Below are 140,546 nucleotides of genomic sequence, written 5' to 3'. Positions count from 1 at the left end.
CCCCGTGGCGGAAGAAGAAGCGGCCGTGCCGACTCCCCCGGCGCCGCAACCCACTCCCGCGCCTGCCCCGGCTGCACCGATCCCACCAGAGCACTTTTACGCGCTGGTGCAGTCGGTGCAACAGATGCAGGCACTACTGGCCGCCCTCGTCCCCGCGGCCCCCCTCAGAGGCGTACCCACCCCTAACCTCTAATTATGGATGGTACGTCTCTGAGGATAGTGTATTGGAACGCGGGATCGCTCCAGGGGAAAAAATTGCTGCTGACCAACTTCCTCCGGGAGCAGCGCATAGACGTCCTCCTCGTCAGCGAGACCCACCTGCGGGATGACCAAAAATTTGGCATCCCGAACTTCATCACTTACCGAAAGGATGAGAAGAGCCCGGTCAATGGACAAGCCTACCGGGGACTTGCAGTGTTGGTGAAGCGCAACGTTATCCACCAGCCCATCCCACACGTGGAGTTCCAGACGATGTACGCCCTTGGTGTGCTCGTCAGCGTCGCCGGCCGCGAGCTGCGGCTGTTTGCGACCTATATTCCGCCAGGGATCACACTCAAAACCAACGAGCTGTGGTCCCTCTTGAACACCACCACGCCAACGCTTGTGGCTGGCGACTTCAACGCCAAGCACACAGCCTGGAACTCCACGAAGATCAACCGATGCGGAAGACGCCTTCACCAGGCCGCTGTGGACCACGACTTCGAGCTGTTGGGGCCGGACGAACCCACTCACACCGACACCAGGGGAGGCTCCGACATCATCGACATCGTGGCCCACAGAGGGCTGACAGCGCTGCCAACACTGCACGTCTACCCGGACTTGCCATCAGATCACCGGCCGGTTCTTCTCATCCTCCGGGACCTTCCGGCGAGGGTCTCGCTGCCGAGGAGAACGTCCAAAATCAACTGGGACTACTACGGAGAGGAAATTGAAGGCGACAAGGCCAGTGTCGCCTTCAAGAGGGTCTCCACCAGTGAAGAGGTCGAGCTTGCGGCGAGTGCTATCACCCACAGCATCCAGCACGCTCTCGATGCCGCACGGATGCCCGTTCCGGCCACCGCCAAACCCGAGCCGCTCCCGGCGCACATCACCGCGCTACTGGAGCGGAAGCGAAGAATGCGGAGGCTGTGGATGAGTACTCGCTGCCCAACACTCAAAGCCGAACTCAACAAGCTGGTGGAGACCGTAAAGGACAAACTACAGGAGCACGCAGCCAGATCGTGGGAGAACCACCTCATATCGGTGGGCGGTGATATCCCCTCCGTTCACCGCCTCTGCCGGCAGTTGTCGGGTGTGCCACAACCCGTCCGGCCGCTGCTGGCAGCCGATGGCCTCCCACGATTTAAGGCCGAAGACAGGGCTGAGATCTTCGCCGAACATCTGGAGCGTCAGTTCACGCCGAACCCGGTCGTGGACCAGGCCCACCACGACAGCGTCGTCGAGCACCTTCGGGAGTACCTTGCGGAGCCAGTGCCGGAGCATGAAGACGCGGTGTTCTTCACCCCCGGCCAGGTCAAGAGGATCATCCTGAAGCTGAAGCCCAGGAAAGCCCCGGGCGCAGACAACGTCACGAACGAGGCGCTTCGCCACCTACCGCCGGGATTCATCACGGCGGTGACGCGCCTCTTCAACGGCATTCTGCGCTCGGGCCACTACCCGAACATATGGAAAACCGGAAGGGTGATCCTCTTGCCCAAGCCGGGGAAGGACCTCCGCATGCCTGAAAGCTACCGGCCCATCACGCTCCTCAGCGCCCTCTCGAAGGTGTTTGAGAAACTGCTGCTCGGCCTCATGCTGCCGCACATTCCACCGCGCGCCGAGCAGTTCGGGTTCCGGCCTGAACATTCTACGACGCTCCAGATCGCCAGACTCCTCGGCGAAATCTCAGTCGCCGCCAACCGTAAGGAGACCGTGGCTGTTGTGCTCCTAGACAACGAAAAGGCCTTCGACAGAGTATGGCACGAGGGGTTGCTGTACAAACTGTCGAAGAGCCCCATTCCAAGAAGAATCATCAGGATTGTGGCCTCCTTCCTGAACGAGCGGAAGATCAGGGTGGCGGTCGAAGACGCCCTCTCAACGGAGAAACCCGTCCGGGCTGGCGTTCCTCAGGGTAGCTGCCTGAGCCCGGCCTGCTACGCCGCGTACACCGACGACATTCCGGTCGCAGATGGAGCCAAGCTGGCCCTCTACGCCGACGACGCGGCGTACTTCGCGGTATCCATGAGCGCGAAGCACGCCGCCAAGAAAGTCCAAAAAGCGCTAGACGCCCTGCCAGATTGGCTCCACAAGTGGAGACTGTCGGTGAACGTGGCGAAAACGCAGGCTCTGATCTCCGGGAACGCCGCCCCACCGCCGCCCCTGACGCTCTTCGGGAAGGACGTGGCGTGGCAGCCACACGTCACGTACCTCGGGGTCAAGATCGACCGTGGTCTTCGCCTGAAGACCCACGTCGACTCAGTGGTGCAAGCAGTGAAGACGGCCAAAGGAAGACTCCGTCCAGTGCTCTCCTCCAGCCTCCCGCTGAAGACGAAGCTCGGGATCTACAAAACGTACATCAGATCCCGCCTCACGTACGCAGCCCCGGCGTGGTACGCCTATGTCGCGGAGACCTACAGGCGTCGCCTCCGTGCTCAAGAAAACCAAAGTCTCCGCGACATCGTCGGGGCCCCACGGTACGTGAGGAACGCGACGATCCAGCGGGACCTTAAATGGGAGGGCCTGGACGCATTCATCTCGCGTCTGGCCAGTGACATGTTCGGCAGGGCGGACAGGTCGGCGCACCCGCATCTCGTGGGCATCGCGCCACTGCACGCTCGCCCGCCGGACCGAAGACACTGGCCATCACCCAGAGAAGCCGTCATCACAGCGAGCACCACTGCAGGCGCCGCACCCGCAGCGCCTGTTGACCCCGCGGGAAGACCAAATTAGTGGCCGCCACGGCCACGCTCAGTGACCTGCCTGCCGCTGCAGGCAGCGATGAAAGTCGCTGAAGAGGGCCACAAGCCCTGAACAGCACCCCACATTTCCGCCTGACGGCGGAAATGCAGGATGACAGGATGGAAAAATCACTACCAATTGAACTGTTGAAGAAGATACATCTCCATAAAATCAGTGACGCTCTATTATCATCTACATACCATGACTCGATTTGAAACCAACTTGGACTTCTACATATTTCTACGAGAAGGCGACCTCAAGGATTATAAAAGGCTCCATCAAGCGATTTTGGCTGGTATTCCACTCAGTGTTTGTGACCAAGATTCTGAAGAAATATTAAAGTTTTCAAGATCCATCACTGTCAACTTGAATCGCAGATGGACCGCGGCAAACAGAACTCAGAAAACATTTATGAATAAACATATGGGCTGGTTAGAGGAAAGAATCAAGTGGCCTGTGTGCAATAACCTGAATCTCGCGAAGATTTTTGAAGATACCATAGAGGAAGAAAATCAGCTACCAGAGCCTACAGATTACGTCACTCCATCCACATCTTCTGTTACAAAGGATATGAGCACTTCTACAGAAAGTCCGGTCAGAAAACCATTTTCTGACCTGGGAAACAAGCAAAAAAAAAGACGGTCAGGTACATTAACTGACTATACAGCAGATGAGTTGTCTTTTGCTCTCGTCTCTAACCTGAAATCGGAAGGAAAAATCGACCTTGCCCAAGTGATTGGGCACCTTATGAAAAACCCAGAACGAGCACACGAAGTTCAAACATATTTGTTTCACAAGGAGAAGAAGGAAACTCTCGAGGAAGATCAAGCTTTGGCCCTTGCTACTTCACTGGATTTGTCAAAATGGAGATATTTGACGCTAAGGGCTTTCTTGACAAACTACGAAGGTTCTGCACAGCTTCCTTCGTACTACAAACTGTTGAAAGCTAAGAAGAAATGCTATCCGGATACGTCTGATATTGAAGTAACTGAAGATGGAGCAAAGGTGAAATTGCAGTCATTACTGAATTTGACTGTACAGAGGATCCTGCAAGTTGTTGGCGAACCTCTAAATCTCCCAGATGGACATCTAAAAATGACCAGCAAATGGGGATTCGACGGATCTTCAGCACAAAGTAATTACAGACAGAAAAGCGGGCAACCTGACTTCGATGATTCATCAGTATTCATGACGAGTCTTGTGCCATTAAAGCTTGAGTCTGACAATGTGCTGATCTGGGAAAATCCAAAACCTTCTTCCACGTTTTACTGTAGACCAGTGAAGTTTCAGTTCGCAAAGGAAACCAGCGAATTCATCAAACAAGAAGAAGCTGCGATGAAAGAAGAAATCCGAAACCTGACTGTGTCAAGATGCGGGGAAGTCGAGATCAGTCATGATCTGCACATGACGATGATTGATGGCAAGATAGCTACAATCATCACCGATACTCCATCTGCAGCGACTTGCAATATATGTCTGGCAAAACCCAGTGAAATGAATAACTTACCAGAAGTATTCTCAAGACCAGTTCGGGATGAGGTGTACCAGTACGGACTCTCTACACTTCACATGTGGATCAGAAGCATGGAGTGTCTATTGCACATATCGTACAATATGGACTTCGAGATGTGGTGTGCACGAGGTGAAAATAAAAACCTCAAGAAAGCAAGGAAGGATTTCACGCAACAACAATTCAAAGAGCAGATGGGACTCTTGATAGATATTGTTAAACAGGGCTTCGGAACTACGAACGATGGCAACACTGCAAGAAAATTTTTCAGAGAATACCAGAAGAGTGCACAGATTACGAAGATTGATGAGAATCTCATTAGGCATTTCGCTGTGATCTTGCAGGTCATATCCTCTGGGAATGCCATCAACATCGAGAAATTCCGGGAATATTGCAGAGAGACAGCTGAACTTTTTGTACACCTCTATCCATGGTACAATATGCCAGCAAGTGTGCACAAGCTGCTCATACATGGGGCTGATATTTGCCGACATTTCTCTTGTCTGCCTATTGGAATAATGTCGGAAGAAGCATCCGAAGCAAGAAATAAGGAATTTAGAAATACAAGGGAGCAACACACTCGGAAAATGGGAAGGATTCAGAATAATGAAGACATTCTTCATAACTTTTTAATAACTTCGGATCCATATATATCACACATCAGGCCAAAGTATGCAAAATTCAATAATTTAAAATTATTTTCAGAAGCTATTGACTTATTAGAATCAGCGGTAGAGGAAGAAGCAGAAATGGAGATCGACGAAGTTTCAGTGGATAAGACAAATCCTTTGGAATAATCATCTCTTTAGTGTGCACAATATCACAGCTCTTTTCAGAGCTTTACAACAGCTCTTTTCAGAGCTCTACAAAAGCTCTTTTCAGGGCTACCATCTATATCTTCATATTTCTTGGGCAACATAGTCAATATCTAATGTATAAAATTCTCGCACGGTATAAATTTTGTGTGCTTGTCGCAAAGGTCTTGCTTTAAAAAGATAATCGTTTCATCATTAATAGTATGAAATTTCATCTCAATCAAAAATTTCATCGTAATCCTGACCTCCCCCCCAGCCTTCGTATGATCAAGTACGGGTATTTTAAAAGACTCCCCATCCGCCTCTGAACGGGTCACGTAGTATGGGTACGGTAATTTAGTTTATGATGCCTATATATTTAATAAGGAAAATTTCCAAGCGCTGTGGACGCCAAAGCGGCAGACATATGAATATGACTTCAAGGTATAAAATGTTGAGAATTGTGCGGACTATAACGCCTACTAGGCCCTGCCTAACAGTATTACCATTTCAAAGATTTTTATGATTATTACTTTTTCTCCATACAAAAAAATAAACAGTATTTTTTTTAAATATGAAAATGCACTTTTTAGCAAAAACCTTATTAACAAAAGTCAAAGCTATTGTTAAAAGGAGTATGTAAAAAAAAAATCAGCGTGATAGCTGCACTTTGATCCCTAAGTCCACCATATACGATTTTCGAACCAGTGTGGCGGCGACTCGACTCTATGCTAGACATTGAAATTAAAGCCCTGTATCATATGTTCAAGGTTCAATTTCAAAAAATGATTATAAAGTAGTGTACAACGAGTGGCCTACGCATCGTACACTAGAGGTCAACCCCGACACGTTTGTCACGCAATGACCATACGTCGTCCACGCAACGACCACACGTTGTCCACGTAACGACTATGCGTTTGCGACTGACGCGTGACGGGCAACCATTTGCCAGCCCACCCGTCCGCCCCGTGCCTTCCCCCCGCCCGCCATCATTCACTATAGAATCGAAGGACGGAGTGCACTTTGGCGGTACACGGTGATTTTTCGAAAATCATGCAGAAAGAAAAGTTGATAGAAGAAGTGCGAAAACATCCGCTACTATACGACCTTAGTGATCCGAAATATAGTGACGTACATAAGAAGGAAAAGGCATGGAATGAAATCGCTATTGTATTGTCGCAACCAGGTAAGAATTTTTTTCTACTCCGGTACATTTATCTGTTAATTATATAGTCCCGAACACCTATATAAAAGCTAGTCTTATTCAATTGCAAAAAAGTCGATCTAGTCTTTTTTGCAATTGAATTTTGCAAAAACTAACTGTCATATGTGACTATACAACTTCCCGCTCTTAATTATGCGGTATTGCTGTGTTTGTTATATTTAATCCCTAGTCGTAGAAAAAGTTTTGTATGCGACGTTGCATTAACACTCACCACGCCACTCACCATTTTTGAACCCTCTTATACAACTATTGCATAAAATACTATTAACATAATTAATTTCTATTTGTGACGTTTTCAGTGTTGATATTGAGTTATTGATTTTGCCATAATCTACAGAAATTCAACTATCGAACAAATAAATATGTGTGATTCTAATAGATATTAAAAATAATGTTAAAACTTTTAAGTCATTTCATTAAAGTACATTGTTGAGAAAATTTAATTCAACCTGTTACATCCAAAAAGTATGTAGGTTATTGTACAGTTAACAGTACCTACGATTTTCTACTTGGACACTCCAAAAATCTTGGTTTATCGTAAAAATTAGTTTTTTTCACATACAGTAATATAAAATCCCAGAATTTACTGATATAAAATATTAAATCTACGTCATATATATATTTTATTTTTAGTTTGGGTTTCTGTATGTTATAATAAAGTGCCTTACGTATATTTAATATAGGTAATCAGTAATAAAATCCCACCTTAGTATAGAAACTTGTTTAATATTCTTAATAAGCCAATAATATTATAACCAACTTCTTACGATTATTACATATTAATTATCCATGATCTATATTAAATGCTGCCACGGAACTCGTCCTTCGGGAGATTGAAAATAAGTTGCAAACATATCACGAGTTTCAAAAGCAGATGCCGAAGATTCACTTATATCTTCTGGAATTGTACTTAGATTACTTAGTAATCTCTGTTCATCATCATTATTGGCCGAACTCTGCCTTGTGTTGAGTTCATCATCGGATGTTATATTATAACACCGCATGACATTGTGTAAAATACACGTCGCAAAGACCACAATATCAACATATTTTGGGTGTAAATGCAAATTCTTATTATAAATTCCAAATTTTTGATATAAGATGCCGAACGCGTTTTCAACTACTCTGCGAGCTCGCGATAAGCGATTATTGTATATTCTTTCCTTTTCTGAAATGCCACTTGAACGTGGATATGGTCGCAATAAATTCCATTTTAAAGGAAACGCTTCGTCGGCTACAAAAACATGTGGCATTATTATTTCAGTACCAGGTAATGGTGTGGCAGTTGGAATATTAAATGTATTCATTTCAATCGCTCTTCCTAATCTTGACGATGCCAAAATTCCGCCATCACTATTCTTGCCATAGGCCCCTATATCGACAGCTATAAATCTGTATTTATCATCGACGATAGCCATGAGGACGATAGAGAAGTGTTTTTTATAATTAAAAAATAGCGAGCCGCTGCTAGGAGGGGCAATTATGTTTACATGTTTGCCGTCGATGGCACCTATACAGTTTGGAAAATTCCATTTTTTATTGAAACCATCTGCGATTCTTTTCCAGTCTTCGGTAGTAGGTGTGGGCATGAACTTCCCCTTCATTGTATTTATAATCGCATTGCACACATCTTTTAATATCGACCGGATGGTACTTTCGCCTAACCGAAAGGTTGAACTCATAGTCCTAAATGAACAGCCACTAATCAAGTACCTGAAACAACCAATTTTTCTTTATATTTATATTATTTTGTTACAGCGTCAGAATGTAAGAAGATATGGCAAAACTTAAGGGAATATCATAGAAGAGCCATTAAAAAGAAAGCAACTAAAAGTGGTCAGAGTGCTAATACTAATAAAAAATGGCAATTTGAAACTGAAATGTCTTTTTTATTACCACATTATAAAGAACGGTCTACAGTGACGTCAGTGGACAACACAGATGATGGTGATGATGAAAATAGCTTATCTGCTGCGGAAATTCTTGCCAATGTGACTAATAATGAAGAATCTCAAGACTCGTCAATTATCTCGGAGCGTCCTGAATCTTCGGTGTCTATGTACAATTCATCTAGATCAGTGTTTCCTGACATTCCAAAAACGACAAAACGAAAGAAATTGCAAGAAACAAGTGCATCGGCGGTTTTAATGGAATATTTATTAAAAAACAAACACGATGAAGATGGAAAGCAGAATGACGAAATGGATAAATTTTTTTTAAGTATTTCTAGCACAGTAAAAAAATTATCTACCTATAATCAAGCACTTTTAAAGTCAAGAATTTTTAATTTAGTTTCGGAAGCTGAAATACAAGAACTGCAAAATAATCGAAACTGTTACTATGATGATTTTTTTGCACCAGGAACTTCTGGCTACACAACTCAAAACCTAAATGCAGGTACTACCGGTAGTAGCTACACAACTCAAAACCTAAATGCAGGTACTACCGGTAGTAGCACCGCTAGCACCCAACAGCAAAATACAACGCCTATGGAAGAATCGAGGGTTGATGGTTCTTCTTAACACAATTAAAGTAAAATTGCTTTGCTTTGATTTATCCTTTAACTTGATATATAAATAAATACATATAAATTATAAAAAAGTTTCTTATTGCTTACCTTAATGTCACTGCCAGCTTTTCTTCCGGTGATACAGCTTCTCTAAATCGCGTGTTTCTTTTGTAGATGTCGTCCTCAATAATATTAAGTATATAATAAAACAAGTATCTCGGCATACGGAAATAGATATAGAATTTTTCTTCGTCATCTAGCAGACGTTTCCGGATATTCCAATATTCCCCTTCTGATTTCCTTTGTCGCAACATATCATGTACCCAATATCTTCTTTTCCTGCTGTTTCGTTCATTTTCATTATCAAATATAATAGCTATAATCGCCAGTTCAGTGAATGTAAAGTTCGACATTTCATAAGCAACACGACTTCTTTGGACAAAATTTAACCGAAAACTGAGGTTAGACGAGTTGTCTGTTGAATACGCATTACCCACTCGTTGGCACCGCGTTGGCCACTCCTTGACACCGCGTTGTCCACTAGTGACCATTGGGTGGATCAACTAGTTGACTACTCATCTAGAGTGTGAGTAGAGTTGCTGCCGCGTTGGCGTGGAGTTGTTATAATGTGCGAAGACCTTAAAGGTCATAGCTCATTAGAGCCACCCGGCACCCGACCCTCACCGCCTCAACTAGTGCGGTTGATATTGTTTGTATGGATTTCTATGGATATACGCTCATTACATCAACTCCGGATCGCCTCGCTCGCAAGTTGCCCACGCGCGGGCGGCGAGTGGACCACTCGGTGACAACTCGCAACTCGCATGCTTGCCGCACGTTGATCGCGCGTTGCCGACGAGTGGACCGCGCGCTGCCTGCCAGTGATTCACTCGAGGGCGATGCGTTGGCAATGCGCCGCTCCCCACCCTCCCATCATTCCCAGCCTTTCTTTCGAACAAGGCGGACGTATCGTTTTTACTTTTAAAATGAATAAAGAAAAACTTATCGAAGAAGTTCGTAAATATACTTTATTATATGATCTAAGTGACTCGAAGTACAGTGACAATGTAAAAAAGGAAGAAGCATGGACAGAAATAAGCAACACCTTAGCGGTAACAGGTAACGGATATTATTTATGTATTAAAAATATTAAATAAAAGATAGTACAACAGATTGGTGCTTAATTCGGTTGTCCCTTGTTTTGCATAATGTTCATTTAGTCTAATTTTAATTTGGTAACATTGCAAGCTAGTAATGGACAAAAATGATATGTAACCTACAATGTAAATCAAACAAGAGACCATATTGTTTCAAACGTTGTTATGTGAAACAAGGTACTTTCACATAATTCGTTATTAACTAGACATCCACATATATGACATTTGATGATTAGTGATTCATAAAAAAATTGATAATACGAGTAAGCAAATTAAGTATTCCATGGAAGCTGTCCAACCGATGATTTGAAATAAGCAGCAAACAAATCACGTATGTTAAAAGCAGTAGTGTTTCCACCAATGTGACGTAGATCATTGAACGCCTCCTGATGCAGGTTATGATGCGCTGGCCTGGGTCTGGAACAGTACTCTTCGTTACTTTCGATATTATAAGTTCGCATTACATTATGCAATATACATGTTGTCAAAACAACATTATCAACCATGTCTGGATTTAAACGAATATTTTTATTGTATATTTCAAACTTTTGGTATAATATTCCGAATGCATCTTCGACTACTTTGCGTGCGCGTGACAGGCGATTGTTAAATTCTTTTTGGTCCTGAGATAGTTGTTGAGAACGAGAATATGGCCTCATTATGTTCTTTTGTAACGGAAATGCCTCATCGCCCACGAAAACATGTGGAAGTGCTACGTTTGTCCCGGGCAATGCTTTGTCACTTGGAATATTGAACCTATTATTTTGAATTCGTTTTCCAATTTTTGAAGATGCAAAAATACCACCGTCGCTGTTTTTGCCATAAGCACCGATGTCAACAACTGTAAATCTGTATCTATTATCGACTATGGCCAAGAGAACTATCGAAAAATGTTTTTTATAGTTGTAGTAGAGCGATCCGCTGTTGGGTGGAGCTATTATATTTATATGCTTGCCATCTATGGCACCAATGCAGTTTGGGAAATTCCACCTGTCATTAAACCCTTCCGTAATTTTTTCCCAATCTTCAGCTGTAGGCGTTGGCATATAAACACTCATCATTTTGTCAATAACAGCTTTGCACACTTCCTTAATTATTGACCTAATAGTTGTTTCGCCTAATCTAAAGCTTGTAGATAAATTTCTGACTGAAGTGCCACTCGTCAAATATCTGAAACAAAGAAGTTCTTAATTTTGTATTACACAAAATAGGCTGTAAAAAAGTGAATTGTATTTAATTGACTATTTATTTTTTTCAGTACCAATGTGCAAGAAAACGTGGTCCAATTTAAGGGAAGCTCATCGTAGGGCTATTAAGAAAAAAAATACCAAAAGCGGTCAAGCAGCAGTCTCAGTTAAAAAATGGCAATTCGAGGATGAAATGAATTTTTTGACACCCTTTTATAAAGAAAGAGCAACTGTATCTTCACTACTCAGAGATAGTGATGATACAGAAAGTACCGTCAATGAAGATTCGCAGTTGTCTGCTCCCGATTGCCAATCGGATATTTCAATAATAGAAGATCGTCCAACATTATCTGAGTCCTCTACAAAGAAATCCAAGTTTTCAAACATAAAAAAGCCCAGAGTACTTGACGAAGACAGATCTTCTGCATCGTCATTGTTAATGAAATATATATTAAAAGAAAAAGATGAAAAAAATGAAGATGATATTGACAAATTTTTTTATGGTATAGCTGCAACGGTGAAGAAATTTAATGAATACAACAAAGCAATTATGAAATCTCAAATTTTTAATATTGTTTCGCAAATGGAACTCCGAGAAATCAATGAAAAAGGAAATAATTACTACGTCAGTAATAATTATTCAACTGCAGGACCTTCTGGAAATTATTCAACGCCAGGACCTTCTGGATACAGTACTACAACGAATTATGATACAGAAAGGAATGCCACAGAGGTGAACACACCGGTCTTGACTGATACTGAAAAAGATTTACCTGATTTTTAAATACCGAAAAAGATTTACCTAATTTTTAAAAATGTGATTAGTAAGTACTTAATTAGTGACAAAATGATGTCAATATTACGAAAATAAAGGTTGATTTAAGATACTCTTACATTGTTTTACTTATACACACATACATACTTACATATATACCGGTCAAAAACTAAATTGTTATTAAAATGACACATGGAGCATACCAAGAGGTAAAAAAAACTAAAGTAATAACTTTATTTACTTACTTTAAAGTCACAGCCAATTTCTCTTCGGGTGTGATCGCTTCTCTGAATCTTGTGTTTTGCTTAGATATGGAGTCTTCAATATGAGACAGTATGTTATAAAACACACTTTGCGGCATATGATAGTAGGAAAAAAATTTTTTCTCGTCGGCTAGCAAATGCCTACGAGCTGTCCAATATTCGCCCTCTTTTTTTCTTTGTTTAAACATTTCGTGCACCCAATAAGCTTTCCTTTTTCTCTTGGGTCTTTCATTTTCTTCTGCATCAAGCGCTACAGCTATGAGTGCCAATTCACGGTTTGTAAAATTTAACATTATGAAGCGCACGTGTAGACGTAGTGCCAATTGTTAACAGACTACACGAAAATTCCTGGACTAACCGGTCTCCAGTCGTAGACCACGCGGCGTCCACCAGCGGCCAGCGCGGGGTCCACTGGGTGACGATGCGAGGTCCACTGGTTGACCGCGCGACGTTTATTGGTGATAACACGGTGTCCACCCGTGGACCACCTGTCGACAACGAGTTGACGCCGTGCGACGAGGCGGTGCGGAGTGAGTGCCGGGTGGCTCTAATGAGCTATGACCTTAATCGACTTCAGCGACCGACGCATCGACCGCAGCCCACGCCTGGATCTCTTCGACGGCCGCTCTTCTCTCCAGCGTGGCAGCTCTGCACGATATCTTCCGGCGCCAACAAGTCGACTTCGCTCTCTACTGTCTCGACTCACCGCAGACTACGAGCAACGCAACGGCTCACTCCTGACTCACTAGGACTTCGAGCAACTTCCGACTCACTGGAAGACAACTGGCACTCATGACGGACGCCAGCGCTACCTGTGTTGGCGCAGTTCTACAACAAAAAAAGGGACGCATTTGGGAACCATTAGGATTTTTTTCAAGAAAACTTAAGTGATGCACAACAGAAATATTCAACATTCGATAGAGAATTACTCGGAATATATATGGCAGTCAAACATTTTCAAAGATTGATCGAAGGAAGAGAATTCACGATTTTTACGGATCATCGACCTTTGACTAAGAGCGCATACAGACGAACGGCATGGTGTCGACGGCAGGGTACCACCGCAGCCGTCGACGTGTCGGCGGCAGCAGTCAATACGTCGACGGCTGCCGCCGATAGGCGGCAACAGCTGCCGTTGACAGGCGACGTTTGCAGTATTAGAATGCCGCGTACTAGTAGTCGTGGTATAGGAGCCAGTTGCAAAATGGATTCCGAGGAAGAAACACTGTTATTGCTTTTACTCCGCCGCCGTCGCCGACAACAACGAAAAAGAAAGATACGTTCAGTGTGGGTTGAAGAAATATTAATGTATAGAGAACAAGAGGGAGATTTTTATACACTCTATCCACGTTTACGAGAGAACGAAAAAAAATTTTTCAATTACTTTCGTATGGGCGTGGACCCATGTCTACGGTGCGGCGCCGTTTGCCGTGCAACGGTAGGACCAGGCCACAACTGTGCGTTGCGGCGTCGCATCGCAAAAATCAACGACGCCGCACAACGCATCGTGGAAAATCCGATGCGCTGCGCAACGTACAAATCTGCGATGCGACAACGCGTTGCCGTTTAGTCGGTGTCCATACTTTGAACGACCTGCACGTGTTTTTTAAGCGATATGGCGGAGTACGATGTCGACCACCTGATATCTTTAATTTACGAACGTCCCGTCCTTTGGGACAAAACTATATCACAATTCAAAGACAAAAATTTAAAAACAGAAGCATGGAGGGAAGTGTGTACAAGTTTATATTCAAATTTTGAGGAGTTAAATACTGTTGAAAAATCAAAAATCGGTAAGTACTTATAAACATTTATATTTTCGTTAACTGCCAACTTAGAGCTCCAATGTTACTATTAAAATAATTACAAAATTCGTTTCTGATTATGTTAGCTTCCGTTCTACTTTCATGTGTTGTTTCGTGTAAAATTTGCAAAGAATCGTCAATAATCATTTCTTCAAACGTTTGTGCGCCATCTCGATTCAATACAAAGTTGTGTAATACACAGCATGCTTTTATAATGTCTATTGTGAAATCGTAAGAAACATTAATGGGTCGGTGAAATATGCGCCATTTATTTGCGAGAATGCCAAAAGCGCTCTCAACATATCGTCTGGCTCGGCTCAAACGATAATTAAAAACTCGTTTTTCTATCGATAAAAACTTCCCAGAATATGGGCGCATTATATTATTTGTCAGTGGTAATCCTTCATCCGCCACGAAGACAAAAGGAATTTCTTTTTGAAAGCCAGGTAACGGTTTTGGCGGAGGTATAGATAATTGACCTTTTTTTAATAAGTCGTATAGTTTTGAATTTTGAAAAACAGTGGAGTCACATTCCTTACCATATGCACCTATATCGACATATATAAATTTGTAATTCGTATCAACAAGTGCTAATAGAACAATGGAATTATAATTTTTATAATTGAAAAATAGGGATCCACTGTGATCCGGGCTCAATATACGAATGTGTTTTCCATCTAGCGCTCCTATACAATTAGGAAAGTTGGTCTTTTTTTCATACTCTTGAGCAATTTGTTCCATCAGCTCTGTTGTAATTTTTGGTAATTCCAACCTTTTAAGAATGTTCCATAAAATACGACAAACAAATTTTACTATTTCTGTTATTGTAGATTTTCCACGATAATATGTGAAATGCATATCTTTAAAAGTATTTCCCGTCGCCAGGTACCTGAAAAAAAAAAACAAAATAAATCATTATTCTTCATATTTTTTTAGGTAACGATGTCATAAAAAAATGGAGAGGAATCAAGGATAATTTTACAAAATACGAAAAAAAATTAAACGAGCAATGTAAATCCGGAGCTGGGGCCAAAAAAATTAAACAATATCATCTATACGACCAGCTCCTATTTCTGAAAAAGAATTTTCAAAATAAAACAACATCAAGTCTTGACGATGAAGAAATAAGACCAAGCACCTCAACCCAACAAAGCCAGCAACCTGTCATGCCACGTTACCAGCCTGCATCGCGTAAAAGAAAAATTGACGAAGACGAATTTGAGAAGAATATTATAGCTGCTTTAAAAACACCTGAAAGTAGACATTTATCTTTTTTTAAAGGAATTTTGCCATCATTGGAAAAATTGAATGATAATCAAACAATAATTTTCCAAAGTCGTGTCCTACAGATATTAACTGATTTACACCAACCATCATACTATCCCAGCCACTATCAAACTTCACAAACATCCGTCCAAGCAAACTATCAAACATCTCAAACAACTGTTCAGACTGGCTATCAAACAGCTCAAATGTCTATGCAGAGTGGCTACCAAACATCCATTCAACGCAGTGCCTTCCAAAGCGGATGCGAAACATCACCGGCGCCTATGCAATCGTCTCCACAAACGCCAAGGAATGATGATGTAAATGAGCCAGAACAAATTAATTTCGATGAGGAACTAACAAATTTGACGAATGACACACAATCGGATTACGAGTTTTGAATAACACTAAATTGTGAAAATGATTAAACAGTATGATTATAGTATAAATAGTTTATTTTTTTCTTACCTTATAGTTAATCCCAGCATCTCCAGAGGTTCGATGGGTTTTCTAAATATGTATTTCTTTTGTAAATGAGGCTTTATCAAACTAAGAAGCTCTTCAAAACTTCCTACACTCATCCTAAAGTAATCGAAAAATTTAACCTCGTCCACTTTTAGCGCCTCATATTTCCTTTTGAAGTGGTTTCCATCTTTATTCATAATTGTCAGTAATGGGTGCACCCAGTACTTTCTTTTCTGTTTCTTTTTCTTAATACGCCTTAACGCAAGCAGAAGTAGAACACGCGCAGTGCGATCCATGTCTCACTAGAAACTGAAACGTTGGTTAGCGTCTTTACGTACGATGTCGTATCCGATGAAATTTTTGCGTTGCGACATCGCATCGCATAGCTGTGCGATGTTGTTTTTACGATGCGACGCCGCAACGCACTGTTGTGGCCTGGCCCGTACGGCACCGCCGCCGGCAGATGGCGCGGCGCCGTGCCGCGCCACGGCGTCGTGTACCGACGTGCTCATTATTGTGTTGTCAGTTGCATAGTGCGCACGTGGTAATTTTTTTTGCATAAAATGGCGGACGATTTAGATTTAGACTTTTTGATTTCACTAGTGGAAGCACGTCCCGTTCTCTGGGACAAGTCAAAGGAGGATTATAAGAATAAAAATTTAAAAACAGAAGGGTGGAAAGATGTCTGCCTAAATATTTTTCCATCATTAGACAGCATGGACAATAAAGAAAAAACGAAACTCGGTGAGTATATACCTACCTATTTATTTATCTTTTTAACTTAATAAAGTGAATACAATAAACATCAAAGTGAAATCAATGCATTAATGCTTAGTATTATTATGAACTTGCCATTTACACACACTCAATACATTTGGTGGGTTCGATCCGTGACCCAACTTTAATTATATTTTGCTTAGTTGCCAACTAAGCGCACCGGCATCACTATTAAAGTATTTACAAAATTCGTCTCTTATATTGACAGGATTTGTTAAGGAAACGTCATCTGCTGTTTGTGGAAGGTTCAAAAAACAGTCGTCAATATATAACTCCTCTGATTTTCTAACTCCATCTCGACTTACAACAAAATTGTGTAAAACACAACATGCTTTGATAATGTCGGTCGCAAAATTATATTGAACATTTAAGGGCCGATGAAATACTCGCCATTTATTTGCGAAAATACCAAAAGCACACTCGACATATCTTCTTGCTCGACTCAAACGATAGTTGAAAACCCTTTGTTCTTCTCTGAGATGCTTCCCTGGGTATGGACGAATTCAGGGGCGTAGCTACCGCCGTATCTGCCGTATCAATTATACGGGGCCCCCGAGCCACGGGGGCCCCAAAGTGTGTAAGGAAAAAGAAATAAAAACTTCCTAATTTATTTTATTTTACAAATGACAAAATTCTATAAAGCAATAACTTTTCATCCCGCCTTAAGCGTGCGTTCAAAAGTTGGCAACACTCTACATCGTTATGGCGGGCTGCGGGACTTCCCCGTTTTACTTACTTCATCTGCAACTCAGCGGGGAATCCCTCAATAATAAAATCGATATCACGATGTACGTGTACGTCCATACTCTACATTTGATGTTAAACCACGGAGTGCAGTGCAGTGTTTATTTACGCGTTTTATGTAATTGTGCATTACCTACATTGTAATTCAGTACAAACAATATTGTTCTTCTGGTTTAACAATATTAGAAGCGATTTGTAAAAGAAATGAGTGAAAGGAAAAGAGATTATCCCAGCGGTGGTGAGAAAAGAAAAAGTAAACGGAAAAGGGAAGAGGTTATAAAAAAAGTGCCCAAAATTTCTTCATTTTTTCAGAGACAAGATACTGTGAGTGATTTAGATTGGAAAGGTAAGTACTACCCAACCCATTTATTCGGGGTTCGTAGTGATTAACAAGGAAATCTTTTAATTTCGGTCTGTCAATCTGTCCGTCACAAAAAGTTTATTTTTAGATTCTTCTGAAGCACGTTCTGCGTCGAATATCCATTCGGAAATAGAAGAAAGTCAAGCACATACTTCATCGGATGTCCATCCAGAAATTGAAGAACACCAAGTCAACGATTCTGATATATTTGAGGATTGTAATATAATTTCATCAGATAGAGGAAATTTCGGTGACAATTTATCTGAATGCGAACGAAAAATAATTTTTAAATTGGGTCCATTTAAACCACAAGGACCAATTCCAAAAGATCCAGAAAGTAACCGACCTTTTTCGGCCTATTATTATTCATATTTCAATCAGGCAGGCATAAAACTTGTAAGACCAATGACCATGGTTATGTTATTCTAACGTTTTAAACAAACCGTACTGTCACTTCTGTTGGTTATTAGCAGATCGTCAAAACAAATCGAACTCCTCTGCTTGGGTTAACGGTGTTTCGGTTAGAAGCAATTTTACGCAAACTATACTTGACCATGAAAAGTCACAGCAGCATATGAATGCCTCACTCTCTTATAATAATTGGTTGCAAGGAAATACCATCGATACTCTATTGCAAAGTGAAATCAATAGTAAAATTACATTCTGGAGAGATGTACTGAATCGTATTATTAATGTTATAATTACTTTAGCATCTTGTAATCTATCTTTGAGAGGGCATGATTCTGATTCTGGAAATTTTATGGCAATTTTACGTTTGCTATCTAACTATGATGCAACTTTAAAAGAACTTCTTCTAAAACCGAAAGGCGAAATAAATTATTTAAGCCCTACGATTCAAAACGAAATTATTAGTTTGCTTGGTACCACCGTTAGGAACAATATTATCTCAGAAATTAAAAAAGCTCCATTTCTGACAATAATTCTGGATACAACACAAGACTTGTCAAAAATTGACCAACTTTCTGTAGTTTTTCGATATATCTCGGTTACAGAAAATGATGATAATTTGCCTAAAGAAATAAAAATCTGTGAGTCCTTTTTAGGATTTATAGCAGTAACCGATTGCAGTGCTGCAGGTCTGAAAACTGACATTTTAAATTTGACTAAAGAATATGGAATTGATTTGACTAAATGTAGAGGACAGGGTTACGATGGAGCAAATGTTATGTCGGGTGTTTATGGAGGATTACAAACCCTAATAAAAGAGCATGCTCCAAATGCCGATTATGTTCATTGTGCTGCGCACGCTTTAAACTTAGTTGCGAGACACGTTCGTGAAGTATCGACTTTTTTCGATAATTTAGAAAAAATATATACTTTTTTTGGCAATAGTATAAAACGCTGGGCTATGCTAAGTGACGATCCATCTGAAAAATATTTGATTACCCTTAAAAAGGTATGTCCAACCAGATGGTCTTCTAGGAACGATGCTTTATTATCGGTAAAGAAAAATTTTTTACTTATCATGAAAACTTTGTACCAACTAAATTTAATTTCAAATAAAAAAGATGAACGTGAAGAATGTAAAAATATAATTAATATTTTAGAGAGTTATAATTTCTTAGTGCTCGTTACATTTTTTTCTTCACTATTTGAAATTATTAATCCTATTTCTAAAGCTCTACAGCATGAAAATAATGACTTACAGAAATCTAGTATTTTATTAAGTAATCTTTTAAATAGACTGTGCCAATTAAGAAATCAGATTTCATTTAATAGTTTGCTAAATGAGTCCAAAGATTTAGCAAAAGAGTGGGGGGTAACAACTGTTTTTAAAAACAGTAGGCGAAAGATAACGAAGCGTTTTTTTGATGAGTTATCACAAGATGAGAGAATTTCCGACCCGGAATCCTATTTCAAAGTCAATGTATACTATTGCTGTTTAGATATATTAATTTCTCAAACTAAAGAAAGATTTCAGAGCCTTTGCGACCTGAGTAGTATGTTCGAAATATTACAACCGGAGAACGAACGAAGAGATATTAATCGCTTCCGAAAAACTGTCGGTTAAATACAGTAAAGACATCTCAGTTAATCTTTGTGACCAATTAAAGGCTCTAAAAACATGCTTAAAATCTGAAATTCAAAAAATTTATTCCATTAAAGAACTCATTGAATTATTGCTACTAAAATTCAATAGTCTTGCATCTAGTTTTCCCGAGGTAATCACAGCATGCTTTTTATTCTTGACCCTTCCAGTTACAACCGCAACTGCAGAAAGAAGTTTTTCAAAATTAAAACTGATAAAAAATTACTTAAGAACTTCGATGGGACAAGAACGGCTGTCAGACCTCTCACTATTGTCCATAGAGGTAGAAACTTTAGAAAAACTAAAATCATCATCAGCCATAAATGATTTAATAAATCAGTTTGCCGAAAAAAAGGCAAGGCGAATGAATATTTAAAATTTGATTTTTATTTGTAAAATTAAATTTTTAAATTAAGGTTAAATTATGTTATGATAAATAAATATTTCTTTTCACAATATTTTTTTTCTTTTGTGAAAAATCTTTACCCCCAAACAATACAAGGGCCCCCAAACAATTTTTTATACGGGGTCCCGCCAATGCACGCTACGCCACTGGACGAATTAGATTGTTAAGTAACGGTAGGCCTTCATCAGCGATAAAAACATAGGGAACTGAATTTTGGAGCCCCGGTAAAGGCTTTGGCGCTGGTATGGGAAGTCGATTTTGCAATAATAATTCGTATAGTTTTGAATTGTGGAAAATGGTGGAATCACATTCCTTTCCATACGATCCTATATCAACATATACAAATCTATACTTGAGTCGTATAGAATCAAAGGCGGCTATCTGTAAATTTTGGTAAAAATAAGTTTTGACTATGGTAACATTTAAAATTTTGAATGCTTCTAACGTATACATTGATTTACTATCAAAAATGGATATCTTTCATACAAAATACACGTCAAATCCGAGTTCATTTTCAAATACGGCTATCTGTAAAGATTCAAAATCAAACATGGCCTTCTTCATCCGTCAACCAATCACAGCCGTCGATTTGCCGCGCGACATTATGGCGGATCACAGTATTTTGCACAAATAGTGTTGAGTGATTTTTATTTATTTATTACAGTTTAAGTTTGTGTTACTAAAGATATTGACTGAAATTGAAATAATGGAGTCTAATCCTAGGTTGGTTACTAATCAGTTTTCTCGAAAACGACGCAGAAATCCCGAAAAATGGCAAAGAAATGTTGCTAAAAGAATGAGGTTAGTATTGTTACTAGGGCTGTGCCACAATCTCATTGTAATTTAATATTTTATTTATTAAGAATTTGGATTTCTATTTATAATTTTAGCTAAATAATTTATAATTTTTACTATAACAATAAAATGGATATCATAAACATCATCTACCAAGTATTGTTTATCGAGATAAAGAACTTACTTATCTATTTTAGGTATTCTTCTAAATCTGCGCCTGAACGAGTCTGTAACCATTTATCAAAAGCGCTACAGTGTGCAAAGTTGACAATGGACCAAATCATGAAACTGCACCGCAACTTTTATGCACATAGTGAAAAAAAAGAGCAAGACGCACTTATTTTAAAATATTGTTCGGTGCAAAGCACAGCTTATAAAAGACAAGGATTTAAAGGACAAAGACAAACTGCCACAAAATATCACGTCATTTTGGATAAAGGAAAAAAAATACCGATTTGCAAAAAATTCTTTTTGTCCATATTTGGTGTAACGAAACACCGAGTGGCATATGTAATGAATAGATTTTATTACACATCCGAGTTTCCTACCGAAAAGCGTGGTGGGAACCACAAAGAACATAAATACTATGCTCAGAAACAATCTATTCACGCATTCATTCAAAAATTAAAGTGTGTTGAGTCACACTACTGCAGAAAAAGCAAATTCGCAGAGAGACAGTATTTACCATCAGAGCTCAATATTAACAAACTGTTTATAATATATAAGAGCAGTGAATTTGCAAATTCTAAGGTAAAAAAGTCGTATTTTCGTTGTATTTTTAACAAATTTTACAATATCGGTTTTGGATCGCCAAAAACAGACGTCTGTTCAATGTGTTTACAACTAACAGAGAAGTTAAAAAATGAAAGTGACCCGCAAAAAAAGAACGAACTGATAACTCAAAAACGAGTACATACGTTGCGAGCAAAAGCATTTTTTGAGAAATTACGTGAAATATCTGATGGATTGAAAGTAATATCCTTTGATTGCCAAAAAAATCTGCCCCTACCTAAATTGCCCGATCAGAGCACGTATTACAGCCGGCAATTATACTTATACAACTTCACCATGGTGGAAGGATCTTCTACTCTTCCATTTTCAAAAGAACGTATTTTTGCATATGTATGTACTGAAAACGAACATAATAAGGATTCTAATCTAGTTTCATCGGCAGTCTACCATCGTTTAACCGAAACAGATAAAACTAATATCGACACTATTCGATTGGTTGCTGACGGCTGCGGAGGCCAAAATAAAAATAGTATTTTAGTTGGTACGTGTTGTAGTTGGCTGCTAAAAAACAATACTATTAAAAAAATAGAAATAGTGTTTCCAGTGACGGGGCACTCATACATGCCAGCAGATAGAGTATTCGGAGTGATTGAGAAAAAACTGAAAAATCTTGAAGTAATATTGCACCCCAACGAGATCAAAGACATAATCACTGAAACGGCCACTTTGGTGGAATTCGGTAAAGATTGTCCTGTTAAGGACTGGAGAAAGTCCGTTAAAAATGTCGTCAAACAGACAACATCGTGGCCTATGAAGTTCAAGGAGTGCAAAAGGTTCATTTTAAAACGGTCGAAAAAGCCAGGCAGTGTCCTGGTTCGAGGAGAACTTTTCTATAAAAGTGATGTTGCAGTAGCGGCCAATGTATGCCAAAAGGGCAAGAAAATAAGTATGATTGAGCCGCAAACTTTACTCAGTGGTGTACCTGTAAACAAAAATAAACTGGAAGATGTAAATAAGTTGCTAGTTAAACACTTTGGCCCTACGTGGAAGGAGTTACAAACTTTGGCCTTTTATGACAATTTATTTATGTCACAAGAGTCTCTTATTGCTTCACCAGAAGAGCAAATTCAAGATTATTGCGAAGAACCATTAGATGATGCCTGTGATCTTCGTATATAAAAATCATAGAGCATTGAATCACCGTGTCGCTCGCGCGCTACTAGAGGCGCCTTTGTCGACAAATTCTTTAAAAAGCAACGTCTCAGTGGGCGTCACCGTTTACCCACACTAATTATTACAGAAGTAATGCATCTGAATAGTCTAAGCTGACAGCCAAACGTCGCATTTTGGAATTTAATGATAATGACCCTTGACTAACTTTCGTCTCTAGTCCGGCCGCGCGCGAAGTTCATTGCTCTGTGATAAAAATGCACGAAGGTCACCGGTACCATCTAATTTTATTACTTAAAAAACATTGCATTAAATTTTGTATTAAGTTTAAGAAAGTCATTATTTCATTTTCATGTTTAAAAAAAACTAAGTACCTACCTATTTCATTTTAATTCACTGTAACTTAAGTATAAAGTATAAAATTAAAATATCATTTCTTTCTAATTTTGTTGTTACGTTAATTTTATCCAGTTGAAAATTCTAATTTCATTTTTATGTTATTAAATTCTAATTTCATTTTTATGTATACAAAAAAAAAACTTAATTTTGTTGGGAATTAAAATTTCACTTGTTTTAATTTTGTTGATAATTAAATATTATATAATTTACTGCTTGTTTGTTAACATTTATTGATAGTGATATTGTTATCCGAACCACTATTTGAGTAACAATATCACTAACAATACCCCAGTGGTGTCAAATAAAAATAATACTTACTCATGATATTGTTTAGTGACAACCCTTATTTTACTTTTTTTTTATTAGTATCAAACATGGCTATTTGTCATTGGCTTGGAATCAAAGGTGGCTATTTGTCTATATCTCAGGTTCAAATACGGTTATTTTCAAAGTTCAGTATCAAATGTGGCTATCTGCACAAAATAAACACCTGCCGTATCTAAACATTCAACTTTAATACAGACTTTGAGTTAAATTGTAAATTCTTTAATGATAATTTTGTCTTGCAAACAAAAATTTTGATGTAAAAATGAAAAACAGTCCTAAAGGGTTTATTTTTTATATTGTCACTTTTCAGCCATAACTCAGATAGCCGATTTTGATCCTACACGACTCACTTAGAATCCACCAGTGCCAGCAAGACTATAGAGTTAAAACTTTTATAGTTAAAAAAAAGGGACCCACTGTGGGCAGGACTACATATTCGGATGTGTTTCCCGTCCAATGCCCCCATGCAATTCGGGAAATTTGTTTTTACGTCAAAATCCTTAGCTATTTTTTCAATTCGCTCTTCGGATATTTTCGGTATACTTTCACTTAAAAGAATGTCCCATATAGCACGACAAACATCTCGTACAATTTTTCCAATTGTAGATTTTCCACGATAATCTGTGAATTCCATATCTCTGAATGAATTCCCTGTTGCCAAAAATCTGCAAAAGAAACATTTCTTAAAATTTTACAGACCATTATAAAAGCAATTTTATTATCAGTTCTATTTTTATAACGATTGTTACAGGTAATGACGTCATAAAAAAATGGACTAACATTAAGGATAATTTTTTCAAATATACAAAGAAGGTAGAACTTTCAAAGAAATCTGGAGCTGGTGCTAAACGTATAAAAGAATATCATTTGTATAGACAACTCATGTTTTTACAAAAAAATGCACCAAATTTAACTGAAGATAGTATAGAAGAAGAATCTCAAACTCCGAACACAAGGTCAAGATATCAACCCTACAGAAAAACTACGCTAAAACGAAAACCAAGTTGCGATGAATTTGAGAAGCAAATCGTCGAAACTTTAGCTGCTTCTGAAAATCGACACCTGTCATTTTTTAAAGCCATTTTACCGTCTCTCAACAAGTTAAATGACCACCAGACCTTGCTATTTCAAAGCGGGGTTTTAAAGATTTTAACAGATTTCCATCAATCACCATTCCAGTCATATAGCGGGTACCAGACAGCAACATCTTACGACGCTAACTATAACCAAACTGCCCAACAACCACAAGCTACAATGTCTTATGAAACTAACTATCAAACAGCTTGTAATTCATCAAACCCAATTAGTATAAATCGTCGCGAAACATCACCAGTCTCAACTTTGGAAGACATCATGTCTAATACCACAGATACACTGGAATCCGAATACGATTTTTCTTAAATCATAATAAATACGAAAAAGATTACATTATTACTGATTTATATTATAATTTTGTAAGAAAACGGTTTTTTTATTGATTTTCTTCTTTGTTGATTTTTTTTTGTTTGATTGTTATTGATACAAAGATTACAATATTATGGTTGCGAAAAGAAGTAAAAAATATACATTTGTTTAAATGCGTGAACTTGATTGTTTTATTTAAATTCTGCAAAAAGGACCACTTGACGAGTTAGCAATTTTAAAAGGCTTGGCGGATTGACACAAAACACAGACCTAGCTAATACATACGTATGAATACATCAAAGAAAATATTTCTATGATTAGAATATGTAAATAAGTTGAAATAAATTTCTTTTTTTTACCTTATAGTTAAGCCTAGCATTTCCATGGGCCCAACAGGTTTCCTGAACACGTATTTCTTCTGTATACGAGGCGCTATTTTGGTTAGCAGTTCTTCAAAACTTGATATAGACATTCTAAAATATTCGTAAAATTTGTCATCACCACATATTTTCAACGCTTCATATTTCCTCTTAAAATGATCTCCATCATGGTTCATTATAGAAAGGTATGGATTTACCCAATATTTTCTTTGATTTCGTTTTTTCTTCATTCGTCGACGTCTTAACAGCAACAGGAGCAGGATACGTCTTTTGCGGTCCATAACAAGCCAAAACTAATTTTGGTATAAGTGCTGAGCGTGTACGTGCCGGTACACGACGCCGTGGCGCGGCACGGCGCCGCGCCATCTGCCGGCGGCGGTGCCGTACCGTTGCACGGCAAACGGCGCCGCACCGTAGACATGGGTCCACGCCCTATGTCAATCGCTTCTTTTGATGAGTTAACAACTATCTTGAAAGCCTCAATATCTCGCCAAGACACCGTGATGCGGAAAAGTATACCAGCTGAGCAAAGACTCGCCATGACATTAAGGTAGCTCATTTTGTGGATGCGTGACGCTTGCGCACTCTCCGTCTATTTGCAGTCGACTGACAAAATGGCGGACGAAACACGCAAGAACCGCAAACATCGCCACCTGTCGGCGGCAGCCGTCGATGTATTGACTGCTGCCGCCGACGCGTCGTCGGCTGCCGTCGACAGATGGCGACGGCTGAAGTAGACTCTGACGTTTACAACTTGCAGTTCGTCTGTATGAACCCTTACGTATTCTCTCGAAAATCTTCACCTAACGATACACCACGAAGAATACGTCAATTAGATTTTATTTCACAGTATTCTACCAATATTCAACACATAAGTGGACGTGACAATATTGTCGCGGACACATTATCACGTATAGAACAGATAGATATGCCATCACCAATCAATTACGCTGAATTAGCAAAATGTCAACTCAGCGACCAAGAATTAATAAGACTTCGTGACAATAAGAAATCATTATTCAGAAACATCAAACTTCCGGGTTCTACGGAAAACATCAGTTGCGACGTATCTACTGGAAAAAATCGCCCTTATTTACCGGAAAAATTTCGAAGACAGGTTTTTGATGTCATCCACGGTCTAAGCCATCCTGGGAAGAAAACTACAAGAAAGTTGATAACGCAAAGATATTTATGGCCATCATAGATATGAACAAAGACATTAACAACTGGTGTAGATCATGCATAGCTTGTCAAAAGTCAAAAGTACAACGCCACACAATATCACCGGTCGGTAAATTCATGCCATCGCAGCGTTTCGAACACCTACACATCGATATCGTCGGACCGTTACCTATTTCTCAAGGAAAACGATATCTAATCACAATTATAGATCGCTGTACCTCATGGCCGGAAGTATTTCCCGTGGAAGACATTACAGCCGAAACGGTGGCTCGCGCACTATATGAGGGATGGATTTCAAGATTCGGATGTCCAGTACGTATCACTACAGACCAAGGACGACAGTTCGAATCAAGAATATTCGAATCACTTTCACAATTTTTGGGAGTACATAGAATTAGGACAACGCCTTATCATCCACAATCTAATGGAATGATAGAAAGGTTCCATAGAACTTTAAAAGCAGCCCTCACAACCAGGGAAGCCAACGCTAACTGGGTGAAGGAAATTCCCTCCGTCTTACTCGGTTTGCGTAGCTGTGTACGGGATGACACAGGATACAGTGCGGCGGAAATGATTGACGGAACACCCATCACTCTCCCTGGAGAATTTTTTGAACCATCACACCAAAATTCAACGTACGAAGAATTCATCAAAAGTATCCAACGGGACATTACACACATGACGTCAATTCCAAAACGCAAAAAACATAGTGCAACCATTTTTATTCACCCTGAATTGAACAAATGTTCGCACGTATTTGTGCGATGCGATAGGTTAAGGAAAAGTCTGACTCCGCCCTATGAAGGGCCATTCCAGTAATCAGCAGAACGGACAAAGCATTTATAGTTAAAATAGGAAATAAGGAAAATACAATATCCATAGACCGATTAAAACCCGCATTTACGATGAATAGCGAAACTATGTACGTGCCAATCTCAGAGAACGCACAAAACAATTCAAGCACGTACATCACGAGAACAGGACGAGCCGTCAAGCCAGTCGTACGATAAAAATAGCTGATTCAAGCAAATCATCCATATAAATATGAGATCACTCACGGCAATTAGAAGGAAAACATCATTCACCGTCAACAAATCAAGAATGGGCACACAAAGTTCCAAGGACCAGATCACTTACAACACGGACAACTGCCTCAACCAAAACGAGGCAGACCAGCTCAGGAGCCTCGTCTTAGAAGAACTACGATGGACGAGGAACATCGCCATCGGACAGATCATAATCTCTCTAGGAATCGCCCTCTTATACGGAATAATGAAGACGGTAGACAAAAGAATACGATCAGCAACAAAAAATAATCAGCATAAGTGCATCGGGTGACAACAAACATTTTTTATCAAGGGGGGAGTATATGTAGCGACATCGTCGTACATACAATCAGCACATAACCAGATAAGGCACACTATAAGATAAAGTTTAGAGATTAAGTTAGATAGCAAAACGCACGTCCTTTATTAGTATATAAGCAACCGATATATGTAAAATAGACACTTTAAACCATTACGTGTTTCACTACATCTCCTTGCCGGACCATCGGCATGCCGTACATGAAAGACTTATCTCCTATGCAAAAACTACGTGTTAGAAACAATATAACACAAGTTATTATGGATGAAATGAATAGTGGCATGACTCAGTCCTACCATGGATACAATACATACGATTATAACACAACTAATTATGGAAATTAAACTTTGTATTATTGATAACGATAATGTAAATTACTTAAATAAAATAATAAAGAGGAACTTTGTTTGAATTTGAATAACTGCAATATGTACCCCGATAAAAATGATAAATTTACTTACTATGAAAATTCTTTTTTTAAACTCACCTTATAGTTACAAATAGTCTTTCTTCGGGCTTTATACTTTTATGAAAATTTGTGTCTACTTTTGAAATATCACTCCTTATTGAATCCAGTATGTAATCAAAACATTTGACACTCATCCTGGTATATCTTTTGGATGAGAGGATGGAGAGATGGAGATCTTTTGGAATTAAGGTGAATCCGTCTAAAACGCAGGCAATCATAATCGGTAGCCCTTATTTTGTTTCTCGTATTGATTGGAGATTAGTGCCTCCTCTTAATTTTGATAATGTGGTAATTCCTTTTAGTGACAAGGTAAAAAATTTGGGTTTAATATTCGACAAAACTTTGTCATGGTCGCATCATATTAATGACGTGAGCAGGAAAATGTTCTTAGCATTCAGTTCGCTTAGAAGGTTACGTAATTTCCTACCTGTTGATACTAAAATTGCGCTGACACAATCTCTTCTCCCTCTCCTTGATTACGCTGATACTGCTTATCTCGACGTCACTGAGGAACAGTTAAACAAACTCGAGCGTCTTCAAAATCTTTCTATTCGTTTCATATTTGGGCTTCGCAAATATGATCACGTTTCTTCTTTCCGTTCGCAGCTGAAGTGGCTTCCTATCCGACTCCGTCGCAATTTGCATATTGTGACAATGCTCTATTCGGTCTTATTTAATCCGTTTTCTCCATCTTATTTAAAGGAGCGCTTCAATTTTTATAGCGATGCCCAAGGCGTCAACCGCAGTCTGCGTAGCACGGTTACCCTACGACTAAGACTACCGACATCCAACACCAATTTTTACTCCCACTCTTTTACTGTACAAGCTGTCCGTCTATGGAATGCTCTCCCTGTCGATATCAGGAAAGCCCAGACTATTAATAGTTTCAAAAATCTCGTTAGGTCTCATTATCTTTCTACTCTATCCTAAGTATATGTTATTATTATGTATTTATCTGTATTTATGCGTATTTGTATGTATTTATATGTATTATATATAGATATATATTCTGTATGTATTTTATTATATTCAAACATTTATTTATTTTGCTCTGCGCCAACGCCGATCTCCTGTTTGGTTTCCTTCCACCCAAAGGTTGACTGGAAGAGATTGCATTAGCGATAAGTCCGCCTTTGTACCATCTATATCTGCTTTGTGTTGTTTTGTATGTTTTACTCTTATGGTGCAATAAAGAGTTTTATCTATCTATCTATATCCAAAAAATCTTGAAGGATGTTCTCTCAAATTACCATATAAAGTATGAAATTCACCATACCGTTCTCTTTCTTTATTGATTTCGTGGACACCAATTCTAATTTTTAGCATCTCCCATTTTAGGTATGAATTTTCGGTTAAAAATAAAAGATCGTCGTCCATATTTACGACCTCTGACAATACGTCACACTCGCGCGAACGCCTGGCGGTTAATGTGAACACGAACTCGCAACGTTTCCCGCGCCCGCGCGTAGCTACGTGAACAAGCACTAAAGCTACAGTTACACATGCTCATTACTAGCACGAAAGCATGCCACTATTGAGCAATTGCTACTTAGTGGTATGTGTGTCGAAACATTGCTAATAATTAGCATGCTAATTACGAGTATGCTCAAAAATCGACGGCCGTGCGATTTTTGGGCATGCTACCTGCGGCGCGGGTGGAAGGGGGCGTGCTTTTAGCGCGTGTAAACAGGTTTGCTTATTGAGCATGCTAGTAGCGATCAGTCGTTCACAGTAGATGCGCGTGCACAATTTCTCGCCAAAAATGTCTCGCTGGGGCGATGAAAAAACGTTGAAATTTGTAATTTTATATCGGAACAACGAGTGCCTATGGAATCCGCATATACCACAGTACAAAAACAATATTGCAAGAAATAATGCATATCAAGATTTATTAACCAACATGGACGATCCTACTTTGACTGTGAAAATTATAAAATCAAAAATCAAGAACTTGAGGTCCGTTTACCACAGCGAATTAAAAAAAATTGAGAATTCCAAGCGATCCGGTTCTGGTGCCGCTACTGTGGACAACCCATCTATGTCCTGGTTTCACGAAATGCATTCTTTCCTTGGAGACACTGGCGATTACAGGGACCCTATTTCTATGGAATTGGTGAGTTTTGGTTTACAATACTTAAATAAAAATGCACGTAACTGTTAGTAACACACAATTATTTAATATCATAGAATAAGTAGTACAGCATTTTCTATCTAGTTATTAATTTAAATCATATGACCTTGCCACGGTACCGCCTCTGTAGTTTCAAAGAGCTGCGCATAGGTGTCTCTTATCGCTCCTGCCTGTCGAGAAGCGTGGTTAGCGTAGCGTGTAGGTGGTAAGCCTTCCAAAGCAGTCCGTAGTTGTGCCCTCCATGATCCTGGTACCACAACACGTTGTTGTGTATCTTCAAAGTCGACGCATCTTTGCGTGATGTACATATCAGATGTTTTCCGAAGCCAATTGTGTAAAGAGCAGGCAGCTAATGTAATTCTATCGACATTTTTGGGGGCCATATCTATGGCATCCATAAAAACTCGAAATCGTGTCACTAAAATACCAAACGCATTTTCAACGATTCGTCTGGCTCTCGATAAACGGTAGTTAAATATTTTTTCTTTACGCGTTGGAGTTGTTCGATAGGGCTTCATAAGGTATGACTTTAGAGGAAAAGCAGCGTCTGCCACAATAACTGATTGGTCCGGAAAATTGAGAGAATTATTTTCCAAAGCTTGTGCTAAATTAGATTTTTGATAAACACCTCCATCAGAAGCTCTACCATTAGTCCCAACATTTACGTATGAAAAACAATAGTCATCATCAACTAGTGCCAGAAGTATGATGCTATGAGCGCCCTTGTAGTTATAGTAGTCAGAAGTATCATCAGGGGCGAATATATTTATATGTTTGCCATCCAACGCTCCGACACAACCTGGAAAGTTCCATTTAGTTCTAAATCCATGTTCAATGCGTTTCCAATCTTCAGAACCGGGAATCTGTAAAAAAAACAAATAAGTATTTTATAAACTTAATATATTTTTTTTACAGATACAAGACAGAGACGAGCCATCGCAAGATTCACAACCAAGTGACGCTGTTTCATATTCAAACTCGTTGACGCCGCAATCGATGAATGTGTTATCACCCTCTCCTAGTCCAACTACAGAAGATCGATCACAATCGCGTTCATCTAATAACTCATCAACACGACGTAGAAAAAGAAGCTTACAAGAAGAACCCATTACATATGCTCTCGATCGTTTACAAAATATTAGTTCTGCTATAAATGCACCGCCTAATTACGACGAATTCCATTATTTTGCTCAAAATGTTGCAGCTCAATTGCGAACTCTACCATTGTACGACGCATTAGATGTACAACATGAGATCCAAACAATTCTGACTGCAGCAAGACGTCGACGCCAGTACCCAAATTTGTCTCCCTTTACACAAACAATGACTTTCATACCTCCCAGTACAAACACAAATACAGTCACTTACACACCTCCTACTACAAACACACAGACAATGACTTTCATACCTCCCAGTACAAACACAAATACAGTCACTTACACTCCTCCTACTACAAACACACAGACAATGACTTTCATACCTCCCAGTACAAACACAAATACAGTCACTTACACTCCTCCTACTACAAACACACAGACAATGACTTTCATACCTCCCAGTACAAACACAAATACAGTCACTTACACACTTCCTTACGCGTTATCCCAATCAGATTCTACTGTCTCTGAAGAAGATTTGTTGAACAAAGCATGGAAAATGTGTTAAAGTTAAATTTAGTTTAGTAAGTTTTTAATCTAGATTTTAAACAATAAATACTTGATTTAAACTAATAATCACTGGTTTACTTTACTTACCCGCATATAATCCTTCAGAACATTGTATATTGCATCACACACTTCAGGTATAAATAGAGATATAGTAGACCTTGCAACTCTGTGAAGTGCTTCTAATGTGTATAACGAATCTCCAGTTGCTAGATACCTCAATGTCACTTCCAGTTTCACTTTTGGTGGAATAGCATTTCGCATGTGTGTATCTTGTTTCTTTATAGCGCTTTCAACTTTAGATAGTAACTCGTCAAACTGATGCGGTAACATGCGCAAATGATTTTTGTAACCATCAATATCTTCTTCTCGCATTTCTACTAGCAATCGAGTACTTGCTCCAAGTTGTTCCCTTCTACTTAGCCAATCACGGACCCAAATCTTCCTATTCCTTTTACATTGGTTTTTTCTCTTTCTACCTGAGAGAAGTCTTCGGATGCATTGCAACGATAGCAAAAGAATAACTTTATTAAGCTCCGTACGGATGGTTGTTTCATCGTCCATGGTTTTGTTTGAACTAACAAAGAGCATGCTAAAATCGCATTTGTGTTGGAGTGTTTGCTTTGAGCATGCTTATTTAGTAGCATACTTAAAACTAGCATGCTTATTGCTAGCAAATGTAAACAGTTCATAAGCATACTCATATTAAGCATACTAATAGCACGTTTTTTAGCATGCTAGTAATGAGCATGTGTAACTGTACCTTAATTGATATTGTGAAGTTGACGTTGTAGTAGAAAATGCTGCAGTGCAGTTTGTTACCGCTTCTTCTGCACTGACGCCTTGGAAGCGGCAGTAAACTTAGTTTTAAGTAATTTATTTGACGTCAACCAATGTTGTTAAACCATATGTTTTGACAATTATTAAGCGATATGAGGTATCCTATAACTCCTGGGAAAAAATACCGCGTGCAAAACCAATAACTGAAATCGATAACTTTGGCCAAGGAGTTATTAAAAGGTGCATTCATAACTTTCACATCTATATTAATAATTTCGTCAAGGGGTACGGTAGACTCGATCGAAACCTTATATGAATAACAAAACATAAAAAAATATTGATTTCGAGTCGACAACACATATCCGCAAAATTCGGATTATGGAGTATTTCGTTAAATTCTAATGGCACTGATAAACAAACCATAAACCACAGTCGCCATCTTGGGTAGTTAATAAACGTTCCGTTTCATACGCCTCGCCTTCAACACATCACGTGCGTCGTCGCGCCAAAGAAGTAACCTACACAAAGAACTGTTACTCATGGGACAGTGTAAAACGAAACGTCATGCGTTCCGTTTCATACGCCTCGCCTTCAACACATCGCGTGCATCGTCGCGCCAAAGAAGTATACAAAGAACTGTTACTACTCATGGGACAGTGTAAAACGAAACGTCATGCCGGAAACATTGAGTGAATGAAGCTAGGAATGGAGTGAATCTTATCAAAATATAGTTTTCTTCAGTCGTTGACGTTTCGCGAAAATATTGTTTTTGACACATTTTTATGATAGGTAGGTACTCTTTGTAATGTATATATTTTTGCTGTTGCATTGCCAAAGAAATTAAAGTAATTTGAACTGCATTTCATAGTGATTTACTTTGTTTGAATTATACATCATGCCGAAAATCGTAAGTATTTCATAAAATCTGTCATTGGTCGTGTCTTTTGACTTCGTTTAGTCTTTTGTTTTTGTTGATACCTATATCATTTTGTTAACAGCCGAATCTCCTTGCATTTGGTAAACATTGTCACAATTGTGGAAAGTGGATACAGCGAAGGGCTCTTCGTAAAGATGGTGAGTAGTATTTTAGTAGGTATGTAGGCAGGTTGTGTTTTTAAGTGAATTTTGTTATGTTTTCTTTCTGAGGTGTGAATTGTCAACTTATGTGGGAAGTCCCCGGCATATGATGCAAAATTATCAGGATTCCATGGCGATTGTGTGCAAGTATGGTAAACCAGACCTATTTATAACATTTACGTGCAATCCGAATTGGCAGGAAATCTTAGATAATTTACAAGGCACTAAAAAAGAACATAGACCCGATTTAATTGCCAGAATTTTTAAACTTAAATTGGAGGAACTTTTAGATGACATTACAACTCTGTTAGATGGTGGTAGAACAGCTCACTCGCGATTTAAAATTCCAATTAATTCAGATGCAGATTCTACGTCTCATATGTCGTTAGGGTCACCAGCAGCTAAGTTATTGAAGGAAACTCATTTAATCATTTGGGATGAAGCACCCATGACTAAATGTCAGGATATTGTTGTAGTTGATCGTCTCCTTCAAGATATAATGAAAAATAAATTACCTTTTGGAGGCAAAACATTGTTATTTGCAGGAGATTTTCGACAGATTTTACCAGTTGTAGTTAATGGATCACGAAATGATATTATAAAAGCTTCAATTAAGCACTTTTCAATGTGGCCAAACTTTACTCAACTCCAATTGACTCATAATATGAGAGCATACGATGATTTAGAGTTTGCTCAATGGGTATTAAAGGTAGGCGATGGATCAGCTAATGTAGATGGTGACGACCATATTGAACTGCCTCAGCGATGCATTGTAGATAATTCAATTTTAGACCATATTTTTGGTGTTTCCCTTAACATGAATGATTATAAAAGTTATTCAATGAAAGCTATCCTTACTCCCAAAAACGATGATTGTTTTCAATTGAACGACCAAGTTGTCGAAAAAATCCCCGGCCTGCTTAAAATTTATGAGAGTTCTGACGCTGTGGTTGAGGACGATCATAATGATGTTTTAAACTATCCTGTAGAATACCTAAATTCTATAACGCCTGCAGGACTACCACCACACATTCTAAAATTAAAAGTTGGTTGTATAGTAATGCTTTTGAGAAATTTAAACCCGACTATTGGGTTGTGCAACGGAACCCGCCTTATTGTTAGAGCGTTAGCTTCACGTGTCATTGATGCCGAAATTATTTGTGGTAGCCATGTGGGAACCAGAGTTTTTATTCCTCGAATTCGTCTCCAGCCATCTAACAGTCAACTGCCTTTTAAATTTAGTCGGCTTCAGTTTCCCATTCGCATAGCATTCGCTATGACAATAAACAAAAGCCAAGGACAAACTTTCGACAAAATCGGTATATTTTTACCTAATCCTGTGTTCACCCATGGCCAGCTCTATGTTGCCTTCTCTCGAGTTCGAAGATTCGATGATGTAAAAATTCAAATTATCAATACCACTGAACAAGGCTTGAATGGTGATAAATATTTAACGAAAAATATTATATATAGAGAAATTTTATGATAATCAACCTGTGATGTATAAAGAGAATAGTCCTTTATAAGTACCTTTGCCAAATTCTTGGATAAGTACTCATTGTAAAATTACAATTTACATACTTCCTAATCTTATTTTTGATTTAGCCGATTTGAATAAAGAACAACAATTTCATTTTTTAGTTTTAAAATTAGTATGTAGGTACTTATCTACCTGCCAAAGTAGAGAAAAAGACTGAGTGCTTAAAACAAAAAGGCTTACAAATAATAAACCTTAAAAATTATATGTTTTGTTATGTTAGTTTATTGCCTTTGCCAAATTCTTGGATAAGTACTCATTGTAAAATTACAATTTACATACTTCCTAATCATATTTTTGATTTAGTCGGTTTGAATAAAGAACAACAATTTCATTTTTTAGTTTTAAAATTACTAAGTAGGTACTTATCTACCTGCCAAAGTAGAGAAAAAGACTGAGTGCTTAAAACAAAAGGCTTACAGATAATAAACCTTAAAAATTATATGTTTTGTTATGTTAGTTTATTATACTAAACCTTAAACATTATATGTTTTGTTATGTTAGTTTATTATACCTTTGCCAAATTCTTGGATAAGTACAAATTGTAAAATTACAATTTACATACTTCCTAATCTTATTTTTGATTTAGCCGATTTGAATAAAGGACAACAATTTCATTTTTTAGTTTTAAAATTAGTAAGTAGGTACTTATCTACCTGCCAAAGTAAAGAAAAAGAAAGGCTTACAGATAACAATTTACATACTTCCTAATCTTATTTTTGATTTAGCCGATTTGAATAAAGGACAACAATTTCATTTTTTAGTTTTAAAATTAGTAAGTAGGTACTTATCTACCTGCCAAAGTAAAGAAAAAGAAAGGCTTACAGATAATAAACCTTAAAAATTATATGTTTTGTTAAGTTATGTTAGTTTATTTTGTATGTTGATTTAAAATAATAATTATTTGTTTAAAAACTTTTGCAGTTTTTATTTACTATAGGTATTCATTGTGTTTACACAATGAACGAAGCTATACGAATCTATGCCCTGCTTATACCTTTGATATTACTTGAGAACCTATGACTACAGAAATATCTACCTACATTTTGCACCTAATTAGTATTATTATGAGTCACATTTCACCCGAGCGAAGCCGGGTTTTCATCTAGTAACTAATAAAGAGCTTCCAACAATTGAAAAACTTAAACAAAAATTACAGGAAGATTTTAATTTTCAAGGCTCTAAAACAAGTCTTCGACAGATAATAAAAGAATTGGGTTTTAAATGGAAGAAAACAGAAAATAACAGAAAGGTTTTGATAGAAACTACAAACATTCGATTCAAGCGAATCGAGTACCTATGCATGGCATGCGATAATTTACAAAGATGAATTATACGTGGATTCATCACACTCAAACCTCAAAGCTTGGACGGATGGTTCAACAAAGGGCCTTAAAACGCCAATTTCTAAAGGACAACGCGTGGTCATCGCACATGCTGGGTCCGTGGCGGGCTTTGTTCCAAATGCGTTGCTCACTTTCAAAACTGGAGGCAAATCAAGAGACTATCACAACAACATGAACTACGACAACTACGAAAAATGGTTAAGAACCAAACTTATCCCTAAGATTCCACCTAATTCTGCTGTCTTGGTTGATAACGCTTCCTATCATAATAAACAGTACTACCTTGCACCCACATCAAACGCTGATATGCAAGTCTGGCTGTCTGAAAAAGGTATTGAATACGATGAAAAAATGTTAAAACCGCAGTTATATCAGCTAATAAAAACACAAAGAACAATTTAAAAAGTTTTCTATTGACAAGATTTTGTCTGAAAATATCACAAAATTCTGAGACTGCCTCCGTATCACCCTGATCTCAATCCGATTGTGATGGCTTGGTCTATAATCGAACAGTATGTGGGTAGTAAAAACGTTAAATGGAATCTTAATAATGCTATTGAGCTTGTTAAAGAAAAAGTTAATCTAATGGGACCAAGAGAGTGAGAGATTTTGCGTAATTAAACCAAATCTGTAGAAGAATACGTAAAAAGTGACCACATTATAGATCAGTCTTTCCCAAAGTGGGCGATAACGCCCCCTTGTGGGCGCTGCAGGTCTCAAGGGTCTCAAGGTAAGAGACCCAGAAAGAAAATGGGGGCGTTGTGTAGAGGCGGGGGGGAGTGATTTGTTATTTTATTTAGCTAGGAGGCCTCTTAAACAACGAATTCAAGAGCTCTCGACTCACAACAACAACTTGTGAACATCAACTAATATGAATTAAAAGATTGCTCAAACTCGGTTCTATATTTCTCTCCGCGTAGCGTAGTATAATTATAAACTACGTACGCCGTAGTTCATATATCTGTGCTATTTTATTGAATGTAGAAAAAATTAAAATCATGTCAATCGGTCGCTCCGTTTCGTAATGAAAGTAGACACAAACAAACAAATGAAAAGGCAACAGACACACTTTCGCATTTTAATAGGTGGTAATAACTATTAAAATGCGCACAATTCGGGTTATTTAACAAAAACGTGCATTCCTGTATCAGTCGGCTGGTTCATTGAATACTTGTTCGGACTTGTTGAGTACCATTGAGCGTCGAATGAGATAAACGAGTTTATGCATGTTTGTTTTATTCCTGTCGGTGCGTATTGCTTAAGCATTCCTATATAAACAATGTAATATTTATTTTATTTTCATTTGTGGTTTCGCGCGCATTAGATGAGTAGTACTTACGCCTCCTTTACACTACTCGCGAAGTGGAATGTATTTCTCAAAGCAAAACAATGTCGGAAGTAAAAAAGAAGAGACGGCAATACAGTGCGGAATATATCAAATTCGGATTTATTGAAAATCCCATAAACCCATCGTCGCCTTTGTGTCTTCTATGTCTAAAAACATTTTCGAATGAAGCAATGAAGCGCCAGCCCTGAAGGCTGCAAGATCATTTGAATAAAATGCATCCAGATAAGAAAGACAAGAATGTAGCATATTTTCAAGACTTAGAGAAAAAGCATAATACTCAGCCAAGTGTAGCAAAACTATTTTCGGCGGCTGCTAAGCAAGATGACGAAGGACTTCGAGCTTCGTACAATATCTCTTTGTTAATTTCTCTTTGCTTTCAATCTCTTTGCTGATCAAAAGCAAATGCGCTAACGACTTTCCCAGCATTGTTGGGACAGATATAACTATGGATGAAACATGGGTCCACCACTTCACGCCAGAAACAAAAGAGCAGTCGAAGCAGTGGGTTTAAGCCGGTGGTTCAGCGCCAAAGAAAGCGAAGTCGATTGTGTCTGCTGAAAAGGTCATGTCAGTGTCTTCTGGGATGCGAACGGAATTCTGTTGACTGATTACCTTGAAAAAGGCAAAACAATTACTGGGCAATATTACTCCAACCTTCCTGACCAGCTGTATGCTAAAATTTGCGAAAAATGGCCTGCGTTGGCGAAGAAAAAAATCATCTTCCATCAGAACAATGCACCCGTCCACAAATGTGCTTTGGCGATGGTAAAACTCCGTGATTTGGGGTATGACTTGCTCGATAATCCCCCCTTTTCTCCGGATTTGACTCCCTCAGACTTCCATTTATTCCCAAACTTGAAAAAATTCGTCTCTGGGAAGCGTTTTTCTTCCAATGAAGAATTCAAGAGGCAGTAGATGGGTATTTTTTCGGGCTCCCAGATTCTCACTTCCAAGAAGGAATTACGATGTAAGAGAAACGCTGGACCAGGTGTGTTGAAGTCTACGGAGAATATGTAGAGAAATAAAATAACTTTTTAATTGAAATCGTAGTTTTTCATTGTCAGGCCGAGAATTTTTCACCCCGCCCTCGTAGTAGATCACTGCGGAACAATTATAAGTTGTCGATCCCAACACATCGGCTGGCTAAAGTAGGGAAATCATTTCTGATTAATTGTAAAAGTTTTTATAATAAATTACCAAAAAGTGTTCTTGAAATGAATGATAGAAAATTCAAAAAGTATATTAAAGATGAGCTTTGTAGGAAAGCCTATACAGCACGGAGGATTATTTTAATGATAAACATGTGTGGCCCGAGCTTGACATAATGGCCTCTTAAATGCTTGTGTATTTTTGACATGATCTTGACATAATTTGTACAGTATGTACATATTTTATTTTATCTTTATTTTTATTTTTTTGACGAAATTTTCGTATTGACATAATTGGTTCTACATTCATTCATGTTTTTTAATGTAGACAATGTGAATTCGTCCACGATTTAGATTTAAAAGATCTATATTTGTAAATTGACGTCCGATGAAAATGCTGCAGTTTAGTTTGTTCCGCCGCTTCTTCTACACATGCGCTTTGGAAGCGGTAGTAGTTAATTAGATTTAAGTTATCGTCAATAAGTGATACCTTGTATCCAATTTTGAAAATAAATCTATTTCCTCTAGAGTACATCTGTTCTTTACATAGAACGTTAAAAATTTAAAAATGTTACGCTTTGATTTTCACTGGCAGCTCTGTACTTTTCTGTCCCCTTATGTTGTGTGAAAAGTTGTTCCTACCTTAAATAAATTACTTGTAGAATTAAAGAATGACATCAATTTTGTAGGGGGCCGAACGACTTTGTGGAAAATTTTAAAACAGCTTGGATTTCAGTACAAAAAATTTGGTTCGAAGCGGAAAATAATGGAAAGACACGACATATTTGCATGGAGACGCAAATATATCGATACCATGAGGAAATATCGTATAGACGGACGGCCAATAGTTTTCTTAGACGAAACATACATTCATGCATCATATGCAGTGAAAAAATGTTGGCAAAAAGATGACGAGGACGGAGTACTAACAAATGATTCTGCTGGAACGCGATGGATTATTGTTAATGCAGGTAGAGAAATGGGATTTATTCCTAATGCTCAATAGATTTTGAAATCACAGAGTAAATCCGGAGATTACCATGACGATATGAACAGAACTAATTTCATGAAGTGCCTTCAGAGAAACTTATACCTAATTTGCCTCCAAACTCCTTAGTCGTCATGGATAATGCTCCCTATCTCACCGTACAAGTGAATAGAGCACCTACTAGGAGTTCGTCAAAACTGCAAATGCAAAATTGGATTACAAATAAGGGATTGTCATATTTACCAACAATGTTGAAAGCAGAACTCTATCAAATTATAAAAAGCACAAAGAAGCACCAATTTATGATGCTGACCAATTATTGATAAGTCACGGCCATCAAGTGATAGTGAGTTTATGTGGAGCCTCTTAAAGAGACGAGTAGCTTCTAATAATGTCGGACAAGAATCTGGGAATATTGTAAAACTAACTAAAGAAGCTTTTTTATCTATAACCCCCCATGATTGGCAAAAACAGTGTCAACACGTCAAAAATATAGAAGATAAATTTTGTGAACGTGATAGTTGTATGGACAATGTTACTGATAGTTTCATAATTGAAGTAGGAAACGATAGCAGCACAGATTCGGATGCGACAGATAGTGATTTGTCTGGAATCGTCCCTGTGGACCATAATTACTCTGTTAGAATAAATTAAAATAATAAATAATTTCAATTTAGAACTGTGTCTTCATTTACGATTTCCTTAGTTTTATAAATGTGTGTTATTTAAAGAGTGACTGAGATTTCTCACCTCTACCTACCTCTTTGCGGATAAATAGACGTGATGGTAAGTCTTATTTAAAATTACGCAAGTAAAACGATATTAATCTGTTAGTGGGTAAATACATGTTTAGATAATGGGTATCTAAATACATGTGTAAAAATGCCAATTCAGAAGTCAGGGGACAACTTACAGTCCGTTCACAGTTATTTTACCTCTGACAGATGTCATTTTATCATTTCTGCATATTGGTACTCCTGATTGAGTCGTGCGTAAGCAGTTCAAAGTGATGTTCCATATTCAGAGTGATATTTCAGCTGGAATCATGCCGAAAAGGAGTCAGAGTAGTGGGAGAAATATTTTATTAGCAGTTCGTGCATTTTATGAGCGTGAAAAAGAGAATAATGGCCCTGTAATTCCTTTTGCAAATGTTCGCCAAAGGGTGGCCGCCATGACAGGTATGTAAAATAGGGGAGCCCACATATAAACATTTTACCAATTTCCCATTTATATATCTATCCATATTATGCATTTTAATATTATAAACGCGAAAGTCTGTCTGTCTGTTCCCTCTTCACAGCTAAACCGCTGGACCCATTTTGATGAAATTTGGTATGGAAATAGTTAAATACCCGGGTTCACACATAAGCTGCTTTTTTTTTGGAAAATCACGCGGGCAAAGCTGCGGGGCAACAGCTAGTTTTTTAAATAATTGAGCTTCATTGACACAACAGTAGGGAAGGGACTTCTTAGTTTAATAGTGAATACACGTATAAAATAAAATACATTGCTTTTCTGAAATAGCAGTCAGACTAATGTACCTTTGCTTAGATTATTTAGTAATGGATAAGTTACAGACAAATCTTCTAACAAAATTTTCTGTTATGTTGGTGAGGGGCATTCCGGACCCAGGGTATTACTACATATAAATAATTTTTGTTGTTACAAACGCACACTTAGAAGAAACCGCAACACTAGCACACTGATACGGTTCACAAAAAACAAATGTCGTGTCACTACGTTGTGGGATATAAACAATGGTCATACTTCCTCGGCGGAGTAGAACGCGTAGGAAGACTCATCCTTTACTAAATGATCGAAGTACCTTTATTATAATGTTACAGTGTAACAGTTAAGCCGCGGTTCCACTGCAGCGCACGGAGAGGCTACGCACGTGCATCAAGCTTCGCTTTGCAAGAAAATATATGTGATTGTATCCACTGCAACCCACGGACACGCTACGCACGAATTGACACGCGTAGCTAGCTAGGATATGCGCGCTCGTGGCTCAACGTTGGCAACGCCATGCACGCTGTACACGCGGTACACGAAAGCGGGGCGGGATAGTCGGGTGGGGGACGAGACGGGCGGGGAAGCGACGTCCGCGCCATTTTGTCGATTCCTGTTCTCTGTTGCGTACGCACGTATTGACAGTACTGTGTTCCTTTTTATTAATCAGCCTTAGATTCGTAGCTTTTGGATTGATTATGGAGTACTTTATAGAAAAAGTTAAACTACATCCCTGTTCATGGAATCAATCATTTCAGTTCATCAAATGAACGATATATCCTACAGAGATATCGGTAAAAAGGATTTGATTTGGGCACGTATAGCCAAGGAATGTGAAATGGCAAATGGTGAGTAAAATTTTTGTTTGTGTATAATAAAATAAAATATTTACATGCATACCGGATTATGCAGATGGTTGGTAACATATTTATTATACATACATTATATAATACTTTATTTAATAATATATAATAATTTACAGTTAATTTTACAAATTACTTTTTAAATTGTGACACGGGCTTGTTGCCAGCTCAAAACATTAATATGATTAAAATAATAACAAAATTCTTCTCTTATAAAGAAACTGTCATTGAAACTTCTAAACCCCGAGTGTCTTATGTCTAAAAGTTGGTTTTCAATTGAAGCTGCCGTTATATCTGCATTTGTTACTGAATCATAGGTGAGACCATGTTCCATTAGATAATTATGTAGCACACAAGTTGCCTTAACTACTCTTATGACGGTATCTACTTTGCACTCAAAGGGTCTTTTGTAAACTCTCCAACGCACACTCAGAATTCCAAATGCATTTTCTACCACTCGTCTTGCTCGACAAAGACGGTAATTAAAAATTCTTTTGTTTTGTGTTATATTGTTTTCTCGGGGAAATGGTCTCATCAAATTACACATTAAAGGAAATGCTTCATCTCCGATAAAGACATATGGAACTTCGATGCCGCCTTCTACAAGTGGTTCATCAGGTGGAAGATTAAGATTATTACCATATAACTTCTGTCCAAAGTTGCTTTCTCGTAATATTCCCCCATCACTAAATTTTCCTTTAGATCCAATATCTATCATTATGAATTTTTTTTTGCTGTCAGCAACCGCCAAAAGCACAATCGAGTGATCTTTAAGATAGTTAAAGTAATCTGAACCACAGTTTGGAGGTGCTTTTATTGTCACATGTTTGCCGTCAATAGCTCCAACACAATGAGGAAAGTCACAAGAAATTTGAAAATTTTCAGAAATTTTTCTCCACTTATGTTCATCTTTAATTTCTTCTAGAACTAATGGTTTTAAACAATCCCATATAGCATCGGTAACTTCATTGATTATCCTTCCTACAGTGGTTTTGCCGATTCTGTAACTATAAGCTATGGTTTGGTATGAATCTCCTGTTGCCATGTATCTGTAACATACATATTTTTATATTAAAGGTAAAGAAGCGAAATCCCATTGGAAAAAACTAAGAGACAGCCATAGAGAAGCTCTGCGTCGACGTAAAACTTCCACGGGCCAGGCAGCACAAAAATTGAAGCCATGGAAGTACGAGGCTTTAATGGAATTTTTACTGACACAAAAAGAAAATAACGAAACTTCTTCAAATTACTCAAGTCAGTTACAAGAGACAAGTCAAGATACTCAAAACAGTTCGGATACAAATACGAATAACGATTCTATTGAATCGCCTGCCCCGCCTCCTGATCCTCCACTCGCAACATCGTCTACAATTCAATCTGAAAAGAAGAACAGCATGCAAACGGAAATAACAGAGATTCTTCGGATCCGCGAGAAAAATCGAGAGCAAAGACGAATAGAAAGAAATGAAGAAAGAATGAGACAAATTGATTCAAATCGACCACGAGATGCATTAACTGATTTATTCGCTAGTCTTTGTCAAAAGACACGCGATCTTCCAAAGTATTTACAATTGAGAGTACAACGAGAAATTTTTGAAACAATTACTCGTGCTGAAGAAGAAGCATTGTCCTATGACTCAGTAAATAATTACTACTGCTCCACGCCATCTACCTCGTCTTCTTATGGATACACAAGTGCCACAAATTATCAAACCACCAATTTACCTGATGCTAGCCCCTTGCCCGATGTCAGCACCTTACGTGATGTCAGCACACTGGCTGATACCAGAACACTGCCTGATGCCAGCACTCTGCCTGATGCCAGCACCGTACCTGATGCCAGCACCGTGCCTGATGCCAGCATCTTGCATGATGTCAGCCACTTGACCGATAATAACAGCCAGCACCTTGCCTGATGCCAGCCACTTAACAACTGTTTGAAATCACTTTTTAAAATATGATACGACTTACCTCAGGGTGATGGCAAGCCTTTCAGCAGAACTTATACATTCTCGATAAGTAGTATCCATTTTTTCAATTTTTTCTTTAATCATTTCATGTATAATTTGAAAATGGTGTCGTGATAGTCGATAATAATCTTCAAATTTTTCATTACTTAGTGTCATAAATAACGTCTTGTATTCTCCGTGATTATTTCTGAATGTAATATGATTTTCTATCCAAAAACGGTGTTTTCTTTTTCTTTTCCTTCGCAATTCACTTATTAATAGATCATCGATCTCACTTTCGAATTCATCGTCTGACGAACTGTCTAACAAACTCAGTTCCAATGTCATTTTACAAGATTCACGAAATGCGTGGTATCCACAAGGCGTATGAGTCAAGACTGTGCTGTGCTATAGTCGGACATAGTCGTGAGGTTATATTATTCGTGTATAGCGTGTGCTGCAGTGGAAACGTTGACCCACGTTGTTAAACAAATGAATACGTGCGCAGCGTGCCCGTGCACAGCGTGCGCTGCAGTGGAACCGCGGCTTTACACACATATCTCCGCGGCCGGGACGAAGCCGTCCCCGCGCGCCCGTTACCCGCCGTTGATCGTGGAGCAACTCCCGGACTGGGCCCATCATTTCAGGGAACTGAAAAAGAAGCTCGGTCACGCGCCGAACGCGCACCCCTTTGGTAAGGGTGTGTGCTTCATGCCGCGCACGGAGGAGTTCTGCGCGATCCAGCGGTACCTGGCGAATCTAGAGAAGGAGCAGGGCCTACAATGGTTTTGCTATTCTCTTCCAGCCGAGCGGAGCCTCAAGTTCGCCATCCGCGGGTTGCCGGTAGACACGCCGCCCGATGCAATTATGGAGGAGCTGTGTAACCTAGGTTTCGACCCCGAGTACGCGCGCCCTATTCGCGCGCGCCAGGGACGACCGGGTTGCATCTTCTTCGTGCAACTTCGCAAGACTCCAGAGACCACACCGGCTATATTCGAGCTGACGGAGTTCCTCTGTATGCCCGGAATCAAAGTGGAGGTCTGGCGAGATAAGCCCAGCCCAATGCCACCGTTGTCAGCAGTTTAGGCACAGCTCACACAACTGCCACCGGCGCGCCGCCTGCGTCCGCTGCGGAGAGGAGCATTTCGCTAGCGAATGCCCCCGCCCGCGCGTCGCCCCCGCTACGTGTGCGAACTGTAACACCCCTTTCACACGGCAGTCCAGTTTTTTACAGGATCCCGTTTTCTACAGGATCCCGTTTGATGGCGAATGTGTTTATATGCTAGCGTTCACACGAGCATCCCGCATGCGGGATCCTGCAAAAAACCGATCCGGTCGAATTGTGCCATTCGGTTTTGTCACTAGAAACTGGATCCGTAGTCCAGTAAAAAGCGGGATCCCGTTTAATCACACATATATTTCAATAGCAATCTTCACACGGCTTCCTGCATGCGGTTTTTTGCTGGACACTGTTTTTAGCGGGATAGTGGAGTGGTGGCAGCCCCCGCCCCGCGCCCGCCGCGTCACCCGCACATGTGTAGCGCTCGCGCATTGCTCTTTTGCGCGGCGCCGAGATTGCTGTGTTTCGTCGAAAAATGTCGCAAACAAATATTGATCCCGAACTTCTTATTACACTTATTGAAATTAGGCCTATATTATGGGATAAAACGCTGGAAAATTATAAAGATAACAACTTGCGAACTGCAGCATGGCGCGAAGTTTGCATTGTTTTGAGAGAAGACTTTCAAGAACTTGAGGAAAAAGAAAGACAAAGCTATGGTAAGTTTTTATATTTATTTCGTTTATCCTTGTATTGCTTCGTCTTGCCAAGGTACAGCTCCCACTTCAGAAACAAAATAATTTGTGAACTCTGTTCGTATTGTGTTAGCACAGCGTCCACCTCGTGTATTTGGCTCATTACGTACGTTTTCCAAAGATATCGTTGAATCGTTGCTGTCAATGTTCGCATATGAACTTTCATTATGCATGATATAGTTATGAAGCACGGCGCAAGTTTTAACTATCGAGATAGCTGTACTGGTGCTTACGTCCAATGGACGATGAAATATTCGCCATTTATTTGCCAATATTCCAAACGCGCACTCCACATAACGTCTGGCTCTTGTTAATCGATAGTTAAATATCCTTTTATTTTTATCTAAATGAGTTCCTCCATAAGGTCTCAACAGATTATAATGCAAACCAAATGCTTCATCACCCACTATCACAAATGGAACACGTGATTCCAAACCTGTAAAGAGAGGACGAGCTTCTGGTAAATCTAAACTGCCATCATTTAATCTTTTCCAGAAAGTAGATTCTTTGAATATAGAGGAGTCGCATTCTTTGCCATAAGAGCCTACGCTGATATAGGTGAATCTATAATTCGAATCCACTACCGCTAGCAATACAATGGAAAAAAAATTCTTGTAATTCATGTACATAGAACCGCTGTGACTTGGTTTCTTCATTCTTATGTGCTTCCCATCAACTGCACCAATGCAGTGAGGAAAGTTAGCTTTATTATAAAATGCGTCAGCAATTTGTTCCCACTCATATTTTGTGTCGGGCAATTTCATAAACTCCTGATGCAAATTATTCCATATGACGTTTGTTACTTCTACTATTATTGAGTTGATTGTTGAGACTCCATGAGACTGAGAGAAACATTGTGTTAAAAACGTCAGTTAAACTTTTTTGTAATAACCCTGTAATATTTTTTAACATTACGTACAACTAAATTTCCAGCAGAGGTATTCTGTTATTTTTTGGGATCGAACTCGCTTCGAATAGATAATGCTATTGGTCGAGCGAGAGAACTTTATTTATTTTTAAATACAAAATACAAATTTTCAACCAATATCGTTAGTTATTTGCATATATTTATAATTTATTATTATATATTAAAATGTTAATAATTATGAGATATTTTAATATATCACAATAAAATATAAATGTATTATTGAAATTTGAAAAAATAGCAGAATACCTAATACTGGAGCTGTTGAAGGTTCTTTCTCCGCCCTTATTTATAATTTATGTTTTCTTTTTCAGCTAAAATGGTCGTTAAAAAATGGAATCAGATAAGAGACAGCTGGAAGAGGAGTTTAAATGCGAAAAAGAAAATAAATAAATCTGGATCTGCTGCAGTTAATACCAAAAAATACTGTTATCACGACTAGTTGTTGTTTTTAAAAAAAAATATGGATCCGGCTGAAACACAAGACAGTGGCGGTAACAAAGCTGCAGATATTGAAGAGGGTGATACGGAAAATCCTATCCAAAATGAAGAAAGTGAAAATGAACCTATTATCGGAAGTCCAGGACAAGAAAATCCTGCAGGTGGTGCTAAACGACTTAAGAGAAGTGTACTACCAAGGCAGAGACTTTCTGTAATGGATCAAAAAATGGCGAGTTTCATTGATCACCAGATGAAAAGTCAGCCGAATACGCAGAATGAAGATCGTAACTTGTCATTTTTTAAAAGTTTACTTCCTACACTAGCTTCACTCAACGATGATCAAATATTACAATTTCAAGCAGGTGTTATAAGTTTGTTGCAAAATATAAAAAGCCGCAATTTTAACCAATGGTCCTCTCAACAACCATCTACTTTTAACAACTCTTATCAATCAGCAGGTTATTTCACACCGCATTACAGCGTTCAGTCATCGCCATCTGCACAATCAGTTGAATCGCAGAGCTCTGATTTTCCGGATTTCACTAATATTTAATTAATATTAACGATCATCTTGTGAAAATATCATACATACATAACTTATTGTGTTTGGTAATAAATATTAAACTTTAAATATGTATTTCATTCTTACCTTAAACATATTGCTAACTTTTCTTCAGGTGTGATGCTTTTTCTCATATTTGTATCATGTTTTTTTAAATCTTCATTCACCCTTTTTAAAAGATCGTCAAATGTGGTCATACTCATTCTAAAATAATTGAAAAATTTTGACTCATCTCTTCTCAAATCGCTCATAAGATTCCGAAAAATACCCAAATTCGAGCGTTGTGTCAGAATAGGATGAACCCAGAATCTTCTATTTCGCTGCCGACGCCGATAATACCAATAGAAAATTAGGAAAGTATTTACGTCCATTTCACCTGATAACCGGCGTAGGAATGGTAAAAAAACAGGATGCAACCGTGTTCATACGGCAGTCTAGTTTTGCGGAACCAGCTTTTTACTGAATCCTGCAAAACTGAACTGCCATGTGAACACAGCGTCCAGTTTAGCAGGATACCGTAAAAAGCCGATCCTGCAAAACTGGACTGCCGTGTGAAAGGGGTGTAAGGGCCCGCATACAGCGAACTACGTGTCCTGCCCCGTGTACCGCAAGGAATTGCGGAACAAAAAGGCAGGGACCGTGTTGCTGACCGCCCCGAACAGTCGCGCGCCCGTAGTAGCGCAGCCGACCATGACATTGATGGCCGAACCGTACGCCCCCACGGAGCGATCCGGTAAGCCCAAGCGACGATCCCGATCGTGCTCAGAGGAATGGCGACACTACTGCCTCTCAATGGATAGGTCCGCCTTACGGGTCATCAGTGGTAAGGGAGCATAACGTGGACATCATACTGATCTCAGAAACGCACGCACGAACGTGCCGCAGACCAACTGAAGCTCGAGACTGAAGAAACGGGGCAAGCCTACCGCGGGCTAGCCGTACTTGTTAAAAGAAACATAGCTCATCAACCGATACCACATGTGCAGCTTCAGTCGCTCTACGCACTGGGCGTAGAGATCTGTATTGATGGCTCTCCGATTCGGGTGTTGGCACTCTACAAGCCGCCGCACTCTTCGTTGAAAGTGGCTGACGTCCATCTCCTACTGGACTCGCCGCTACCGACGATTATCGCTGGCGACTTCAACTGCAAGCACATCGCCTGGAATTCCACGCACATATGCACCAGTGGACGCCGCCTCTTTGATGACGCTGATAGGAAAGGTTACGAGGTGAGAGGTGCTGAGGTTCCGACGTATTACCCCAGCCATGCCGCATACTCGCCAGACGTAATCGACCTGACGCTCCTGAGAGGCTTCCCAGCTGCCACCGTAATCACTACAGATGTGCTGGAGGACAACATGGAGTCTGACCACCATCCTGTCCTCGTCACAGTGGATGCAGCCCATACAGTAAGGCCTACCCCTCCCCCCAGATTTCGTATCTGTTGGGACTCGTTCAGCGCGCATGTAGAGCAACATCTTGAATCCAGACCGGTCGGCGACACCGCAGATGTAGAGCAACTCGCCTCCCACGCGTGTGAGGTGATGCAGGAAGCCTTGCGTCTCGCTACGACAGATAGAGTGAGTACCCGAGTGAGCCGTCCCCTCCCGTCCTACATCAGAGAGATGATAGCCAAAAAGAGAGTCCTGCGCAAACGATGGCAGCAAACCCGATGCCCGTCCCTCAAGACACAGGTCAATTCTCTATCGGAGCGAATCGCTAGGGCCCTGGAAACAGAGTCCAGCGACAGTTGGTTTCGCACGATAGAGCAGGCCAGTGATGATTGGACGTCCATCCATAGACTTTGCAGGCAAGTCGCTAACAAGCCTCTACCCACCCGCCCCCTCTTGGCCCCCGATGGCACTCCCCGCTATCGCGCCGATGATAGAGCCGAAATTTTCGCAGACAATCTCGAACAGCGTTTTCGACCGAATCCCTCAGCTCAGACACTGAACACGCTGAAACGGTTCAGAAGCTTCTGGACGACTACTTCGAGCGTCCCATTACCCCGGACGAAGACCCCATAGTCTTTTCCCCCGGCCAAGTCTCGAGAATGATTCTCAAATTGAAGCTACGCAAAGCCCCCAACGTAACGACGGCATCCCCAACGAAGCGCTACGTCACTTACCACCGCGAGCGATCGCGGTACTGACGCGGCTATTCAATGGAATCCTACGTACCGGCCATTTTCCTTCCAACTGGAAGATCGGTAAGGTCATCATGCTTCCCAAATCAAATAAGAACATTCTGCTTCCAGGAAGCTACTGTCCCATAACGCTGTTGGCTACCATCTCTAAGTTGTTCGAGAGGTTGCTATTGCAACATCTCACAGCTCATTTGACTCCTAGAGACGAGCAGTTCGGCTTTCGAGCCGGCCACTCTACCACGCTCCAGCTCACAAGGGTGCTCCATCACATGACGGCTGCTTTCAACAAAGGGGAGAAAACCGTAGGAGTGTTCCTTGACATGGAAGGAGCGTTTGACCGCGTTTGGCATCCAGGTCTAGTCTACAAGCTCTCCACCTCTACGACTCCTCGTTGAGTCGTTAAGACCGTGGCCAGCTTCCTTTCAGATAGACGAGTCGCTGTCGAGGGCGCTACATCAAGCGAACGTAAGATAGAGGCAGGCGTCCCGCAATGGAGTTGTCTCTCTCTTAATTGCTACTCTTGGTTCACAGATGACATCCCTGTCGAACGAGGCTCTCATTTGGCTCTACCCGGATGACGCGGCGTATTATGCGTCGAACTGTAAGACTTTTTCTTTATTTTTAAGGTTTATCTGAGCAAGAAATCGATTGCATTTTAAATGAATCCGAGTTTGACTTTTCCGGAGACGATTCAGATGGAGATCCTGAGTTTCTGCCACCAAACTTAGAAGAGACAAAGCAAGATCGTCGCAATAGTGATTCCAGGAGCTCAGCTGATGACACCAGTATATTTACTGCTCAAACAGCTTCACCAGCATTTTCGGATGATTTAAGTGGCTTGGCAGAAGTATTGTCCACACAAGCAAGACCAAGAGGAAGAGCCAGAGGAACATCTCGTCGCAATCCGTGTCTACGCGACAAATCGCTTTAAGAAATAGGCAAAATAATACTGACGTTCAAGATACTTGGATACATGACAAGTTGGATACAGTAATAAACGATTTGATGCAGCCATCATATATAAATAAATATACCGAAAATTGGGAATGGCACCAATTTTATGATCAATAGATGACGATATTCTGAACACAATCGTAGATTGTACCAACAGGACACATGTTTTAGAAACTTGAAAATCGATGGGGTTGACTCTAAAAGAACTAAAAGTGTATATTGGAATTACAATGATCATGTCAGCCATACAGTATCTGTTGTAAATAAACGAGATTTAAATAAATAACCATGAGTTTAATTTTTAACAAAAATGACAGTTAATTAATAACATGTACCGCCTTCACGTTAATAGCCTATCAGCTTATCGTCCCACTGTGGAATATGATAGAACAAACGCATATCAAAAATGACTTTTACCACTGACAATTAATATAAAGATACCTAGGTACATAATTTAATAGTTCAAATGTTGAACTTCATTATTATATACCTTATTTTCTATTGCATACATTATAAGTAAATGTTTTTTTGTATCAAAATTCAACTTTTATGCATCTTCGAATTTCGTCGAAGATTTTAATTTCGTCGAATGTTTTAACACTTACCCACGTTTGCCCACGCTTTGCAAATGTTATTAAATTAAAGTACTAATACTTGTTTAAAACATATAAAAAAATTAGCTGCTACTTCCTGCTACTTACGAAGAAAATTAAAAATATCTACAAAGTACTCTTCGTGGGAACAAAATCAACAGTTGCGGTTTAATTGGTTGACGAGTCTCAATGCTTTGTATGTATATTTATATATTATGTGTATACTTATCAATTGAATTTATTAAATTTGATAATTTGTGGTTCCATTTCCTTTGAGAAAATAGATATTTGAAATAATTCACACGGTACTAAATAGTATAAAAATAGAAGTAAAAAAAATATGTCTTCATTACAAATTCAGTTTACGTTTCGCAAAGTCCGCCAATTTTTTTATTATAAAATGTCTACTTTTAAATGTTCTAGACGAGAGCTAATTATATCTTACATAGAAGGCGGAAAAACAATTGCCGCACTATCAACATATTTAAAAGAAAAACAAGTTTCTGAAGACAACCTATGCTATATTATTGGAGATTTTCAAAAGCATATTATCCCTTCGTTCAACAAGCGTTGGCAAGAAGCAAACGAATTAAGGATAAGTTTTTAAAGAATAACATCAAATGGTTGGATTCCGAATATTCCGTGATGATACCGGATTTAGAAAATATGACCGACTCTACACCGTCTACTTCTTCTGGAAAACGAGGAAGACCATGTGTATCATACGGTGACTCTTCTGAATCGAGCAAAAAAAGAAAAAATGCTATTTTGCTTAATGAATATGGTATAGACCACATTCTTGATGCATATCTGCAGGGACTGCGTTCTATAGGAGAAGGAACTGAAGCCACAATAGTTGAGGAACTGAGGTTGGCTGATACTGAAAAAAAAAGTTTAATCGTGAATCAGATTAATAATAAAAGCATAATTAAAGAGCTAAAAGACCAAGAAGCGCTAAGTGTTTTCATCGACTTGGAATTGACGAAAGCTCAATATCTCTATCTCAGGAATGTTACAAATAAAAGAAACTGTCTTATATTTCCTCCATATTATAAAATACAGGAAATGAAGCAGAGATGCTACCCACCACCTTCAACAATCGAAATCACGAATACCTATGCAAAAATATTGAAAATTCAAGATCTATTAGATCACACTGTAGCTAGAATTTTATGTATTGATTCGGTTTACAAGAATGGGCTAAAACATTTATTATTATATAGTAAATGGGCTTGTGATGGGTCATCCGGACAAAGCGAGTACAAGCAACCTCTTCCAGAAGAGTCTGAACTAATTTCGGATGAAAATTTGTTCATAACTTCTTTGGTGCCCATCAGGTTAATTGATGCAGATTCTGGCGACATTCTTTGGCAAAATCCAGTGCCTTCATCTGTTCGTTTTTGTCGGCCAATATCAATAGAATTTTCCAAAGAAACACCTGAAAAGACAAAATCTGTTGTTGATGAAATAAAAAACCAGATACAAAATTTGACTCCATCAATAATAAATAAAGAAGGCTTGGGAGTTCAAGTTAAACATGAGCTTTTTTTGACAATGATAGATGGAAAAGTGGCACAGGTTTTAACTGATACGCCTTCTAGTTCTACATGTACTATATGCGGCGCTACTCCGATTTAGAGAAAGTAAAAGTCAAGCCTGAAAATAAAAATGCCTATCAATACGGACTATCCACTTTACATGCCTGGATTCGTTGCATGGAAATAATATTACATGTATCATATAATCTATCTTTCCAAACGTGGTCCGCCACAAGTGAAGAAATAAAAAGACTCAATAGTCCGGTCAAGTTAGCATCAAAAATAGGGGTAAGGTTACATTAATTCGCACCTTCCTAAAAATTGGCATGATTGTTGGGAACCCTATTATACACAATTTGTTAATTATCCACATCAATCCGGAGTGTGGAAAAAATTTATTCAAGGTCAAATGTTGCAAAAATCGGTTTTTTGAGTTTTTCAACTAAACGGTAAGTTTTATAATAAAAATAGTAGAGACAATTTTGCAGTATTACCTATCGGACAATTTTCTGAAGATGCCCAAGAGTCCCGAAATAAGGACTATAAAAAATTTCGTCTTCATTCACGAAAATGTTCCCGAAGAGCAACAAATGAGATGTGTTTCATTCACTGTTATATACATCTGATCCGTATATAACGAGCATAAGAAAGCCATATGTAAAAAATGTAAAGGAGTTAGATGAAGATACTCTACATCTATTCAAAGTTCACTAGCTTATAACTTAGACAAAGTAACATTTTGAAAACGATGACGAAGTTCGGCAATAAAAAAATGTATGGGATGACATAAGCCTTCGCTAAATCACGTGATCGATCGAGATCGATAACAAAATTGGTAGACAATGTTTACATTCATGTCGAAAACGAAGCGAAATCGTCAATTAGCGAATTGTTTATTCGCCTATTTCAATACAAATGCGTAGCGGCACTTTTGACGTTCGCTTTCTCTTCGGGAGCGATCGTACGATTCGACATGTGTTCGCCATAATAACGAAAGCTTGGGGGCTGTCGATATCGCTACAAAATGGCCGAAAATTACAGTCAGCTGTGATTTGTGTACAAGGGCTACGTTGCGTTAATACAGTTTTATTTATATAAAAATGCATTCTTTACGTTTATTGTGGGCTGCACATAATGAGAATACCTGGGTAAATAAGTATACTTATCTCTAAACTTAGAATACTTATAGAAATTTCTATAGTCTAATCCTATAAAGAAAACCACACGAGTATGCAGAGACATTACTGTGTTTTTCAGGTGCTGTGTACTCTAAGCTTTTTAGCCACAGGGTCATACCAGACAATTGTAGGTGTGGGACAATATTTAACACAGCGGACTACAAGTCGCTGTGTCAGGGAGGTTGTGAATTCTTTAAATCACAATTGGATGGTCAGCAGGTGGATAGTGTTTCCACAAACACCACATGAGAGATATTTAATCAAAGAGAAGTAAGTGTAATTATAAAGATATAAAACCTTTCTTAATATTTCTCACCTAGGCCTACAGCCAGTATTTTTGTTATAAAATTGTTAACATTTCCAGATTCCATAGAAGACATAATTTGCCTGGAATTATTGGGTGCAGGGTGGGTGAAATTTAGCTGTCAGTGTCAAATTGGAACAAACAAAGCGGGATTATTCTAAAGTTTAAGTGAGTGTTTACTGTGAGTGTGGTGAGTCGTTTTTAATTGATATTATTAATTCTTGACGCTTTTTAATAATCTTATAGCAAAACTTTGATAGTGTTAAATTATTAGAGTGTTTTTACACAGTTTTTACGTAGATTTCTTCAAAATTAAATAGAATCATTGTGATTGTAACTGTTCAAAATAAATATAGTTATTTTTTTTTATTTTTAGTGTTAAAGAATGGATTCCTAGAATCAAGTAAGGGCAAGTTCCGAACAACTCTCAACTCTACTGGAGTATATGGAAAGGTAGGTAAATCAAAGTTATTTTCCATTTCTTTTAGATTCAATCGTACAAAACTTTGGTACCACTTCAATCGCTAATGTAAACAATGACGCGATAATAACAATGAAGCATTTGTGTATTGAACCGTTGCTTATGTTACAGTCATGGGGACCTGGCTAGTCCTGTTGCAGGGGCACAAGGTCGAGTACGGTCAGACCAATTATGGTCTGATCTTACTAATATATTAAATTCCGTTGGTGGTGGTGTCAACAAAACAACAGACAAGTGGAAAAAAGTAAGTAATGACTAGCAATTCTATTCCAATAGTATTTGAAGAGTCTTTGTGATTATAAATTCTTTCTATGGAAATTAGATATTTAGTTACATTTAATAATCTTTTCTACATATTACATGCCAAGCAATTTGGATGTGGATCTGGTATAGATAAAGTCACAAGTTACAATCTGCTTTGATGTGCAAATCAAGCACCTAGAATATCATATATTATTATCAGATATGTGCAAGAAGATGTAACAGGGATGTTAGGAATTTTTCGGTCCAGTGGAGTTACCAATTTTCAACTTATGTGGTTGTACGAGGGGTGATCCAAAAGTAATGATAATCAGTTATTTCTAGTGCACAAAGAAATAAAAAAAATATGTCAGCCACTTGCTCAGTTATCCACTAGTTCAGGTAAAAAAAATCATATAAATAGGTCACGATTCCCGGGAGCTACATTCATTTGAATACGAACAGTCAAGGAGTGAACATCAAAATGGACAAAAACGAAATCAGAGCCGTGATTAAATACCTCTGCTTGAAAAAAATGTCTACCAAAGACATACACAGCGACCTGGTGGAAACATTAGGGGACTCTGCTCCTCCATATTCTACAGTTGCACGCTGGGTTAAGGAGTTTAAGCTGGGAAGAACATCGACGGAAGACGAACACCGCGAAGGACGCCCATCGACCTCTCTCACTGAAGAAAATGTGAAAAAAGTTGAAGAAGTTATATTGGCAGATCGAAGAGTGACTATTAGGCATGTAGCTGAGGTCACAGGGATCTCATATGGCAGCATTCAAAGAATCCTTACGAACGAATTGCATATGAGAAAGGTCTCCGCGCGTTGGGTACCGAAAATGTTAAACGACGAGCAAAAGAAGAAACGAATCGACATGTCAAGAGCAAATCTCGAAAAGTTCCAGGCAGACAAGGAAAATTTTTTGTCACGTTTTGTGACCATGGACGAGACCTGGATCCATCACTTTGATCCTGAAACAAAACAGCAATCGATGACATGGAAACGAGCCGATGAACCGACGCCGAAGAAATTCAAAATGTCAAGCTCAGCGTGGAAGGTTATGGCGTCTGTTTTTTGGGATGCTGAAGGAATAATCATGGTGGACTACTTGGAGAAGGGGGCCACTATTACAGGCTCTTACTATGCAGAACAAATAAGAAGATTGCGGGAGGCTATTAAGGAGAAAAGGCGAGGCAAACTGCGGGCTGGAGTGCTGTTCCATCAAGACAACGCACCGGCTCACAAAGCTGCAGTTGCCATGGCTGCCATTCAAGAAGCGGGCTTTGAGCTGGTGGAACACCCACCTTATTCACCAGATCTAGCCCCCAGTGACTTCTATCTCTTTCCTCGACTCAAGGAACACCTCCGGGGCAAGAAATTTGACGATGATAGCGATGTGATGGCCGCGGTTGACGAGTTTTTTGAGAGTCAGGATAAAGAATTTTTTTCTAAAGGTATTTTAGGTTTAGAAAAAAGATGGACTAAATGTATAGACTTGCTAGGAGACTATGTTGAGAAATAAATTTATTTATATAATATATTCATTGTATTTATTATTGATTATCATTACTTTTGGATCACCCCTCGTATGCATACTTATGACTGATAATTCCAAAAAGGTATGGGCCGATTTAAAACCCAAGACAAAGAAAAAAGGTCTGACCTGCCAGAGGGACTGGAGGTGGACCGGCTAGCCAGAAATCCTTGTCGCATTTGGAGGAAAAGGTTCTGGCTATAATCGGCCCAACAGCAGTGGAAGGTAGTGATATGTGTGATTTAATTAATGATTGACGTAATATTTGTTGATTTATGTATCTACTTGTATATATTCGACACAAATGTATGTTTGTTGTGAATAAAGAAAATAATAATAAGGACAAGACTCTATACAAGAGCTTGGATTTAGTGTATGTATTAACCTTATTTTCCAGTACCTCATGTAACAAAATTATTAGCTAAAAATCAATACTAACTAGGTAAATCTAGTTGAATAAATATTGTACTTGAATATTAGAAATTAAAAATTTTAGCCATTACACATATATAATTAGATAAAACAGTATACTATTTAATTAAGTATCTACATATTCAATAGCCGGGTCCACACCGGACGATCCATCGCGCTCCGATCGCGCGCGGTAGCAGCGCGATCCAAAGATGCAGGCGGTGTGGACGTGCCGCGCGCGATCCATGCGCACGTATTGGAGCGCGCGCTCCCTACCTCGCGCGATCCGTGTGCGGTCGGTTTTTGTGCCAGCCTCAAAGGTGCCTCAGTTGCGTGATGCGCGCGGTGTGGACGGTTGTGTTGGTTCGCGCGATCCACCTCGCCATGGACATCTCAGAAAGTCGCCGTTTGATATCGCTTTATAAAGAATTTAAATGTTTATGGGATCCCAAAGATTCTATTTACACCAATAGAGGTGTTAGAGATGATGCTTGGCGTCAGATTTCTCGTGAAATGGGGAATAAGTCGATCGAGAACCTAAAGAAAAAAATGCGATCTCTGGCGGGAGGCTACAGAAGGGAGAAACACAGAGAAAAGCAAAGCCGTATAACTGGATCCGGTAAGAAAACAAAGCTACTTTTTATCTGTAGGTATTAAAATTATATATTTTATTATAAGTAATTACATCATAATATTTACTGTGGATTTCACGTGATTTCGCTTTTTACATTTAAGCTGTTAGAAATACACGTGGTTATTTTAATGAGTAACTTGTTTATTTCAGGTGCTCAAGATACATATAAATCAAAGTGGTTTGCGTATGATGACTTCGACTTTATGGCGGATAAAAATGAACCCGGAACCACACGCGATACATTGGAACATGTGAGCTATTAGTTTACTGATATTCATTTTGCCAAACTATTGTATGGTTTGTAACAAAGTGTCTTGCTAAGTGGGACCGTATTGTAGTGGCATTTTCTGTTGCTCTTCTTGGTACGACGGCCATCGGTTGTAGCGATTGTGATGGCGGTTCATTTCGCCAGCTTCCAGGTATTACATCTCCATTCTCCTGTACTGTATCAAACGTTCCTGGCGATATAAAGTTAGGATTACTGCGTAAGTAGTTATATAGATGAACCGTTGCCAGCACGACTTTAGTCGCAGTTTCTGGTTCCAAAAGCATAGGTTTACGCAGGACTCTGTAGACAGAACTAAGTACTCCAAACGCGTTTTCAACTACTCTACGTGCTCTTGACAGTCGGTAGTTGAAAATTCTTTCACAAGAACCCCTTTCCCGTGTACCATCGTATGGTTTCATAGTATAATCATTAAGCTGAAAAGCTTTATCACCTAGTATATAATAGGGTACCTCAATTTTATAGGGAACTTGCAATATCTCCGGTGGAGGAATATTTAGCTCTTTTTTTTTCAAGTTTTTTATATAAATTTGTGCTTTTGAACACGCCTCCATCTGATATTCTGCCTTTAGTCCCAACATTCACATACAGGAACCTATAATTTGCATCTACTAATGCAAAAAGAACAATACTAGGAAATAATTTGTAATTATCAAAGTCGTTGCCACTATTAAAAGACGATTGTATAGCGACGTGTTTGCCGTCCATCGCTCCTATCACGTGTGGGAAATTCCACTTATTCTCGAATTGCTGAGAAACTGTACGCCATTCTTCTTTAGTTGACGGCACCTGAAAATAAAGGAGATCTTAATTATAATATAAAGCTGAAAATAAGAATAAGCAGTAAATAGTAATAATAATTGTTGTTACAGGTAGAATCTGATACGACTGAAGGGGAACTTGAAGTTAATACTACAGTGAGCGAAAACGAGAACAGTAACATTACTAGTGACACACAACCGGAGAGAGCCAACCACCACACAGATCAGAGTAGAGAGCAGAATGATCAGAATGCACAATCCAGTGTCCAAACAACAAACAAAAGAACAAAAAAAAGAAAGAAAACTACTTCTAATAATGCAGATGACATATCAGATGAAACTCTTTCAGAGGCTTTCCAACTTCTGCAACAATGTGCTCAGCCACCACAACCGGAAACTGATTCTTACATTGCTTTCGGGCAGTATATATCTACTGAATTGCGGAAATATGATGCAGTAACATTAGTTAATGTCAAAAATGCTATATGCCAAGTTATTTTTCAAGCTGACACAGGAAGATATGGGGATAGCAATTATGGATATTACACTAATTCATATCCTGGCACACAAATAGGATCCACTTCATCACAGTCCCAGTCTCTACAACCTCAAAATTATCCAGCTCCAATTCCACAGACATCACTGTCTACTCATCTAGCCTCCAATTCATCGCAGTCCCAGTTTCTGCAACCTCAGGATTATTCACTTCCACAGTCACCACCGAATTAAATAAGTACCTACATATATCATGTTTTCAAAAAATAATTAATAATTGTAAACATGTTACTTCTTTAAATTATGATTGTAATACACTACTTTTTTATTGAGTAATAAAGTATGGTTTTACTTACCTTTACATAATCATTTAACAGGTCAATGATGGCTTCACAAACTTCAGGAATAATTATCGATATAGACTGTTTGGAAATGCGGAACAGATACTGCAAACTGACGTACGAATCTCCAGTTGCTAAAAATCTCAATGTTAGTAATAATCTTTCCTTCACAGTAATGGCATCTCTATAATTTGTATCATTCTTTCTTAGCTTGTTATTTAATAATGAACACAATATCTCAAATTGATTAGCATTCATTCTTGCAAAATTGTGTTCACCTTTATCTGACACTAACTCTGCGTACAGCTGAGTCCCAGATTCCAAGCGATTTTTGTAAATTTGTTTCACCCAAAACCGTCGTTTTCTTTTTTGTGATTTTTTGCGCAAGCATTTAAGCAAAATAAAAGTTACTGCTGCAACGGCAAGACGCCGCCGTTGTACGTGTGACTCCATATCGAACAAGAGTTAGACTGGCTGAATCACGGATCGCCTTAGGATCGCTTGGAGCGCATATTTGGGATCGCAAGTTTCCAAGAGTGGATCGGCCTAACACGATCCACGATCCACGCTCCGCGATCCTGGATCGCGGATCGCGGGATCGATGGATCGTCCGGTGTGGACCCGGCTAATAAATATCAACATAATAACTTTTTCAGAGACCTCAATCTTCTGCACCTGCACCCTCTCAATCATCTGCAGTTGTTGCCCAAGAAGATGATCCAGTATATGTGGACTATGCTGTTGATATGTCGTTTTGATAGTGAATTAATAAAATCTAGCTCTGAAATTCTCATAAATAAGGCAGTTTTGTGTATGTTTTAGTATTGAATGAAAATGAAAATGAATGAAATGAAAATGAAATCTTTATTCTCAATATTGGATGCAATACATCTCTTATTGACGTCAAAAATGTACTTATAACTAAGTCTACCGCCGACTTCCAAAGCGCAGGTGAAGAAGAAGCGGCGCAACAAACTTCACCGCAGCCTTTTCTACAAAGACGTCAATTTAACAATTTTTTATAAAACTTATTTACAAATATCCTAATTTTAAAGTATATATCTAAACAAATGGGGTGTAATAGCTACTTTAGTTTTTTGAGTATCTATTTATACACATAATAAAAAACAATAGAAAAGTTAAGATAGTACACTGAATATTTTTTTAAAGAATACTTATGGCTCGCGACAAACATATTGAAAAGTTTTTAGCAGATCTTCCAAAGATGCCGTCGCATTACTGTCGTACTAAAACATCACGAGAATATTAGGAACCAGTTTTCACAAACATGACACAGCTTTATAAGAAATATAATATAAAGAGAATGGTGAATTAGAGGGTAGAGAATGCCCTGGCCGTAAATTATTTGACAAAATATTTTTGAAACTCAATCTGAGCCTATTCCACCCAAAGAAAGATCAATGCGGTGTTTGTTGCAGTCATAAAACTGGAAACATTACGGATGAAGAACACTCTGAACATGTTCTGAAGAAAGATCGAGCCAGGAAAGAGAAAGATACTGACAAAGGAATTGCACAGTCCGAAGCTTGTTACGTGTTCATACAGGATGTTGAATCCGTAAAATTGGACCCGTATCTTCAAGCTAGTGCAGTTTACTATAAAACTAAATTATGCGTCCATAATTTTACACTATACAATAAAGCAACTAAGGAAGTAATCATAGCTGGGCATTAACTCGTTAATCCGTTAATCGTTAATTAACGAAGTTAACATTTTGATTAACGAATTAACTTTTAAGTTAACTTTTAAAAATGTTAACGGACACGTTAACTTCCGTTAATATGCAGTAGTCCGTTAATAGTTAATCTAATGCCTACTATTTCACCGCACGGACAAAACTAGATATATTTTGCCGGCACGTGCGAGTGAGAAAACTGCGAAGATATTTTTTCGTTTCATCATTTCATTACTTTGCGCCAGTGCCGCCAGTGCTTAGAGTGACGAATGTTTTGTTTGTTGTTATTATAAATTACTGTCAGTGATCATTTGCGTGTTGATAAAGAAGAGTGAATGTAATTTAGTTAGAAAAAGTGTACTTTGCAGTGTAGTAATTAAAACCATATCATGGAAGACATGGAAACGGATTCCAGCGGTCCTGATGTGAATCCATGGCCACATTTGACTGAGTATGTGGAATTTGTATCCAGATCGGGCCAGCAAATAGGTACTTTTTGAGTGTAAGCGGTGTTTGCCGAATGACACCAAAATAAAAGTTCATTTATCAAGCCTGAATAATTTGAAACAACATGTAAGAAGGGTACAACAGGGTCGACAGCTGAGCATCGGGGAATCGTTCGGGATTGCAGCTACTGGCAGCGGTGTACCCCAAGCCAAAGTGGACAAATGTATAGTAAATTTATTTGTTTCAAACATGATTCCTTTACATGTTGTCGAAAGCAAGTCTTTTGGTGCGTTGATAAAAACGTTAAACCCGAGCAAAAATTCAATTTCAAGAAGAACTTTGGGTAGACGCATTACTGACGAACACATTAAATAGAAGCAGCACCTGATAGAGTAAGTAACTAAAATAAATACCTATTTTCTATTTATTTTTAACAGATAAACGTCGCCTTACGTATACCTACGTAGGTATAATTTTATTTGAAAAAAGTTCAAATAATTAGAGGTTCATAAAATAGGTTTGCATGCATATACATATGTATATAATTTTCATTTATTATTAGTGTCATTTTTTACGTGATGTGTTTATAATTTTAATTTCAGTTTACTTGGAAAAATTCATTGGGTGGCAACGACGGCTGACTGTTGGTCAGCTCACAACAAAAGTTATTTGGGCATGACAGTTCACTGGTTAGATGCTATCACAAGAGCCAGAATGCATGCAGTATTAACGTGCGTACGCCTAAAAGGTCATCATACATACGACATCCTGGCCCAAGCAATGATAGATATTCACTATGAATTTCACATAGATAAAAAAATCACAAGGTCAGTTAAGTCTATTTTTATCTCAAAATTATATCTAGAGGTAGTAATCCTGAAGTATTTATTTTATAGTAAAAAATAACATTGAATTATTAATATGTATGTATTTATTTTTCTGTCAACCATACACGAAAACTGCACATTGATAAAGATAATGATAATGATCATTATACATTAGTTATTATTATTAATTATTTTTTTTCGGAATGTAATGATCTTTATGATGAATCAGCCGTAGGCTACCTTAAAAAGCAGGCCTTATTTTATTTTAGGACTACTACGGATAATGGCAGTAACTTTGTAAAGGCATTTGTGCAATTCGGCTCGGAGATCGACATACTTCCAGAGTTGCCATCATGTGATTTAGAGTCTGAGTTTGACCCTGATATTGCCAATCTTCTAAATACAAACTCAGAAGAAAATGATGATTTAGAATTTATTTCAGTAGAAAACATACTGAATGCTCCTGATCGTCTCCAGTGCAATGAAATCAATGAACACATATTAGAAAACTTTAATACTTTGCCAGTTCACATGAGATGTGCTGCACATACGTTCAACCTGGTCGCTAGCAAAGATGCAGATGCTGCTCTACAAATAACTGTTTTCAAGACTCCCTACAGAAGTGCCTTATCCGAGGCACGTACTCTCTGGAATCAGCAATCACGTAGTACGGTAGCAGCAGATAGCATTCACGCTGAATTAGGCAGACGACTTGTCCTTCCAAATACGACGAGGTGGAACTCTCTGTATGATGCTATTGTCGTTCTCAACAGTATATTGGAAACAAAAAGGCCTTCTCTTTACAGGGTTATGACTCAACTAAAAATTATAACTTTCAATGACCAAGATGTGACTGTAATGAAGGAGTACGCAAACGTAATTTCATATACGTATATAGTTTAAATTAACGTTTTAGTAATGTTATTTTTTTTCCACATTATATCAATACTTATATTAAATACAGGTTATGGCACCTGTCGCGAATGCCCTCGATCGTATCCAAGGAGAAGCTCAAGCATATATCGGATCACTACTACCGACGATTGCAGCAACTGTCTATAAATTAAAAAATATTAAATGTAAGGGCCTAGTAAATTGCACACCTTTAGCCAATGCCTTATTAAATGGCATAGAGAAAAGGTTTGGTCCACTCCTGAATGATGAACAGTGCCTACTTGCCGCGGCATTTCACCCAAAGTTTCGGTTGATATGGCTGGAAACGTATGACAGCAGTAGAGTGGATGCAGTAAGAAAGGGTATGGAAAAAAAGGTAGAAGATGCTTTAAGACAAGAAGCAGCGGAATATTCGAAGGACAGAGATAGTTTAACTGGCGGAGGGAGCAATGCGAGTAACAACGATGATGACGAGGAGGAAGACTTTTTCAATTCTGTGACTCAGTCTATAGAAAAACCAAAGAGCTCCAACTCTTTAAAGAGTAAAGCGCAAAGTCTCGTTAAAATGTGGCTGGACATGAAATCAATAGACTCGTTCAACTATGCTGCATTCCTCGGGGAACAGATATTTATAAATCTATTTATTAAATACAATACTGCTATACCCTCAAGCGCTACAGTTGAACGTCTGTTTTCCACGGGTAAAGACATTTTAACACCAAAACGAGCGTCGCTGTCAGACGAGAACTTCAACATGTTAATGTTCATGAAGGGGAATATGCACCTTATGCCCGACGATTAAATTACACATTTGAATTATACAAGTATTTTGTTTTATTCCTAACCTGTTAACTTCCAGAACCTAAACCAACAAGTTTTATAAGTTCACTAACGCAACGATATAAAAATGGCCATAAAAAGCCTGGAAAAAGGCCATACTCACATGGAATGTGACTCGGTACACAGTGCAATAGAGTGCAAATTAAAAGGTAAAGAAATTTACCTTCCACAACAATACATGGCAATAAATAAAATTGCTAGGAGTGATCCTTACGAAGCTCGTCATTTGGACTATAACTTTTTCACAGACTTTTCGAAAGAATTGATTTATAAATCTATACGTCCTGGTAAAAAAGTAGGTGACCCAGTCGTCACAGATATACGTATGCTAGAATACAGATCAAATGGCACAATTTGGTACAAAGTTGATTTTGATAACGAGCTACAGCCGTTACCACATCGTCCCACGCCAATTAACGACATTAAACAAATAAATCGCCTGCAGAAATTGTACGCAGCTAGAAAACCAATTACAAAGCGGAAGTATCAAGTAATGTTATAAAGATTTGTTAATTTTCTTGAAATATTTCCTAATAAATTACAAAGCGGAAGTATCAAGTAATGTTATAAAGATTTGTTAATTTTCTTGAAATATTTCCTAATAAAAGCTTTTCTTTGGAAATCATCTTTTATTTAATATCTTAATCCCTAACATTTCCGCAAACAACACCGCCTAAATCTAATAAAATATTAGTCTACACAGCTCAAGTCATAAAAAACAATAAAGTAAATTGTCAAAATAAGTATCCTACTACTATTATAAAGGCGAAAGTTTGTATGGATGTATGGATGTTTGTTACTCTTTCACGCAAAAACTACTGAACCGATTACCATGAAATTTGGTATGTAGGTGGCTGAAGACCCAGAATAACACATAGGCTACTTTTTATCCCAGAGTTCCCGCGGGATTGATAGGGTTTCCATGCGGACGAAGTCGCGGGCGGCCTCTAGTAAATAATTATTTCTTAACTGTTAACTAGAGTATGTATTAAATTATAAGAGGAATAATGCCCAGATTTTTTAAAATAGACAGTTTTTTACGTCTCCTGTAACGTTGGTAAAAATGACTTAGGCGGTGTTGTAAGCTAAGGGACGTTATAAATGTATTGGTCATGATGACTGTTACTTATGGCATCAAAGGATGGCACATCTTAATTTTTCTGATTTGAATAAACTCACCGAGTGTGCAGAAGGCATCACAATGAGTAAGAATAATTTGAATAAGGTGTGTGAATACCGTCAAGAAGGAAAACAGTCCAGGCTGCCGTTTCCTAAAGCAGGCTCCAGAGCAACAAAGCCACTGGAGCTAATACATTCCGCTCTATGTGGGCCTATAGAAGTGAAGTCATTTGGCGGAGCTCAATACATTCTTACCTTTGTGGACGACTTTACCAGGAAAGTATTTGTTTATTTTCTTAATTGTATAGAGAGAAATGACCAGGAGGAAGACATTTTATGAAGGTTAAAATATTAATATAATTGTTATTGTGATTTAAATTGTTAAATCACAATAACATCTTTATTGAAAGATGTTGATTTTCATGAAAACTGTTTTTTTTTCGTAATATTTTTACCTGTTTCTAGATTCACAAAAAGTTTATAGGTTGTACTGTATTTAAAATATTTTAAAGAGAAAGATTATTATTTTGGGATTTTTGTAAGTTTGTAACGAAAAAATTTATATAGGGAAGCCCGGCAAGAAGCATAGTGCGGGTAAGAAGAATAACTGTTATTTGCGAAAACCTATAATAGATGGCGCTTCGATAATTTTACTCATCGTTTCAAGTGCGATAAGCGACGCCACAACAGTTTCAACAAAGCGATTCGCGGATGCATTTGTTGTGAAGAAAAAAAAGAAATATCGTTGTTTTGTTACGATTTTTGACAAGATTTGTACATCAACAGTTTGTAGTAGTTATTAGTTATCAATGAAATATTTTATTTAGCGAATTGCACGTTTATTTAAGGATTTGTCACACTGGATGCGTTCTGCGGTCTCCGGTCAGGTCAAAGCGAACGCAGCCACTGGAAATGCACTAGTCCGTGGCATTGTTTCTTCAGGTGTCTGCATTTCAAACAATTCATTTTTAACTCGTAAATAATTATGTAAGCAACATGCTGCTTTGACAACATGGACCGTTGTGTCAACTTTTGTTTCAAGAGGTCGAAAGAATGCTCGCCACTTTTGTGCTAAGATACCAAATGCGTTTTCGACGATACGTCTGGCTGAAGATAGACGTTTGTTAAAATTTGCTTTCTCACTGTTGTTCTCTACCTGGTTCTTAGGAAATGGTCTCATCAAATATGTTTCTAGTGCAAAACCCTCGTCACCAATAAAAACATGAGGTGAATTAGTTGTGCCACCAGGCAAAGGCTTTGGAGGTGGAATATGTAGTTCATTGTTTACAAGTTTTCGATAAAACTCAGAATCTTCGAATATTTTGCTGTCGCTATCTTTTCCATAGCTTCCCACATTTATGTAAGTAAATTTATAATCAGGGTCAACAACTGCAAGAAGCCCAATGGAAAACTTTGATTTATAGCAGTAAAATAGTGAACCGCTTCTTCGAGGGCATTTTATGGTGACGTGTTTCCCATCAATACTACCTATACAATTTGGGAATTTCCACTTTTGGCGATAACCAGTTTCTGCCATAATCCATGTTCTTTCGGTAGGTGTAGGTATATAAATAGGTTGCAATATTTCCCAAATGGCTTTGCAGACTTCGTTTATTATACTATGCAAAGTAGAACGACCAATACGGTGAGATAACGCTATCATTTGAAACGAGTCTCCAGTGCCCAAATATCTGAAAAAAATAATTAAATATATTCAGATTTCTTGCATTGTATATATTTATTGACTGATCGTTTATTTTTTCTTGCAGGTAATGAAGCAAAAGGGAAGTGGAGAAATTTAAAAGATTCATATACAAAATACAAAAAAAGTATTACAACAACAACGGGCCAGGCTTACAAAAAATATAAAAAGTGGCCTTGGTCTGACTACATGCAGTTTTTGGATGAGTTGAACACACGTCGTCAATCAGATGAAAGTTGTACTTCTCAAGGGTCTGACGTAACTGGAGGCAGTGAAATCGAATCTGTAGATATGTCTCGTCCAGGAACATCTCATTCAGGATCATCAATGTCAAGTAAAAGAAAAAAACACGCTGATGAAGTCGGTACGATGATTGAATATTTTGAAAAAAGGAGACATGACACAGCTGTGGACCACATCGATCAGTTGTTTTTAAGTTATGCTAACACATTTAAACACATGTCAAGCTGAAACTGAAGAGCTACATTCAAGGGACACAATTCTAGCTAGAGATATCAATTCAAGAACTTCTTCAGCCGAAGAGATCAATGCAGAAACACCTCTGACCGAAGATGTCAATGCAGGGACACCTCTGACCGATGAGGTCAATGCAGAAACACCTCTGACCGAAGAGGTCAATGCAGAAACACCTCTGACCCAAGAGGTCAATGCAGAAACATCTCTACTTAGAGATATCAATGCAGGGACACCTCTGACCGAAGAGGTCAATGCAGAAACATCGATATATATCTATAGTGACGAAAGCATTGCTCAATACTTAAAATTTAATGAAAAATATGCTATGTAGAATTAAAGTACTTTACCTTAGACACACAGCAAGCCTTTCTTTTGTAGTAATCGCCTTTCGCCAGTTTGTATCTTTTTTTTTTATTTTATGGCAGATTAAACTATGCAGTTCTTCGAACAACGCTGGGGCCATTCGAAAATATATGTAAAAACGATCTTCATACGAATATAATTCTCGACATAAGTTGCTGTATTCTCCACGTTGTTGTCTCACTAAATTCAAATCGTGTACCCACACACGTTTCCTCTTTCTGCTATGCAACCATAATAACACAATATTTTCTTCTTCCTCGGTAATCATTTTCCTCGGTTAAAACCCAATAATAAAAACTGATCACTAGCACCACTACAAGTAACTGAAATAAGATGGCTACTGTTTGGCCTGCCCGCACCGCCCGGAACGTGACCAGTTGCCCTGCCCGGATCGCTGACCGATTGCTCTGCCCTGACCGCAGACCGATTGCCCTGACCGGTAGTGTTGTTCATACATGATGCGGGCTGCGTTCGTTTTGACCTGACCGAAGACCGCAGAACGCATGCAGTGTGACAAATCCTTTAAGTATTACTTGTGACCGTTGCTCTTTTGTTTACCTACTAAAAATATTTCAAGTCTTGACGTGTTTTTAAAATGATCGCGTTAGGCAAAACGGATCTGTAGTTTTTTCGTTGTGTCCTTCACATGTACAACTCGTGCGAATTAACTGTGCACTCCGCTGGAATGCGACCCCTCTCCCGCTACTCCGCGCGGCTCCCCGCGTTCGCCGCAAGCCCGCAGTAGCGATAGCATCCTTGTTACCGTTGCGCGTCTCTCTTTGTAATCGTCTAAATACTGTTTAAATCTCCTGTTATTATACTGTTTTTGTTGAGTTATTGCTGTGTTAAGTTTTGAATTGTTTTTTTTTTGTTAAGTTTAGACTTTTTCAACGTGTTAGTGAAGCCAATTGGTTGTACCAACAACATTATGGGCAAGACAATTCATAGTGAGGCAAGGACTCTTATATTGAAGGTGTTGACTTTTTTTGAAAATGAGAAGGCAAATAAACGTTTTATGATTCCTGTAGACCAAGCTATAAAAAGAGCTTGTGCAGCTACTGGTGTATCAAAAAGAACACTGATGAAAATTAAAAACGAATCGAAAGTTGTACAACAAAACGACCCGTCATTGCCAAGTACATCTTCAAGTTCAGGTCCAGCAGCTATACCAAAATTGTCTACACCAGGCAAAAAAAGAAGGACAAGCGCCAAAAAGATCGAACTGGACAATTTTGATTTATGCGCGTTGCGAAACATCGTCAACAGTTTCTATACAGTTAGAAAAGAAGTACCGACCTTGAAAAAAATATTGGCCGTTGCAAAAAGGGACTAAAATTTTCCGGGTAAGCATTATATTTGTGTTTTCACGAGCTGTCTAGTTTCCAATCTACATATTAAACAGTTTCAAAGTTATACAAGTAGGTATGGTATATGAGAAAGTATACATAAAATTACCAACCCGCATTGGGCCACCGTGGTCAGCTATGGCCTGATCACCCTTAATTTAGAGTAGCTATGTTGTTTGTAAATGTGTTGCGTGCGTGACATTTTTTTAACCTAACGAACTTTATTTTATGTTTTTCAGGTGGAATAACCAGCTTGCGGCTAATACTGGTAAACTATTTGGGTTATAAATTTAAAAAATGTAAAAATATGCGACATTTTTTAACACAAAAGCCCGACATCGTCGCTTGGAGGGATCGTTACCTGCGAAAGAAGAAAGAAAACAATGACCTCGGGGTGAATAAAAAACCGGTTACATACTTAGATGAAACTTGGATTCATTCCCATTATACCGTACGTAAATGTTGGCAAAACAGTAGCGACGCAAGCATTAAAAAGAATGATAATCCTGGGCAACGATGGATTGTTGTACACGCGGGCGGTGAAAATGGTTTCATTCCCGGAGCCGAACTTTTGTACAAATGTAAGAGCAATATTGGAGACTACCATCACGAAATGGACACAAAAAATTTTACGAAATGGCTGAAAGAAAAGCTTTTACCAAACTTACCGCCAAATGGTATCGTCGTCATTGATAACACGCCTTATCACTCGACGCAATCTGAAAAGCCTCCCATAAGCTCATCTCTCAAAGCCGATATGCAAAACTGGCTGCAAAGCAACAATATCAACTTTGACGAAAAAATGACAAAACGCGAACTGTATCATTTGATTGTCACTAATAAGCCTCCAAAAAAATACATTGTAGACGAATTAATGAAGGAGCACGGCCATGAAGTTTTGCGGCTGCCACCCTACCATTGTGATTTAAATCCAATAGAATACATGTGGAATTTAGTGAAGCAAAGGGTGGCAGACAAAAACGTTACTCAATCTGAGAGAGAAATCGAAAATCTGACGAAGGAGGCTATAAAGTCTATTACAGTTGCTGACTGGAAGAAGGAAATAAACCACATTGAAAGATTGGAAAAAGAGTATTGGGACAAGGACCGTCTCCAAGAAATAGAAGAAAGAGAATTTATAATTTCTCTTGGAGGCGAAGAATCCAGCTCTGAGAGCGATATTGATGACGAATCTGACACCATGTCGGGAATTGAAGAAATTAATTATAGTAGCGAAAACGATTGAGTGAAATAAATGTTTTTATACTTACCTTATTTGTTTATTTATTTTCAAATATGTCAGCCTAAAAGCACTTATCCCTATAGAGACGTAATACAAATCCGGCTTTGTCAAACATCCGTGGAACGTGAGAGATCCGTCACGCGTCCACTCCCCGTCCCTTTTGCTCTTACTGCAAAAATAGCAACCGGCACATTTTCGGAAAGCTGGCGTGCTTCGGTACGATCACGACTATACCTCAGCTCGTTGACAGAATCGTTTTCTTTCAAATTCGCTTATATTACGCCTCTATGGGGATAAGTGATCTAAGCCTTCAGCTACTTTCCACATAAACCAATCCAATTCCACAAAAAAACAATGTCATGTCATGCGCACGCTATCTCTTTTGACGATTGCATGCATCTTAATTACGTCATGAAAAAAAAAATGATAATTTATATTTTTTATCATTTTGCTAATTTTTTTGCAAACGGTACTGTCCAAATGACGTCACGGCGCGAGGTGCACAGTTAATTCGCACGGGTTATAATACATATTTTAACAGTATTTTAACAACTTTGATTTTAGGAAATCATTAAAAAACATTATGGTGACTATTGTTTCAGATGGTGTTTAATTTTAAACGCAAAAGTAATCGTGCAGCATGGTCAGAAGAAACACTCCATGAAGCAATTAGAGCTGTAAAAGGTGATGGACAATCTATAAATACAACCGCGAAGAAGTTTGGGATTCCATTTACTACGTTACAGAGACACGTGAAGACGGGGACTTATTCAAAGAAATTGGGTAGATTCAGACCAGTTTTTAGTCCAGAACAAGAAGTAGAGCTGTATTTGTATCTTAAAAAAATGGATAGTGTGTTTTTTAGGCTTTCTCGTTCAGATTTTTTAGAATTAGTGTATGAATATGCAACCAGGAATCATATTTCTCATCCATTTAAAAATGGCAAAGCTGGAGACGATTGGTTTGCCGGTTTCAAGCGTCGACACCCAGAAATCGTACTAAGGGCGCCAGAGCCAACATGTTTAGCAAAAACATGAGGATTTAATAAGCCACAGGTGGAGTTATTTTATTCCAATTATTGGAGTTTAATAGAAAAAATATAATTTCGATGCAGCTTCAATATATAATATGGACGAGACTGGTATAAAGACCAGTACATCACATCCACCAAAGGTTTTGTCTATCAAAGGCAAAAGACAAGTCGGAGTAATATGCAGTGCAGACAGAGGTCAATTAACAACTGTAATATGTTGTTGTAATGCAGCTGGAACGTTTGTTCCACCCTTTTTCATATTTGCGCGCAAAAGTATGCAAGAACGACTTCTAGATGATGCCCCGCCAGGCTCACAAGCAACCGTGAGTGACAACGGATGGATAAATGGGGAAGCTTTTTTAAATTGGTTGCAATTTTTTGTTGAGCATGTCCGTCCAAGTGAAAACAAAAAAGTGCTACTACTGCTCGATAATCACGAGTCACACATTTTATTCAGCCTTAGAATTTGCATCAAAAAATAACATCATCTTTTTGTCATTTGCCCCACACACAACTGATCGGATGCAGCCTTTAGACGTGGCTGTGTATGGACTCCTTAAAAATATTTCGAGCAAGAGTTAAATACCTTTAAAAAAAGACACCCAGGCCGTATTGTAAACCAGTACGATATGGCTAAACTATTTGGGGGAGCGTATATCAAATGCGCTTCGATTCAGAATGCAGTGAATGGGTTTAAAAAGCCGGGAATTTGGCCTTACGATCCAAATGTTTTTGAAGACGAAGATTACGCTCCATCAACGATGACCGACCGTCCTGAACCATCCTCTTCCGTAACTGTAGGCCCTGCACATGATGCAGATTCAACAATGGGCTTGGATCCTTTCAATGACACATCGTCTACTGTAGCCGATTATACTTTAAATGATTCTCCAGCAACAGTAACCGCAAAGGAGGCACTACCTGAATCTTCTACACAGTCAGTCATTACAGATATAGACTGAAAAGTCTACTACACCTTTGCCTAATTTCAATATACTGGAAGTAGAATCGGTTCATTATCATCATCACTAGGTGAAAATCACCCAGTAACTGCAGCGAGCCTTTCGCCTTTTCAAATTAGACCTATTCCAACGATGGCTCCTCCTAAAACAGGCTGCAAACACAAGAGGCAGAAATCAGAGGTGTTGACATCTACTCCCGTCAAAGCTGAGCAAGAATTAAAATTTCGGAAGGCAAATAATAAGAAGACCAAGATTTCAGAGTTAGCAGGCCCCAGCAAGATTAAAACTAAAAGATCCTCAGTAAAACCACAAAGGAAAATCCAGAAACCAGATTATTACTGTTTAGTGTGCACTGAAAAATATACTGAACCACCAACAGAAGATTGGATTCAATGCAGTCAATGCAGGAGTTGGGCGCATGAAGTCTGCACTTCTTATTTAGGAGTTGGTAGCTATTTCTGTGATGAATGCGACGACTGATTTTAACTAATTCACCAATATCCTTTTTGTCCTTAGGGTGTATCCGTTTTGCCTGGCCCCACCGGATAAAACGGATAATTGATACTTTTTGTTAATGCTCATAATTAATATAGAAATTGTTAAGTTTTTAAGTTTTTGTAATTGTTTTCCAAAGATGATTAACCAAAGTACAAATTAAAAATACAAAAAGTTCTATTGATTATTAAATTGCAGTTTAATTTACATTTTCCCTTAATATATGCGTCTTGCCCTAGCTTCCCCTATGTAATAATTATCATTGGCCACTATCATGAGCACAAAACCAACACAATTTATACTGAAGCTGTCAAAATGTTCTTTAACAATTTTGACTTTAACTAGCAATATAAATTGTACTTATCTGAGCTCATATAGAGATACAGATTTTTTTGTATTGATATTTAGCAATTGGAATAAAATACTTTTATAACATGGTACCAACTGCGAGATTCACTATTAGCACACAATTTCTACATCAAAGACCTATCCCAGGAAGTAAATCAAATGGATTGAAAGTCGAAATAAAGTGTCTGTTGAATTTACTGATACGATTTTCACCAATACCTGACCAAGACCTGGATACCATATGTCCCACGTGGCTTGAGGAGGGAGATATCCTTACTGATTGTACTCTGAAGGGTACTAGTACAAAACATTTCTGTTTTACACAATTGAGTCCAAATGATGATGGCTAGACTTATTAACTCAAAACCCTGACTCCACAGTGGGCTGTTCCAAACCACCACTGCCATCCCAGTGTCTGTCTAACTTCTTCCAATTCAGAAATGGTCAATGCCATTCCAGACCTCACTAAATGTGGTTAGTTCCAACATTATGGAGACTCACTCTCCTCTCATGTGCCAGTGAAAATTCTCTTCTTGCAACTGAACATGTCAGGCAGTAAGAAATAAAAGAACAAAGTATCACCTTTTTTTAAAGAAACCAAGAATTTGTTGAAAGAAAATCCAGAATAATTGCATAATGCTCTCCTTAACACTTTTTTCTACAACAAGTGAATCATACCAATTTAAAAGTAATCAAAGTGAGACAAAATACTAAAAATAAATCATCAATATTATTATGAAAATCTGATCATGCCACATATTCATAATAATTGTTTTCCATACCCAAAGACTATGCCGCATCAAGATAAAAACAAAACAAGCGTTCAATAAATAAGGTCATACTGCTATTTTACCACAAGATATAATGTATTAACATCCAAGAGCAATTCCCGCAGCATAAAGGAGGATGCAAGAGAGAGAGAGAGATAAAATGAATTGAAAATATTTTGGAATGTACACTACTTGATGGAATCATAAATTGCTGACTGCGAATCCAGTACATAATAGACCATTGTGGGTTTTTTTCAAACTGGAAATCAAAAAATGAATAAAAGTAAGTTTCAATATAATTATAAGGTCCTAAGAGACTAGTTTCCAAGCCAGTTATATATAAAGTTCAAAATTGTTGCCCTACTAACATGAGACTAGCATGAATCTAGATAATTTAAGTGAATTCTGGTCTTTGTAATAGACATGTGTTGTTCCGGACCGTAATAGTTCTCGGAACTATGTCCGGAGGTGGAATGATATTGGTCCAATCCAAACTGATTGGCTTAGTCGGTCCACAGTTCCTAACATATCCGCGACCTATATACTACGACGACGACGACGTCGTCGTCGTAGTTCCATATCCAGTTCGTGGGTAAGTAACGCGCCCTGCATTGAAAATTTTAGCGGAACTAGATAGTTCCGCGAACATGATAACGGAACTAGTTCCACAGTTCCGATGAACCGTTCCAGGTTCAATCCGATCCTGAACATGATTGGCACATGTCTACTTTGTAACACTAAAGAATTCTAAAGCTAACCTAAACATTTTTATCACACTTTTAGTTATTATCATTTACTGTGCTGAATGAACTTTTGCGATGAAATGACAACAACCACCGATACAAATTATAAAGAGAAATAAGGTTTGTTTTATTGTATGTTTGGAACGGATGAACTCAAATATTAGGTACTGGGCTGATTTTCATAAAACTACGCACTCACGCTTTTCTTGATTTGAACAAGTTTGATTCAATAACCTGCGAGATAGGTACCTACGTTTTAGTAAAATTTGTTAGTGTCTGACTTGTCTTCGCTTGGCTTCGCTTTTAGTTTTATTTTACTCCATGTGCCCACTTCTGCCTGCGGCCTACGTACTAGGAATGTGAAAAGAAAAACGATTACGGAAAAAATCGATTAAAAATCGATTTTTTTAAAAGTAAAAATCGATTTTTTTACTTGATTTTTTGAAATTAATATCGATTTTTATAATCATGCAATAAATGCACTCCGACATTACGTTTTTGTATTCTGGCTTGGAGCCCGGAACGCAAACTACCAAAGAATACTACTATAGCTCCATAATATTAAATTAACGCCATCTGTGCATTCTTTCTGTGCTTTTAAAACAGTTTAGATTATTCATTTAATCAAACATTCTCTAGATGGAGTTAGTCAATGAACAGTATTTTACCGACATTCGGTTGATATGTTATTCTTTATTCATTGCTGAAACTTCATTTTTCAACCGTAATAGGCTATTTGACAAAGTTCTAAAAACTATCTTAGGGTATTTATTTGTTTATAAGGAGCCCTACAAAAATACTTTTCTGCCTTTATTACAGCTATTTTATTAAAAAATCGAAAAAGAAAATGCAATATTCAAATATGCCGCCAAAACGCGACTTTTAGCAATATGGCGGCCATGGCATGCAGTGACGTAAATTTCGTGAAAATATCATACAAAGCTTGTTGGTGTTTCGAAAAGTTTTGATTTTCTCTTGTTTTATTTAACTTGTGCCACGTCATATGTGTGAAAATTATTAAAATGAGTTCCTATAAAGTTGTGCAGTGCCTCAATGCACTAATACAACAATAAAGTCTCCTACGAAACTGTTTTTTTCTATGCCGATGGATTTGAATATTCGCAAGAAGTGGTTTCAGATCATGATCTAAGATCAGTGGTTACCAAGATATACTGACATTGATGTTTTCACATTCCTCAGTTCGACATCATAGAAATCTGGATTGTCTTTGAAGAAGACGCCAACCATTATTGCGTCCACTTTTGGTAGGTTTCGACTGTCAGCTTTCTCGAAATTGGTTTCCATTATTAAATACCTATGTTATCTGAGTAATCCTGAGCGATCAAACACTTATAAAATCTTGAAAAATAATAGCGAACACTAAGGAACGGTACGATCTACAGTCTGTTTATGGATAATTGACGTCATAATAGAAATAGCCAATCACGTTCGTTTTTAGTCACGTGACAGCTGCATAAAAAAACCTAATTTTCTGAGACGAATTTTGTTATAATAATGCAATATTTTTATCTCGTGTTATTACAAATCGCTCCAAAAAAATAATATTAAGACTGATGACATAAAAGAAATGTATATTTTTATTACAGTCAAATAGCCTATTGTAAAAAACTTTAATTTGTGTTGATTATAATCAATCGATTATTTATCAATCGATTTTTCATACTTAAAAAATAAATCGATTACATAAAAATCGATATTTTATCAGCAACGTCACATCCCTACTACGTACGCCAGGGCTTTTTAACATTACCAAATTAACACTAAAAATAAATGTTAATAACAATATATTCTTATAGTTATTACTGACACCGTTATAGAACGATATAGATAATGTAATCGTACAACGTCATATATAACGATAACAGCTACGATACCTATATCTCGTTATATAATATAATTAACGTTAAGAATAACGATACCAATTAACTTTACAAACAGCGATATCAATTAACGTTATAAACCAAATCTATACCAAAGCATTGTAGCCAATCTGTACCAAGCGCTGACACTTGCGTTTCTTTTAATTAACGTTAAACAGTCTTAATGATACCTCTTACCGTTAATTTTACTGGTAATGAGAAATTACCCAAAAATATCGTTGCCCATCATGACGGTGTATTTGTAACGGTAACCCTGTCTAACAGTAATAATGATACCAATTTTTTAACGCTTATCAAGCCCTACGTACACTGCACTGACCGGCTGACTGTCCGCCTTTTGACATTGACAGGCAAGGCAACAGCATCAGGCATGAAGCTTGAAAAAAAGCCTCTTGCTTACAATTTCTTTGCTCGTGGCTGCTACGGGCACGGGCATACGGGTGAAAGCAGCTCTCAATGTGACAGCGACAGATATCCTTCTTTAAAATAAAGGCTTGTGTTTAAACGCCTACCAGAAATGCACCTATATTACTTCCAATAAATTCGAAGTGCCTGCCATAACGGATAAATGCTCACCAAATTGTGTAGGTATCACAAAATATTCTAGAAATAAAGCTATTTTGCTTTTTATTACATTCTATAAAAATAAATACACACCTTTAAAGTCAATTTGAGTCCAAATTTTGTAAATTATCGCTAAGGAGATGTTACCAATATTTTATTTTATTACTTTCATTTTAGTTATCTATGCTGAGGGAAAAAATTACAGTCAACCGCAAATATTTTTTTCATACCAAATATAATATTGATTACACCAAACACAAGTTATTACATAATTAATGCATTATGCATTTAATTATATATTTTTATGCAGTTACATAATTACTTTGTTGTCAATTATTGCAACACATAATGACTAAGGTATACAATGAAACAAACCATTGGAAGATGAGGAAATAAAAAATCTAAATTAAAACAGAAATTTTATTAAAGTGTTCATAAGATTAATTTAAGAATAATCAATGGCACTTCAAAAGGAACACAATAATTACAGTCTTATACAATCTTATCTTATAAGATTAATTTGTACTTAAAAATGGCTTGTGTTTAAACGCCTACCAGAAATGCACCTATATTACTTCCAATAAATTCGAAGTGCCTGCCATAACGGATAAATGCTCACCAAATTGTGTATCACAAAATATTCTAGAAATAAAGCTATTTTGCTTTTTATTACATTCTATAAAAATAAATACTTACACACCTTTAAAGTCAATTTGAGTCCAAATTTTGTAAATTATCGCTAAGGAGATGTTACCAATATTTTATTTTATTACTTTCATTTTAGTTATCTATGCTGAGGGAAAAAATTACAGTCAACCGCAAATATTTTTTTCATACCAAATATAATATTGATTACACCAAACACAAGTTACATAATTAATGCATTATGCATTTAATTATATATTTTTATGCAGTTACATAATTACTTTGTTGTCAATTATTGCAACACATAATGACTAAGGTATACAATGAAACAAACCATTGGTAGATGAGGAAATAAAAAATCTAAATTAAAACAGAAATTTTATTAAAGTGTTCATAAGATTAATTTAAGAATAATCAATGGCACTTCAAAAGGAACACAATAATTACAGTCTTATACAATCTTATCTTATAAGATTAATTTGTACTTAAAAATAATCAATGGCACTTTATATTTTACGTATATATTACGTTTATATTACGTAATCTTAGCTTGACCATAATATATTTTGGATTTTGGTTACATAATTTGATTACAATAAAGCAAATTTGAACTGTACATTTTGGTATCAATGTTACTGTTTTAGTGAAACAATATTTGGTGAGCATTTATCCATTTTGGCAATCAAAAAGAATATTTGTACACAACGTACGATTATTCTGACGGGTGTATACTTATTTTGAAGCTTAATACGTTTTACTTTGGGAAACTAAGTATAGATTGATTTTAATTTATATGGAGTTAATTTATTTTACTGGGTACTAAAATTTGGAAAACAAAAGCTATTTTGGTGAGCCTTTAAATTGTACCCCTTAAAAATAATCAATGGCACTTTATATTTTACATATATTTTGGATTTTGGTTACATAATTTGATTACAATAAAGCAAATTTGAACTGTACATTTTGGTATCAATGTTACTGTTTTAGTGAAACAATATTTGGTGAGCATTTATCCATTTTGGCAATCAAAAAGAATATTTGTACACAACGTACGATTATTCTGACGTGTGTATACTTATTTTGAAGCTTAATACGTTTTACTTTGGGAAACTAAGTATAGATTGATTTTAATTTATATGGAGTTAATTTATTTTACTGGGTACTAAAATTTGGAAAAGAAAAGCTATTTTGGTGAGCCCTTAAATTGTACCCTAAAATAAATGACGAAATGTTACCAACTCTTATTAAAACTTACCAAAAGAATCTTTGTTCCTCGTAACAAACCTCCTCAATTTACCTAGTCGTTCGCCACCTCTTGAACACTTTAATTTTTACAGAGTGAATATCTCAAAAACGATTGAACTGATTTTGTTTGCCAACGAACTTAAAAATTCTATTGACAGATTCTGCATATTTGCATATACTTCCATAAAAAAAAATATACATATATTTTTTATTTATTATTAAAATCTTATATAAATAAATAAATCTGAACAATGAATTCTCTATTCCGTGTGGATCCCGGCACCAATACAAAAAAGAATAGGACCATTCCATCTCTTTCCCATGGATGTCGTAAAAGTCGATGGGCTAGCAACCTGTCATTATTTGAATATCAATTCTATCATTAGCAAAATAGCTGAACGTAGCCATTCAGTCTTTTCAAGACTGTTGGCTCTGTCTACCCCGCAAGGGATAGGAACAGACGTGACCATATGTATGTATGTATTCTCTCGTTCACATTCTATTCTATGTTTGGATATTTGTGAAGTTGACGTTGTTGAAGAAAATGCTGCAGTGCAGTTTGTTACCGCTTCTTCTGCACTGACGCCTTGGAAACGGCAGTAAACTTAGTTTTTGGTAATTTATTTCACGTCAACTAATGTTGTGAAACCAAAAGATTTGACAATTATTAAGCGCTATGAAGTATCCTATAATAATGAATAATACTTTTTCATTTGAATTTGCATACATTTTAAATTTCATTCAAAGCAGCGGTTCGAAAGTTATCGCCTTACAAACATACATACAAAAAAAATGTTTTTGCTTCTAGCTGAATTATTTTCGCTCGCTTGGTAAATTATTATCTTATATATAAAATTCTCGTGTCACAATGTTTGTCTCCGTACTCCTCCGAAACGGCTTTACCAATTTTAACCAAATTTTGCATGCATATTCAGTAGGTCTGAGAATCGGCTAACATCTATTTTACATACCTCTAAGTGTTAAGGGTTGTCCACACTTAAATTTTTTTTTAACTACAAATAACTTAAAAATATTTATATGGCAAAACAACGTTTGCCGGGACAGCTAGTTTTTATATAAAAAACAACTTTATTCAATGTAATTGCTCTATTTTCTGACTGTTACTACAAGTATTATAGAGAAAATTGACTCACTAATGCGCAAAACAAGGAAAAAGAAAGAGATATTTATTTAATTTTGAAGAAGTTCTTATAATTAAAAAGTGCTTTTACAGAGTATAAACTGTTTATATAAATTTGTGTTAACAAAATTAAAAGCATTTATTTACTATAACATAATTAGAATACAAACTAATAAAATGAAATAATGCGAAATAAAACAGAATAATAAACCAAATCTTTAAAAAAAATTATAATAATTAATACTTTATCAAAAAAATCTCTATGCACGGAGCAAAAAACTCAGGTTTCATTTCCTTACTGGATGGCAACCGCTATCCCTTGCGCGAGATAAGAGCCGGCCCTCTTGTCACCATTTTATTTAAATATACTTACATCTTAAAAGCTCATAAAGTATTTATTCACCAGAATATATTTTATTTAAAAATACATTTATTCACACCACATTATAATTTTATTAGTCATTAAGTTCAATAATATGTTTTGATCGTCTAAGATTTGGGTAGATGCATCTAGAAACTATAAATGAGTAGTGATTTTCTTATGATGATTTTCAACTTGACAAATGGTATCGAACATGGGCAGAGTCTTCGTTTCAGGTGTAAAAGTCAACAGCAGAGCAGATATTATAGCAGTAGATGCGAATAGAATCGAAGGTAAGGCGTTTAATGTGGACACCTGTAAAGTAAAAAAAATCATTTTCTAAACGGTAGGAGATTAAGATTTGTCAAATCATAAGAGGACGATTCACATATAATTGGATAAATCTGAAGAGCATACTCGCGTGTAAGGTTATATTTTCATACAACATACTTTTGATTTGATTTGTAATAGATTTCTATGAAGTTTTGCCTCTTTTGTTATAATAATAAGAGTTATAATTTTTTCAGCAAACGAAGCTAAATTATATAAAAATTCAGGTGACTCTTGAGTTTATCTTGAACTTATTCCATTCGGAATTTAAAAAAGAAACCAGTATAATTTGCATTGATCAATGCCAAGTCACAGATATCGCATCAAATCTACCTAATTGGGGTTGGCAATTATGTATTTCCGGTGAGATTGTGAAAAAAAGCAAAAAAATATTTTAATGTGTCAATCAATATGAACAACATATATACCTATGTCAATTTACACTAGTGTCACCTGTGTTTTCCGGGACTTAAGAACAGAATAACTCTATCTTTTTCATGTGTACTCTTGATATCAACAAACAATTAGTAGGTACTTTCATATAATTAAACAAGGTGAAAACTATGACTGGACCCCTGAGCAAGGATTTATAGGAGGTTCATTAATGATATTTAAATGGGATGTAAATATCAAAATAATTGTTGGCACTTATTTGCTTTCTCTGGGTAAGTATTAAATTTTATATAACTAAAAATTACCACCCGAAAGTGTCGTTGACAATCCTAGTTGCAAACTAAATAGAATTATTGACTTACCAGCAGAGGTGTTAAAGGGGCCAGCATGCCTCCAATCCTAGCAACTGTATTTCCAAACCCAAAAAGGGAACCTCGCACACTGGTCGGGAATAGTTCAAGGGCATAAGTGTAAATGCCAGTAAAACACATCACAACACATACTTTACCCAAGAGAAATAAAAGAACCTTGAGCCAAGATAAGGCTGAAAAAAAAAGTAATCTTAGGAATTACATTTTTAAATGTTATTTCTATTTAAAAAATAATACTTTTTGATAAAAAATAAATTAAATCTAATAAATCGTGTTTGCTTCATAGCTCTTTTGTTATTATTCGTTGAATATTCTTGCATACATACATATAATCTCGTCTATATGTCTTGCGGGGTAGACAGAACCAACAGACTTGCAAAGACTGAAAGGACACGTTCAGATGTATGGCTTATTGATGGAATTGAAATTAATATAGTCTACATGTTACCTTCGCCTACAAAAAGAATACAAAGTTGAATGTTGAAATAATATTTTGCCTCTTATTAAAACATTTAACTTTCACAAAATACTTACACAACGGGGTATATGTCTGCGCTATTAGGAACATTGCCGTTAAAATATAGGCGCATTGCAATGAGATCTTTCGTCCAAGTTTGTGAAAAGCAAAATACGCTATCAAATCTCCCGGAAAGGCTGTTAAGGCGGCTAAAATGAAATTCACGTATTTGTTCCCTGGCAGTAGTACCGAATTTACCACTAATCCATAGTATAAGAAACTTGAAGTGAAAAAGCACACACATGTTACTGCAAGCCGTGTCATTATCTCCTTTGATTGTATTATATCTTTAAATTTCTCACTTTCTTTTTGTAAAGTCACATTGAACGCCGATCTTATATCTTCATCAGTCATTGCATCTATTTCTTCAGAAGTAGTATCAATTTTATTCATTTGAACTATCCTTTTCAAAGTACTTTTGACTTCATTCATTCTACCTCGCAGCATTTGCCATCTTATACTTTCTCTTAGAATGAAAAAGTACAATAAGAAGAATACCATAGGCGTATATACGACCAGCAATAGAAACTTCCAGAATTTCAATGTCATAGCTAAGATTGCGAATAAAACCTCTCCCAAATATACCGCATATGAGAATATTACGCCGGCTAATACTCTTTTGCTTTCTCCTCCATCTTCTATCACTGAAAATAGGAATAAGAGAAACAAAATGATTAAGACAAGACAAGAAATATCGGGTATTTATAGAGACAGGTGGAGAAGAAAAGACGATGGTCGGATCTTTTGAATTCCATGAAGAATTGATGGATTGGAGGGCTTTTGCTCAACAATGGGACATGCATAATTAAGAAAAAATGCCATCCAATTCATCTAACTTCTTACACATAGCCAAATTAATTCGTCTTTTCCTTTATGGTGCTACATAAAATGTAATTGATGTTTGATTATATTTTTTGGGGCTTCCCTTGGACTTATATTATTTTCCATCAACACAAAATTCCGAATTATTCAAACAGAGAAAGAAATTAGCCTCTGTACGAAATATGTATCGAATCTTACAAAATTTGTTCTGTGTATGAAGTTTGTGAAAAATAATTTATTTATCGCTCATAGTACAACAATTATACTGCAAAATGTATTTAACTAATTGCTTCAATGACACGGAGAGCTACATCTGAGAGCCAAATTATAATTATAAATAAATATAATCTAGAATTAAACGATCTTTGTACCCGCCTTGATATAAGACATTATATACAATAAGATGCACTTTTGTCAACGATAAGATAATTGTAGCATCTTGAATTATTACAAGGTCTTGTATTTCGCCTTTACATTACGTACCTATGCATGTAAATACCATTACTATATTAATAACATTATTATCTAATAATAGCCAATTCCTTTAAATTGATCAGTTTTTGAGTAATAACATTTGGAAATAATTACCTACCTCTGATATGGGACTTTCAAGTCGCGCACTTATTTTGGAGCTAGCTCAATTTGTTTGTAATTTTTTTTCGGTTTACAATTCGTGTGAATATAAAATTATTTATATTTATACAGTGTAACATATAAATTGTGCAAATACCTACGGCTTTCAAATCTATTTTCGTCAAATCATATTTCGTCTCGACTGCAATATGAGACATGACTTTGTTTTTAACAGAATTCAGAGTTAATTTTGCAAGTAAAAGCATATGTTTTTAAAACATACATATAAATACTTAATTATAATATATAGGGATATAATTCAGGTTACCTGAAAATTATGGTTTACATACAAACATAATTATATATAATGGTGTTTCTATCGTAGTACAATTCCACTCTTGGAAAGATTGTAAGACCATGTTAAATTGTACTTCTACGGCTTAATGATGTAATTGTATCATATTGCTAGCCCAAAATTATACTTTTATCGAATAACTCTTGCTTTTTTATAAGATATTACCAACAGTATCCAGTTTATTCAATTATTTATTAAAATAGATGTTGAAAAAAATATTTACAAATTGAACTTACACAAAACTACTCCAACTGTATAAAGTCCGGATTCGAGAAGAGATTCTAAAAACTCAACAGTCACGTACAAATAATAGTTTTTAATGAAAATTTTCAGCGCTCCTATGCATCCTCCCATCGCACAAATAATGATCGTTGGCTTTCTTCCAAATCTGAAATCGAACAAAGAGTTTAAAAAATATTTTTATTAACTTCTCAATTTTGTCGTATTTATTAAATTTATAAATTTCAATGCATTAATTTAATATTATCAATAACCCTTTATTATTTATATAATATATCTACATATTATCATGTGGTTCCCGGCACCAATACAAAAAAGAATAGGACCATTCCATCTCTTTCCCATGGATGTCGTAAAAGGCGACTAAGGGATAGGCTTACAAACTTGGGATTCTTTTTTAGGTGATGGGCTAGCAACCTGTCACTAGTTGGATCTTTATTCTATCGTTAAGCTAAATTGCTGAACGTGGCCATTCAGTCTTTTCAAGACTGCTACCCCTACAGGCTCTGTCTACCCCGCAAGGGATATGGACGTGACCATATGAATATATGTATGTACATATTATCAATTGTTTCTTATAACAAACTTACTTGTCGCCGATCCAGCCAGTGAACACCATCGATGCGATCATGCCAGCGTTATGCATAAAACCCACCATTGTTGTTTTCCATTGTTGACATCCTAAATTGAGCTGAAAGGATATAAGTATCACCTAGTCACATCAAAACTATTCCTTTATTTTTCATTGTTCTCTCATTTAGTTTTAAAATGACAACGTGCGATTACGATAGGTACTTTATACAACCCAATACTTCTCGTTTTCTTAGTTCGTCCTATCAAATCAAGCTTGCGTTTAATTATTCCAAGAATTAATACAATTCGAAATTTTAATTATTTGAAACCATTTTCAGTATTGTATTTTGTTATTAGTATTATATACGAACTTATTATTACACATTATTCCAGCATAAAATGATTGAAGAACCGTTTGTATCGAATGGATTGTAATATAAGGATCAACAAGTGGGAGAAACGGAAAATTTTGCCCTTGATTTTACACACATTGAAAGATATTTTCATTGATTTTATTAAAAATATTATGTCATTCATCTATATAATACACATAGTTTCCTTATAAAGTTGTCCATGACAAACAAAATATGACAAACAAATTAAATAATTATCACGTCTGATCCGGTAAGTACCTACTATTGTTTTGTTTAGTGCCATTGTGTCAAATTATCACGCTCCCAGGAAGAGAATATAAGTCTATGAAATGTTTCATTTCCATCACTGCTCAGTAAAATTCATGCACTATCGGAATGAGTGAAAATAAAAAGTGACTAAAATTTGGAAATTATGTTCAAGTGTGTTCCAAAAGAGCATAAGGGAGCACAGCACTATTAAATTATTTCTTGAAATTTCACAGGAACTTGAAACTAGGGCCTGGGATGTTTTCCACTGAAATATATTAGCCTGCAGTAATTAATTTTGTATTGTTCCAATGTAGCTTACCGCAGAAAATATTGAATTGTCATTTGCATAAACCCACTCTTCACATCTTTCAAAATTATCTTGAAATGTATTTCTGGAACAAACATAATTATTGTTTTCGTACGTGGACTGATTAAGCACCGGTTTGTAACACCTCTTATCCAGTTCAGCTGGCCACCATAGTGGAGTAGTTACTTCGGGATCAGCACTTTCACACTGAGGTACTAAACACCTGAAATCGAATAAAAAAAAAAAATAACAAATTCTTAATACAATATATCATCTCATCTTAAATATATTTTAAAAAATATATTTTATTTGTTTTTCTTGCTTGACAAAAACCTTATAATTAAGGTGCCTTAAATTTTATTTTAATCCAACTAAAATAAAATTAGGTCAAATAAATGCTGTTAAATACGCGTTTACAATTTTACTCGTAAGAACACTTAGTACTTAAGTTTGGTAGTTTCGTGTACAGTATGCTAAATGCCGCCTTAAAATGGGGAAACATGTAACCATGTATAGTTCCTATTTTCTGTTGATAAACAAAGCAATAGCTTTTTCAAGTGGTTTTTGCTGATTGAGATCAATTGGGGTGAATTGGCAATACAGATCAATTAATGTGGACATGGGCCTTTTTTCAGTAATCATAAAAACGAATGATCGACAATCATATCTTACTACTACCCCGTGTATATATTATAATTGGGTGGCATAATTTATGTGTTACGCTTTACAGTCGGTTGTTTTGTCGATTTCTCAAAAATGAAAACAAACTTTTTTTTAATAAATTCTGAATCATCATCATAGATGTATTCTATATTAACTTCGTTGTTTTTGTATTTTAATTGACAAGTTTTATGTAAAGTATCTGGCTAAATTCTACTTACTTAATTGATATAAAAGGCAGTTATCTTATAGTTTTAATAATAGATAACATCAGTAATTATTAAACTAACTATACATTAAACATAAATATATTTATCTATCAAAGTCAAAAGTAAATCGTAAATCGTTTTATTTAAGCAATAAGACTAAATAGAATGAAATCACTGGTTGGAACCTTGTAATTCTACATATTAGTATAAAAGCAATCCAAGAAGTAAACTTTTCTTTTCATATTCGCAGTAATACGCTGTTGTGAAAATCATAGCCATTTTAGCTTTATACTTGTCACCGTAACTAGTGCAAAAAAGGAAAATTTGTCGATATATAAAACTCGCTAGTTCATAAAAATTCACAGACAATCTTTCGCCCCTTTTTTATCCTCTTCTCCTCCTTTTTAGCTTCTTGCTCCAGGGTTATCTCTATTTCTGTACGAAATTTGACCAAAATCAATTCAGTGGTTTAGGTGTGAAAGCGTATCAGACAGACAGAGAGAGTTACTTCTTTAGATTACTTAATTTGTTATTAGAAGGGAAGAAAGTTCAAATTAAATTATATCAAGTAATACGATCTTAAATATTTACCTGTGATCAACTTCTTCAGCAACAAACACATAATTAACATGAGCCATGGATACCGTAACAAGTGGTAAACACACAAGTATATATTGTAAAATTTGGTATTTCCCAAATTTATCAATTTCTTTGGAAATATCATTATTCGGTTTTGTTGCAACAAACACCACCGTCATCGTTTATTTAAAAATTTGTAGCAAGTTTATTATAAATGTACCTATGTTTTTCTAGTTATCATGTGATAATATTCAAATTTTGAATAAAAGACGATACGGTCGCGCCGGTGCAGAGCTTCCTAAACTTTAATCCCAAAAGAGCACGCTACTTTAACAAAATGGAGTTGCTTCAACCGCACGTGGTAGCAAACTGCTGGATATCAAACCAGATTATTTAAAATAAGACATAGTCTGTCTGCTTTATGTACTACATGTACGCTGGTTGATACGTCACCATAATGGCAAAGATTCAAAATCTTAGTAGTTATCGCGTTGTAACGTACTATTCACACAACACAACTAACTGACATCTCAATGAGCTAGCTTACCATTTTTTACTTGACGACCAACACGAGGATTGAATTTATCGTCTCTATATGGGATAACATTATGTTTATGAGAAATATATGCATCACGTTTTAATTTTTTACACGGTAGACAGTGTCATTAATCTCGAAAAGACTTAAACCACCTTCAGGTGACTGTGTCTCTTCAACATTATTATTGGGGCGATCACCGTCGTATCTATTTTTAGAGCTTGAGATCCACTAACTTTATAAGCACTTAATTACTTTAGATATCTCGTCTTGGAAACTAAGACTAGCACAAAACTAGCAACTCGGAACCAAGTTAGAATATGTAATTGTATTGTTTATGTTTACCTATATATACAAATCACGTAACCGAGGGACTGACCGACTAACAGACAACACACAATCCAAACTTTTGAGCCTTAATTGAAATTCGACATGTAGGTTTCAATCTACTGTAAAGAGAGTTTGTTCTGATACTATTTCATCTAACTAGCTTCTTATGACGACCACCGAGGGATACATTTACCTTGTAGTACCTTGATGTATTCCCGGAAACCTGATATGAAGCTATGAATGATGAAATGTTGAATATCTCAATCAAGAATTTCTTCCTATGAAAATTTTCAGTAAAAAGGACTTGGCCATATTTACATTCAGATAATAATAAATTCATCTTTCCGTAATTAACTCAACTTCTAAGATCGACGATGGTCAAATCGGTAAGGTTCCCGGTAAAAATGCATGATGCGCAGACAGGTTCAAATCCCACCTCGGCCATGTACCAATGACATTTTTCAAAGTTTTGTTCATAAGTTTGAATACTAACCGATGCTCTTACGGTGAGGGAAAACATCGTGAGGAAACATGCACATTCAGGTAACTGGAGTTGCAACCATGATCGATCGAATACGAGTTAGGTTTACCTGTAAAGGTTACGGAGGTCAGATGGGAGTCGCTTGATGTAAAAACCTGACTCACTTAATCTAGGATCCATGGTCAAAGGCATATCCCGGGCTCTTCTCCAGAGACGTGACGATGCAACCGGGACCAAATCCAGCACGCACCCCTTCTCTAAAACGGATTGAACTCTGGACGTATGTTTAGAAACAATAAGGAAAAGAAGTGAAGTAAGCAATAAATTCATAAAATAACAGACCAGACCTCTTTTATTCTAATTTCTTTGGCACGAACATTGGTAGATAATTTCCTCAAATTTGGGGTAAATTAAGGTACATTAAGTCAACTGATTCTAAGTACCTATATAATTACAATTATAAACAAAAAATTTCACATAAGAAGTCTTTTCTCTTTATCACACATAAGTTATAAAATAGTAGTAATAAAGTATGTAAAATGTTTTATTTTAACAGGTATATATCAAAATGTTATATATAACATAGACATTGAACAATCCAATCGTTTGATACCTTTGCTTAAAAAAACTTTCAGCAAAAGTGACATTGACAGCGGCTAATATATTTATTTGGCGTGACAACTAGAAATGGCGGTCAGCTTTTCTAATAAATAAATTGAATATTTGCATTTATTTCTGTGAAAATGCATATAAAACAGGTAAAATGTAGTTTTCTTTTCAATATATCATTTATTGATTATCAAATTGAATACTTGTGTTTTTGTTATGTTAGTGATTGAACGTGTGGCGGTTTGTTATTGTTTGCAGGTCATCATCCAAGGATTTAAGAGTTACAGGGAGCAAATTGTGGTTGAACCGTTTGATAAACGACACAATGTAGTGGTTGGACGTAATGGTTCTGGAAAAAGTAACTTTTTCCATGGTAAGTATGTCATTATTCATATGCGTATTATACGCACTACATCAATATTACCATATCAATCAGATACTGAATGCTTGAACATTTGGCATAAATGTTATAGAGATAATAACTTGTTATAGAGAAAATTTTGTAATGATTCCGTGTAGGAATATAAATAAAACTTCCTGAAGATATGTATATTTCTACATCATCACCTAAGAAGATATTTAACCACTATGGTTTAGATTTGTATGAAAAAGGGGTCATTTGTCTCTGCACATATTCCTCATTTAGAAGTTTTAGCCATGGGCTAAACGTCAGTAAAAAATACATCCCTGTTAAATAAAACCATGTTTTATTTTTTACAGCCATCCAATTTGTACTTAGTGATGAGTTCTCTCATCTCCGGCCAGAACAAAGACTTGCTCTTCTCCATGAAGGTACTGGGCCAAGGGTTATATCAGCTTTTGTGGAGATTATATTTGACAACTCTGATAACAGGATTCCAGTAAGTTGTTCATAGTTTTACTATTAAATTTCTTAAAGCTTCTTTATAATTACCAAGTTACGTTACCGTTACCATGAATGTTCATAGTAATTATTGTAAATCTCTTCAGCCAGTGTAATTTATTAAAAAAATGTAATCTTTGGCAGCAACTCTGATTTCAAGAAGAATGATGTAGCCTAAGAAATATATGTTACTAAAATTCATCTTTCTTGTAATTTTGACTATTTTTATATTGTCTGTCAGTCAGTTCGTCAGTTTAATGTATAGACAGGGGAAGATCTTCTCCTGTTCCTTACACAGTCCTGGCTACCTTTTGTGTGTATGTTGATGACTACTTTCAGATTGAAAAAGATGAGATTTTCCTTCGTCGTGTCATAGGATCGAAGAAGGATCAGTTCTTCCTTAACAAGAAAGTGGTGCCACGCTCTGAAGTTCTCAACCTTTTGGAGAGTGCAGGCCTCTCAAATTCCAATCCTTATTATATTGTAAAGCAGGGCAAGGTAAATAATTATTTTAACTACTTCATAGTTATGTAAATAGATAATATTTTCTTATTGAAGAGTTGGAATTGTAATATTAATTTACAGTTTAAGCTATCATTACAATGGAAATTCATTGTTACCTAATCAGACAAAAGTTATAACCATATACCAACTACAATTAATTTTTTTCAGATTAATCAAATGGCTATTGCACCAGATTCACACAGATTGAAGCTGCTGAGAGAAGTAGCGGGCACTAGAGTGTATGACGAGAGGAGGGAGGAATCGGTGGCTATACTCAAAGAAACTGTTGGCAAGGTCTGTATGGTCAAATTAACTTGACATATCTCTGAATTGCGTGGCCCTCCCCCATTCCCCCCGCACTGTCACTTAATTTGTCTGGCAAGAGTTAGCGGCGTCATAAACATATAGCATGTAGTTAATGCGACCGCATAGTAGTATACTTTTGAAAATCAATGTCGAATATTTGTTCCTAGCTTTTTAATTGCATTTTCACCTTCAAGACTTCCAATATTTACTTTTTAATTCCTTTGAAATCAGGTTCTGGAGTAGAAGTAATACTTCCTTTTCAAGCTTTAACTTCATCACGGTGATGCGATCGGCATTGAACCTTATGTGTAACCAATATAAGTTGCAATTTTTATACATACATATCGTCACGTCTTTATCCCGTACGAGGTAGACAGAGCCAACAGTCTCGCTAAAGCTGATTGGCCACATTTAGTTGAACCGCTGGAAGATGGAATTTAGATTTGGAATTTAGATTTTCTAGATGTAGAAAAATATCGGGAAAAAAAATTACTTTAAATTTCGCACACAAAACGTTAAGAGTATTGAGTGCATATTCTTTCATCCGTTTTTATATTTTTATGTATATATATATATACAGTGGAATCCGGTTATAACGACGGTCAAGGGACCAGTGATATTACGTCGTAATAACCGGAAGTCGTACTAAATAATCATTTTTTTTTTAATAATCATATACAAAATTTATGTACATACGTATTAATACGTATTAAGGTGACTACATACATACATACATAAACTCACGCCTCTTTCCCGGAGGGGTAGGCAGAGACTACCTCTTTCCACTTGCCACGACTAACAGACAAAAAAAAACATTGAATTAAAAATATTTATTTATTTCACATATAATAATATGCATACATATACGGTACAGAAGTGTACTAAGAAGGAAAAGAAATGAGATTAATCAATAAGTAAATAGCAATAATAAGACTCCCTCACGCGTTTAGGTTTTAAAACGTTTGCGTTAAACAAAGGTTCTATTTTGTGTTTATTCTTTTTTATTGTGGATATAGTCGAGTGATTTACACCAAGTTCCTTCGCAATAGTTACATTCGACTCGCCAGCTTCTAAACGTTGTAAAATAAAACTTTTTTCTTCAATAGAGAAACTTTTTCGCTTAGCCATTTTAGTACGCGCACTCACTTGTCACCCGCAAATAGGAAATGTAACATAAACAAAACAGACAGTCCGCGATGCATGGGCTAGGTAGGTGCGCGGGGCGGGGATAGCTTCTATTATGTACCTATAACTTAGATTTGTTTGTAAACACGTCGACGCACGTCGTTATAACCGGACAATGTGCGTTGAATTCCGTCGTTAAAAGCGGTCGGTCGTTATAAGCGGAGTCGTAATAAACGAATGTACTTTCATAGTGGCTCGATACGAAACCAAACATGTCTATAGTTGCGTCGCTAAAAACGGTTGGTTGTTATATGCGAAGTCGTACTAAACGGATTCTACTGTATATATATATATGTACTATTTTTCTATACTTCAGTTTTTATTATATTAATTTTTATTTTTTTATCCAGGTGGAAAAGATCAATGAATTCCTCCAGACCATAGAAGAACGGTTGAAGACGTTGGAAGAAGAAAAAGAAGAATTAAAGGAATACCAGAAGTGGGACCGGGCGAGACGCGTTTTGGAGTTCATAATACATGACACCGAACATAGAGAGAACAAGAGAAAGCTTGAGGAGGTAATGTTTAAAAAATAATTACCGTAATACATACATACGAGATATATCAGCTTCCCACTCTTGCATACTTCTTTTGCATCATCTACAGTTATCAATCTTTTCGCACTGGATTATCTATCTTATGAACTGAATGTCAGGTAATCTGATGCACTCATATGTGTTAGGTAATTAAATTTAAAACTTCAGTGGGGCTACTCATTTGTCTTTGTCTCATCAGGGCCCTCTGGTATCCACATATAAGGTATATTCTAAAAAGAAAAAGGGAGAAGATAAAATATATGCTTTACCAAAGTATATCTATTGCCGTGTGGTTCCCGAGACCAATAGAATAAAGAAAAGGACCGCTCCATCTCTTTATCATGGATGTCGTAAAAGGCGACTCAGAGATAGGCTTATAAACTTTAGATTCTTCTTTTAGGCGATGGCCACTATCACTATTTGAATCTCAATTCTATCATTAAGCCTAACAGCTGAAAGTTGCCTATATCTTTTGTTGGATTTGTACCAAGGATATACGGCTAAAAGGCAAGGGGTATAGACGTTATTATATTTATGTATGTATGTAAATAATTTGTTTCAGTTGGAGAAATTGCGTTCAAACAGCGGTAAAGAACAGCAACATTACGCCGACATGGTGAGAGAGGCGCAGGACCACGTCAGGGAGGCGAACAGGTATGATAAATAGACTAGCTTCTGCTGGGTACCTCGCTTATGTGGGAATTTCAAGAAATAACAAATCCCCACGTATCAGATCCATCTGAAGTTCTAAATCTGATATTTTATTTAAAATCTGTCCAGTTTTTGGTTTCTTTCGTTGTATATAAAAGTGCACAATATTTTTGTTACTAGTGAAAATGCTGCGCTGTAGTGTGTTCCGCCGATTCTTCTACACATTCGCTTTGGTAGTAGATACAATCAGATTTAAGTTATATGACGTCAATAAGTGATACCTTGTATCCCAATTTTGAAAATGAATATATTCTATTCTAGTAGGGATAAAGATTGTTATCACAACTTTCCATTTTGTCATGATCACTGGCGGATCCAGGATGCATACATATAATCACGTCTATTTCCCTTGCGGGTAGGCAGAGCCAACAGTCTTGAAAAGACTGAAAGGCCATGTTCAGCTGTTTGGCTTAATGATAGAATTGAGATTCAAATAGTGACAGGTTGCTAGCCCATCGCCTAAAAAAAGAATCCCAAGTTTGCAAGCCTATCCTTTAGTCGCCTTTTACGACATCCATGGGAAAGAGGTGGAGTGGTATTACTATTCTTGTACTGGTGCTGGGAACCACACGGCACTTACTACTTATATAGATAAACATTCAAGACCCTAAAATAGATAGTGAAATTGTTGTGGGATTTAAAATAAATTTAATAGACAAAGGTTGGAACCATTTTAATGCTACGTTTACTGATTCCATTGCTGCTTAGGTTGGGAAGATCAGACTTAAAAATCACGTCGTGCAAAAACCTGACTTACCTTATCGAGTATCGTAATCGTAGGCGCACCATGACGATTGATGTATTTATTGTTGAATATTTTATTCTTACATTAAGCCAAACAGCTGACTTGTGGCCTTTCAGTCTATTCGATGAATGTTGGCTCTATCTGCCCCGCAGGCGACGTAGACGTGATTATATGTTACTAGCGACCCGCCCCGGCTTCGCACGGGTGCAAAATTATAAATGTTATTATACATAAAAACCTTCCTCTTGAATCACTCTACCTGTTACAAAAAACCGCATCAAAATCCGTTGCGTAATTTTAAAGATTTAAGCATACAGACAAACAGACTAAAATAGCGACTTTGTTTTATACTATGTAGTGATGTAATGTTTAATTTTAGGAAATTGAAAGAAGCCCGCAAAGATGTGGCCGCGGCTCGCGAGGAAAAGGATATACTGTCAACGGAACAACAACAGTTGTTGCGAGAGAAGACCAAGCTGGAGCTCGGCATCAAAGATCTGACAGACGACGTCGACGGCGATAACAAGTCTAAGGTATTTATAGTATAAAGTTGAATTTCGCTCGGCGGTAATCAAAAATTTAAGTTTGTTTCCCGTCTTCGTAGGAATGATTAATTTAGTATGTATAGAACTTTATTGATATTTTTATTATTAGGTATGTTATGTAAAATGTGTTGATTTTATTGTTAACTAGAGGCCGCCCGCGACTTCGTCCGCATGGAAACCCTATCAATCCCGCGGGAACTCTGGGATAAAAAGTAGCCTATGTGTTATTCTGAGTCTTCAGCTACCTACATACCAAATTTCATGGTAATCGGTTCAGTAGTTTTTGCGTGAAAGAGTAACAAACATCCATACAAACTTTCGCCTTTATAATAGTAGTAGGATATGCATCCATAATAACCGGTTTAAATGAATTTATTTTTTTTTGTTTATTATCAATAAAAGTATAATCATAAGTCTAGTTTCAAGGTCAATGCTATATTTGTACAAATCATCAAAATCAGTGGTTTTGCACAAGTAGTACTGAACAAACTTTCGCATTTATTATATAAATTTGGGATTGGTATGGAAATAGAATATCTTAATTTCTGTTACCGTGGAAAGTTCGGGGTATCATACTACATACTTACATCACTAGACTGCACGGAACGCAATGGAAATCTTTGTCATTTAATGGTCTTGTGAATGTTGAATAAAGTTAAATACACTCGTTTAGATATTTATTTTACGTTTTTGTTAGGAAAGGGCCGAAGCGGAACTGGAGCGTCTCCGCCAGCAGATTTCGGAAAAAGAACGCGAACTAGAAGAATTGAAGCCCAAGTACGAGGAGATGAAGGCTCGTGAGGAGGAATGCACCAGAGCGTTGGCACTGAACCAGCAGAAACGACAGGAATTGTACGCGAAACAGGGTCGCGGGACACAGTTCACTTCCAAACAGGATAGGGATAGGTGGATCGAGAAGGAATTGAAGTAAGTTAATGACAAAACAATTATAGACCGCCAACCAATGTTGTGAAACCAAAAGATTTGACAATTATTAAGCGATATGAAGTATCCTATAATAATGAGTAAAAATTTTGAATTAAAATTTCAATTAATGTATCAACATACCTATACCAACAACGGCAACAAATAAAAAATTAAGAGAGAAAAGATATGAATGAATAAATGTTTTTATTTGCTTTGATTAAGTTTAAATGATATTAAATTACATATATTTAGTTCTGATGTGACGTTTAGGTAAATCTTCACAAAATTAGAGAGATAATAAAACAATCCATAGAATAACTACAACATTTATTAGCGGACTAGTTTTACAACTAGGTGACCCTCTCTGTGAATGCTCCAGAAAGGCAGCGATGCGCGACGAGTGGCGAAGGATTGTGAAGCGAGCCACTAACCCTTCTGTACGACCACGACCACTCTGACAAGAGTGTAACGCATAAGAAGAAGTTTAACAATATTTAAGAAGTCGTGGGTTTATCTATAGACACAAGATCCAGTAGTAGCCGCCAGAAGATAGCGAGCTACGTCACTGGCATCTAGATGATTCCACAGATTTTAAAAGACTGGAACCATTTAAATTATATAGCCATTCCTGTCTGCTTAGGTCTATCGCTACTCGGTTACTAGACTGGAATAATCTAAAACATTTAATAGCTAAATAGCTGAATGTCACGAACGTTCAGTCTTTTCAAGACTGTTGGCTCTGTCTGCCCCACAACGGATATAGACGTGACCATATGTATGTAAGTATGTATTTAATAGTGGCCTTAAAATTAAGTATGTTTAAAGTTAAAGTATTCATATTCATGTATTTGCCAACTAAGTGTAGGTATGCCTTTAAGTTAATTACAGTCGTTTTTGCCATAAAGTTAATTACGGTTAAAATTAATTACAAAACATTTTACAGGTCCTTAAACAAACAAATCAAGGATAAGAAAGACCACGAGAACAAACTGCGCGAGGACCTTCGCCGCGACGCGACCAAACTGACGGAACTGGAGAAGCGGATTGAAGAGATGACGAAAGAGATGGAGAGGCAGCGGGTGGCCATCGACGAGCACAACAAACAGTACTACGAGTGCAAGAAGAGGAAGGATCAGGAACAGAGCGCCAGGAAGTCAGTATTGTTAAACTTTATCTGACAACTGGAGCATCGCCGTGTGGTTCCCGGCACCAATAAAAAAAAGAATAGGACCGCTCCGTCTCTTTCCCACGGATGTCGTTAAAGGCGACTAAGGCTAGGCTTATAAACTTGGGATTCTTCTTAGGCGATGGGCTAGCGACCTGTCACTATTGTTTGTCACTATTGATGTCGTAAAAGGCGACCAAGGGAAAGGCCAATAAACTTGGGTTTCTTGACTATTTGTCTCAATGTCAAACTGAATCTTTCAATTCAATTTAATCATTAAACCATACAGGCCACGTACAGGCCTTTCAGTATTCAATACTGTTGGTTCCGTCTACCCCGCACGACGTGAATTAAGATATAGAATAGACTTTCGGGAGTAACATAGGCTTCTTCCGAGACTAACATTTTCCTTTGTCTGGATTTCCGTAATAATTAATACATATAACGGCAAAGGCTGTAAATATTAAAAAAAATCAAATCAAATAGGTATTTTATTTTCATATTGTTTCCAGCGAGCTTTGGCGTAAAGAAACTACTCTCACTCAAAACTTGTCTTCACTGAAAGACGACTTGGCCAAAGCTGATCAGGCGCTTCGTTCTATGGCGGGAAAGGTAATCCTACTCATATTATATACCTAAATGCGAATATTTCTGAGTATGTTTCTATGGTCGAAAGTACCTACCCGAAACCGCGGAGCTTGCATGAAGAGAGTTATTTTATGTATGTATGTTTGTTACTCTTTCACGCAAATCTACTTGCATTTGCACTAAGAGACTTATAAATATGTAGCGATATATTGTAAAACACCAGTTTCTATGTTTGTATGTATGCGCTAATCTCGGAAAGTTGTGGCTGTATCCTGTTTGAAATGTTGGAAAGAGTGTTTTCTGTGAAAGTCTTTATTTAAGGGATATGCTTATAAACTTGAGATTCTTTTAGGCGACAGGCTAGCAACCTGTCACTTTATATGAATCTCAATTCTATCAGTAAGCCAAACAGCTGAATGTGGCCTATCAGTATTTTTAAGACTGTTGCCTCCGTCTACCCCGCAAGGGATATAGACGTGATTATATCTATGTATGTATGTCTTTATCTATTAATGCTGCCCGTGAGAACTCGTGTCAAGAATTTATTCAATAAATAAAATCATTTTCCAGCCAATCTTGAACGGCAGAGACAGTGTACGCAAAGTATTGGAAACATTCCAAGAGCGAGGCGGCGAGTGGGCCAAAATAGCGACGCAGTACTACGGACCCGTCATAGAGAACTTCACCTGTGACAAGACTATCTATACGGCTGTCGAGGTAAGCTTCAAAATGTATCGGGCAGTGTAAGTGGAATCTATACTAATATTATAAAGCTGAAGAGTTTGTTTGTTTGTGTGAACGCGTTAATCTCAGGAAATACTGGTTCGAGTTGAAAAATTATTTTTGCGTTGAATAGACCATTTATCGAAGAAGGCTTTTGGCTATATAACATCACGCTGCAACTACAAGGAGCAAAGAAATAATGGAATATGTGAAAAAAACGGGGAAAATTATTCATCCGTGAGGGCTTCAATGATGCCCAAAATAACTATACCACGCGGACGAAGTCGCGGGCATAGCTAGTTCATAATAATATAATACCATATCTCACTCTATAGCCCAGCAATCCGGTCCAAGTAGACCAAGTAAATCCCTCCCTGGCATAGTTCCTAGTCCTATAGTTTGGCAGCTGTAGAGGGCTGTCCGTTGGTGTATCCCAATGGTTCATCAAGGGACAGATTTCGATAGCGCAGTCATCTCGCTTTAGCACAAAAGGTACCAAAGGACGCCTCCTAAAAGACCGGGTCCCTATGGGGCCGTGCACATTTTATATGTACTAACACTATATATGTATATATGTGGTAACTCATAGACGTGGAAAAATAGGCAGACAAAGTTTAACCATAAGGCAAAATGAAGCACTAAAAAATGCCGGTCTACTGTATATAAACATACACGCCTCACGCACACACTCCCCCCAATAGTGTGACAGTCAGCCGCCGCATCTCATTTTCATTGAGTGCGATCAAACATGCGTACAAAGCCGCCATTACGATGCTTCTTTATTTTAAACGCATGCTACGTTTGCCTTTTTTTTTCTAAGTCTATGTGGTAAGTATCCATAGTCGAACGAGTAAGGGATAAAGACGTGTTTATTACAAATGTATGCAAGTATTTTCATTTACATTATATATTTGCAGGTGACAGCGGGTAACAGACTGTTCCACCACATCGTTGAGTCGGACACGGTGGGCACCAAGATCCTGAAGGAGATGAACCGGCAGAGTCTGCCCGGGGAGGTCACTTTCATGCCATTAAACCGGCTGCAAGTCAGGGATATGGTGTATCCTAATGACAATGTGAGTTGTTTGTTAACATATATACATTATATTAAATGACGCCTCTTCCCGGGAAGGGTAGGCAGTTGCCATTCACCGAATTAAGGTCCTATTAGAACCTGACTCACCCAATCCAGGATCCATGGTCAAAGGCATACAGGGCTCCTCTCCTGAGTGGTGAGGATGCAACCGGGATTAACGTCAGGAGGAAGAAAATAAAATGCACATTCTTAAAAAAAAAATATTCATATAATAAATATTTTCATAGATCGTAATATTGACTCAACTACTTAAAAGTAGTTTATTCGAATGAAATGTGATATTGCTTATATGAATAAATTGAATCGAAATTTTAAATTTTACTATTTGTTTCCAGAATGCAATAGCCATGGTGCAGAAGTTGAAGTACGATCCAAAATACGCAAAGGCAATGAAGTATATATTTGGCAAAACTCTCATCTGTAGGAATCTAGAGTGCGCCACTGAGCTCGGAAAGCAATTCCATTTGGACTGCGTCACTTTGGAAGGAGATCAGGTATATTTATCACTAGCCACGCTTCGCGACTTCTCTCCCGTGGGAACTTCGAGATAACAGTACTTATTATGTTATTCCAGTTGACATTCGGCATATCTTAATTAAAGAAATAATTAATTTAAATATAAACATTTACTGAAAATTACAAAATAACGGAAAATAATTTTTACAGATTTCTTGTAGGAATTTTTAAAATGTGGGGTAGTTTTTAACTAATATTAATTCCATACAAACAATTCTCAGGTATCGTCAAAGGGTTCGCTAACTGGCGGTTACTTCAACCAATCACGCTCCAGATTGGAAATGCAGAAGACTAGATCGGAACTGATGGAACAAATCACATCACTGGAGCAAGAACTCAGCACGTTGCGACAGGAATTAAGCAAAACTGAGACGAGTATAAACAGTATAGTTTCGGAGATGCAACGCACTGAAACTAAACAGGGAAAAGCTAAGTACGTATTGTTAACGTTAGAATATGAGGATATACAAAAAAAGCTTTATATATTGAATGGTTGGGCAGATTTCAATTTTTAATTATCTCAAAATTCATTCTCTGTTTTTTATGATATACACAAACCTTTTGCGATTAATAAATAAAAGTATTTTATATCAGAATTATCTGATTTACATAAGCAATACTTATTAACTATATATATAGGTTGGATGGTACTGTATGTTTTATATATTTAATATTATTTAAAGTAACAGTTTGAACAGTACCCAAAACATACATAGCATGATTATACAGACTTCTGTTTTTATGTAAGGTTGAGATGGGTTTGCTTAAAAAAACTAAATAACATGAATATAAAAATTCAAGTAAACTTCGTTCTAAATGTATTTCATTAAATTTGATTTACTATGTCTATGATTGTTGAACATTTATTCCAGTGCCGTGTGGTTCCCGGCACCAATACAAAAAACAATAAGACCACTCCATCTCTTTCCCATGGTTTTCGTAAAGGGCGACTAAGGAATAGGCTGACAAAGTTGGGATTCCTTTTTAGGCGATGGGCTAGCAACCTGTCACTGTTGAATCTCAATTCTATCATTAAGCCAAACAGCTGAACGTGGCCTATCAGTCTTTTCAAGCCTGTTGTCTCTGTCTACCCTGCTAGGGTGATATAGCCGTGACCATATGTATGTGTGTTTATTCCAGAGACATATTCGACAAAGTGAAGGCGGACATCCGGCTGATGAAGGAGGAGCTGGCGTCCATCGAGCGGTTCCGCGGGCCCAAGGAGCGCTCGCTGGCGCAGTGCCGCTCCAGCCTCGAGGCCATGCAGGCCACCAAGGAGGGCCTGGAGTCCGAGCTGCACCAGGTCACTGCTCCATCCGTCTTTGTGTTCTGTCTGATACATACAGGGTGACTTTTAATTCAACTGCATAAATTTAACTGTTAAGTGTACTCATCTAAAGGATATTAAAAAACGTTAAAAGAAAATTATCGGTTCATATTTCAGAAAGTACGAAAAAAAATAAATGTATCAAAATCCACGATCCTAAATACGTCATATCACCCCGGCCGGCGGAAAAGCGACGCGTAAGATTCAGAGGTCAACTACACAATTCATTCAGCTTAGCGATCTCGACAACTCTGTACTTTACTTGATCTTGATACTAGAAAAATAATTTATTTTTCAGACATTTATTTACATGTTTAGTTTTAATTTCTTTTTGTAGTATTGGTCTTTAATAAAGCGTGTGACGTAGTTTTTGAGGGTATTTTAAATGTGAAAATGATGAAGTTTAATTTAAATAAAATAGGCTCAAACAGCTCAGAAGCATGGGTATAGTCTATGTTTAAAAGGATGCAATTGATTTAAATGTCACCCTGTATAATAAAATTGAAACTGATCGATGTTTGTACTTGAAAGACGTACATATGATGGTGATAATGACAAATAGTCACGTCTATACCTCTATTCTATTAATGCTACCCGTGGAAAGCCGAGGCCAATGTCTAAGTCAAAGCCGTGATATGTAACGTTCTTAAGTCTAACAAGACTGCTGATTTCAGGAACTGATGGAACAATTATCGACGTCGGATCAAGGCAAAGTGGACGAGCTGAACGACGCTATTAGGAGACTGACGCAGGAGAACAAAGAGGCGTTCAGTGCTAGGATGAACCTTGAGGCCACAAAGAATAAACTGGAGAATCTGTTGACGAACAACTTAATTAGGTTGGTAACATTTTATATCTATACTTATATTAGAAAGCTTATTTGTTTGTTTGAACGCGCTAATCTCAGGAACTACTGGTTCAAATTGAAAAGTTCTTTTTGCGTTGAATAAACCATTTATCGAGGGCGGCTATATAACATCACGCTGCAACTATAAGGAGCAAAGAAATATTGGAATATATGAATAAAAAACGGGGAAAATTATTCATCCTTGAGCTTTGTTTTAATGATGCCCAAAATAACTATTACACGCGGACAAAGTCGCGGGCACAGCTAGCTATTTATGTTTTTCATACTTATAAAGCTTTCTCGAGCAATTATGGTAAAGTGATTTGCAGGTATGTTGATTTTTTTGATTGATTTAGTTGGTTTTAATAACATTAAACTAACAACTGTAAACTAAAAGATTTCTGATATTTTCCAATTGTCTCATTAATCTTGCATCACAATTAATTTTCTGCACATTTGTAGGTAACTCTGTCAAATAAATTTTAGAATTGGTGTCAAAATCGTTAGTTACGATGTTCCATTCCGAAGTACTTTACCACTTCTATAGTTTTATTTTATTTTGATATTATGGGAATCTATTAAGCTTACATGAAAAACCAATTGCTTCTAAACTTGAAACTCGATAGACGCTGCATGAAAAAAGTCATGAATGTAGATGATATGTATTTGTTAACAGGCGTAAAGACGAATTAGTACAAGCACTGCAGGAGATATCTGTAGAAGACCGCAAGCGGCGGCTCGCGAACAGCAAATCCGATCTGTCCGCTTCGGAGAAACGCATCAGGCAGATCAACAAGGAGATGGAGGAGGTGGAGAAGAAGGTGCAGGCAGCTGTGAAGAACGAGAAGGCTTTGAAACTTGAACTCGACAAGTGGCGGAACAAGGTGATATGAATTTAGCATACTATGGGAATTATTGTGGGCTAAGCTTGTAATATCGGAACCAACACTGACCCTAATGTGTTACCGATATCAGATGTAGTACCTGTAGGTACAGCCGGTACTGGTATACTTTAGCGGTCAGTATCGGTACTATACAGGTACTAGTACCGGTACCAACCAAATATTCGTGACAATGAAATTAATAGCACAAGGAAAATAAGTAGGAAATGAATTTAAGTAATTTTGTTGTTTTGTCATCTTTCACGGAACATAATGAAGTATCTAAATTAGGTACCGGTACTCATCTGAAACACGTACACGGGTACTGAAATGGATGGAACCTTTAAATACCGGTACAGAACCGATGTTTGTGGTACCGGTTCCGGTATCAAGCCTTGGTCACGGGTAACTTAATTTATAATTATTTATATGAGTGGAAATAACTGTTCGAATGTGATTCAAGGAAAAAGAAGCTCAAGACAAAATGGAGGAGGACGCCAAGGGGCTCGAGAAAATGGCGTCCAAAGAAGTGTTGCTACAAGAGAAAATACAAGAGTCGTTGGACAAAATCGCCGCTTTGGGAACGTTGCCGAACGCGCCCGAACTACACTCCAAATATCAGAAGATGTCATTGAAACAGGTTTATATTCTTCCCCAGCTTTATAGAACGCCAATAAAAATTTGAAATAATAATAGTTTAAAAAAATTACGGTAATTTTTTATAGTCATTTGGGTTTAGTTTATTATTCGCTTTTTACTTCTTCCTCCTGGCTTTAGTCGGTTGCATCCTCACCATTCTGGTAAGGAGCCTGGGTATGCCTTTGACCATGTAAGCTGGATTGGTTGAGTCAGGTTTTTACATGAAGCGACTCCCGTCTGACCTCCGCAACCTTTGCAGGTAATCCTAACCCTGATTAGATCCATGCACATCCAGTTGCCTGAATATGCAGGTTTTAAGGTAAAGTAGGTAAGGTAAGAGCATTGGTTAGTATTTAAACTAATGTCCATAACTTCGCAAATATTCATAGCTGGAATTGCTGGATGCTGGATTCGAACCTGTGCCTATATGCGCATCACCCATTTTAACCGAGTACCCTACCAATTCGACCATTGACGCTTTTACTCTTATAAATATAAATGTTTGTATCAGCTTTTCAAAGAACTGGAGAAGGCCAATCAGCACCTAAAGAAGTACAATCACGTGAACAAGAAAGCGTTGGATCAATTCATCAGCTTCTCGGAGCAGAAGGAGAAACTGTACAAGCGGAAAGAGGAACTGGACATTGGGTGAGTTTGGTTAAATTCCAATTTATTATTATTAATGCGAAAGTTAGTTTATTTGTTTGTTTGTTGTCTCTCATATAATCACGTCTATATCCCTATTACGGGGTAGACAGAGCCAGAAAGTAGTCTTGAAAGACTGATAGACCACGGTCAGGTCAGGTTGTTAGCCTATCGTCTAAAAGAAGAATTCTAAGTTTATAAGTTTATCCCTTACTCGCCTTTTATGACATCTATGGAAAAGACATGAAGTGCTCCTATTCTTTTTTATATTGGTGCCGGGAACCACACGCCAATATAGGATCATGGTTACACATCCAGTTGCCTGAATGTGCATGTTTCCTTATGATGTTTACTGTATCGTGAGAGCTATCGATTAGCAATTAAAAATTTTTTTAAATAGTAAATAATTTCGATAAAAATAAATATCTTTTACACATATGGCACTTTATTTTTCTTAATGGATTAAATAATCGATCTTAAGCAGTTTAATAAAATAAATATATACCTACAATACGTAAAGTATGACTAGTCCTTAGTTTTATTTATACTATCTTCGAAATCAAATATACTCTTAATCATTTTATTGAATATTCTTTCTTTGTTATCTGCTGCGTATAAATAGTCTAAGTGGTTATAATCACCCACATACTCATCGATTATCACGTCGGGCAGATGACTCTTTAGCAAATTTACATCATACGGGTCAGATATCCAATCTTCACTACTATAAAATAATCCTACAGGGATTTTTATCTTACTTAAATCATAATCAGGAGGCGTATCTACGCCATAACGCAAAGAATTCACTTGCTTACCGAAATCGTATCGGCAAAATCTCTTCGATTGTACTAATTGTCCGTAATGCACAAATTGTAGCGTGGACGAGCCACTGAACATGTGTCCCAACATCACAGGCATCATGGTACCGTTCACAGACCTCCAATCAGTACCGACGATCATTTGCAACAAATCGTTGCACTTTATACTCAAAATACTGCACACATACGCTGAAATTTTGTTAAAAAACGCCATGCTGGGAACGTAGATATTCAAATCCGATATATAGTAGCTCAGCGTGTGAATTCCAGGCGACATTATCCGTATCAAAGGAGATCTGACGTGCGTCATCCAAGCTACTGGCGCCATCGAAAACATCATTTTGATTTTCTCATTGTATTGAGGTTTCATAGAGTTCATTACGTAGAATGTGGTCGTTCCCTGCGAGTGGCCGATGTAGTATAAGCTAGATTTTCCAGTGAGGTCCAATATGTAATCGATCATCTTCGGCGTGTCGTATATACCTATTTCCTCCCACGTGAATTTCCAGAACTCTGGCTGCGATGAGTTGTAAAACATGTGCGAAGGAGCGTGCTTGTTCCCCCTCGCATTTCCCATCCACACGTCGAACCCTTCATCAGCTAAAATGTAACTCAATGCCCGATCTGGCCCTTGAATGACCCAACTGTCAGACGAGTCCAATATCCCATGCATTAGGAATATGGCTATATTATTTCTCGCCCCATTCCTGCCATGAGGAATTCTATGGAAGTTCAAAATGTATCCATCGTCAGTGACAACTGTGTGTTCCTCGAAAGGGTATCCATATTTCTTCGCCAATTGCGATATATTTAAATACGCGTCCTCTGCTACGGCCACAGATAGATTGCTCTGTATATGAGTGAAGTCTTCCGTCGAAAGGATACTAAATATGTCGTAGAAATTATTCAGTAAACTTGCGAAATCGCCTATACCTCCGACTACCGTATCTAACGAAGGCAAAAAACTTAGTTTCGCATTCGCGCTCCCCGCGTTAGCTGTTGACACGACACATACAAATATATAAATAAAAAAATACATTTGCGTGTCCGTCTGTATCGCGCGTTAAAAACGAATCGAGCCGCGACGTTTCGTTATTGATATTTATATACAATTGTTGTAAATACTAGTATGTGTTTCACCCCATTTGCAATGGCCGTGAGATCTTGACACCATTGGATAATGTTTGCTGGTAATGACATTGTACATCGGCATCGTTTATCTCTCGATGACTGATTGATCTAATGACGCGATGCTTTGAACATTTTGGTAATATTTATAATTATTTTTATTATTGAGTATTATGGTTGTTTTTGTAACACAATAACACGGGATCAAAATATTGCTGGATATCAAATGTTAATACGCTTAAAGTAACTAACAAAGCATGAAGTTTAAACAACTGTAAGAGCTCTCTTTAGTATTTTTATTTTTAGTTATTTTATTGTTATGAACCACTGATCTATTGTCTTTTTTATTAGATTAAATTCATTTTACTCAAGCGAACCCAATGAGCATATCGCTCAGACTAGCGAAAGACATTTGACGGCCGCTCCATTATTACCCTAAACCTCGACTTTGCCTTGTTTATGAATAAAACATGAACTCTAAACCATACTTTATGTCGAAAATTCATGTTTCAAACGTACACATCATAGGAAGTAATTTAAAAAACAACTATCGTAGTCTGTACTTGTCAGAAAAGCAATGTTTCGCTCGAGGTGAAGAAGACATTCGACTATGCTTTTAAAATAAATCATCTGATTCAAATGCATTCGAAAATATTATTCTGATGACGTAAATAACATTCTATATAGCCTTACCACTAATTACTTAATTATAAGTCCAGATATTTGGGTTTTCACAGATATATCAGCTATCTAAGTATTTTATGTATTTTTGTCGTAAGTAATCTTATATAAATTAACGCTTAGGTATATATACTTTTCTTTATTCTGGGTCTAATACTTTCAATAGGGTACTTTGGAGAACTATACGTAACAGTGGAAAGGAATTAACTTAAAACATCAATGATCAGATCATTGAAGTTTTTTTAGTAAATTCCTTTATTTAAATATAACGAACCGCTTTATTCCAGCGGCGAGAAGATTCGCGAACTGATTGAAACGCTCGAGCACAGAAAGTTGGAAGCCATACAGTTCACGTACAAGCAGGTGACGAGGAATTTCACCGAGGTGTTCAAGAAACTAGTGCCCCAAGGGAGGGGGAGCCTCATAATGAGGACAGGCACCGATGAGAGCCAGGAGGTGAATCCTGATGTGAGTATACTTTCTACCAACGAGGTTATATTACTAAACGTAGGCGCCATTGTTTGGGGCACGTTCTTTGATTTGATCGGCCCTCAGTCTTCACGTACAAGCAAAGTGATGAAGTGTACGAAGGTGTACAAGAAACTAGTGCCTCAAGTGAGAAGCAGCCTTATCATGAAGACCGGCACCGATGTGAGCCAGGAGGTGAATCCTGATGTGAGTAGGTATATAAGATATAACTTTATCGTCAAATTAAACCACAACATAGTACCTACCTTTAACATAAGCAACAACACAAACATTTTTTTCGAACAAGGATATTGAAGCGGGCGCCAGGAATCAGGCTCGACTGCCACCAAATGGAAGATCTTCCGTCAGGCTGGGTGTTATGGCCGCCGCGGCTCCGACGATGTTGACTCGGAGGATTTATGCTGCAATCCGTGGAAATTTTTAAAATCGTGATTTACCATACGCGCTTTGAATGTTTGAGATGTCGTCACAGATTTTTTTTGCTGTATTGGCTTAGCGCGTCGTATTCTTGTTATGATTGGCTGATGGCGTGTGACGTTAATGATGACGCCACAATACTTTTATAATGGCCTACCTATGTATCCTATTCTTTACTGTAGTGTTTTTTTAAATGATGTAGTCTCTGCCTACCCCTCCGGGAAAGAGGCGAGAATTTACATACATACATATGGTCACGTCTATATCCCTTGCGGGGTAGACAGAGCCAACAGTCTCGAATAGACTGAATGGCCACGTTCAGCTATTTGGCTTAATGATAGAATTGAGATTCAAATAGTGACAGGTTGCTATCCCATCGCCTAAAAAAGAATCCCAAGTTTATAAGCCTATCCCTTAGTCGCCTGGCAGTGCCGTGTGATTCCCGGCGAGAATTTATGTTGTGTTATATGTCATTGGTGTTCAAAATCGTCTTCCTGCTAATGCAAAAAGCAGATAAGTGCAGGAATTTTCTACTTTGAACTGCGTTTAATCGCCGTCTAATGTGAGTGCCGTTTAATTTGCCCGCGTGACCTTGGCGCCGGGCCGTGGAGAACTGGGCTAATCTAAATGCCCTTTTTAAACAAACTAATGACCGGTTGACTTTGGGCTCCTTAACATTTAGGTCACCCTACACGAGTTTTTATATTAGGTAAATATTGTTAATACTTAGACACAAATAAGTATTTATTGTCTAATTATTTGTAGCGTGTAGTTCCCGGAACTTTAGACTAGGACCACTTTCCTTCCCATGGATGGCTTAAAAGGCGACTAAGGGAAAGGCTAATAAACTTGGGATTCTTCTTGAAGTCGATGGACTAGCAACCCGTAATTATTTGTATCTCAATTCCATCATTGAGCCATTCATCTGAAAGTGGCCTTTCAGTATTTTTAAGACTTTGCTCAGTGTCCCTTTACCCCGCAAGGGATATAGACGTGACTAAGAACGTTAGTCTTATTTATTTATTGAAATTTTTTGTCGGCCGCATAACATGCCTTTGAGTCCCGGGTTCGATCCCTGGTCAGGTCATGACCGGATCCTTGGATCATAGATATTTATTATAAAAGTATCTATTAGAATACTGTTCGAATAGTATCCCATAACAAACTTAAAGTCTCGAACTAACTTTGGTGTTAGCTCCATCGTTGTAATTTATTTTGATCACTTGCTACAATTCCTGCATACTTCTCTCGTTTCACCCACATTTATAACTCTTTTTGTGCAAGCTCGACGATTTCGGGTATAGGTATGCTCTAGGCTTGATTAGACCTTTTACAAGTACGTCACAGAAATATGCGTAAACATGCTTAAAAGGCTGGACTGGTTTTTATTAAGAACATTTGTTAATTAATATACCGCTCAATTTTGTGTTATTAACGCTTAAGTAAATGACGTGTACGCCAAAATAAGTCTTAACCCGGAAAACTAAAGAACGGTTTTCATTCGAACATATTCATTAATCACAAACTGATGACGCTGTTTAAAATGTAAGTAGGTACATACGGAAAAGAGGAGAACTCTTTCTCGGAGGCATAGGCAGTGACTACATCTCTCCGCTTGCCACAATCCCTGCATGCTTTTTTCATATCATTCCTTAAATGTAATATTCCTAATTCAAAGCTTACCTGACTAGGTTTCATAGTTTTGATGCAAATTGTGGGACCGGTTTTGCTGACATCGAGGGCGTCTGGTGGGTATTTGAACTAGAAAATGTTAAATCGTGATAATTAATCCATACATGAATTTTACGAATACATATTTTTTTAAAGGACACGTGGTTCGTATAAACCTCAATTCGCCTTTGTTCTAGAAAAGGCACTTTAAAAAAAATCCGAATTTGGGCGACCGAGCGTAACAAAACACAAAAAGTATTTTTTTTTGTTGGTTAACGATGAATATGTGATGATTTATGTTAATTTTATAAGCTACTAAGACTAACCTCCGAAGAGCCGAACGTAGACTAAAGTTTTTTTCATTTTTTTTTCAGCGTGCTAACGCTGATCAGTTCACGGGCGTGGGCATAAAGGTGTCATTCACGGGCGGCGAGGGCGACATGCGGGAAATGAACCAGTTGTCCGGCGGTCAGAAGTCATTGGTCGCGTTGGCGCTCATATTCGCCATACAGAAGTGCGATCCCGCGCCGTTCTACTTGTTCGACGAAATCGATCAGGTGATTGTTTATTTATTTTTAATTTAATTTTTGGTTTATGGGTTCATCCGCGGTAAAATAAAGTTCCGTTCGAGTGGGTGTTTTCGGCATAAAAAAGTAGTCTCTGTTTGACATCCTGTAATTTTAATTTTCATTTGGATGCTTGTGCGGATTGTCAATCAAGGGAAAGGGTATAAACATGAGATTCTTCTTTTAAGCGATGGGCTAACAATCTGTCACCATTTGAATCTCAATTTCATCATAAAACTACACCGTGGCCTTTATGTATTCCAGACTCTGTCTACCCCGTAATAGGTACAGACGTAATAATATGTATGTATTTATTTTGTTTCCAGGCGCTAGACGCGCAGCATCGTAAAGCGATAGCGAACATGATTCACGAATTGTCTTCCTCCGCTCAATTCATCACGACCACCTTCAGACCTGAACTGTTAGAGCATGCTCATAAATTCTACGGAGTCAAATTCAGGAATAAAGTGTCTCACGTGGATTGTGTTACACAGGAAGAAGCCCGGGACTTTGTGGAGGATAGCGTTACGCACGCTTAGATCAAATTTTGATACATTTTTCAAGGAATAACAAATGTCAGGTTTGGGAACTGATGAAACGCTCCCTGAAGATTTACGAAGTCAAGATTTTTTAAAGATTTTATATAGCCCGACCAAAATTATTACAGAGTTGGCAAAATGTACACAAAAATTAAGCATAACCCGACGCTTTTATTAAGTCTGTCTTCTTAATGGCTCTTTTACTATTCATCTTTTAAACAAAAGTAATAGTGGACTATTGTCAAATCATTTCACTCGATAATGAAATAACTATTTGGTGTTGCTATATAAAAGAACTACCGCCCTCAATAAAAAAACAACGGTCTTAATTTGTGGTCAAGCTGTATAAAGAATTTTAAAGATGGTAGATGAACGCTGCCATGGAAGATGCCGTCGAGTTAGAAATGGATTCTTCATAATCATAATCCTACTAATATTATAAATTCGAAAGTTTGTGAGGATGTCAGTATGGATGTTTGTTACTCTTTCTCGCAAAAACTAGTGAACCGATTACGATGAAATTTGGTATGTGGGTAGCTGAAGACTAAGAATAAAACAAAGGCTACTTTTTATCCCAGAGTACTCGCGGGTTGATAGGAATTCCATGCGGAAGAAGTCGCGGGCGGCCTCTAGTAATTAATAAAACCAAAATGGCGGTGATCCACGCACGGGCTTAAATATCAGGTCGCAAGTCCCCAGTTTCCTGTATTGATTTACAGTTGATAAACGTGCAGTGTATAATGTAAAACTAAAGTAAGACACTTTGTGGAGGATTATAAGTATACCGACACAGTCTGGGGATGTTTTTTCTGAAAATTAGTTATTTTATTTTTAAATTTCAGATATGCACCTACATGAATCCGACATTAGACAAAACTTGTGTACGTTTCAAAATTGTGACTTTTAAATAGGGAGAGTTGTGGTGCTTGTCAAGTACATAATCCTAAGTTTGATAGACATTACAAGATTTTAATTAAAAAATGTACTCCATGTAAATTTGCATTTTCGTAATTTATTTAACGAAATGGTGTTGCAGTAATAAATTTTCGTGACAATATAATGGCCGGCCTTAATTTATTTCTTAATGAATAAACTACACTATCAAACACTACAAAACACAAAAATTAAAGTTTGACATTAGGATTTTGATGTGAAGTAACAAGTGACTGTCCTGAAGTATATTTCGTTTAGTTTGATTACGAATTTCCCCATTCTTTGGCACAACTACAAATTAATAGAATATATACCTAGTTAATATTTCCATATGTAGGCTTATGTTAGTTTTAAGTTTATAAAATATAAGAGTTATTACAAAACTCATTGGACATAAGTACCACGGCAAGATCGTGAAAAACGTAAAAATATTCGTTTTATTTTTTCGTAATATGTTAATTATTTTGTCTTTATAATTTTGTAATTATTGTATTTGTTTATAGTGGTTTATCAAGTGACAGCTGCACTTACACATTGGACAATATAAATCTGTAGAGATGATTATAACAATATGATTTTAAAGGAATGCATAAAAAAATGGGAACCTACAAAATTAATGTTTGTTTCAAATTGGTGACACAATTTTTCTGAATTGTGGTAAGCATCACTTTTTATGCTTTCATAAGATAAAGTGGTGCGTGTTATTTATAACTGAATAAAAATTCCATTTTTATAAGAAAATCATAGCTTTTTATTTTATAAGATAACCGAAACTATCATAACGAAAACGAATGTTTGAAATGCTGAAAGTTCGAATGAAGTATGATTAATAAGTACGTATAAATATTTCTATTATTTTAATAAGAATTTATTTTCGTAATATTTGATCAAGTGAAATTCTATAGACTCATTTTAATTTTACATAAATACATACATATCTACCATCACGCCTGCTCCCATTGGGGTAGGCAGTGACTATAGGTTACGATTACGGATGAGCGGACCCTGGGTTTCGCAGCAAAACGCTGACGATCTAACCGGGAGAACGCTAGGACGAAGAAGGAGACAATTATTTATAAATAAATAAAACATGCACATTTAGAAGTAAAATATTTATTTACAAATCAGATTTTGATTTAATATCTTCTCCGCGTAATATTACAGATAATACTATTGCTTTTCGAAAACGTTGACTACGCAAGTAGTTAAGTAAACCTTTCTTTACAAATACATTTACTATATGAAAACACTGATGGAAGTTAATTTGTAGTGAGTATACTCAAAAATATACTTAATAATATATTTTTACATTTAATTTTAATTCAATTTGGTTATTCATTGTTATAAGAGACCCGCTTTTTTATCTTGTCACCACACTACTAGCGCCATCTCTATGTGAGATAGTATATCAGTTTATCTATATTTAATACATGACGCCCCAGAACTAACGATATCCAGTAATATTGTCATTTTACAAGGTATTCGCTACTGCTGTAGATTACCGACAGGTTCGTCGATAGTATGCAAGTATTTGACTTTGTAACAATCCTATGCGTGTTTTTCTGTACAGTAAGTACAAAGAGTTAATTAATAATTTTAACAATATTCTTTGTTCATCTAAACTACTTAATTGCTTTTAAAATATGTAAAATATTATCATACCTTAAAAATAAATAATTCATTTAGAAATATCAATAAATACATATATATTGTCTACTTAGAAAGATATAAAAATCTTAAAATTACCTTCCTCTACTTATTCACCGGTCTCTCATTATTCTATTTTTCTTTGGAAACAAGAGTTTTCATTATGTAAAGTTTTCCTAATTCTTTTTTCAGCTTCAAAGCTAAGGGACTTTATGTTTTTAATTTTACCTTAAGTTTCTTTTGAATATTATTCTAGTTATTTAAGTTTTAATCGCCTCCTACGACATTCACAGGAAGAATTAGAAGACTATAACTAAAAACGTACTTAACTTCGTTTGACAAATGCTATCTACCTTTGGCCCTTATTTATATGTAGTTAAATTTATTTGATATAAAAATTTATTCCTAATTTCAAACACGCTGCGGATCACACGAAGATAAAGGCACACTGTCGTAATATGTAGATAAAGCGCAGACATAAGTGAAAACTTACGATCAAAAATTACAACAATAGTATACTGGTATGTTAATTATTCTTTATCATTATTTCTAGTATTCCTGTTAAATTTACAGAACGCTTATTAGAATGTTGTAAGTATACAGTGCATATTAAATGTTCCTATCGAGACTTCAACTTACAAATTATATTTTATTTAAAGGAAGATTTATCGACATCTAAAGTTTAAAAAAAAGTTTCTATGTATAGATATTTTCATAGAATTAATAAAAGATAATTTCATTTGAAAAACAATTGAGCAATTTATTTTTTCAAAAAAATCTTTTATAACTCATAAAATTACTCGAATATATAGATTTTTATCCAACATACAAAAATAATTACACTAAAAAGATAAAAGAAGGTTACAATCATTCTCTCTGTATGTTCGTTAGAGGCTGTAACTATATTTACAAGTTGATTAAAAAGTCCCTGAATTAATACGCTAGTACTTGCATTATTCTTTATACATTTTTTCAATGTCTAAACATTCCAAATTACAATTAAAAATATTTATTTTGTCAATTTATGTTCATTGTACACATTTTCATTAAATATCATATCACCTTCCAATTATACCTTTAATTCTCAATTCAAAACTATGTAAAAAACACAAATCTTAACCTAAAAATGAGCAAAAGAAACTAATACTATAACATTCTCAGCGGGACCGCATAAGGCGAGTTCCAGTCTCTTTCGAAAACATCTTGCAGTTCTCTCCTTAGGTCGTAACTCGCATTTCTATACCCGTGTTCGTCTTGAAAGACGAAAGCGACGCCGGCGGTGTCGGTAAAGTAGTCGCCGGACCAGTTTGACGTGCCAATGTAGGCGTGTCTATCTGTCACCATATATTTGTTGTGGTTGACCCGCGCGAACGGTATTTTGTCCTGATCGGGCGTAGAGGGCACTAGGAAACGTTTCTGTAATCAAATAATATACTAAATTTAATGTTTTCACATTCAGCATTATTATTTTGCGGTTTCTATTATAACGTTTGAATTAATTATAATATTTTTCTATCCTTTTATGCGCAAGATTATCGACGACATTTCAAAAGGTCATTTCAGGATAATGTTTAACTTTATATTAGTTTTGAAATGAAACGACTCTATCAGCTATAAACTTCATAGAATGAAAAGTAATAAACATTTAATAAAATTTTAGTGTTGATTAAAGGTTTATGGTCAGTATAACTACTCTTTCACAGCTTAGTGCAGCCGTGAAGACATTGTGAGTCATACAGATTTGAGCAACACAGCAACTAAGTAGATTCAAGTAATAGCGATTTTGATTTTCATTATGTCATACCTTACCGAGTACCTTCAGAATACGTCATGCAACGTAAAAGGAGCATTTACCATGATCCAATATGGGTTAGGTTTCCCTGCAAAGTTTGCGGTGGTCTGACCGGAACCAGTTCGTGGAAAAACTTGACCCAATGAAGGCTCATATCATAGTCCGGCGCACCCTGGGCTCATTTTCAAAATGGTCAGGATATAACCATGATTAGCGCCAGGAGGAAGGAGTACCTAAGTCTGCCTGTACCTATACCTATACTCACCACTAAGAGCTGAACTCGAGGGTACGACTGCGTGAGGGCGGCCAGAGATCTGAGGAAGTAGTCCTCCGAGGGTCTGGAGTGTTTCCACAAGCTGATCAGCATTTTCACTTTCACTTTGTGTTCGAGAGCCGCCCTTCTGATCGCGTCGTCTATCTTAGGCCAGAACCTAAAAAATCACATACGCATAATCACATATTTCATACCTTAATAGAATAAATAATAATGTTTATTTGATTTTCTGCTCGTGGTGGTACTGGTTCAAAAAATATCCTTTGCTATTCAATGGGGTAATGCCGAAAGTGGAATGGATAGCTTTGAGCCGGGTACAATTTAAGTAAAGAGCATTTAAAGAGAAAAAAAAGTAAACTGGATATAATTTTTTTTTTCTTACATCAATTTCGGCGTAAATTCAAGCGCCGGCGCATAGTCCATGACAGATATGTAGACGAACTCCTCCGCTGACTCTATAATGTTGACGATCGCGTCATCGTCGTTGGTGCGACCCGTCGGGCTGAAGGGGGGCGGGGAACTCTAAAAACATATTTAGTTGGTGTCTAACATTGTATGCTACATTGATCAATGTTATACAATCTAATACCATTGAAAGTAAACACCACTTGCTCAAATTCAAAGTGGAAAACATTAAATAAAATGGGTACACAAAGTTAGAAAAGATTGATAATCTTTTTTTTAAATTAGTAATGATATTATTTAATAGGCATAGGCTGTAAAAAAATTGTAAATGTACCTATAATAGGTATGGTTGATACAATAAAAAACACTGTCCATGACAAATTACAAAAGCTCGCAAGGGAATGTTATTGTACATCACATGATATTAGTATTTTCTTATGAATCTGCTTTCTCCTGGAGTTAGCCACGGTTGCCTCCTCAATCCTCAAATCACTGCAGAGTAGCCTTTGACCACGATACTAGATTGGGTAAGATAAAGGTCATTTTACACGAAACTACTCCCGTCTGTCTTATGAATATTTTATTCTTTCGTAGTCAGGAAAGCATTTTTATAAATTGTGTTTTGTACTTCCTATCCTACTAACCTTTTTGGACAGTTAAATGGTAACCGATCATTTATCAACTCAAATAGACAGTCAACACATCGAAAAACAGCGTCCTTGACACACTAAATACCTGACGGAAAAATAAATTATCATTTGATTTAATCACTTCGCCTTTCAAGGGCGTCAATCGTTGGATATTAAAAAGCTATATAGTATCATCAAATACATGTAGGTCTTGTCCTATTAATTATAAGATTTTCCTTGACTCTTGAAAGCAACAAGAAAAAACTATTAAGCCAAGAAGTGATTTATTGTATATATGGCCTACGTTTTGTTAATACCTAAAGCTCCCAAAAGTTTTCCAAATGATATGGCAAGTTACTGGTTTATTTAGGTAACTAAATAGGTACACTGAAAAAACATATAAAAGTATATGGTCTGTATATGAAATCTCATCTCTTTTATTACACGTCTATACTTAGATATCCATTTTCTTTACTTCCAAAAAATCCTGCTAAATGCACCTTTACACCCAGTAAGTAACGTGATATTTTTGCTAACACCAATACCACCATGATGATTGATTTATCACAAAATCCTCATCATAGCTTTATCATTATCTAACCGTAATCACTAATAACGACCAATAACAATTTCATCGCGAACATAACGCTATGAAATGGGTAAAAATGTCGGACAGACCATAATGCTCGCTCTACAATAACCATAAAAGGCTAATAGGCTGGGAGGCAAAGGTCGAAACACTACAGTTATGGCTATAGTATGCAAACTAAGGGAGTAACCGATCCAAATGTTGGATAGTCCGCGGAGGCCTTGACCTGGGGGCCTGGCGCTGTCGAATCTATATCAATTTGTACGTAGTAAAAGGTTTTTGTAATGACACTTACTACGACGAATTGTAAACAAAACTGTTACTATAACAAAACAATCTGCTTATCAAACAAATAAGCTAGCAAAAACCTTCCTGCCTGTTGCTCTTAAGGCCTTTACTAATTTTGATGAAATTTAGTATGCATGCATGCATACTCATAACCAGTTAAATCTGTGACCCAGATCAAACATATAAGGCTTCTATTTTCTGGAACGTCACACGGGAGTAGAATGTTATTATCCTAATGATCAAAAAGCAACACACAATGAGATGAAAAGGATAACATCCACGAGGGCTGCAAATAGACAGTGCCCAAAAAGAAGACAGTAGATGCAGTTGAATATCTCACACAATTTTTATGATAGACAAAGCTTAAGAAGAATCATATCACGAATCATTATAATACAACAAAGTGTCGACAAAATAGCTGAGAACTGTAAAAAGTAGGAAACAGCACAATAATTGTAGTAACAATTGTATTGCGGTGTTGGTTTGATCGGCGCCCCGCCTTCCCATTAGAGCGATATCAAGAGCCCACTATTATACGCGCGGGTAGGGTTGCCAGGTACACAAGTACATACATAAAATTACCCCTCTTTGGATCACCGCCTCTACGGAGGGGTAGGCAAAACTGCATCTTTCCACTTGTCGCGATCTCCTCATACTTCTCTCGCATTATCCACTTAATAACTCTCTTCATGCAATCTCGGCGGTTTCGGATAGTCTTGACCTGACCTTTTGCCCGATTGTCCTTAATTTGATCCAGGTACGCTTATGTTGTCAGGTCTCTATATATACTTAATAGCTGGAAAGACCTGTGTATTTAGCCTAACTCTTTTCCTTCTGGCATAACTCCCTTTACCACCACATCCTCACCTCTCTGTATAGAAACCCGGGGTAAGTACGCCTTTTAACCATGATCCCGGAGTGGATAAGCCAAGTTTTCAAATGAATTCTGACCTCCGCAACATTTTCAGGGGTAGGCAGAGACTACCTCTTTCCACTTGCCACGATCTCTGCATATTTCCTTCGCTTCATCCACATTCATAACTCTCTTCATGAGTAGGTATACCCTGCATTGTTGACAATTTGATGTTTACATACCTAATTCATGACTTACTACACGTGCAAATGAACATTTTTTCGGCTATTATCTAAACCATTGGTGGTCGCCAGCCTCACAAAAGCTGTTACAAACGGGCAGACAATCAAAAAGCCTGACTGCGGCTGGCAACCCTGCGCGCGGGCCACGTGCGCGACCTTCGAGCCTTGCCTCAATTTTTCAGGCGATACTCGTACATAATTCAGCGGTGAGCCAGTGTGTTGCCAAATTGAGTCATCATGAAACACTTCGTGTGTGTGAAAGTCTTATTCAGACCGACGTGACGTGAGACAGAAGTGGTTATTAAGTTAATTATTTACATAACGACTTTTATAATGTTGATATGGAAGCTTTAATATTTTGTTTGAAATAGATATTATTGTTTGAAATACATATGTTTGTTGGAAGAGACATTAATTAATGGTGGTCTGGTGACGTCGACTTAGAATTATCGTATACTGAACGTCCGCGAGAATCTTTAATTGACTGTTCCCTAGGAAATTTCAGGATATTTTCTATGAGTTCTCATCAATACTTATTAAGGTACATACTTAATTTATCGCCGCTGAACGTGGCCTATCAGCCTTTCAAGACGTTAGCTCTGTCTACCACGCAAGGGATATAGACTTGATTATATGTATGTTTGTGTGTTCTAGACTCTATTACAAGGTGTTATTATATCTATACAGAACTAAATCTATTGAGAAGTTTAGGTTCAAGTCAAGTAAGCTTAATGTGTTTAATATCGTGACGTAAACTACAATAGGTTCAAAGGGAACTTCATAATAAGGGCATTGGGGAGGCGGGTGCATTAAGTTACAATGGCAACACCCGCGAGGTACACTCAGCATAACTAATATTCCATATACAGATAACCATATTATAAATCAAAATTAAGGTCCCCCATAAATTACTACAGGTGTCCTGTTCCTGTCCACGAGAACGACTGGCAACTGTATCTGTAGCATGGCACGCGCGACGCCATTTTTATCATGTGAAAAAACTATCACTGTTTCGCTTTTCATTATGCCGTAAAACGGGACAGCGATAGTTTTTCGCGCAATAAAAACGGCGTCGCGTATGACATGCTGTAGGGTCTGAAGTAGCTTCGTAAGAAACGGGATAACATTGTTAACAAAATAATTACTGTTTACTATACATCTATTCCAATCTCGTATAGTGCTTTGGACAAAATGGTGTGCTGAATAGATTTAGTTATAATTTTTATAAACTCTAGATAGAAACTATAACTTTTTGTAATTAAAAAAAAAACTGTAAATTAACATAGCTGGAAAAATATACTAGTACTTCGTCGCGAACATTACAAACGTATTTTTTCTCCAAGTTGATGAAAACTCAGAAGCTAAAAATATGAAATTGTTGGGAGCGTTGCTTTTTTGCTTATTAATATTTCTAAGTTTTAGCCACGGTGAGATTAAAATTTAATAGAAAGAACCTTGAAGTTGAACCCGCTTTGTATCTCGCTGCAAGGTTGTTAGGTTTCAATTATTTTATGTGCAGCATGCAACATTGTTTATGAAAGCCCTTTCAGGAGTATTTCAGTGCGCTTGCAAAACTTACACGAAACTAGTATTTAATTAAATTTGTATCTATTCTTTAAAATATTATAAGATAAAAAATAATTACATAAATTTAAAACAGCACGGAAAACTGGATAACTTTTACTTTGATAATTTTTATTTTTAGTTTGTTCTTCATAGACGTCACGACCTTAAAATACTTAATCGATTGGAATATTTTTAAACCATCACTATCAAATTTATCATTTATCACAATGAAATAGGTCAATCCGTCAAATCGACAAAGTGGGCCAATTTCCGTGTAATCGAGTTATGTTTCATCCACTTTTCGCCGATATAACCCATTGTTACAGCCGAGGCAGTTAGACTAAATGTCATCAATCATTAAAATGGCCATTCACGATACGGATCACCACCACATAACCTTCCCCCGTAGACGTAGAAATTAAGGAAGACGGCGTTATACTATTCGGCAAAATGAAGCACATAATATATACGTACACAGCCCAATGTCTCACGCACACACTCTCACAGTCTCTCTGTGTTACAGTAGACCGCCATTTTTTTATTTTGTATTTATAGAGTTCTACGTAACTTGATATGCGGTTGATTGTACGTAGGTATGTTTTCTTTTAATTAATGTTTAAGCTAAGTTTGGACTGTATGCTTAACCCATGTCGTAAACCTGTTATCTAAACGATGACTCAGATTAAGTATACAGTTCAAAATAGACACAGAGATGACAATTGGAAAAACAATGCAAATACAACGTTCTCATCTCTCTGGAAAGGAGGCAAGCGTCTGCCTGTGGTCGCGATTCTGAAGTGGGTCAGATTTTTACACGAAGCAACTCCTATCTGACCCTTGAATCTTTGCAGGGGATCTAATCTGTAGGAAGTATAAATCCTTTATTTACTAATGGTCATATATGCATCCAGTTGCCTGAATGTGAAGATTTACTCATGACTTTTCCTTTACAGCAATAGCTTAGCGATCAAACCAAGTAGGTACGTAACATCTTTCTGCGTTACACCTTTACTTCATTGATATAGTTGGTATTAAGAGAAAACTTGAGACACATCCTCTACACTCGTATAAAACCAAAAATTTTTGACGGCCTCTGTGGCGCAGCGGTAATACGCTTGTCTGTGTCACCGGAGGTCCCGGGTTCAAATCCCGGTCAGGGCATGATGAGAAAAGAACTTTCTCTGATTGGTCTGGGTCTTGGATGTTTATCTATCTAAGTATTTATTATAAAATATTGTATCGTTGAGTTAGTATCTCGTAACACAAGTCGTGAAGTTACTTCGAGGCTAACTCAATCTGTGTAATTTGTCCCGTATATATTTATATTTATTTATAATTGTTGGTTTTGTTTGGTTTTATATGAGCGTAAAAGGGTTACACTCATATAAAATTCAATTCTTTCTCCAGCGCAACGTTATGTTCAAATACCCATAACCCCGGTCGTTAAAACCAGACGAAGGTTTTAAATTGCAATAACGCGAGTGGTCCCCATATAATGCTTAGCTCCCTGGCCTTGGATGACTCACTCCGGTTCAGAGTATGGTGCATTGCTTTTACCGCAAAATATGTTTATACACTATACCCATACGGCTTAGAATACACTGCATATACATAAATGTATCACCGAACTTGTAACTTGATCTGTTCCTGATTCACGACCACTAAAAGTAAAACAACCTGGACAATAATCACAGTTCTATTCAACATGGGGTGCCAATAGTCTCGAAAAATCTGTTCGAATAAAATACATTAGAATTGAGAACCTCCTCCTTTTTTGAAGTCGGTTAAAAAAGAAAACAATGTCAGAACGATATTTCATTCTGAATCTCTTTTATATGTATAAGTGGGTTAAGATAAGTCTTAAGTCCATCTTAACTGAAATGAACGTCGTTAAGGGTGAGATAACCTTTTAATGATCATCAAAGCAGTTTATATTGACTTCTTAAAGGAAAGATAGACTTAATGTACGACAAACGAAACAAACAAAACATTAAAATGACCCAAGTGTAAAATTTGCCGTGACATTGATGAGTATATATCCGCCTTAATAAACAACTGTTGCGTGGCCGTAAGTACATATGTACTTAACAAACAGTCGCCGATGAAAAGGGATTACTTGTCAAATTATTTATTTAAACGACCTTTGTTCATGTTGGAGGGCAACGCTGTAAGAAAGGACGTCACGGGTAGCTTAGATCGCTAGTTTTACCTTTAAAATTGACGTTAAATGATTTGCTTATTGATCTAAATATATATTATATTTATTTTAAACTACAAAAACTTAATACATTGCCCTAAACCGACGAGCTTCCTACGAAAATACATCTTTCCACTTGCCGCGATCCCTGCATACTTCTTTCGCTACATCCAAATTCATAACTCCCTTCATGCTAGTTTTGACTGTGAAAAAAAAATTATAATATCCTACGTACATACATACATATGATTACAACCAACAATCAACCAATCCAATCCAATAAGAGCCAACAATCTTAGAATGCCACGTTCAGCTGTATGCCTAAATGATAGAATAGAGATTCAAGGTGACAGGTCACTCATCGCCTACAAGAAGAATCCATATATATATGATCACGTCTTTATCCCTTATGGGGTAGACAGAGCCAACAGTCTTGAAAAGACTGATAGGCCACGTTCAGCTGTTTGGCTTAATGATAGAATTGAGATTCAAATAGTGACGGGTTGCTAGCCCGTCGCCTCAAAGAAGAATCCCAAGTTTATAAGCCTATCCCTTAGTCGCCTTTTACGACATCCATGGGAATGAGATGGAGTGGTCCTATATCTTTTTTTTGTTGGTGCCGGGAACCACACGGCACAAAAGAAGAATCCCGAGTTAATTAACCTTTTTTTTTTGTCACTAATATTACTTACAGTAATGAACGCTCCGTAGTTGTGGTGGGAGTCAGACATGTTGATGGGGTGTTCCATGTTGATATCAGTGCTGAGCTCCGCAGGCCAGCTGTCCGGAACTGATGCATCCGCCGTGCCTAAACTCCAGTACACCTGATGAAGAAAAATGTCAATTCAGTATAAAGAACCTATGTAATTAGTGCCTATAACTAAAACGCAGGTCTGAAGATGTGAAAAGTGTGACATACGTTTCCAGCCCTCATATTGCTGTTTCGCTTTTAATTGTGACGTGAAACAGGACAGCAATAGTTCTTCGCGCGATAAAAAAGGCGTCGCGCGTGCCATTTTCTCCACAGAAAAAGATTATGCGCTTGATGGAATTTGTGCAACCACGATCATCAGTTCGCTCTCCATAGGTACACAGGCATACATATCACATATACGATTTTAAGTATATAAAATACGCACCGCGTAATTTAAAAAATCGAAATATACAAGGTGATTTTGAATTGGTGAAGGAAATCTTCACAGCATGTTTGGATGAAACTGAGTAATTTTTTAAACAAAATATCTTATTTTGTACACTTTACAATTTTAAATAATCAATAAACTTCCTCATTTTTCGTGATAAATTCGCGTGACTTTAACCACAAAAGGAGCCGCACGACTCCTTTCTAAGACCATGTACAAACTGAAAATAACACTAGTCTACAAGGTTCGGGCAACAGAACACTGACCTATATCACGATGTAGCACTAGCATTACTGATTACAAATATGCTTACCAAAATCTGTCTAGACGTCTGGTTTTTTTTTAAATATTTTTTTTTATAATTTACCCGCATACAGGCTAAGATAAAAATGTAGATGATAGTCAACTATTTATTTGAGGGTATCTTTATAATTCATATGATATGATAGATAGACAAGTATAAAATGAGGGTATCTTTATTTTTCTTATGACACTACTACACAACAAATACTGGCTTTGCGTATTTTCTGTAATAACTTGGTTATATTTAAAATTTGTTATTAAAATGAGTGAAAATTCTGATAAAATAAGTTGTGTGAATTCCCCTGATACGTTTTGCTTCATTTGTGGCAATTTTACACCCGTAACTCAAAGGAGACCAGTAAGTGAGAATGTTAAAGTGATGTACGAAGCGTATTTCGGTTTTACAATTGGTCACCAAAATAAAAAATGGGCTCCTCATATTTGCTGCATTACTTGTGTTGCTAGTCTGAGAAAATGGATGACTGGCAAGCGTTCTTCGATGCCGTTTGCAATGCCAATGATGTGGCGTGAGCCTACTGATCACAGCTTGGACTGCTACTTTTGCTTAACTAAGACCAGTGGACATTCCAGGAAGACGAAAATCAATATTGTCTATCCTGATACTTCTTCATCTACAAGACCTGTTCCGCATGGCCAAGAATTTCCAATACCGGTTCCACCACTCGATATTGCTTCCACTAGTGCAGATTGTATCAGTAGTGCACCTTCAGCATTTGATCCAAATTTTGTGATAAGTACTAATGAACCCCACTTGATAAATCAAGCTGAACTTAACGATTTAGCCCGAGACCTTAACCTTACAAAAGAAAACGCTGAACTTTTGGGCTCCAGGTTACAACAATGGAATTTATTAGCAAAAGAAACAAAAATAAGTGTGTTTAGAGATCGTAACAAACATTTGTCTACGTTTTTTACTTCTGAAAACAATGTCTGCTTTTGTACAGATCCAGATAAACTAATAGAAAATTTAAATATTTCTCATCAGCCCAATGAGTGGAGATTGTTTATAGATTCCTCTAAATCGAGTCTTAAGGCGGTTTTGTTGCACAACGGAAATACAAAACCATCGATTCCTGTAGCTTACGCTTATAATATGAAGGAAACTTACGAAAATATGTCCCTTATCCTTAGATCTATAAACTATGATCGTTATAAATGGCAGCTATGTGGAGATTTAAAGGTCATAGCTTTGTTACTGGGTCTTCAGGGAGGTTTTACCAAATTTTGTTGCTTCCTTTGTCTCTGGGACAGCAGAGCAACTCAAAAGCATTACATTGTCAAAGAATGGCCTAATAGAGATTCTTTTGAACCAGGAAAAGAAAATATAAAATTTGTGCCACTTGTTGATCCCAAAAATGTTCTTCTGCCCCCTCTTCATATCAAGTTGGGACTAATAAAAAATTTTGTAAAAGCTCTGAACAAAGAAAGTACTGCTTTTCTATATTTAAAAAGCGTTTTTCCTAAATTGAGTGACGCTAAACTGAAAGAGGGTATTTTTGTGGGTCCGCAAATAAGAAAACTGATGAAAGATGAAGACTTCGAGAAAAAGTTAAATGACACCGAATTACAAGCTTGGAAGTCATTTCAAAATGTGGTCACAAACTTCTTAGGGAATAGAAAAGCAGAAAACTATAAAGAACTTATAGAAAATCTGCTGAAAAGCTACCAAAAAATGGGCTGTAGAATGTCGCTGAAAATTCATTTTTTGCACTCACATCTAAGTTTCTTCCCCGAAAATTTGGGAGCTGTGAGTGATGAGATGGGTGAAAGATTTCATCAAGACATTCTTACGATGGAAAAAAGATATCAGGGTCGATGGGACTCCGCAATGATGGGCGATTACTGTTGGTTCCTTACAAGAGAATCAGATTGCGAATATAAAAGAAAATCTCCACATTCAAAGGGAAAAACAACTTTAGAATAGATTATATACATTATTAATAATTTTATGTGTTTATTTTTTATTAATTACAATGATTTCTTGCTATTTTATATCTCGGTTTTTTATTTTTTCTGTAACAAATTGTACAATTAATAAAGAAAAAAAAAAAAAAAAACCTGACGTCTAGGCAAAATTCTAAGCTCAGATTCGAATTAAGCGTGGTCGTTTTACCTAGAATATCATACTCTGGTCTCTGTTGCTCTCCTTAACTTCAATTTTGTTGGGTAGTGTAATTAGTGATATTAAAGCTGTAGTTACGTGCAAAGCGGTGGCTGTTACGAACTTGATTTTCAACTAAGTTCGGTACGTGGGCACCGTATTGTATAACTTTCAATACCTTTAATAATACCACGACCAAAACAAAGGTTTCCTTAACTTGCACATGAAAGGGTTGCGTAACCTTAAGTTTAAGTTATTGCAATATCATTGTTGGATAGTTTGTTAAATGTCAGAGATTATAATGTAGTCCGACTAAGTCGTATGTAACAATCTTGCGGCACGCAAACAATTTACATAGAAAAATACCTATTTCATAGAAGTGATGGCAAATTTTTATTCGGACACAAATTGACGCCGATAATTATTTTCAAAGAGCTTGCAAATTCCGTGTTGATATTTATTATACATACCTAAAGCTTTATCCTTCACGGGGAAGACAGCCAATAGTCTGAGAAAGGCTAAGACCGCGGTACCTAGGTATATATTAAATATTTTCATATTATTCTCTATTGTACGTAACAAGTACAATATAAAATATTAATCTTAAGAAAAGGTTACGCAGATGGCGGTCTTATCGCATTAATGTGATCTAATTTTGAGAATTACTGCCGCTTTTCAACTACGTAATGAAAAATTTTGAGAAGATAGGTCTAGATAGATAATTCTACAAAAGATATTTTTAATTATTTCGAAAATATAAATTATTCAACAAATTTCAATACAACCCGGGCTCCTCTGCAAAATGATTAGGATGCAACCGGGACTAAAAGCCAGGAGAAAGAAGAATAATAATTGCAAAATTAAATGTTTTAAACCCTTTTAAATTCGACCCTGAGATAGACTGAAGTGGTTCGATTCGTATGATGCCTTACTAAGTAAGTATACATATTTCTTTGGTTCACTCTTTAATCATATGAGTATCGAGTATCGTATCAAAGAACTTTAAAAGCCGTTATATACATCAACGATTAATCAGTCGCAACACCTACAATTAATTAATCCATGCCTTGTCATGGAATCGATTCCTATATCGATTAATCTATTTTAATATCGGGATCGTGTCGAAATGCAAATTTAATTAGAGCTGCATTCGTTAATGGCCAGTTAAAAATAAATGTCGCCCCACAAGGTTCGCCCTTGGGTCCGCCCGCCCTTGGTTAACTAATATAGTTTATTATTTTTGTCGAACAATATGCACTAATGCATAGTATTGAGTTGATGTGGCATTTTATTAATACATAAGAGCAGAAATGTACCATAGTAAACAAGAAAGTGAAAAATAAATAAATCCATTGATTTTTCTCTACATAAACGTTCAATTTTTAAATTTATTTATACACACATACATAAAATCGTACTTCTTTCCCGTAGGATTTCTTTATTTTATACACAATTATAATTTTATTGATGTACATGTAATCAAGGCTTTATGTCTGATGGCATAATAGTACCATATTATGTTGATTGACACAGAAACACAAAAAAATTATTTGCAACCTTAATGCTAACCCGTGTAATGTTTAAAAAAATATATAGGAAAGCGTTAAAAGAGAATATCACACGTGAACGAACTATAATGTGCAGAGCCAGAGCTGTTGTCAATTCTATAGCAGAATATATACTTGCTTGTCAATTCTATCGCTAACTACAGCAGAATAATTGCACTAAGGAGTGCACCCGAGCGAATGAAAAGTGAAATAAACTGCAGCTGTTAAGGGAGGGACCTTTTAAGTTGATACGTTTTCTGAGTTATACATTTTATTGTGCATAGAAAAATAAAACGCCATTGAAGTAAATATAGACAGTGACATTTCAGCTTTCCAAAAAGAACATCAATTAGAGGGAGGGAACTTTTAAATACTTTAGCCCGCATATCCGCCCGCGTTTTACTTGAATTTACAAAAAAAGTTGTATATGTCTTTTACCAACGTTTCAAACATATTGGTAACATATCATGGTGGTCTCCTCAAAGTCGGTCCACTAACAAGAAATTTCGCATTTATAATATTAAACAATTCAATCTAGGTTAATTCACGTCGTATATTTTTTTATTTTATTTTTTTAACGAAAGAGCATCCGCCCAATATTACATTTAAATCACATTCATAATTTTCACGAAAATTAAATAAGTTAAACGAATTGTGTAAAGTGAATTGTGAAAAAGAAATTTTAGTGATATGTTACTATAACTTGACTACGGCTACAACTTGACAGCAAATAACAAATACCTAAAACATGCCTTTTTAGTACTTACTTCAATAAAAAAATAGCAAACATTTCTGACAATCCCAAAGGGCGCGCAGTTCCGCCCCTTCAATATGAAATGTTCATGAAATTGCATTAATAAAAGGAAACAAAACTGAAAGTGTATTCGCCTTGGATACGAGTGTTCAATATTGTTGTCCTTGCTTCGATACAAACACAGTTCTTGACATTCATACTAAAACGGGAAATATTTTCTTTGTTTTAAGCTAACTTCAATGAAGGTTACAAAATAATATGCATACGTTGAATGGATTACGTATACTAGACGGAGACGTTTTAAACCAGCTCCAGAAAAGAAAATGTTTTTGAGTTGATTATTTTCTTTTTAGTGGCATGTTTTATATCTATGGGTTGAAATATCAATTGGTTATTATTGACTATGGATGGGTCATACCTATCAGAAGGTTCTGTATTTAATTCGATTTCTACTCAGAACAAGGAGTAAAATATATTTATTGATCTTTACTTTTTTTTTTATTCTTAACCATTATATGTTATTCTCTTTATTATTTTCATATGTGTTAATAAATGCCAAATTTAGTTGTTTCAGCAAGGCTGATGTGTCCGTTTGTCAATTTTCTGATAATTTTATAAAATTTAGATAAATATTGATTGACTAGCTTACCCGTTGGTTCGCCCGCGCGAATTTAACGCTATCATGTTAGTAGAAGAGAATACAGGTTTTTCGCAAATCCCAGGGGAAGTTCTTAATTCAAAATCTACATCGAAAATCTAACTTATTGCGAAATTACAAGGAACACATACACAAAACTTACTTTCGCATTTATAATATTAGTTGGAATTGGGATAATATGTTACAGGTACCTACTAAATAAAAACATATGTCTTGCCATTCGCTTCACGTTTTTACAAATCAGTAAAGGTTCACTTACTTTTTATTGGATAAGTACGGGGCCTCTCAGGATAAATGGCTCCATTCGATTGATTCGGACGCATTCATTCGAAGGTAATTTACCCAATTTGATCGTTTTTTTTAAAGAAAAAAGCGACGACTGGTATTTTTAAAGCTTAGGTTTTTGTCGGTAGCGTGTAGCAGATTTGATTGATTGATCAGATTGATGTAGCTCAAATATATTACATCTTATTTGTGTTACACGAAATTTCCCAACGTAACTTAAATTCGCAAAGTGATTTCCACAGACTTGTTTTCGCCATGACCTGTTTTACTTCTTGTTTGTTTCCGGAAAAAAACCATGTCAATTAAGATCAAAAGTGGAATGCCCGGGCATTGACCACTGATTGTTTTTTTAACCCCGCCTATGAAAACATGGGAGTTTTCGAACTGAAAGTGTTTTCGGTAGTTCACGAAAACAATAACAATCAACAAAATGTTTCGCTGGCCTTTTACCAAATGTTTATCAAATCCAAACAGCGCATGATTATTTATTATAGGCTAAGCGCGCACAAAAAATTTATTCGATTTTCAAAGTGGTATTAGAAAATTAAAAACGAAAATAATGGTGGCCAAATTCCACAAACATCTGAATTTGTGGAACTAAATTTCGATGACAAAGCTTTCTGTCATCGAAATTTAGATAAACAAAAGAAAATTATTTGCGAATAACTTTACAAAGACAGAATTTACATTGCGCATCTCTGATGTTTTATTAAAATGTAAACAAATAAACAATGAACTATGTATGTCTCACATAGCGAAAAGTTCAAAGCACGAATCAAAAATGTTTATTCGTCTGGCAATAAATATTGTTGTAAAATCAAAGCGCCTCATAGTACAATGATAAATGAATGTAGATATTTATTCAAAGAATTAATTTAAAAATAACAGCCAGGTATTACCAATACGCTTCGTCCAAAAAAACAGAGCAACAATAATAAATGTATACATGTTATCTGCCTACCCTCCGGGAAAGAGGCGCGATTTTATTGATGTATATTTAATTTCAAACATTTCACCTTTGTACAATTTAGCCCACAGCCAACTCGTTAAGAATTGTAAATATTTGCTGACATATAAAAATAGCCGCTGTAACAATGCAAGCTAATTACACACTCGCAAATGAACGCGGGTTATTATGCACTAGTGGAAACAAAGAACAGAAAATATAGGTAAGTACCTAAGTATCGTACATTAAAAGTGTTTTTCTTCGTAAATTCTATATATAAGTGTATCGTTCCCTTATATTGTATCGTTAAGTCAGTATCGAAAAAAACATAGGGAATTTACTTTTACTTTGGGACATTGTAATGTTTTCTTGTAGTTCTTTTATTACAAAATGGCGCGTGCTCGCTTTCAAACTGCGCTGCTTCCAACCTGCTTTTAGTGTGCTCGGGCCTTTAGAAGATTGTTTTATAAGTACATATTACGGCATCAAATTGCATAAGAACCCGTGAGATGATTTCAAACGGATAATGTAGGTTTATTTATACTACTAGGGTACTTACATCAAAGATTTTCCCCAGGTCGGTGGCCAGACAGGAACAGTTGTACGCCACGATTCCCAGTTCCTTGACCTGTGGATATTATGTTTGTTGAGTGCCACACCAAGTAGAAACTTTAAAACAGAAAAGCTACTCGTATCATTGCAAAATCTTCATTGTAATTACATTCATATTACATCTTTATCCCTTATCTTGAAAAGATTCAATTTAGTTGCATGGCTTAACGATGGAATTGAGATTCGTATCTGACCTCCGCAACATCATGGACACATCCAGTTGCCTGAATGTGCAGGTTTTAAATTTCAACTTTATTATGTATAGTCGCCAAATAAAATGGTTTTTACATACGGGAGAACATGCTTAAACTAAAAAGGGCATCATATTTCCCATTAAGCTTCTGAGCTATGAAAACAAGTGAATAGATTTACCTGCGTCAAAGATCTCCAATCCATGTTGGCACTGCCGATATAAAAATGTGTTCTATCTACAATCCAAAATTTCGTGTGCAACACTCCACCGCCGAGTAGCTTGGAGAAGTTCAAACTTCTCACCTGAAATTACACAAAAGGTTAAAAACCATTGAAATTAAATAAATAAGTTAGGTGTGCATCATTTCTTATGATATTTTTATCCTTAGTATTCCATCAAAGCAGATTCAACATACATACATATGGTCACGTCTATATCCCTTGCGGGGTAGACAGAGACAACAGTCTTGAAAAGACTGAATGGCCACGTTCAGCTATTTGGCTTAATGATACAATTGAGATTCAAATAGTGACAGGTTGCTAGACCATCGCCTTAAAGAAGAATCCCAAGTTTGTAAGCCTATCCCTTAGTCGCTTTTTACGACATCCATGGGAAAGAGATGGAGTGGTCTTATTCTTTTTTGTATTGGTGCCGGGAACTACACGGCATTATTCAGCAGATTCAAACTGCTAAAAATTAAAAAAAAAAAAAGAAATTTTGAGTGATGTTGCTAACAAAGTATCTGATGCAAACTAAAAAAATTTATAAAACATACACACCTGTGCAGCTTTCTTCTTTACTAAGTATTCTGTGTCTATATTAGGGTATAACTTAGTGGGCCAATTTTGAGCAATTTTCAAATTTATATTTCTTTTTGACCCGGCAGCATATAAAGCTTGGAACACTTGCTCACCCTAAAACAAAAAAAAAAACTGTAAAAACACACACATTTGCGTTTCCATCCCTTACAGGGTAGATAGAGCTAATAACTCAGACTCAAACGCCACATTTCGCTGAGAAAGATTTAGATGATAGTAACCCATCAGACGAAAGCAGTGTGTAGGTTGAGATATATAGATAGGTAAATAAGTAGTAGTCTCAATATTTGTTTCATTTACATGACCCAATGACAACCTGACATACGTGGCGACCGGGCCACTCGTTATTTGATGCGAGTACATTCCATAGACATATAAGGACCGATGATAATTTGAGAATGTCTGCTGATATTGCCGTGTTTCAGTTTGGTTGCAATTTTATGCCTCGAAATATTTGAAAATGGGAGATGCTCTTCCTAATAGGAAAGAAACGATTATTGCCTGGAACTCAGCCAGCGGATAAAACAAAAATAATTTTGAGTACTAAATAGAATATCAGTAGGACTAATGCTACTTTTGGTTATTGCATTGACATTTCTTTTGGGAGCAGTAAACTATTTTACCTACTGAATACAAAATATCATGAAAGTTAATCCTGCAACATTTTAAAGAATTCCAGTTAATAGATTCTTTTTAATCACAGAAGTCCATGTGAATGGAACAGAAGCAGCTGGCACGTACTATATTATTTTTCCACTACCAGAATGGAAGTTGATCTGTATTAAAATTGATTGTGATTATAGGCAGACTCGGCGGACTCTTAGGTACAACAGGAAGGACGGAACAGCACATTCCAGAAGTATGTCAATGTTGATGATGCAATAAATACATACATAAACACACACAGAAATTCAGATAATAGTGAGTAACACATTGGATGAAAACAGATTTCTTTTTTAAAATCAAAGCTAATGAGATAAATTTCACATTTGTTATAAATAATGTACCAATTATGAAATACTCACCTCTATGGAGGAGTTATATGGATACTCTTCATTAAACCTAAGACTCCAATAATAGGAGGCTATTTCTATTGTAGTTTGAGCTTCGTCTATGAGATCCAGCCACACATTTTTAGTGGCAATGTGAGTCATGTTCGGAGGGTACATGTGTCCCTCCGGAATACTCTCGACTAATGACAATCTGAAACAAAAGTTTCTTATTATAATTTTATTGTTATTATTTATCAATGCCTTGTCAGTTTAATAAGCTTAAAGTATATTCTTAGTATGTTTAAGACTTTTTGTTAAAAAATTGTAGATAAATCAACTCATTTAAGCATTATCTGCATCTGTTTAGTCTTTCAATATCACACATTTTTCCTGGTGGGGCAGGTAGAGACTACATCTTCTTGTACCATGTTTCCTACAAAAACTACGCTAACAAAAATTTTACAAATACAATTCATACATACTCAGTTATCAAGTCCACCAATGTACATTTTTATTTGTGCAATAAAGTTATAAATAAATAAATACTAACCTACACTCATCTGAGCAATGCAAACTAACTGGAGCATTCGGTGGCACCAACTGAACAACATTTGGCTGGTCAAGCAGCGGTACCAACACCACCAGGACTATCAACACTATCACTATTGACACAGGGATGCACGATGGCCGACACCATATGCTTCCTTTTTTTCTTCTACGAAACAAAAATAGAACAAATGTTAGAAACAGAAATATAGTTTTTTTTTTAAGAAAGTAAACAACTGAAAAAAGTTCTTTTTTTAAACTTCATCAAACTGATTTACTTTATTACAAATTATAACTTATTAGCTTGTTGGCTATTTATGTATACAAATAATAAATTAGTTTTAGACAGCAGGTATATTAATTAACTAGAGTGCTTGTTTAAATAGGAATAAATGAAGAGACACTCACTTGTCATTATAACTGTTTCCATTTTCATCTCTCATCATAAAAATCTGTTCCCACTGCTCCAGCTCCTCATCAGACGAGGAAGCGTTCCCCACACTCCCAGATTCTAGCACGGTCTGCCGACAAACAAGTTTATTTGCAAAAAATTTTAGGTTACATTACCGATACAGGAAGAAACGAGAAACTCTTTAATACATTGCATACTTGAAAAACAAGATATAAGTATATAAAATCTTGAAGCTATTTACTAATTCTTGGTATATATAAATAAAAGGTAGGTAAGTATTTTGAGCAATGTTTCGATACTAACTTTGAAGTACAGCAATAAGCGCTTAATAACTTCCATAGTTCACGTAAACCAAATTTAATTATAGGGTCTAATGTGTAAAGCAATGACAGTTTTTTTTTTTACTTGAGCCGTTATTACTTATTATATTAAAACTTAACAATTAACTGGCAAAAAAAACTAGTAAGTAAACTAAAACTAAAACAAACAAAACACTTCTACTTTACTTGTGTTTGACATTGACAAGTAGAAATTTTTTCTGTATTTTTTTTTCCAAGATCATCCAAGACCAGACCAAGTCTGGGACTTACCAAAGTTTAAAAATAATGTCAACGTCGTGTTCCTCAGTCATCGTTATATTTGACTATGATTTACTAAATTAGGTAGGTAAGTATTAGTTTATTGTCAACATTTTCCTTCAGGGTATGATCGTAAAAGTAACTTTCAAGTTTCTAAGGTGGTGTAAAATTATAAGTAACAATACCAAATAATTTTAAAGAGGTAAGTGGGAGTAAAGAAGTAAGAGGGAAATATGTGAATATATAAACAGGCGAAAGTTTAAACAAAGTTATTAAATAGCAAAAAAGAAACACAAAACTTAACTCAAGTATTATTTTTAGCCGTCACACTAACCATTTAGATAAAATCACGAAAGCTACATCAAAACAAAGTAACAAAAAATTAAAATCAGTTCCAACACTTATTAAATTTTTAATTAAACTGTCACTAACACAAGCACAACAAGTAATATAAAACAGCATTTTCGTATATCCTGGAGTTCCTATACACCGTGCAGGCGCATTAGTGGCAAAAATATTACTGCAAAGAGATGACGTAGGCAACAGCCGCATTGTAAAATGCATTTTAAATACTAGGTTAGTACAGACTAATCACTAATCAGGACAATCGTAAATCTAACGTCAGAAAGGCGTTTTGTTTTAGCGCTAGTAGCCTTAGTTTTGTAGTACGTAGATAGGTTTTAACTGAATGTCGTTAGTTTTGCCTAATTGACCTGCGCAGTGGTGTGGTGGCAGTAGGAAAGTCCTTGCCCTTATCCTTTCTGTGAATGCGGGTCATACAAGTTACGAATATAACAGCATTATTTGTTGCAGTCGACTAGAATTTCGCCTTTATTATTTTATACTCAAGACAGGCCCATATACAGTTCATTGGGTTATGGGCTGCTTCATTATGTCGCTAGTATCTAGATACTTACACTTATAACAGAGATACCTAACTATATCTATATATAGCGATGGTAAATATAACACAAAGATCGGTTAATAATATGGGAATTATTTAATGCATGATTTATTAAGATAAATCAACAGCTTATAAACTAAGGTAAATTGTGAGAAGTGGGGTAACCTAGTTAAATATGTACAACGTGTTCTACGTGCAACAATATTATTTACTGGTACGTTACGTAGGTGTATTCCTGCTACCACTATAAAACAGTTGATCCAAGAAAACTAAAAAATAAAAGTAGGTCTACTAGTACTACCTAACCTACTTCAACTTTTACCGAAGACCGCGTGACTTGCATGCTCATGAATGCACAAAATTACGTTTGCTTATAAAAATCTATCACATTAAAAATGAGGCAGATGATATTAGCATGGTATAAGTTAGTAACATGACCTTTTGACTATACTAGGTAGGTACTTACATCGCAGCGAAAACAACAAACCGGCATGACATCATCGTTTAATAATTTCTTGATATTAATCTATGTTTTTATGATCACTACAATCACAACACACAACGTCGACGGTGTTAGGTTAACGTAACATAAATAAACCCACCTTCAGGGCAGAAATCGCTGTAGCCTCGCTCGCGTGTCTCGTGTCATACCAGCAATGTTATTACAAAGTATAATGATGTGAAATAATTACAGGTTTGAAGCACCTAGTCTGTCGTGCGGACGCTCCAAATGTTTACGGTATACTGTGACAAAATTTCGGTTATGATTTAGTTAAAATATCGCAGTCATTAGAGCTTGATAGCGCAGGAACGTTCTACCCTTTATAAGCACCATTAAATTGACGATTTCACCAACACTGTTATAGTACCTAAAGTTTGTGTTGTAGGTAATAAGACTAAAAGCTTTTTCGTGTCATTGGCGGACTCTGATTAATTTAGAGAGAACAAGTACGTATATGAATCAAGTAATTTGATTTGCGGACCTTTGGAAATGAGAATTTAATTACATGCCAATAGCAGTCCAGTTCATACTTAGGTACGACTTAAATAAATCAATTAAAGACAGCGACTTAAGTTTATTTTAAACTAGCTTTAATTAATTAGTAACTAGCGACCCGCCCCGGCTTCGCACGGGTGCAAAATTATAAATGTTATTATACATAAAAACCTTCCTCTTGAATCACTCTACCTGTTACAAAAAACCGCATCAAAATCCGTTGCGTAATTTTAAAGATTTAAGCATACAGACAAACAGACTAAAATAGCGACTTTGTTTTATACTATGTAGTGATAACCAAGTCCATTTTGTATCGATGGGATAGTGATAAATAATATATTGTTAGGTAGGTTCTTAGATGAAACTGGCACAATATACCTACAGAAAAACAAAATTTTTGTGAGTTATTTTAAGGGCCAATAATATATAAGTAAATATATAAATATTATATAAGTGTACCTATTTCAAACTGGCTGTAATTAGGTAGTCGTTAATTTCACCATTCATTACGGAACTTTAAAAATAAACTGGAAACAACGGTAATGAAAACTTTATGTTTTCTCGGGAAGAGGAAATCAACTATAAAGAATTTATTGACTGTAAAACTCTTCAATCTCTTTGGAATCGAATTTGAAACCTCCGTCGTACGTAGTGCAGTTAAAATTAACTGCGTCGAGGTTTTAGTCAGTACTAATTAAACTAATTGTTTGGTCCGTTTATGCGCTGCTTTAAGTTAAAGTTTCATTTTAACTGTATCCTTAACTTGACATAAAACTATCTATCACATATACATATACAAAATCACGTGTATATCCCTTGTGGGGTAGACGGAGCCAAAAGTCTTGAAGACTAACCACGTTCAGCTATTTGGCTTAATAATGTATCATGCAGGTATTATAATACTGATTTTTCAGTTGATAATACTAAAATATAAGGTTATTAGCTTATTATCATTCCAGGTTCAGGCTGTAAGGCTCTGGAATGCTCTTCCTGAAATTATTAAGAGAGCTCCTAGTCGCTCTGCGTTCAAACATCCTGTGAAGGGGTTCTTTCTTTGGCAGATTAATGATGGGTCATCCTAATTTGATATTTTATGTATGTATATGTATTTATAGTGTATATTATGTATCTTGAATTGTACGCATTTTTTTTGTAATGTATGTATTTTGTCAGTATGCATGTGCACTTTATCGCACCACCAACTTAAAGTTTTTTCTGTTTGGTCAGCTGGTTGACTGGTAGAGAATGCCAAACGGCATTAAGTCCGCCTTTTGTACATTTTTGTTTTTTGTGCAATAAAGTTTAAATAAATAAATAAATTAGCATTTAAAACCCAAAATTGAGAAAATAAATTATGTATTAATAGAGTTTTAGGAATTTTCTGTAGGCTTCGGTCCCATGAAACGTTACGTCATTAAAAAAATTCTCACTGGTTTCGGCTGTACTTAGACTGATGTGTTGCTCACTGTAGCCTTTTATTATCGCAAAAACGTAAATAAATGTTTAGTTTAACAACGAAGGGTATTCATAAAGTCTTTTAAGTACCTATATCTATGGTTATTTTTTTAATATTCTCCTTATTTAAATGCCTGCTCGAAGTACAAAAATGTATATGGCCCCGTGTCGTAGTCGTAAAGACGAAAGTGCCCAATAAAATCAGTGACCTCTGCCCGAGTCGTTGGCAACAGAGCTTTTATAGCAGTTACCTATTTGGAATGCATGTACTTTGGCTTGGCCGTTGAACTGTTTATGCAAATTCGTTGTAGATAATTGTATAATATGTATATCAACTGAAACTAAAGTTATAGTTGCACATACATACGTATAATCACGTCCTTATCCCATACGGAGTAGACAGAACCAACAGTATTTTGAGAAGTGTATACAATATGTAATAATAACTTTTTATTGCACCACAATAAATATTATAAAACATAAAAGCAAAGGGCTATGACCATGTGCAGCTTACAACCATTTCAAAAATGGCGTAGACCATATAATGAATGGCGTAGACCATATAATGAATAACGTAGACCATATAATGAATGGCGTAGACCATATAATGAATGGCGTAGACCATATAATGAATGGCGTAGACCATATAATGAATGGCGTAGACCATATAATGAATGGCGTAGAAGCTCGAAGTTAGAAGACATGTTTGTTTGTAATATCTTTATTGAACCGAAATGTTTACTCATCGGCACTTGTTTTGAACATACATACATTTTGAGTCTCAGCTATATCCCTTGTGGGGTAGACAGAGCCAACCGTCGTTAAAAGACGGAAAGGCCACGTTCAGCTGTATGGCTTTATGATTAAAATAGTGACAGGTTGCTAGCCCATTGCCTACAAGAAGAATCCGCAGGTTTATAAGCCTATCCCTTCGTTGCCTTTTACGATATTCATGGGAAAAAGATGGAGTGGGCCTATTCTAAAGTGCCGGGAACCACACGACACGCGACAATTACACAATACTTGGATTGATACTTTATAACATTTGTTATTTTCCAAGGCAACGTGCTAAAAAAATATGTTTTTTTAGCATAGCATATCCCGGGTACATTGTCTCCATAAAAACAGTCAGTAATTTTATCAAAATGTAAACAAATTGCTACATAATGTAGACGATAAACAGCAAAGCAATGATGAACGTTGCGTGCGATTTGAAAATAAACATTACCGGTAACGACCCAGTACCGATTGTGAAATGGCGATTGGCGGTTTATGATTTTTAAAGGGAATAATGTATAAAAGTAATGCCAATTAGGAACATAAAATTAATTACCTACATATGCCGTGTGATTCCCGGCAACAAATAGGAAAAAGAATAGGACCACTCCATCTCTTTCCAATGGATGTCGTAAAATGCGACTAAGTAGGTATGTAAGGTTAATGATTTAGATTTTAAAGCTGACATTTTCAAGCCAAATTTACATTAGCCAACTACCTATTATCGTTCTCAGTCTGTGCATATAAACTTAACAAATTTACAGAACATACATACATACATATGGTCACGTCTTTATCCCTTGCTGGACAGACAGAGCCAACAGTCTTGAAAAGACTGAATGGCCACGTTTAGCTACTTGGCTTTGAGATTCAAATAGTGACAGGTTGCTAGTCCATCGCCTAAAAAAGAATCCCAAGTTTGTAAGCCTTTCCTTTAGTAGCCTTTTACGACATGGGAAAGATGGGAGATGGAGTGGTCCTTTTTTTTCGTATTGGTGCCGGGAACCACACGGCAATTTACAGAACATTCAATGAAATCATCGCCTATTTATATCGATTTGTTTTTTGAATCAACTTGATTTAATACAACGTTCTCGTTACTCGGAAAGGTAAATTGCCATAGTTAGCCATTAATGTATTGTTTTTCTTTCTGTCGTGCCGTCGTAATTATCATTTATCACGCCATCGACGAGTTGAAAGCTATCAAAAAAACATTGATCAGAAAAAAAAATAAAAGCAGTAAAAAACTTGTGAATCATCCTTATTTAATTTCACTAAACTTCACTAGCTTTAAAACAATAGTAGGAATCTTAATTTCATCATCAAGCAATACAGCTGAACGGAGCCTTTCAGTCCGTACAGTCCTTTCAAGACTACCCTGTACTATCACTGTCTACCCCTGCAAGGCCTATGGACGTGATAATATGCATGTCTTCTTATTAATATATTTTTTTTTTAAATAAAAACAGATGTAGTAACAGGAATAGAAAAGGGTATGTTAAGATGGTTCGGTCATGTGGAGAGGATGAATGAAAGCAGGTTGACTAAGCAGATATACAAGGAGAGTGTGGAGGGAAGGGTCGGAGTGGGAAGACCTAGACGATCGTATCTTGATCAAATTAAGGACATCCTCGTAAAGGGTCAGGTCAAAAGTACCCGAAACCGCTGTGCTTGCAAGAAGAGAGTTATGAATGAATGTGTATGAAGCGAAGGAAGTATGCAGAGATCGTGGCAAGTGGTAGTCTCTGCCTACCCCTCCGGGAAAGAGGCGTGATTTTATGTATGTATGTATGTTTGAATTGAATTGAATTAAACACAGATACAAAATCATTTACTACGAGTATAATACCATTGATACTATTATGCCACATTCAGATTACGCTCTGTGAACTTTAGATCCGTGGTTGCCCGATGCGCAA

The 140,546-nt window shown here is 36.9% G+C and overlaps 12 protein-coding genes and 3 pseudogenes across 15 annotated transcripts; 8 read left to right on the top strand and 7 right to left on the bottom strand.

Moving 5' to 3' along the window:
- Positions 1-3,123: 3,123 nt before the first annotated feature.
- Positions 3,124-10,812, top strand: LOC106142803 (uncharacterized). Its single transcript, XM_060945344.1, has 2 exons — positions 3,124-6,427; positions 8,225-10,812. The coding sequence occupies exon 1, from the start codon at positions 3,139-3,141 to the stop codon at positions 5,242-5,244; it is 2,106 nt and encodes a 701-aa protein (XP_060801327.1). The 5' UTR covers positions 3,124-3,138; the 3' UTR covers positions 5,245-6,427; positions 8,225-10,812.
- LOC106134833 (uncharacterized) lies at positions 7,173-16,332 on the bottom strand. 2 transcript variants are annotated; one of them, XM_060945354.1, is made up of 4 exons: positions 15,897-16,332; positions 12,340-15,051; positions 9,084-11,302; positions 7,173-8,179 (listed from the first exon to the last, which is right to left on the bottom strand). In XM_060945354.1, exons 1-2 carry the CDS (start codon positions 16,187-16,189, stop codon positions 14,169-14,171), a joined length of 1,176 nt encoding a protein of 391 aa, XP_060801337.1. In that variant the 5' UTR covers positions 16,190-16,332; the 3' UTR covers positions 7,173-8,179; positions 9,084-11,302; positions 12,340-14,168. The 2 variants fall into 2 exon arrangements, with proteins under 2 accessions (XP_060801337.1, XP_060801335.1); XM_060945352.1 differs by lacking the exons at positions 12,340-15,051; positions 15,897-16,332 and having other exon boundaries at positions 9,084-9,526.
- A 49-nt stretch (positions 16,333-16,381) lies between these two features.
- Positions 16,382-26,513, bottom strand: LOC132901982 (uncharacterized; annotated as a pseudogene).
- On the top strand, positions 17,223-20,281 carry LOC132901970 (zinc finger MYM-type protein 1-like). Its single transcript, XM_060945351.1, has 2 exons — positions 17,223-17,760; positions 17,864-20,281. The coding sequence occupies exon 2, from the start codon at positions 18,350-18,352 to the stop codon at positions 19,805-19,807; it is 1,458 nt and encodes a 485-aa protein (XP_060801334.1). The 5' UTR covers positions 17,223-17,760; positions 17,864-18,349; the 3' UTR covers positions 19,808-20,281.
- Positions 26,514-30,189: 3,676 nt separating the features above from the next.
- Positions 30,190-33,011, top strand: LOC132901975 (uncharacterized). The gene is made up of 2 exons (XM_060945360.1): positions 30,190-30,567; positions 31,501-33,011. Exons 1-2 carry the CDS (start codon positions 30,190-30,192, stop codon positions 32,248-32,250), a joined length of 1,128 nt encoding a protein of 375 aa, XP_060801343.1. The 3' UTR covers positions 32,251-33,011.
- LOC132901971 (uncharacterized) lies at positions 30,550-32,840 on the bottom strand. The gene is made up of 2 exons (XM_060945355.1): positions 32,340-32,840; positions 30,550-31,448 (listed from the first exon to the last, which is right to left on the bottom strand). The coding sequence occupies exons 1-2, from the start codon at positions 32,838-32,840 to the stop codon at positions 30,678-30,680; spliced, it is 1,272 nt and encodes a 423-aa protein (XP_060801338.1). The 3' UTR covers positions 30,550-30,677.
- Positions 33,012-36,907: 3,896 nt separating the features above from the next.
- LOC106138327 (uncharacterized) lies at positions 36,908-41,127 on the top strand (annotated as a pseudogene).
- Positions 41,128-41,518: 391 nt separating this feature from the next.
- LOC106138328 (uncharacterized) lies at positions 41,519-44,761 on the top strand. Its single transcript, XM_060945601.1, has 3 exons — positions 41,519-41,651; positions 42,741-42,830; positions 43,923-44,761. Exons 1-3 carry the CDS (start codon positions 41,519-41,521, stop codon positions 44,759-44,761), a joined length of 1,062 nt encoding a protein of 353 aa, XP_060801584.1.
- A 10,874-nt stretch (positions 44,762-55,635) lies between these two features.
- On the top strand, positions 55,636-57,774 carry LOC132902023 (uncharacterized; annotated as a pseudogene).
- A 748-nt stretch (positions 57,775-58,522) lies between these two features.
- Positions 58,523-71,064, bottom strand: LOC106138337 (uncharacterized). 2 transcript variants are annotated; one of them, XM_060945362.1, is made up of 3 exons: positions 68,795-71,064; positions 60,461-67,959; positions 58,523-59,637 (listed from the first exon to the last, which is right to left on the bottom strand). In XM_060945362.1, exons 1-2 carry the CDS (start codon positions 69,076-69,078, stop codon positions 67,152-67,154), a joined length of 1,092 nt encoding a protein of 363 aa, XP_060801345.1. In that variant the 5' UTR covers positions 69,079-71,064; the 3' UTR covers positions 58,523-59,637; positions 60,461-67,151. The 2 variants fall into 2 exon arrangements, with proteins under 2 accessions (XP_060801345.1, XP_060801346.1); XM_060945363.1 differs by lacking the exon at positions 58,523-59,637 and adding an exon at positions 60,167-60,293.
- Positions 70,770-71,402, top strand: LOC132902022 (uncharacterized). Its single transcript, XM_060945599.1, has one exon. It carries the CDS (start codon positions 70,770-70,772, stop codon positions 71,400-71,402), a length of 633 nt encoding a protein of 210 aa, XP_060801582.1.
- A 9,954-nt stretch (positions 71,403-81,356) lies between these two features.
- Positions 81,357-88,506, bottom strand: LOC106138334 (organic cation transporter protein). Its single transcript, XM_013339463.2, has 7 exons — positions 88,172-88,506; positions 86,724-86,934; positions 85,799-85,899; positions 85,205-85,356; positions 83,236-83,862; positions 82,693-82,874; positions 81,357-81,922 (listed from the first exon to the last, which is right to left on the bottom strand). Exons 1-7 carry the CDS (start codon positions 88,336-88,338, stop codon positions 81,764-81,766), a joined length of 1,599 nt encoding a protein of 532 aa, XP_013194917.1. The 5' UTR covers positions 88,339-88,506; the 3' UTR covers positions 81,357-81,763.
- A 1,660-nt stretch (positions 88,507-90,166) lies between these two features.
- LOC106138342 (structural maintenance of chromosomes protein 3) lies at positions 90,167-112,848 on the top strand. The gene is made up of 23 exons (XM_060945647.1): positions 90,167-90,263; positions 90,373-90,487; positions 90,835-90,974; positions 91,316-91,474; positions 91,649-91,774; positions 93,322-93,489; positions 94,070-94,161; positions 95,343-95,496; positions 96,206-96,435; positions 97,379-97,588; positions 98,113-98,212; positions 98,759-98,905; positions 99,829-99,987; positions 100,343-100,501; positions 100,745-100,956; positions 101,664-101,826; positions 102,525-102,688; positions 103,374-103,581; positions 104,042-104,218; positions 104,729-104,865; positions 107,777-107,957; positions 110,441-110,623; positions 110,959-112,848. Exons 1-23 carry the CDS (start codon positions 90,249-90,251, stop codon positions 111,169-111,171), a joined length of 3,612 nt encoding a protein of 1,203 aa, XP_060801630.1. The 5' UTR covers positions 90,167-90,248; the 3' UTR covers positions 111,172-112,848.
- LOC132902043 (gastric triacylglycerol lipase-like) lies at positions 101,822-107,239 on the bottom strand. Its single transcript, XM_060945649.1, has 2 exons — positions 105,678-107,239; positions 101,822-101,856 (listed from the first exon to the last, which is right to left on the bottom strand). Exons 1-2 carry the CDS (start codon positions 106,717-106,719, stop codon positions 101,828-101,830), a joined length of 1,071 nt encoding a protein of 356 aa, XP_060801632.1. The 5' UTR covers positions 106,720-107,239; the 3' UTR covers positions 101,822-101,827.
- Positions 112,849-113,225: 377 nt separating the features above from the next.
- On the bottom strand, positions 113,226-136,122 carry LOC106138343 (5'-3' exonuclease PLD3). Of its 2 annotated transcripts, none has more exons than XM_060945648.1 (11): positions 136,001-136,122; positions 133,913-134,025; positions 133,509-133,673; positions 132,992-133,169; positions 131,928-132,062; positions 131,328-131,450; positions 130,903-130,971; positions 123,279-123,410; positions 116,200-116,339; positions 115,809-115,974; positions 113,226-115,167 (listed from the first exon to the last, which is right to left on the bottom strand). In XM_060945648.1, the coding sequence occupies exons 2-11, from the start codon at positions 133,948-133,950 to the stop codon at positions 114,898-114,900; spliced, it is 1,416 nt and encodes a 471-aa protein (XP_060801631.1). In that variant the 5' UTR covers positions 133,951-134,025; positions 136,001-136,122; the 3' UTR covers positions 113,226-114,897. The 2 variants fall into 2 exon arrangements, with proteins under 2 accessions (XP_060801631.1, XP_013194926.1); XM_013339472.2 differs by lacking the exon at positions 136,001-136,122 and adding an exon at positions 134,220-134,388.
- Positions 136,123-140,546: the final 4,424 nt, after the last annotated feature.

Source organism: Amyelois transitella, chromosome 8 (genome assembly GCF_032362555.1).
Source record: "Amyelois transitella isolate CPQ chromosome 8, ilAmyTran1.1, whole genome shotgun sequence".
Classification (NCBI taxonomy): domain Eukaryota; kingdom Metazoa; phylum Arthropoda; class Insecta; order Lepidoptera; family Pyralidae; genus Amyelois; species Amyelois transitella.
Note: the sequence above shows the minus strand (reverse complement) of the source record. Positions and strands in the feature narration are given on the sequence as shown.

Excerpts from the sequence above, each read along its gene's own strand:
- LOC106138334 (XM_013339463.2), bottom strand. The coding sequence starts at position 88,338 with ATGACGGTGGTGTTTGTTGCAACAAAACCGAATAATGATATTTCCAAA. Across the intron at positions 86,935-88,171 it reads GCTGAAGAAGTTGATCACAG|GTGTTTAGTACCTCAGTGTG; the intron begins GTAAATATTTAA and ends ATTCGATTTCAG. Across the intron at positions 82,875-83,235 it reads GCAGACATATACCCCGTTGT|CCTTATCTTGGCTCAAGGTT; the intron begins GTAAGTATTTTG and ends TTTTTTTTTCAG.
- LOC106138337 (XM_060945362.1), bottom strand. The coding sequence starts at position 69,078 with ATGATTACCGAGGAAGAAGAAAATATTGTGTTATTATGGTTGCATAGC. Across the intron at positions 67,960-68,794 it reads AGGCTTGCTGTGTGTCTAAG|ATATTTGGGCACTGGAGACT; the intron begins GTAAAGTACTTT and ends TATTTTTTTCAG.
- LOC106138343 (XM_013339472.2), bottom strand. The coding sequence starts at position 134,255 with ATGGAAGTTATTAAGCGCTTATTGCTGTACTTCAAA. Across the intron at positions 130,972-131,327 it reads ATTGGAGATCTTTGACGCAG|GTCAAGGAACTGGGAATCGT; the intron begins GTAAATCTATTC and ends TAATATCCACAG. Across the intron at positions 115,168-115,808 it reads CTCGAGTTCAGCTCTTAGTG|AAACGTTTCCTAGTGCCCTC; the intron begins GTGAGTATAGGT and ends ATTTGATTACAG.
- LOC132901975 (XM_060945360.1), top strand. The coding sequence starts at position 30,190 with ATGCGCGTGCACAATTTCTCGCCAAAAATGTCTCGCTGGGGCGATGAA. Across the intron at positions 30,568-31,500 it reads ACCCTATTTCTATGGAATTG|ATACAAGACAGAGACGAGCC; the intron begins GTGAGTTTTGGT and ends TTTTTTTTACAG.
- LOC106134833 (XM_060945352.1), bottom strand. The coding sequence starts at position 9,526 with ATGGTCACTAGTGGACAACGCGGTGTCAAGGAGTGGCCAACGCGGTGC. Across the intron at positions 8,180-9,083 it reads AAGCTGGCAGTGACATTAAG|GTACTTGATTAGTGGCTGTT; the intron begins GTAAGCAATAAG and ends TGGTTGTTTCAG.
- LOC106138342 (XM_060945647.1), top strand. Across the intron at positions 98,213-98,758 it reads TTCGTTCTATGGCGGGAAAG|CCAATCTTGAACGGCAGAGA; the intron begins GTAATCCTACTC and ends ATCATTTTCCAG. Across the intron at positions 103,582-104,041 it reads TCGACAAGTGGCGGAACAAG|GAAAAAGAAGCTCAAGACAA; the intron begins GTGATATGAATT and ends ATGTGATTCAAG.
- LOC132902043 (XM_060945649.1), bottom strand. The coding sequence starts at position 106,719 with ATGTATTTTTTTATTTATATATTTGTATGTGTCGTGTCAACAGCTAAC. Across the intron at positions 101,857-105,677 it reads ATTTTGCCGATACGATTTCG|ACAGAACACAAAGACGGATG; the intron begins GTAAGCAAGTGA and ends TGTATGTATCAG.
- LOC132901970 (XM_060945351.1), top strand. The coding sequence starts at position 18,350 with ATGAATGCCTCACTCTCTTATAATAATTGGTTGCAAGGAAATACCATC.
- LOC106142803 (XM_060945344.1), top strand. The coding sequence starts at position 3,139 with ATGACTCGATTTGAAACCAACTTGGACTTCTACATATTTCTACGAGAA.
- LOC132901971 (XM_060945355.1), bottom strand. The coding sequence starts at position 32,840 with ATGCTCTTTGTTAGTTCAAACAAAACCATGGACGATGAAACAACCATC. Across the intron at positions 31,449-32,339 it reads TTCTGAAGGATTATATGCGG|ATTCCCGGTTCTGAAGATTG; the intron begins GTAAGTAAAGTA and ends TTTTTTTTACAG.
- LOC106138328 (XM_060945601.1), top strand. The coding sequence starts at position 41,519 with ATGCCGAAAAGGAGTCAGAGTAGTGGGAGAAATATTTTATTAGCAGTT. Across the intron at positions 41,652-42,740 it reads AAGGGTGGCCGCCATGACAG|TTCATCAAATGAACGATATA; the intron begins GTATGTAAAATA and ends CAATCATTTCAG. Across the intron at positions 42,831-43,922 it reads GGAATGTGAAATGGCAAATG|GTAAAGAAGCGAAATCCCAT; the intron begins GTGAGTAAAATT and ends TTTATATTAAAG.
- LOC132902022 (XM_060945599.1), top strand. The coding sequence starts at position 70,770 with ATGGACACAAAAAATTTTACGAAATGGCTGAAAGAAAAGCTTTTACCA.